The sequence below is a fragment of the Rhamphochromis longiceps genome, linkage group LG4 (assembly GCF_057381845.1).
Source record: "Rhamphochromis longiceps isolate RC_006_pf linkage group LG4, R_longiceps_female_GT1.1, whole genome shotgun sequence".
Lineage (NCBI taxonomy): Eukaryota > Metazoa > Chordata > Actinopteri > Cichliformes > Cichlidae > Rhamphochromis > Rhamphochromis longiceps.
Window position 1 is genome coordinate 9,299,492 of NC_140560.1, and position 142,047 is coordinate 9,441,538.

The window sequence follows — 142,047 nt, forward strand, 5'->3', positions numbered from 1 at the left end:
TGCGGATGATGTGTTACTCTTTCTCCAAAATTCACAAACCAATATCTCTGGGGTGATTGAATTGATAAACTCTTTTGCAAGAATATCAGATTACTCAATTAACTGGTCAAAATCTACAGTTCTACCGATTAATTGCTCCCTCCATAATTCCTCTTCTACACCACTGCAATCGGGAAATATAAAATATTTAGGTATTAATGTTTCTCCCAAGCTTGCAGATCTAACTAAATTAAACCATATCCCACTTTTAAAGAAGGTAGAAGATGATCTGGCTAGATGGAAATGTCTACCCATATCACTCATGGGAAGGGTTGCCGCTATAAAAATGATGGTCTTACCAAAAATAAATTATTTATTCTCAATGATCCCAAACCGCCACAAGATTGGTTCAGATCTCTAGATTCATGTATGTCCAAATTCCTTTGGAAAAATAAACCCCACATATAAGCTTAAAAACACTACAAAAGACCAAGGATAAAGGAGGACTAGAACTGCCTAACTTTCAGCACTACTTCTTAGCCAACAGGCTTCAGTTTATCTCAGGATGGCTAAAACATACCCTCTTAGATGAACCTTGGCTAGATGTAGAACAAGCACTTTGCAATAATCTAGAGATCTCAGACCTACCATTTATCAGCTCAAACATCCAACGACATGAATGCTTTAAACATCAGCGCTTCTCTGACAGCATGGTGGGAGTTTCTAAAATTGACAGCGTCTTCATTAATCCCATGCAAACGTACACCTATCTGGAACAACCCTGACATATTACAAAACAATAATATGATAAACTTTTCAGATTGGAGTGGTAAAGGAATCAAATATTTAGAACATATACTAGAAGGAACAGAATTTATTTCATTTGACAGACTAGTTACACAATATGGGATCAACAAGAAAAGATTTTTAGAATATCAACAAATTAAATCCATAGTAAAAAAGAAATTTAAACCGGGTCAAGTTGAACTACAAACACCACCAAGTGTGGTTCAATTTCTTACTCTTAAAACCCCCAAATTACTATCCAAAATATACAGAATGCTTTCTAAAACAGATGAATCAATATCACTTCCTATTGCAAAATGGGAAGCGGATTTATCAGTTAACTTAGACCTAAACTTCTGGTCTCAGATTTGCTTAAAAACCTTTCATCTAATTAGAAATCCCAGTCTTCAATTAATTCAATACAAAATATTACATAGAGTGCACTATACAGGTCATCGGATGTTCAAGATGGGCTTTACGTCTACCAACAACTGCTCACACTGCCAAACCAATTCACCGGACAATTATATCCACGCTCTTTGGTTCTGTCCACCAGTTCAGAAGTTTTGGCGCGAGATATGTGAAGACTTATCGAAGTGTCTGAAATGTAACATTCCAACTTCCCCCTTAGTGTGTTTGTTGGGCAGCTTAGATAATGTCACTTCAGAGAAGAATATCGCCCATATGGTTTTCACTGCCCTATGCATAGCCAAGAAAACAGTCCTCATGAACTGGAAAAATAAAAATAATCTTAATTCTAACCAATATAGAAATTATCTATTAGATTACATTAGTCTTGATACAGCCTCTGCCACCACATCAGATCAATTGCTCTGGGCTCCTTTGATCAGCTCCATCACCTGGTGGGGGGTCATAGTTTGGTCCCGCCTTCACTGTTGTGATTGGTGTGGGGGTAGGGACAGGCTTAGGGCGTCGGGGGGTTCCCCGGAGGCATTTTCCTGGGGGGGCTCAACCCGGGGTAGCGGTCATGTCCGGTTAGGGGCTCTGTTGGCTCTCAGGTGACTGTTTCCTCGCGGCTGCGTGCAGCGGGACTAGGGGAGGGTCTGTGCTGACGGACGTGGGTTACTGACCTGGTAGCCTGGCTGCCCCTGGGTGGGTCTGGGATGGGCGTGAGGTTCTGGGGGCGCTCCGTCTCTGGGCTGGGGCCAGGGCTGGGCCTCGGGGCTTGGGTCCTGGTTGGTGTGTTGCCGGGGTTGTGGGCGGGTGGGTGCATGGGGGCCCAGCCCTGGAGCAGGGTGCCGCCGGTGCATCGAGCCACCTGGGGGGCTCTTCAACTGGTGGGGAAGATTGTCACATCTTGCAGGAGCTTTCCTCTCCTCAGGGGCTCTCTCTACAGGAGGGGGAGATACAGGAGAGGTGGAGGTAGATCTCAGCCTGGGTGTTTATTGTCTTATGTAGTCTGGAAGAAGAGTGGATGGTGGGGTGGGTGCAGTTTTCTCTGTGGTGGGGTTGGGTGGACTGTCCTGGGCTCTGTGGGGCCGGGAGGCGCTGCTGCGCTGGGCCCCGGTCTGGATGGGCCTGGGCCCCCTTTCCCTGGTGGGTCGCGGAGTATGGGGTGCCTACTGGGGTCAGCGGGGGAGCTGGCCCCAGGGAGGGGTCACTTGCCCCTCCCTTCCTTCCCTCCCCATCTCCAGCTGCCTCCCTCTTCCCGCTCCACCACAACCACCCACACATACAGGACCTTGGAGTAGGGGTATGTCACCAGGGTGCAGAGGAGGCCACCCCCCCCCCCCCCCCCCTTCTGGCTGCCTCTGCCTCAATTTTATCCCACAACTTAGACATTCACATTACTCACATTCTCATTACACATACATATAGGATCTTGGGGGTGGGCACGATACACGGAATCCAAATTACCATCAAGGTGTACACCCCACCCCTGGCGTCGTTGCCCACCTCTCAATGTTAAATACACGTAGACATTGAGGGCCAGCAGGAGGGACCATGCGCTTACCTGCTGCTCTCTGGCAGGTAGCTCCATGCCCTCCTGGGTTTTAAATGCACCTTAGAACACACATGCATCAACACTACAATGAGCGGGTGGAGGGAGGTTTGGAGTCTTCTCCCACCCCCATTCTCTGCGACCTGCTGGAGCGGGGGGGCTAGGAGGAGGAGTTGGCCGTCCGACTGCGGTCTGGAGTGTGGGGCCTCCCTGCTGCTGCGGAGTCGGGGCGGTCTGCCTCCCCCCACCGCAGGGAAAAGGGTAACACCACCTGGGTCTGGGTGCAGTTCCCCCCCTCCAGGGGCAAGGGTACCTAGACCCGGGGCTTAGAGTACGCTTGGGGAGTGTGATCGTGTGTACAGCGTCTCTTTATGTCTGTCTCCACGTTGGTTGAGTGTGGAGTAAGTGTATATGAGAGCATGAGGGTGGGAATGGATGTTTGTATATGTGTGTGCCTGTATTTCTGTGTCTATATGTCAGGTTGGGTGTCAGGCGCCACCTCTCTGGGGACATCTTAGGCCCTCCAAGGTATGGAGGCCTATCTCCCCCTACCACCACTTCCCCTGCCAGTGGCGGACTCCCTCAGACATCGGTGCGTTGGTGGTTCTTTGTGTCCAGGGGATGGTATTTACTGTCATATTCCCATATATCATTGTGATGTTGTTTATTCTATTACTCTTGTTCTCTTCTGCTTGTTTTCTTTTTTCTTTCTCAGCAGGTGACCCAGGTGATTGATATATGCATTTTTTTTCTTTTTTTCTTTTTTTTTTCTTTTTCTGCTCATTCTGTTGGTTTTTGGTTTTTGCCCTTCTCCCCCGTCCCTCTTCTCAGTTGTTTCTCTTTCTCCCTTTCTTTCCCCCAGTCAAGTCTGTCCCATATTCAGTAAGTGTATAAAAGGCCCCAAAGTTCATATAATAGTTTTACTGGTGTTTATAAGTTTATATAAGTTCATGTAATGTTCCATCTTCTGTCAGTTTGGGCCAGCCCACCTTCTAGTGACATCATCCGGTTAGTAAGGTGGGCAGTTTAATGGCGGCTGAGCAGTGTTGGTCCGGAGGGGGTGCACTGATTCCTGGGGCATGTTAGGTGTGCGTAAATGACAAGTAAGTAGTGACCTGTGTCGTATTTTGCCTTTGTTGTGTCAGTACTGTAGTATGTTACCATTTAGGAGCTAATGTAGTCCATAGTTGGAGCGGTAGGCCACGCATGCAACGCGTGAGTTCACCCTCATTTCATATGCTAACTTATGTTGTTAGCTTGGCCCCGGTTTAGCTTGTTGACGCATGTACGGTCGCTCGTATGTCCATAATGTCATTCCTGTGTTATCAGACCTTCTCTATATGTTGTATGTGATGCTTGTGATTGTTTACTTTGAAGTAGCGGAGTTTGTAGCGAACAATTAGGTACGTGGATTAATAAAATAGCAAACGTAGTATAACCGGAAGTATGGCGTCCCGCTTGCCCTTCGCAATAAGAGCATTATAGCGGAATATAATGGGGGACGCTTTTATTTTGTATAACTACCGGAAGTAGTTCACGTGTACTGACGGTTGCTTAACCTCGCACTAATGCTATTTAGTTGCATAGTGTGAGCAGTTTGAAGTGTATTATATTTTTCTGATCTTTATATTTGATTATGTTAACTATGTTGTATTATGTTTATATTTGAGTATTTGACTTTTCCATTCTCTTTATTTATTGTTATTTCCCTTGTTTATTTCCTTTGTAGGAAACCACACACACACACACCCAGACACACACTTATGTACACCCGCTGTGTTACAGCCCCAGAAATTAAGCGGTGACAATAAAGTGCCTCAAACGGAACCTCAAGCTCTCTCCTTCTTTAAGTGGTGTTCTGGCCGACACACCGGGGTGACCGTAGTGCTCAAAGACTGAATCAGTGCCACAGCCGTGCCTATCTTTGATATCTCCACTACATTAATTGGTCCTTCGAGCCGGATGCACTAGGTTCGCCTCAGAGATGGAACCAGGCCCAGAGTACAAGGCTCGTGGCGCACGCCCCAAACGACATGCTCGCCCACCTGTGCACTACGCAGATTATGAGGTGGAGTACCCAGGCTACATTAGCCATGCATATAGAGAGGATGTAGAGCTCAGACACCAAGAGGACAAGGCCAGGATGACCTCCCTCGCTTCCCCCTTTAGCTGCAACCTAGCCAGCCCTCAGTGGAGGCGGGATGCTATTCTCCATGAGACGGCCTCGCGCTATGGAGCTCAGAGCCAACAGCACATTCAGGAGAATCAGCTAGCCCCCCAGCTGTATCCGGAGAGATGGCATGGGGAACAAGCCTATGATCACTCTACTCCTCTACCCTTCGTGCTCCCCTATACACATCCAAATAAGGAAGTAAGTGCAGAGTTAGAGGATATCCGGCAGGAGCGCCACCTCATCCAGCAGAGCCAGCAACGTATGTCATCAGATCTGGTCGAACTCAAGGCACTGCGGGCAGAAATGAGACAGTTAGTGGAAGCTGTCCAGAGCATGCAGGGCCCATCTTCTCTCCAAACCAGTAAGTCAATGCAGTCACCGCTACCGGGTGATGCACCAGAGATTGAGGAGGATGATGACTGGCCTGCCCCACCACCGTGGCCAGATCCAATTGAGGAAGCGCCACTGCCTAGTGACCCACCAGTGTTGAACCCCCATCGCCAAGATGCATGTATGTTTCCAGCCATTAAGACAGAGGCAATGGCAATCCCACCTGCTAATATGGTCGTGGACCACCCAGGACAGAGTCTGTCATCAGATCCTCCACCAGCTCTCAGGTTTCCAGATAAAGCCTCCCATAATCCACCTCCCTGGTTCAAGCCGGTTCATCTCCCACCTCGCCCAGGCAGTTTCCCACTGGGTGGGTCCAAGCATCCGCGCGCCGCCTATGGGGACAGTAAGACTGAGCATGGCTGTAATCCAGCATCCCCTGAGCAGCAGTTCAATCTGTCCTCTCCACAGCCACTGCCGGACAGACCGAATCCGGGCAGGACTCCTATCACCTCAGAGACAGTTTACCGTGGTCCCCGCCCAACAATCCCCAACTTCTCCAGTCGAGACCCTAGTGAGTTTGCTAGGCTTAAGATGGCATTGGGGAATCTTCTACCTGAGGACACGACTGAGCTGTTCAAGTATCAAGTGTTGGTTGATCACCTGCACTTAGAGGAGGCCAGATTAATAGCCGATGCTTACCTCAACTCTGCCACACCCTTCACTGATACGATGGAGGCCCTCAATGACAAATTCGGCCAACCACATCAGATAGTGCTGAGGCGTATTGCTGCGATGATGGACTCACCTGACATCAGACGTGGAGACGTCTCGGCATTTGAGAGATTTGCCCTCCAGATACAGTCACTGGTGGGGATGTTAAGGACACTAGGCCCAGAAGGAGAAGTGGAACTACACTGTGGTTCACATGTTTCTCGTCTGCTTAGTAAACTACCCCCCGAGCAGAGAGCGGAGTTCCGCCGCTGCATGTTCCAACAAGGTGTGAGGATGCATACCTTGGCAGATCTCGCAGGGTGGCTTAAGTATGAGTCCTGGTGCCAAGACTCTGAAGGGCAGCTAGCAGTGAAAGGGACAAAGGAGAAACAGTGGCCCAGGCCTGAGGTGCGCCAGGGTAAGAGATCCATCACAGTCCTTCATGGTGCAAAGGAGGTAATGACGAACCCACAGGCTTTGAGGCCAGGTGGTGTGGCCAGCAAGAACAAGCCATACTGTCCATTCTGTAACACGGAAGAGCACTATCTCAGTCAGTGCACAATGGTATCCAAGTTGACAAAGGACCAGCTAACAGAGTGGATAAAGAGTAACAAGAGGTGCTGGCGCTGCGCACGGTCACACCAGGCAGCCCAGTGCAATCTGAGGAAGACTTGCAGCCTCTGCCAAGGGAAGCACCTGCAGGTACTGCATGATGTCAATGTTAGAACACCTAAAGGGTCGCTAACAACAGCGGTGGTGAGCGGTGACTCGAAGGCAGCAACCGACGTCCTGTATCTAGACAGACCCACTGAAGGCTGCAAAGTCCTTCTAAAGATTGTCAAAGTCTGCATTCATTATGGCAAGCGAACAATCAGCACTTGTGCTGTACTGGATGACGGGTCAGAGAGGACAATGCTTCTGCCGGAGGCTGCCGAGAAGTTAGGCATGCAAGGGATCGCAGAGGACGTCCCACTGCGCACGATTAGGCAGGACGTGCAGACTCTCAGAGGTGAGTCAGTGTCGTTCTCTGTTTCTTCTCCATCAAGGCCCAGGACCAGGTTCAAGATTGCTGGGGCCTTCACTGCTGCACGCATCGGACTTGCAGGCCACACTTATCCCATGGAGCAACTCAGGGAAAGGTACAAGCACCTGATTGGTCTTCCGATCCACACCTTGTTAAATGTGAAACCTTTGCTACTCATTGGCAGTGACCATCCCCATCTGGTTACCCCCGTTGAACCAGTCAGGCTGGGACCTCCAGGAGGGCCTGCTGCTATTCGTACCAGGCTAGGTTGGGCGCTACAAGGGCCAGCAAGTATAGTTGGCCAGCTTACCCAACCGCAGCAGTGCTTACTGACTTCTGTTGCACCTCAGGTCAGTGAGTTAATGAAACATGTGGAGAAACTGTGGCAGGTCGACATCGTTCCATTCCGAAACGAGAAGCTTGTTACTCGTTCAAGGCAAGACCAAGAGGCCATATGCATTCTGGAGACCAGAACTGTCCGAATAGAGGTTGAAGGCATACGTCGCTATGCCACCCCACTGCTTCGCCGGAAGGGGATGCCTCTACTGCAGGCAACTAAAGACGCCGTCATGCCAAGTCTACGGGGTGTAGAGAGAAGGCTGGCCAAAGACCCAGAACGAGCTGAGGCCTACAAAGTGGAGATGGAGAAGCTTATCAAGGCTGGCTCCATCATTAAGTGTGGCTCTGGGACACCTGTGACAGAAGGTCAGGAGGCGTGGTACATCCCTCATCACATGGTGAGCCATAATGGCAAGAACCGATTGGTTTTCAACTGCTCATTTCAGTACAGAGGACAGAACTTGAACGACTACCTGCTGCCTGGGCCCACCTTAGGTGCGTCGCTTCTGGGAGTCCTATTGCGCTTCAGAGAGCATGCAGTTGCAGTGAGTGGGGACATTAAAGGCATGTTCCACCAGGTTCATCTCTTACCAGAAGATCGTGCCCTGCTCAGATTCGTCTGGCGAGACATCAGCGACGAGAGCCCTCCAGCAGTCTACGAGTGGCGGGTGCTCCCGTTCGGAACCACGTGTAGCCCCTGCTGTGCCACATTTGCCCTGCAGCGTCATGTCATGGATAACAGCCAGCCAGATGATGACGTGAGACTCTCGGTCGAAAGGTGTTTTTATGTGGACAACTGCCTACAGAGTTTCCCCACCGTGGAAGAGGCAAGGAAACTTGTCGACAGGTTACGGGCCATCCTAGCCTCAGCAGGTTTTGACCTACGTCAGTGGGCCAGCAATGAACGTGACGTCATCAGTCACTTACCACAAGAGAGCTGCTCCGCTAGTGTGGAACTATGGCTGGCCCAGAACAAGGTAGATACCCCAGAATCTACCCTGGGATTGAGCTGGCTATTCCACACAGATGTCCTAGGCTACAAGCATCGTCAAGTTCCATATGCAGTCCCCACGATGCGCAATATCTACAAGGTCTTGGCCAGCCAGTACGACCCCCTAGGGTTCATCTTACCCTACACAACCAGAGCGAAGGTAATCATCCGCCATCTTTGGGACAAGCAAAGGGGTTGGGATGACCCACACCTACCTCAGGAGCTTATGCAGCAGTGGACAGCCTGGGAGGAAGAGCTGCAATTTCTACCTGAAATTACTCTTCCCCGACCATATGTGCCTAAGGAAGTGGACCCCTTCAGCTGTCAGAGAGAGGTGCACATATTTTGTGATGCCTCTGAAGAAGCTTATGGCTCAGTAGCTTACCTCCGGACCACTGGCAGAAATGGTGAAGTGCATCTGTCATTCTTGGTGGCCCGTTCCAGGGTTGCCCCTAAGCGGTTCCACTCCATGCCCCGATTGGAGCTCTGTGCTGCACTCACTGGGGCACAGCTCTCACAAGTGCTGGAAAGGGAGCTCACCCTTAGAATCGACCAGACGGTCCTATGGTCCGATTCTACAACAGTGCTGACCTGGCTGAGGTCTGAATCCTGCCGATTTAAGGTCTTCGTGGGCACTCGTGTAGCCGAGATACAAGAGCTGACAGACAGGCACTCCTGGAGATACGTCGACTCTGGAAGGAATCCAGCCGACGATGTGACACGTGGGAAGAAGTTGAAGGAGCTCACTGTACCAAATAGATGGAGCCAAGGACCATCCTTTCTCCTGCGCAGTCCAGACTCCTGGCCAGAGGATCTCACGGTTGACCAAGCAGGAGATGCCTCGGAGCTGCGCAAAGCTGTGTTCTGTGGGACCACAGCAACTACTCCGTCAGGTCAGCCAACTTCAGATTTGAGCCGCTACAAAACCTGGAGTGAGATGTTAGAGGTTACAGCACGGGAGCTACATGGGGCGGCCCAACCAGATGGTCATCCCACTGTTGAGGACTATCGCAAGGCGGAGAGGCTGATCCTACAGAGGGCCCAGATGGATAGTTTCCTGGAGGAGTACAACCTGTTGAAAGTCGGTAAGCCAGTTCCCAGGAGCAGTCGTCTTCTCTCTCTGTCACCCGAAGTGGATGAGACCAGACAGCTCATTTGTGTTGGAGGACGACTTCGTCGATCTGAAGATTTGGCTCTGGAGACACTCCATCCGATTATCTTAGACCCAAGCCACCCAGTGACCAAACTCCTGATCCAAGACTTTGATCGCCGCCTCCATCATCCTGGCCTGGAGCGGGTGTTCGCAGAACTTCGGCGCTCCTACTGGATTCTGCGAGGGCGTGAAGCTGTCCGGCGCTACCAACACCTCTGTGCTGATTGTCAAAGGTGGAGAGCTAGACCTACAGTGCCAAGGATGGCAGACCTGCCAGCAGCCCGGCTACGTCTATATAAACCGGCTTTCTACTCTACGGGAATGGACTGCTTCGGGCCGTTTGAGGTCAAGGTTGGTCGGCGTATTGAGAAGAGATGGGGAATTATATTCAAGTGCCTCACCACCAGGGCAGTCCACTTGGATGTTCTTAACACCATTGATGCAGATGCATTCCTGATGGCTCTTCGGCGATTTGTCGCCCGTAGAGGAACACCTGCCGAGTTGTTTTCAGACCAGGGGACCAACTTCAGGGGAGGTGAGAGGGAGCTGCGTGAGACCTTTCTGAAGATGGCCCCGGAACTACAACAGCTTCTAGCACCCCAGAGGATCAGCTTCCGCTTTAATCCTCCAGGTGCCCCACACTTTGGGGGAGCATGGGAAAGGGAGATCCGGTCGGTTAAGTATGCCCTCTATGCCACCGTTGGTGCTCAGTCAGTTCCAGAAGAAGTGCTTCGCACTGTACTCACCGAAGTGGAAGGGATACTCAATAGTAAGCCCCTGGGGTATGTGTCTTCCGATGCCAGAGATGCAGATCCGGTGACTCCTAATGTTCTTCTGATGGGGCGGCCGGATGGATCGCTACCTCAGGTAGTATACCCAGAGAGTGAGCTCCTCAGTCGCCGTCGCTGGAAGCACTCCCAGGTTTTGGCTGACCATTTCTGGTCACGTTTCATTCGTCAGTACATTCCCAGTCTGCAGACTCGCCAGAAGTGGCAAACAACGGCAGCTGATTTGGCTGAGGACTCTGTGGTGATGATCGCTGATCCACAGCTTCCCAGGGCTCTCTGGCCGGTGGGGAGGGTGATTAAAACTCATCCTAGCCCTGATGGACGCATCAGGTCAGCTGACGTGAAGGTGAAGGAGAGAGTCTACACTCGGCCAGTTGCCAGACTGGTTGTCCTCCCTGCGCTGCCCTCTGGAGAAGATGAGGACAGCTCTGCGTCGAACTCACCACAACCCTAGAACTTTGTTGCCTTATTGATGAGCAAATGTCTTACATACATTTGGGGGCGGCTGTATAAAAGGCCCCAAAGTTCATATAATAGTTTTACTGGTGTTTATAAGTTTATATAAGTTCATGTAATGTTCCATCTTCTGTCAGTTTGGGCCAGCCCACCTTCTAGTGACATCATCCGGTTAGTAAGGTGGGCAGTTTAATGGCGGCTGAGCAGTGTTGGTCCGGAGGGGGTGCACTGATTCCTGGGGCATGTTAGGTGTGCGTAAATGACAAGTAAGTAGTGACCTGTGTCGTATTTTGCCTTTGTTGTGTCAGTACTGTAGTATGTTACCATTTAGGAGCTAATGTAGTCCATAGTTGGAGCGGTAGGCCACGCATGCAACGCGTGAGTTCACCCTCATTTCATATGCTAACTTATGTTGTTAGCTTGGCCCCGGTTTAGCTTGTTGACGCATGTACGGTCGCTCGTATGTCCATAATGTCATTCCTGTGTTATCAGACCTTCTCTATATGTTGTATGTGATGCTTGTGATTGTTTACTTTGAAGTAGCGGAGTTTGTAGCGAACAATTAGGTACGTGGATTAATAAAATAGCAAACGTAGTATAACCGGAAGTATGGCGTCCCGCTTGCCCTTCACAATAAGAGCATTATAGCGGAATATAATGGGGGACGCTTTTATTTTGTATAACTACCGGAAGTAGTTCACGCACTAATGCTATTTAGTTGCATAGTGTGAGCAGTTTGAAGTGTATTATATTTTTCTGATCTTTATATTTGATTATGTTAACTATGTTGTATTATGTTTATATTTGAGTATTTGACTTTTCCATTCTCTTTATTTATTGTTATTTCCCTTGTTTATTTCCTTTGTAGGAAACCACACACACACACACCCAGACACACACTTATGTACACCCGCTGTGTTACAGCCCCAGAAATTAAGCGGTGACAATAAAGTGCCTCAAACGGAACCTCAAGCTCTCTCCTTCTTTCGTGCTCTGGGCAATTTGGCCTTAAGTGGTGTTCTGGCCGACACACCGGGGTGACCGTAGTGCTCAAAGACTGAATCAGTGCCACAGCCGTGCCTATCTTTGATATCTCCACTACAGTAAGTGAAAATAAAATAAACAATAAAAGGTGAATCAAATGGACCATTATGGCAAGGCTGGGATGGTCAATTTGGTAAAGCAAATCCGTTGGGCATCTTTCTTTGCCTTTAGACAACAATTCTGATGGCAAAAGAGCCAAACGGGACAGGCGCAAGGGAAAAAAAAAAGAAAAAAAAAAGAAAAGAAAAAAAGACTGTTGACCCAATCTGTAGGCTCATTGACAGGTGTTATGACATCTCTGTTTTGTAAGTCCTGTAGCGTCTTCTTCAGCGGGTCCATTATGGAGAGAGGCACGTTCCTGCATGCATGAATCACAGGTGTTGCGTTTGGGTCAGTGTGTATGTGGTGAACTCCAGGGAACTCACCTAAGCCTGTGAACACATCAGAATACATCTCCACAAGCTCTTCCTTGGTAGAAGGTGGTTTGGCTAGTTTCGTTTTAGTGGATGTTATGGCAAGGGTCTCAACTCGTTTCACCAGATGCAGCTCTTCACAAGCTTGTCCACCTAGGATCGGTTTATCAGCATGGCCTGATGCAAGAAAGTCAAACACAGCCTTGTGGTTCCGTGCTTCACACTCAAGAGACACCACACCATCTGCACGTATGCAGCTATGAGTACAGTCTTTGTGGGCTGTAACCGAGGCATCCCTGGTAACTTGTTGTAAACTGATCTGGGGAGCACATTTGCGTCCGCACCTGTGTCTAGCTTGAAGGTGACTGATACGTCTCCGATTGTTACACTTTCATGCCAACTTTCAGTTTTGTGCTTGTCACTGCACACCACGCCAATGTACAGTGAATCCCCATCAGTCTCAATGTTATTAATAGTTTTTGTTTTCTTGTAGTTTCTACTTTTCTCTGCGCCTGCTCTGCATACTTTTGAGAAGTGGTTATTTTTCCCACACTTGTGGCATGTTGCCCCATAGGCTGGACACTGTCGGAGCGCGTGTTTGTTGCCGCATTTGTAACAAACCATTTGCTTGTCGTTGCTTGTTTTGTTTTTACTGTGTCCTGATTTAATGTGTCCTGTTATCTTTCTTAATGCGTCCACTGACGTATCTTGGGCTGCAGTTGTTGACTGCATAGCCTGAATCTGTGACTTGGCCACTTCTGCTGATCTGCATATTTCTATCGTTTTGCGCAGTGTGAGGTCGTTGTCACGAAGTAATCTCTCTTTTAGTCTTGTGTCATTTATGCTGAACACCAATTTGTCCCTGATCATGTCGTCCCCATTGACCCCAAACTCACAACTTTTACTTTTCTGACGGAGTTCTGTGATATATCTGTCCACTGTTACACCTGTTGACATTGGGTATGACCAGAACTTATGGCGCTCAAAAACAACGTTCTTTTGTGGACTACAGTAGTCCTTAAACGCTTTCAGAATGTCCTCCATTGCTAGCGCGTCTCCAGCCGGGGTTACAGTGAGTGTGTTGTACACTTCAAGCGCCTCCTCGCCGATAGCGTGGAGAAGAATGGCTGTTTTAACCTTTTCATCTTTCTCCAGCGCACCCGTAGCAGTCATATATAGTCTGAATCTTTGTTCCCACCTGCGCCAGGTCTCAGATAAATTGCCGGTGAGCAGTAGCGGCGATGGTGGCCTGAATTGCTCCATGCCGTTAGCAACGTCTACTGTTAGCTAATCTACGGCTAGCTTACTCACGTCGCGGTCCCCGTTCACACGGTCTCGCCAACTTCTGACACCATGTTGTAACTTTATGCAGCGTTGTACCAACTGCTGGTTTGACGTGGGTTGCGGTCAAAGTCAACTTTAGATCAAGCACAGAGGACTGAGACGAGGCTATGGTGGAGGTCAGGTCTTTTACTCAGCTCCCTTTCAATCACATACAATACCACAGTACCACCTACTGGTGGGAGGTAGTAATAGCTGCTGCTTATTACAATATACCACACAGTCCAGGAAAGGCAAACAGTTATCCTTTGTGTCTTCCCTGGTGAACTTGATGTTTTTATCCACAGCGTTAATGAGCGCAGTGAAGGATTCCACTTCTTGTGTCTTGATTTTGACCCAGGTGTCGTCTACATATCTGTACCAGTGGCTGGGTACTCTTTCACTGTACCAGCCAAACTAATACTAAAGTAATACTTTCCATTTACTTTCCAGTTAATCAAATGGCTGCAGACATACCTACATCAACTATACCCTTTAAAATGGCTAATTTGGGGTTTAAATATCTCAGGATTGCAATTTCACGATCTCTGAGATTAGTGCGGGAACAAAATATTACTTTACTTACAATGAAAGTTAAGTCTGATCTTCAAAGATGGAACTACCTACCGCTGTCTTTAGCTGGTAGGATTCAAGTTATTAAAATGAATGTATTACCTAGATACAGTATCTATATGTATTTCAAAGTTTGCCCATTTATCTGCCTAAACAATTTTTCAGAACTATAAATGACGCTATTTCATCATTTATTTGGGCCGGTAAACGTCCAAGGGCTAGTCGCTCGCTTCTTTATAGGGATAGATCAGCTGGAGGATTAAGACTGCCTAATTTAATTGGGTATTATTGGGCATCTAATATGTATAATATATTATTGTGGTGTACGTCTCCCTATACTAATTGGTGCCAGAGTGAAGCGGCCTCCTGTTCCTCGTCAGTGCTTTAGCATGTGATACCTCACAATCATCCCTATCAATCCAGTTGTCACGGAAACATTAAAAATTTAGTCACAAATAAGACTCCACTTTGGTTGGCTCACCCTCCCTCTTGCAACCCCGATCTGCAACGATCACTTATTTGTTCCAGAAAAGACGGACTTAAGATTCTCTGTTTTAGACGATAAAGGACTTGGTACTCTAGGTGATCTATACATTAATGAGGTTTTTGCAAGTTTTAACAAACTAGTTATTCGCTTTAATTTCAATAAATCCGATTTTTTTTGGTACTTCCAGTTGCAAAGAAATGTTCAACTTTATTCCCACAAATCCCAACTTCCAGAGGAAGTGGCTCAAGAGTTGGGAGTTCGCCTTGTAATCGGAAGGTTGCCGGTTCGAGCCCCGGCTCGGACAGTCTCAGTCGTTGTGTCCTTGGGCAAGACACTTCACCCGTTGCCTACTGTTGGTGGTCAGAGGGCCCGGTGGCGCCAGTGTCCGGCAGCCTCGCCTCTGTCAGTGCGCCCCAGGGTGGCTGTGGCTACAATGTAGCTTGCCATCACCAGTGTGTGAATGTGTGGATGACTGGATATGTAAAGCGCTTTGGGGTCCTTAGAGACTAGTAAAAAGCGCTATATAAATACAGGCCATTTACCATATATTTGGTTCTCAGAGCCAAAACTTTGGTAAAGGGTCATATTTCTTACCTTTATAAACTAGCTTCTCCACCTAGTGAAGCTCTTTCATACAGGACCAAGATGAAATGGGAGTCAGAACTCCATATGAGTTTCTCTGAGTCGTTCTGGGAGGGAGCGGTAAGGGCCATTAATTCCTCTTGTAGTTGTGCCAGACTTTCATTAATACAATTTAAAGTTTTCCACAGATTACACTACAGTAAAGAAAAAATGTCAAAATTATACCCAGATAAATTTGATGATAAATGTAACAGATGCTCACAGATACCTTGCAATCTTACTCATATGTTCTGGGCGTGCCCTAGGTTGTCTGTATTTGGCATCAGTTCTTCAAAATAATTTCGGATATATTGGGTATAAAATTGACTCCGATATCGATATATTTGGCAAACCACCAAATAACCTTCATACTACAGCTATTCAAAATAACCTTATTGCCTTTGCTTCTCTCATTGCTAGAAAAAGAATTTTGTTGTTGTGGAAATCGTCTCAGCCACCATTAATTAAAGTCTGGCTACAGGATATCTTAAGACTCTTAAAGCTGGAGAAGATAAAATTCTCCATCAGAGGCTCATCGGATAGATTTTTTACTCACTGGAAACCATTACCGGTACTTAAATACTTAGAAAAGTTACCAGCACGAGAAATCTCTCTGTAGTCCACCATATGACAGTGTACAATTTTTTCTGCTATTCCTGGCAGTGGCTGTTCTACCTTAGTAGTAATCATTAATATTAATATTAATATTGTTACTATTGTTAATATTGGTTAAGATTTATATCAATACTGATTAATGTTAAGACCTTGTTTTTTGAGGCTAGCAGATGTTAATGTTAATATTAAATTATAAGGATACGTACTACTAACTTATTGTTGGATTTTTTTTTTTTTTTTGGTTTGTTTTGTCTTTTTCTTTTTTTGTTGTATGGGTTTTGTATTTTTTGTATGGCTCTATTCATTTTCTCTGTAACATATTCATTTTTACATTATTGGGAGGGAGTGGGGGGTATTCAGGTACACAGCAAATCCAGCATGTCCAAATTAACACTGTCAGATTTGATTTCAACACTATTTCACAAATATTTGTCTGTTATTTGAAAGATTGAACTGTTAAATTCAAATGTAATACTATGGAAAAATATATAATATATATTTCATATATCTGGAGAACTGGTGCCAGAGGAACAACCTAAACGTCAGTAAGACAAAGGAGCTGATAGTGGACTTCAGCACTAAGCAGGAGAGGAACTACCAGACCCCCGTCATCAACGAGTGCCCAGTGGAGAGAGTGGACAGCTTCAAATACCTCGGAGTTCACATCACGCAGGACCTGTCATGGTCCTGTCACATCAACACCGTGGTGAAAAAGGCCCGTCAGCGTCTCTACCACCTCAGACGCTTGAGAGACTTCCAACTGCCCTGCAAGGTGCTCAGGAACGTTCACTCGTGCACCATAGAGAGCATCCTGACGGGAAACATCTTAACCTGGTTCGGGAACAGCACCATGCAGGACAGACGAGCTCTACAGAGGGTTGTGCGGTCAGCTGAGCGCACCATCCGCTCCGAGCTCCCTGACCTGCACTCAATCTACAGCAGGCGGTGCTGGACCAAGGCCAGGAAGATCATGAAGGACCTCAGCCATCCCAACAACAGACTGTTCTCTCTGTTGAGGTCAGGAAAGCGATTCCGCTCCCTGAAGACCAACACAGAGAGACTGAGGAGGAGCTTCTTCCCGCAGGCGATACGGTCTCTCAATCACACCACCACACAGTACTGACCCACACATATAGTTCTTACACACACACTGGACTTTCTGGACATTGTTTTCACTTCATCACTTGTACAACTGCTGTTATTGTGTATATATATATTTATATTTCTTCATACATTCTTATATATTTCTATACTGTGTATTGTGTATTTTGTTGTACAGTTATTTTATTTTCAACTTTAATTTATATATTTTATCTTATTTTTTCCCAGTTATAATTACCCTTCATTTTAATTTGTGTTGTACAGTTATTTCATTTTTAACTTTAATTTTTATATTTTATTTTATTCCTTCCTAGTTAAATTTACCCTTTTTAATTTTCATATTTATTTCATATCTTATTCATAGCCCTTTCTTTTTTTCTTTAGGTCACGAGCAGTTGTCTAAGCGTTTCACTGCATATCGTACTGTGTATGACTGTGTATGTGACAAATAAAATTTGAATTTGAAATAAAATGATTCTTATAAACTTTTTTTTTTTACATCAAATAATGTTATTTAGGGAGATCGTGGCTCAAGAAATGGCAGTTTGTCTTGTAATCAGAAGGTTGCCGGTTCCAGCCCCAGCTCGGACAGTCTTGGTCGTTGTGTTCTTGGGCTAGACACGTCACCTATCACCTACTGGTGTTGGCCAGAGGGGCCGATGGCGCGATATGCAGCCTCGCTTCTGTCAGTCTGCCCCAGCTGTGGCTGCCTCCACCAGTGTGTGAATGTGAGAGTGAATGAATAGAGGAATTGTAAAGTGCTTTGAGTGGCTAGAAAAGCGCTATATAAATGCAATCCATTATTATTATTATTTAAACCAACTGTTAACTGCATATTTCTGTACATTTAAGCATTATTATTCATATTGCCGCATTCATTGACCTTGTTTATAGGTAATTTCATTGTTTATTCACATTAAAATGTTCCTAATGTTTATACTTGAAAAAGGCAAAATCCCATGTAAAATTAGGGCAACAAACTGTATTGTCATTACTGAAAATAACCGTATTTTTATGAGAAAGTTATTTTCCTGTTATTTTCTGCTATTATTTTGGCGCTCCAGCTGCCGGAATATTACTGTTTTTTTAGGATTCTTTTTTTTTTTTTTACAGTGTAGTGTACCGTGAGAATACCCTTAACAAGAGTACATGAGACTTTTCATGGACTGCGAGGGAGCAGATGTCTCTCATGAAGTGTGTTAAGCTAAAAGTTTACTAAAAGAAAAGGCAACACAAGGACTAAGGACTTCTTTTCAGGACAAGCAGTCAATGATGTATTTGTCGTTTGAGAAATGTTTTTATTTGTGTTTGGACTTAACATGCGTACTGTAAAGTTATTAATTGGTTTGTAAGTTCACTCGTGACCAGTTCTAACGGCGTCTTGGCGTACTGGCGATGGTGAAGCTAAGGAGGAGAGAAAGCCCAAATAATAAACGCCCATTTCAAAGAACCGACCTGTGTCTGTGTTGTCGTGAAGAGAGCTACACTTAACAAAGTAATTAAAAAAGAAACAATTATAAATAAACAGTTTCTGTTTCTCGCTTTCTACTTCCGAAAATTCTGTTTTTAGCTTTGTTTGTTTTTATGAGTAGAGTTTAAAACAACAACAACAACAACAAACAAACAAAACAAAAACTGGACAGTCTGAGCTACCAGAACTTTTACTGTAATTTTACATGTTTATTTCTTACAGTTTAAGCCCAAAGAGTTGTGCTGACAGATGTCTTTCTTTGTCACAGCAGCTTTTTCTTCGTCCTGTGGAAAAACAGTTAAACGTGTAACTTCTTTATACTGACTGACTGGTGCGGCCCACTTAAAGTCAATGTAAAAGTTTGACAAACCGCAGCTAAACTGTAGCTTTTAATTTATTGTCACATGCTACGGTGTACCTAGGAAATAACCCAACAACGGAAACTAACGGGTGTCATCTTTTTCTTTTCAATCCATTAACTTACACATTTTGTAGACTGAGCAAGAAAGAAAGTAAGCGCTTCATGGTGACCCCAGAAAATTTCTTGTATGACTTTCTAGCATACAGCTGACACTGTTGGACGTCTTACACTGCAGTATAAGAGTCCCGCCACTAAGAGGCACTACAGGCTTTCAAACCAACTGTTTGCATCACATTACAGGGGTTGAAAAAAAAACCCTTTGCACTGACTATAGAAGTACTACAACCCGGCCTTTAAAAAAAATAAAATAAATTGCAGTCCTCTATTTTACAAATGTTGGTCGTTATCTGCTAGAATAAGGGTTCGGGTAAACACTTGTGATTGTGTGTTTTTAATCAAATATGTTTTATTATTGATATTGAAATGGGTGTTAATCAGGTTGGTACAGTTCTTGTTGTTGGATTTTCCCACACATATATCTCTGGGATTTACAGAGAATGGTCAAGATGAGGGGCCCCATTTTGTGGCCAGTCCCCTTAATATCAAAGGACAGTCTTATATCCTTTATATTGGAAGCCCTTGTTAATGTTTTGTGTGTTCGCTGTTCAGCGAGTTCTGGTTGCAATGTTTTGAGGTCTGGGTTGATTATGTTGTATTCCACATGTCCAATTGATGGTTTATAATTTCTATAAAATGCTGTCACTAAATGTAAATGGCCTGAATAGTCCCATTAAAAGAAGCAAACTAATTGCCAAATTGAAAAAGGAGACAGTAGATAAAGCATATTGGCAAGAAACCCATCTAGGCAATGCAGAACATGAGAAATTTTAAAAAATGGGTTTCAGACACACATTTTATTCATCGTATAGGGCGAGGAAAAAACGAGGAGTGGCTATCCTTATCTCAAACAAAATAAAATTTGAACATATATCTAACATAAGCGATAAGGAAGGTAGGTTTGTCTTAGTAAAAGGCAAGATAGATCACAAGGCTGTCACACTATTAAATGTCTACGCACCCCCAGGAAGCAACACAAGTTTCTTCAAAAAGATATTTGATTTGATCTCTAAGGAAACTCTGAGAACTCTCATTCGTGCAGGAGATTTTAATTTACTGTTAAACCCCCAATTAGACTCAAATAATAGTGGCAGGAAAAGCACGTCTGGAGAGAAACAAGTTAAAGGAATGTTAACGGAATTAGGGTTTATTGATGTGTCTATTCATGGGTCAGCATCAGGGTTTACCTTTTACTCTGCTCGACACCAAGTGTACTCAAGGATAGATTACTGTTTTATGTTTAATAGGGATTAAATAGATGTTTACATCAATGCTGTAACTGCAATAAGTTAATTAACCGATTCGCACTACAACCTGCTTTGCCTCTTATCTGTAGTTATTTTTATTGAATTGAATAACTGTACAGTACTCTCTGTATATAGTAACCACTGTGCTTGATGTAAATATGTAAAAATTGTGTAAGTTCCTGTTCTGTGTCCTGTGTACTGTTTGTTTGTATATGTGTCTCTTTGGCTGCTGTTACAACCAAATTTCCCCTTGTGGGACAATTACAGGATTATTCTATTCTATTCTATTCTATTCTATTCTATTCTATTCTATTAAACAGGATAAAAGACTACAGAATAGGTCCAAGAGATTTCTCTGACCACAGTGGAATTTATATAACATTACATTTGGATGGGAAACGGAGGACAACCTTGTGGAGACTAAATACTGGTATGTTAAATGATCCCGCTTTTGTGAAACAAATGATAGCTGATCTTAACTTGTACCTGCAGGACAACGATAATGGAGAGACAAACCCCAGTATCGTGTGGGATGCAGCTAAAGCTGTCCTCAGAGGAAAAATAATTGCATGGTCAACCATGCTTAAAAAGAAAAAGTCACAAGAACTGTTACAACTGCAGGATAGATTAAAGGTCTTGGAACAGTCAGGTCTGAAGGATAAAAATACAAGAGTAACCCACCAGATCAGACAGATCAAGCAGGAAATAGATAAGATATTAGGTGAAGAAGTAGAGGAAAACACAAGATTTATGAAACAGAGATATTATGAGGCGGGACCTAAAGCTGCGAAGCGGCTAGCATGGCGGATTAGAAAACAGCAAGCTGAAAATACTATTTATAAGATTAGAGACCCAGTTGGTAATAAAGTTGTAACTGACTTGGACAAAATTCAAAGAGCATTTGAAACGTATTACAAATCGTTATATAGCCAGTCTATCCAGGGTGACGTAAATAAGATAACTGACTTTTTGAACTCTTTAGACCTGCCTACAATTGGTCGGGAAGCAAATAATAGGTTAACGTCTTTAATATCTCAGGAGGAAATAATTAAAGCTATTTCTAGCCTTAATTCCAATTAGTCACCAGGTACCGACGGGTTCCCTGCCGAATGGTACAAAACCATGAGTTCCTTCTACCCTTGTTGGAAACCAGTTTTAATTATATCTTGAAAGGAAGACTGGTACCTCCCTCCTGGAAGGAGGCCTTCATATCTGTTTTGTGAAAGGGGGGACAGGATAGAATAAATTCCAAATCTCATAGGCCAATAAGTGTTCTGAACTCAGATTACAAACTATACACAACTATTCTGGTAAAAAGAATGGATGCTGTAATGCCTTCATTAATTGATGAAGACCAAACGGGTTTCTTGAAAAATAGACAAACCCATGATAATATTAGGAGAGCTTTACATATCATCGAACACATTAATAATAGGAAAAATAGCTCAATTATTCTTAGCTTAGATGCTGAAAAAGCTTATGATTCAGTGAATTGGGACTTTCTCTTTCTAGTGATGAAAAGATTTGGTTTCTGTAGTGAAATTATAAAATGTTTCCAAGCTCTTTATTCTCTCCCTACTGCCAGAATAAAAATTAACGGTAGTCTCTCCAATACCATATTTTTAGAACGCGGATGCAGGCAGGGGTGCCCAGCAAGTCCCTATCTCTTCAATTTGTTTATCGAACCCCTAGCCCAGGCTATACGTCAGGAAACATCGTTGAAAGGGATTGTAATAGGAGGGGACAAGTACAAGGTATGTCTATACGCAGACGACGTCTTGGTAACAATCACAGACCCCAGCTCAGGTGTACCAGTATTAATGAAGATGTTAGAAACATATGGCTTATATTCAGGGTATGTTCTTAATGTCAAAAAAACACAAGTTCTGACATTTAATTTCTCTCCAGATCAGACACTATTGTCAGAATTCAAGTTTAAATGGAAGGCAACCACTATCAAATATTTAGGAGTGTTCCTGCCTAAAGACCTAACACAACTGTATGATATTAATTACAGTCGTCCTAATAGAGAAATATACAGTGACCTCAACATTTGGAGCCTGCTCCCTCTCGACTTTGGCAACAGGATACAGATAATTAAAATGAGCATTCTTCCTAAATTACTCTATCTCTTCCTTGCTTTACCTATTCCAATTCCAGAGAAGCAGTTCAGGGAATGGAATAAACAGATTTCGAGATTCATTTGGCTTAACAAAAGACTAAGGGTAAAGTTTTCTACTTTGCAGTTGCCGAAGGAGAAAGGGGGCTTGGCTCTACCTTCATTAAGGGATTGCTACTTGTCTGCTCAGCTGAGGTCTTTGGTGTGTTGGTGTAACCCATCCTTTTGTGCAAGGTGGAAGGCGATTGAGATGTCTCTCTCGGACACACCGATCCAGTCTAGACTTGGTCACGCAGCTTCTGAGTTGGACAATATCTTGACAACCAGCCAATGGGTCAATTTTACATTAAAGATATGGAGGGGAGTGGTCAAGCAGGCACAACTTCAGGAAGAGATAAAACTTCTGAGGTGGCCAGTGTACGACCCTGATTTTTTACCTGCCTCCCACGACAGTAGATTTAGACAATGGGTATGGCATTGAATTACTGCTGTGTGTTCAGTTATCATAAAATCTAAAATTATGGCCTTTGATACCTATGCAAGACTTACGACCTCGAGAAACAAGACTTTTTCCGATACTTGCAATTCCGTGACTATATTGGCAAAAGAATAAACAGCTGTGTCCCTGGAGACTTCTCGATTGTTAACATCTTCATTGACGCTTATGACTCTGGGAGTAACAAAGCCCTGATAAGTAAACTGTACAAATGTATGACTAAGCTCAAAAGGGACTCAACAATTTACATAAAACAGAAATGGGAAAAAGAAATGGACATCGAGATTACAGAAGATGGGTGAACACGGATTTTGGAAACACAGTTTACCACAACTAACTCCAACATGTGGCGGGACTTTTGTTGGAAGAACATTATACGCTTTTTCATAACACCTAAACAAAAGTCTAAATTCAGTGCTACACCTGCGCTTTGTTGGAGAAACTGTGGGGAAGTCATGGCAGACCACAGACACATATTCTGGTCCTGCCCATCCATACGACCCTTCTGGATGGAAGTTGTAAAAATAATCACAAAGGTACTTGGATTCAATGTGACTTGTACATTCGCATCATTGTATCTGGGATATTTTGCAGAAGATTTAGTTACAGATGATGTTTATCTCCTGAGAATTCTCTTGGCATCTGCAAAAAGGCTATAACAAAACACCGGCTTTGTAAAGACCCTCCCACTATAATACTTTTTAGCTCTACAGTGGAAGACATCAAATTGATGGAATGTATGACTTTCACCCTGCGACTTCAGGGAGACTTGGGAAGGAGACGTTGGAGAAAATGGCTGGGCTTTACAAATTGTGGCAGCGCTCTTTAATGCATAGAACTTGCAATACCAAAGTATTGATATGTATGTGTGGATGTGCAGCTGTATACACGGGCATATATTGTCTTCCCATGATCTCATAATATTTTGTTTTTTTGGGGGGGTTTTCTGCATAAAAATGTTCCTAAATAAATAAATAAAAAGTATCAAAAAAAAGAGAGAATGGTCAGAAAGGCAACAGCAACTCAAATAACTGCTTGTTACAACCAAAGTATGCAGAAGAGCACCTCTGAACACACAACAAAGCAAACCTTGAAGCAGTAGAGCTCGCTAGGTGCCCCTCATGTCAGCTAAGAACAGGAACCTGAGGCTATCATTTGTGCAGGCTCACCAAAATTGGACAATACGGGACTGGAAAAATATCGCCTGATCTGATGAGTCTCCATTTGTGGTATTGGGTCAGATTTTGGGGAAAACAACATAAAAGCATGGACCCCTCCTGATCAGCTCAGGCTGATGGGTGATATTTTCTTGGCACACTTTAGGATCATTAATACCAGCTGAGCATTGTTTAAACATCACAGCCTTCCCAACTATTATTGCTGACCATGTCCATCTCTTTATGATTACAGTGTATTCATCTTCTGCTGCTTCCAGCAGGATAATGCAACACATCACAAAGCTCAAATCATTTCAAACTGCTTTCTTGAACATAAATGGCTTCCACGGTCACCAGATTTCAATCTATTTTGGGATGTGATTTAACAGGAGATTCACATCATGGATTCATATCAAATCTGCAGCAACTGTGTGATGCCTCCATATCAATATGGAGCAAATGATCTGAGGAATGTTTCCAGCAGCTTGTTGAATCTGTGCTACAAAGGCAGTTCTGAAAGGGAAAGGAGGGCCACGGGTGTAACTAATGTAATGGCTGTTAAGTGTATTTACTACATGGTGGAAATCTTTGCAGGCAAATTGTCTTAGACAAGTCATTTAACCCTTGTCCTGTACTTTTATTAACCAGCAAATTCCAAAGATCAACTGTTCACTCAGCACCAGGAAGTTTCTATCCAGACTCTAAGTGTCCAATGAAGCCAGAGTCCAAATTTATACACGACTAAACTAGGATGAGAAACTTCAGCTCTGCTAACAGTTTCTATGTAGGTAATTCATGCTGCCTGAGTCAAACATAGAAGCCTTCTTATTTTAAATTAAAGCTGCCATTTGCTCCAAGTTATACAAAAACATGTAGAATTTCACATTTAGGCTCATGTTTCCTGTCTTAATGGTTTCAGATAAGTTAAACTCTCTAGTTAAAAGTAAAAGGTAACCTCTATATGTCCAATGTGTTTTCTTGTGTAATAAAGTGTAATAAATAATAAATTAGTCCCTTCTTACCTCATAGCTTCTGTAAAATGGCACAAATGCTTGCAGCCAGTTCAAAAACTCCCAGAAATGTGGACTTTATTTAAGAATCAGTCACTTTTAGACCATATAAACATATCATGTATCAACTTTGGTGCTAATTTACAAGCTGAATTGTGCAAAACGAACACAAGCAAACAAAGAAAAAAATCCCCCTTTCAGTGCCCAACATTGACAACAGGTTTTGTTTCATTATCACAATGAATACATTTATCACTGAATTCCTCATTAACGGACTACATTAAATAATCATTGGTCAAATACACAGTGTGTGTGTGTGTGTGTGTGTGTGTGTGTGTGTGTGTGTGTGTGTGTGTGTGTGTGTGTGTGTGTGTGTGTGTACAGTGTGCTTAGCTGATTAAGTAGATAGCATACATACATAGATGTTTACATGGATAAAATACATTTGTTAATCGCATCTATTAGCTAGATTTAAATGTAGCAAAAATAGATTTGTTACATTAAATTATTAAATCTGATTGCACAAGACTTTCATTACAGGAAGTGATAAAAAAAATAGAAAGATTCCAGTGATTTAAAGGATTTCTCTCAGGCCTTTGTCCTTTGTAGTTATACACTTTCAGATTTTATCCTGCAGTAAAGGATCATTGAGACAGCCATGGCACATAACTGAAGGGAATAAAATTTCAAAAATAAGGTAAGAAAAGGTGCCAAAAGGAGAAAAATGAAACATCCATTTACCATATAGTTCAACCTAATGTAACAGTGGTGTCATACCTCCAGAGCTGCAATCCCGAGCGCCACTCCCACTATAGCAGCGGTGTTATCGTCAATCAGCTTCCGGATCTTTGGGAAGCAACCAGTGATTGTCTAAAGAAAATATGTAGTAGGTTTAGATTAAAGATATCGTAATTATAAAGACATTTTGAATTATTTTTTTTCTACTACTTTGAATTGTCCTTACCCCATCAGTACATGTGCTTCCAGGGTTAAAACAGCACTGTGGTGGAAATGTATTGTTGTGGTTTTTATAGTAAGGAGACTCCTTGAATTCTGATGAGTTGTAGAATCCACAACATTTAAACTAGTGTAGACAGAAAAAGTGGGCACGTTACCAAAAGTGTTGCTGAAAACAGAAGCCACTGACTTTATTGTTTAGCAGATTTTTGTACCGTGCTCATTGTCGAATTCCACAGTCCTGTGATGTCAGTATTGTTCCCATAGCCCTGCTTGATGCTCTTCACTGCTTCCTGACCAATCTTGTTAAACAGCTCCTCAGCCTAACATACACACATGAAGCAAATTTTGCATTCAAATAGTCATGATAATGCAGCTACTAAGATTATCTCTGTAAGTTCTTTGGAGACTTACCAGCGGTCTGAATACCAAAATAACCACTGCTCCTGCCACCTCTGCTATGAAGATCAACAAGACTATGATAAAAAACTGTTGAGGAGATAAGAATATCCATTACTGGAATGGGTTTGTTTAAAGTGTAGCTTAAATAAAAAAGAATAGAAAAAAACTTGTTTGAGAGAGCATTTTAAAAGAAATTTTTTGACCTTTTATTTTCACAAAGTATCCATAAATTAATTTTCTTGCGTAAAGAATTACAAACAAACATGGAGATATAGCCAGCAACTGGCTATACCAAAAGTGTTGGTGGGGAGCTTAGTAGCCCTCTTCTAACCAAGCAGCAATCTCAGAAGGTGGAACACGAAGCCAAAGCTGAAGTGCGAAAACTAATTACGTTCCTAATAATTTTGCGTGCTTCCTGTAACAGACTTCCAAAAACGTTTGTTCTTCATTTTGGTGATTAAACAATACAGCTATTCATCTTGTTACTTATGCTTTGATCCATTTGAGGTGGAAAGTCAGGAATCATGAGTTTTCTTTTGAAATGATCAGGAAGTCAGACTTCCCACTCTGATGGTCAGAGCAGCCACACCAACACCAACTTCACAGTTCAAGATAGCAGAAGTGGGCGTAAGCAGACAAACCAGTAATCTGTCCTGCCACTGTTGTGTAATTTTCTTGGTAAATTATCCATACAGAGATCACGGATCAAGCTGTATTCGTTAACCTGCTGCAGCAGTGTTTTCAGTACAAAGATTAAAGGCAATGGATTGTACTCCAGGTCAAGCTGGTGTCGGATAGATGGCTCCACATATTCTACCTTAAAGAAAAAGAAACTCCACTATTACTGCAGTGATTGCACTTATTACTTGCTATAGCTGGGGGTAACATGTGGTCTAAGTAGCAGGTAGCACACATCTGTGTTTGTCTGTTTCTCTTTTTCAGGGTAAACTATTGCTCTGTAGTGCCTCTGTGCACAGACTAGAATAAAGTTTTGCAAACTGTTGTTTACATGTTGTAGTTGTTTACTGTCTCTAGAGAACAGTGTCACAACCATCCAGCCTGTGGGCAACCCTAGCTTGAGTTGTTGGTCCTTGGAGAAGCGTGGAGAAAAGCTGATCTCAGTTTGTGTACGAGAGGAAGAAAATGATGGTCTGCATTGTTGATATAGACATTACTTTTATTCCTATTGCACAAAAGGACAAGGATGCAATGGTAAAGTGCAAACTGCATCTAGGACAGAAACAACCACATTACGCTTCAGGTCTTTGCAAGCATCTGCATGGACAACACATTAATGCAAAGCTAGCCAAGAACCCTGAGTGATGTTAAAGTGTAGCATTTGCTGACCCTAGCCCAGCAGCCATACCGTGAACTTCAGCAGGTAATAAACAGATGAGCAGTGAGGCTCCAGCCTGTTTCTACCTGTTTATGTTTCTAAAGTAGGATCACTGTGGTGTTCGCTTTGAAGTCTCTTTGGGCTGGTCTTCATCTTTGTGTTGTCGGCTTTGTGTTTATAATACTAAAAGAAAGATCCTACATGTGTCTTCATAAGGATAGGGATTTGAACTGAAGCCCAAGGCTTATATTGTTAACTGGTAATTATGTACAATTCAGGTAATTTTATAGACCATACATTTGCTAAAGGTCACAACTGCTGTACCAAAAATTCTCAGTTAGAGTTTATAGATATGTCTTGCTAATTAAGCTTGTTAGCAATAACTGACAACATAGTTCCTTAACCTTTATATCGTAACCTCTGTATTGTCACTCAAACTCAAACTCAAAACTGAAACCAGGCTGGTGAGTCCTCTCCCTTATTTGTTGGCTGTATGCATTTTACACAATGAATTATTATGTTTGTACTAGATGAATGGACTTGTGTACTGAGGGTGACTTGTTCCCATAAAATAAAAATTACTGCCCTATTGACCTTCAAGGGCTCTACAATCAAGAAAGTGTGCCAAAATGTCAAAGTATTTCTTTAAGCCTCTATAAAATAGCAGGCAACAACCTACCAGCAGTAGCATACACTTGCTCTCCCTCATGGCTCCACAGCAGCCTAGAAAGCCGATGACGACTAGCAAGATCCCAATTGCAATCAACAGGTAGCCCACATTGAGCACCTGGCTTAGCTCTGCTGGCATGTTGTCAATTTTCCCAAGAAAGGTAAGGACGGAACCGCTATCCACCTTCACCCAGATCCCAACACCCAGGATGGCAGCACCTGCCAGCTGAAGAAGAAACATGTGGAGGGTGGAGAAGTTAAAAGAGCACTTCACAGATTTTATGCATAAGAGACAGTCTTTTTTGTCACGGTGACTGCTACCATGCTTTTGTCTGTTAAGACTTAGGCAGGGAGGGTTTTGCCTTGAGACTGTCTTGTAGAAAATGCATTTTTACTCTAATAACTTTAAAATAGATAAGTCCAATACTCAATGTTCTGAAAATATTTGTAATGTGCAATTTACAGTTTACAACTCTTGTTGGTGGTGTAAAAATAACCAGTGATTTGTATTTGTATGCTTTTGTACAACATTCAGACTACACAGTACTGCTGAGTCACACTTAAAGAAAATTGTAAGTAACTGTCAGCATCCTTCAAACTTAAATAAAATTATAAAACAATGAGAGTCTTTACTTACAAAGATGATGCCGTTGAACGCAAACATCATGAATTTGAGGAATTGAAAGCATCCCATTTTTGCTGCTGATATTTCTACCTACAGTCAGAGGAAGAATGATAGAGACACATTTTTAAACTTTAGTCTGGTTTTATCTCACTAAGAGCACTTATTTAGCAACACTTTGCTTTTACCTGCATGAATGTGTTTTTCTATAAAGAGCATTAATCATCCTGCTCACCTGTTGTCTCAGGTTTCACTTCTTCCTTGAAGAAGCAAATTAGCCAATGAATTAGTAGAGCTGCTCTGTGAGCAGGGAGGCCACAGGGTGGGGTAGCTTCAAACTCTTGTCACCTTTTAGTCTTTGTGAGCTTAATAACTTATCTTAAACTCTTGAGCCTGTCATTTATACTATAAGGTCACTCACGGTGCACATGTAACTGTGAGCGCTTTTGGTTTAGCAGTAATCGGAGAAGAGAGGTGACGATAGAGGAAGTAAATCTCACTCTATACTGGAAAGTTTGTCACCGCACAAAACAAAACAAAAAAGCCCAGCGGCATGCAAAGGAGGGGAGGAACCAAATTCGGAAGATGAATACTATTGATAAGCAAATATTCCTTATTTGTGGACTTTTTTTTTTTTTCATCTCACCAGTGCACTTGCTATGTCCTTTCATAATATTTTTAAATGTTAAGAATAAAGAGGGTATAGATCCTAGTAAAGACACCAGTGTATGTATTTGCATAGGGAGCGAACTCTGTGGCCAGCCAGCGCACCATTCCCTGAACATGCTGTGGGGGTGAGTTGATGTTTGAGTTTAGGCTAAACTGAGGTGTAGTGTGACAACCCTTTCGCTAACTCTGTACAAGGCTCTTTACTCCAATGCATCATCCATCAAACTCAGGCACACAGATGACAGCATGCTGTCACTAAGTCTTCTCCTACCACCCTCTGTTTTGAGTCACTTAAAGATTGTCACTTACAAATGTGTGTGTGTGTGTGTGTGTGTGTGTGTGTGTGTGTGTGTGTGTGTGTGTGTGTGTGTGTGTGTGTGTGTGTGTGTGTGTGTGTGTGTGTGTGTGTAGATCTCCCAGAATGGGAACAGCACTCTTTGTGTGGTGGGAGGAAACAAGACAAGTTGTTAACAGCTATGACTGAGCAGAATCCGCCTGTGTACAGCAGCAGGCTGTCTTCTGCATTACCTTTCTCGGAAAATTTAAACCACAGCAGCCTTTATAGTTCTTCCCTATCAGCTTACACCAAACATCCATTCATCCAAACATATCACATTAACCAAAATCAGGAAGTAGTTTCTCTAATAATTTAGCTCTGCTGCTCTGTTTGAGTAAAGCTGGTTGTCATCAAGTTAATCATACATTCAGATGCCAGGATACTGCTCCAAGCATAATGACTTGTTGCCTTGACTCCCCCAAACTTTAGCTTGTTCACTCCTTCAAGCTCTTCCTGCTTCCTTAAGGTCACTGATTCACTCTGACACTGAGGAGTGGGCCTGGTGATGTATTAATGAGCCCAAGTCACAGAATAATCTCAAAATGCCTCCGTGATTACTGTAAAAGGACCCAACGGCGTACTGACTGGAAGAAGCAGTCTTGTCTGGAGGTGAGATATTTTACACTTTATGCGTTAAACATGACGTGTTGTGTTTGTGTTTTTAAATGGAACCTCTAAACTGTCTCCAATTCGACAACCACCATCAAAGAAAACACAGATGGAGAAATCTCAAAGGATCCCATTGAACAGAATAATTGCAGGCAGGTCTCAGGAGACAAAGGATCATTGTTGGGTGGATCTCTCCCTGTGCGGGTACAGCTCTCATACAAAATAGCCAGACTTGCACGCTCACAAGAAGCAGCCTCATAGAACAGTTAAACAGCAACGAATCCAAGTGAAGCGGCCTACCTTTTCTCAAGTGTTATCCAAGGACGTTCTCCGGCTCCTGCCTTCACTGCTGTGATTCAGGCAGCTGCTGTGGGAGCGCACCGTGAGGTAACAGGAGCACAGGGGTTTGTTGTTTTGCTGTCCTCACAAAAATGACCCACACTGTGAAACGTACGTCTCGCTTCTGTGGCTGTGGCACTGTGTTATGTGTAAACAACTTGCAAGAGACTTTTTCAGGATTCTGCTCTTATTTTTGGGCTGTTGGCTGATTATAAGCAGAGTGAAGGGAGGGGAGGGCACAAGGTGGGTGTGACCGAAGCAGCTGAGTAATAGCACATCACCATGGATCTAGCTTTGTAGCTCCCAAGGGAGGGAGGGAGGGAGGAGGGAAATGAGGGAGGGATAAAGATCACCTGTGCATGGTCAAAGCACCATTCAACATTTGCTCTGTTTCAAGGTGTTAATTTGAGCACAGCATGTAAATATGGCCTAATTATGTGACCAGTTGTAATAATTTGCAATAACCACAGGCTGATCTTAAAGTTACTGAAAACTGTAAATGTTTTTTTTTTCTCTACACAAAAGAAAATGTCTAATATGGTTTCAGATGTATCTATATACATAGGTCTGAGAGTTTAACTTCAACATGATGTAAGTAATACATTACAAACAAAAAAAACACACAAGCAAATAAGCTCACCCCTGAAAAGGTCATGGACCAAAGGAAGCAAGGCCCCATGGTACACTTTACACGCATGTGCTTTAAAGAAAATATGAAATCAAATGGAAAGATGCAAATCTAAAATCATCCTTTCCAAAGGTTTCTCTGGCTCATTTCCAATCACTGAACTCAGCTTATCAAATAGGGTGTCATATGTGTATTCTCGATCCAGCAATTTTACTCAACGATACGTCATCGATCCAACGATCCAGCCTAACCCTGAAATCCTTGAAAAAGCTTTTGCAAATTACCTGTACCTCCTTGCAGTCGGGGCATACAGCACATCATATCACAGAATCAGAACTGGTGAAAGTTGCTATTGATCTTCAGACAATAATATTTTTTATTTTCCTGTCAGATCTCAATGTAGGTTGGAAGACCACTGATGAAGTTTTATTCCACACAGGAATGTGTCATTGGGATTAAGGGATATGCACTACTCTGGTTTAAGTCATATTTCTCTGAAAGATCATAATTTAGTTGTGTAAAGAATATCTTTAGCTTTAAAGTTTCACACAGTTCTCTGCAAGTACCGGCGCTCATCCATTACTTAGATGGCTATGATAATGTTCTAATTTGGAATAAAGAGGCAGGTGGGATATATCACATGCTGTGAACCCAGAGACCGTGGTCTGTGTCTGAATTCACTTGCTGTTTATTACCTCCGCAGAGGAGGTCATGTAGCGTGTGTGTGTGTGTCATTCTGCCAGCTGCAAAATTTGCTTTACATTCACCAAAGTCTTTAAGGTTAACTTAATGATTCATGAGTAAAAAAAAGGCCTTATCATTTAGAAAATATTATTCTGAAAAGTGTTGTGTGTACTGTCAACATATAGAAAGACTTTAGATGAGGGTCACGTGGTACGCCGGCCCAGGATGGCAGCTTAAGTCGGAGCAAAGCTCGTATTCCTCCCAAACTCTCGGAAAAAAACAAGTTAAAGTCCATTGATTTTTTTTTTTGGTCTAGGTCCTGCAATTGCAGTGGAATGAGTTAGAAAAGTCATTATTTCACACATACCCGGCCGAGTACCTCGCAAAGGGAAAGCCAACAATTCTCAGGCTACTTCGTTATCCAGAATAGCTGAGTCACTAGATGGAGCTGACGTTAGGAGTTCATCCAAAGATAATGTGGCTGCTGAGTTGACTTGCATAAGATCTATTCTGGAACTGACAGCTCATGACATGAACGCAGTGAAAGGTGGAATTGAGTCTCTTAATGAAACTGAACAGAATCTCCCGCTTGGAGGAAAAGATGGAGTAAAGATGATTGTTTCCCCAAAGCTCCAGTATAATCTGTTTAAGTTACCTATAATGTTTCCACACAACCTCTTCAAGCTTTATAATACAGTTGTGGGGGGGTATGTGTGCGCAGGCAAAAACACAGTCTTTCTTTGGTCCAAAGTACATGCTGTCAAAGATAGTGGTGGATTAGCACTATCCAAGATGGACTGGTTATGCGTTTTCTCTCTCCCAATTAGCTAAGATAAATAACTCATGCTGGGTAGTGACTGAGGAAAGCCTAGTGACTCAAACATCTTTAGAGGCCTTTTTCTCTCACAGGGGAAGACCAGTACTGGCTTTTAAACAAGAGACTTGGTTTAGAGCTCACCAGTTCATTAATACCAATCCTTATCTTACCTCTAGAGCCTCTATTTGGTATAATAAGAAATTATTAATTGGTAAGAAACCGTTCACGTAGTCTAGTGCAGGAATTAAGTTGGGGGATTTATTTGGTAACCAAACCGTCTAAATTCTGTGGGATCTTCAGAGAGGCACAATCGCCTGTCTAGAGGGGCTGAAGCTGGGCTGGGAGAGAGATTTGGGAATCCAGATTTCAGAGGACAGTTGGAAGAAGCTGGTTATATGTTGGTATGGTTGCTCATGCCACACGCAATCACAGCGTATCCAGTACAAATTACTCCACAGAAGCTATTGGACCCCTAGCAAACTATTCAGACTGAATTTAGTTGACAAAGACACCTGCTGGAAGTGTCAGAAAGAAGCTGGGACTTTAGTTCATATGCTGTATGCATGTGAAAAAAATGTCCACATGTGCGATGGGATCATTAACCTTTTGAAAGGTCCTTTTCAATTTGATCTCTCGAAGTCTCCCGCTTTGTGTGTCCTGAGTCTGTTACCAGATAGCATGAATCTATCTGGAAGACAGAAGCTGTGGGTGCGTCTGGCCGCCATAACAAGGTGCAGGATAATAATGGGACACTGGACGTCATCTAACTCTTGCTGCTTTAAGGAATGGACTGAAAAAAATGGCTATATATGAACAGGTAACTTAGAGGAGAGAAGATATCTTTGATCAGGTCTGGGGTCCCTTCTTGCACTACATAGAGGATAGGTCTGTTTAGACAGATATTGTGATATGTATTTTGTATTGGATGTAAACGTTTAGTATACCCAGAGGTCAAGCTCAAGCTAAGTTTATAAACACTCTGTTTTTACTTTTTTAAATGTTTGTTTGTTTGTGATTTTGTTTTCACTTTTGTGCGTTATGGTTTTTTAAGTACTATTCAACAAACAGGACAGAGACGTGACTGTATGGGGATAACTATTCCTGTAGTCAATGTTTTTATGTTCTGCTGTCAGACAAAAACATGAACAAAAAAAAAGAAAAATAATTTATTTAGAATTTAGATTGAAAAAAAATCATGTCACATCTGGCCTTTGACCTTTTCTCAAAGGCCGGTAGATTAATCTGACGGTTAGTGACAACAATACTACATAAAGCTTTCTAAAACTATGTTTAGCACTGCCATTGCTTGTATTGACAATATATAGACAAATAGAGAGTGATATATAGGGATTATAAATATAATATTCCTTTGACCTTTGACCTCTTCTACAAGGTCAAATAAGGTCAAATGTTGAGAGAATGTCTTTTTTATATTTAAAACTTTGCTTTGAATTCTGCTGCTGTTGTTTGTATTGGCAAGACTTTGGAAATGATACTACTAAATGACATGTCTAAATATCCCACTATGTAGTTGGCATCCAAAGATCATGCCACACACTTGACCTCTAATTTCAAGTCTTCCTTTCTTTCAGGTTGTCATTAGAAAAAATGTGTTAAAGAAGAGAAATAAGAGAAACAGAATGAACTGCCTAGTTAGTTAGAAATATACTGCAGTATAATATTATATAGTAAACTCAAGTTATTCATACCCGATTATTTATAAATTAGAACCTAGTATCATCCATTACCTACTCCTTTATAAACTGAACATTTGTCATGTTACCCGTATCTGATATTTACTGCATCACAAACTTCTTAAAGTACACTTAAAAAGAACAAAGAAAACAACATGAATATGTACAAAATACAAAATGATTCGCATAAAAGTAAATACAGCAACACATTACAGTGCTGTGTCGTTAGTTATTTAACAAAAGTGAGCTAAAATGCGGTAGCAGTGTGTGGAAAAACAAAGCACACCCTTACAGCTTCCATAGGAATTAAAAGGTAAGTACCGACCAGGTGCTGATAATCAAATGCAGTTGCTTAACTGATCATCAGCGAGTGTGAGCACCTCTATAAAAGCAGGAGTTCTGGCAGTTGTTTGCACAGTATCGTATCAATATCTTCCAAACATCAGACTGTGCAATGCTCAGAAAAACTGTCAAAAAAAGACACCCCCCCCCCCCCCCCCCAAAAAAAAGACCCCCAAAACAAAACAAAACAAAACAAAAAAACAAAAAACAAAAACAAAGGTTATCTCTCAGACTCTACAGGCCTTAGTTAGCATGTTAAATGTTAAAGCTGATGACAGTATAATTAGGAACAGAGTGAAAAGGTGTGACTTGTTTATAAAACGAACAAACACCGTTTAGGTTTGCAAAGCTGCATCTGAACAAATCCTTTGGACTGACGAGACCAAAGTGGGGATGACTGGCTATAATGCACAGCGCCATATTTGGAGAAAACCAAACACAGCATATCAGCTCAAACACCTCATTACAAACTGCTCAGTTATTGCTGCTGAAGGTTATTCTACAAGCTATTGAATCATGAAGTATACGTTCCCCACTCTGCCGCTGGATTAGGTTTTGTTAAATAGAATAACACACATGCTGTTGTTCATCTGACGTTGTATTTACCTAATTTTAAGACCTGGTAAGGTCAAGATAATTTATTATGTCTTGAATCATATACAAACTTTAGAATCAACAAAGAGTTTAACTTGCTTTAACCTCCTAAGACCCAAACTTGTTTGTTAAAACTGAAATGACCATTTGCAGAAATTCAATTAACTGTCAGCTCACTAATAATTAACAGTGATTTTTATACCAAAGTGATATGAGCTTTTTCCCAATTGGACCAACAAACAAAAGAAAAACAAAACGATCTGTGTCTCGTGCTCAATTGGGGCACCCGATTATTCCATCCGAGCAGGGCAGGCCACCTATGAAAGAGGCAGGGAAAATATGGGACAGTGCTTTTCTATTATAATGTGAAAGAAGTTGTTTACCATGATGACGTACTGAGGGAGTGCCAGTTTGCACAAGCATCAGCAGAGCGGCTATTCTCTGTGATATTTCTCAGAACAATAGGACTGCTTCTTGACATTTAAATAGAGCTTTGTTTGTACGCATACACACATCAAATATATTCCGTCCTTCATTACAAAATCTTCATCACTACATTTGGTAGTCCTACTAAGGTGTCTGTTTATGATGTGTTTGTGCTTATAGAGTGGATGGAAACTGTTCATCTGTGAGTGGGGGGTATTTTTATTTCCCTTTCCAGTTGTTGCTGTTTGCCATGTCCTGTACTTCCTTTCCAAAGGTTTTGGTCTCATGAGTTTTGATTTCTGCTGCATCAGCAGTTCACGCTGGTGATGCCATAAGGATAGCTTCTTGGCAAATTAACACTAATTGAGAACTGTTTAAACTTCACAGCCTAACCTGAGTATTGTTGCTGACCGTGTCCACCCATTTATGGCCACAGCGCACCCAAACTTCTGATGGCTGCTAACACACAACGTAACAAAGTTTAAATCACCTCAAACTGGTTTCTGTATATGAAAGCATAATAGGTTTACTTTAAATAAATGGAAAGTTAGTACTCAGCAAGGTGACTGCTCCTGAGACTTTGGCCTCATGTTGCTTACACTGTGACTTTTGTTTTACTTGAAAATCACACAAGCTAATAAAAAAAAGATCAAAGAGGGTCAAAAACCACTCACTCAAAATTGTTAAAGAAAGAAGAACAGATCAAAAACACTAGAAAAATGTTGAGTTAAGGCGCAGCAGATGTGAAGACTAAATAAATCTTGGTAGCCTATTGGATGACCTCATATTTCACTTGGAAAACCTGTAATTTCTTTCCTAAGCATCTCATCTCAATATTTTAATGTGACCAGGAGGATTCTAATGTGCCCCAAGCTAAACGTTTTACTGAAACCATTTTCTAATGTTCAATATTCTTCTGACTCACAGGGTCCAGATCCTGTGAAAAGATTTCATAACTAGGTGTCATCTGCATGGTTTTCATGATGTTGCTTATTCCTTATGCACACCCACTCAAAAACACACACATACACACACCCTGGGTTGCATTATGTAACAGGCACAAACAGCCTGCATATTAATCATGTGTCAAATAGGTGTCATTAAGAAAAAAGAAAGAAATGGCACAAACATGAGTCATGGTGACATATTTTTTACTGATTCACCAGTTAGCCAAAGTGACAGAAGAGAAGAAAAAGTGCATTTTCTTAAAAAAATAAAATAAAAATACAAAAAAAATATCACAGGACAAGAAGACAAAGGTGAATTTTCCTGAGAAACTGTCACATCAATCTCACAAGCTTTCCCATTGGACTCTGTCAAATAAATACTGCTCTCCCGAGCAACGCAGCTAACAGTCGCCTTGAGTGACTAAAACAGAAAAGCCTACATTTGAATTTGTACATGCAGTGTAGACAGACACAACCTACAGACCAGGTATGTTACCTGGATCGATCAGTTCTGTGATTCTGCCCATAAAAAGCAAATCGCTCCTCTCTGCAAACGTGCCAAAACCACTCTCTTCCAATTTGAATTTAGTTTTGGCGCATAAGCAGGAAGCCAAATGAAGCAAGTAGAAGGGTTGTGAATTAACTTTGTCAGGATGGATAAAAATTTGAATTTTACTGCACTGACAGAGAGCAAACAATAGTTGCTGTGTTTGAGGAGGCCATTTCCAACTAATCAGATGGCTCAGGACTTTAAACTCTAACTTGTAAATGACAAAGAAAACTGAAAATGGTCGTTTGTTTTCCAGGTCACAGACAGAGATACAGGTCTCCTTAACAGTTATGACTCATAGGTCAGTCTAGTGAGTCCATGGTGTTGTGGCTAGCACATTCATCTTATGTGCAAAAGATCACTAAATCAACTCCAGGAGGAGACACAAACCCAGCCTCAGGTGGTCCAAAGCTACTGTAGTCCTGGTACTGCTCCCAAGGCAAGATATATGCTAGAGTTGCACCAAGCTCACATAATATCTGTGCTACATTAAAACCTGCAGATTCATCAACTTGGAAAATACCAAAGGAACTGAAAGTACTTTCTTAGTCATTTTGACACGAAAGTCGATTTTACCAGGAGCACAGATGTAAGTGGTCAGAATGAGACTTCCAGGGATCGATTCAAACGTAGCAATAGTGCTTCGGAAAAGGACTGCAAATTTGAGTTTAGCTATATTAAAATCAGCTGAGGATCTTGCTTTTTAACGAGCAAAGCCGAGAAACCAATGAAGTATTTTTGTCCAGAGCAACCCAAATTTTCCTTTTTCATAAAGCTTATAAACTAGGGCTCGTCACAATGAACCATCCCTTAGTTAAGCTGTGATAAACCTAAGCTCCAGGAGGCTTCCCGTGATGCACTACTTTGACCTTTTAGCTCTATGCCATTAGTGTCTTTTGTCCTGTTTCCCACTCACCCACAACCAGTTAAAGCTGGCTGCCCCTCCCTGAGCCTGGTTCTGCTGGAGGTTTCGTCCTGTTAAAACAGAGTTTTTCCTTCCCACTTTTGCAAAGTGCTTGCTTATATGGGGTCGTCGGATTGCTGGACTTTATATTGACTTTACTATTTAAAGCACCTTAAGGTGACAGCTTTTGGGATTTAGCATTGTATAAATGAAACTGAACTGAATTGTTTAAGGAAACAGAGATCTTCATGGTTACACATGAAAAAATACATTTTTTTTGTATGTTTTCAATATGCCCTTTATGTAACTGCAGGACACTTTCCAGAGCCTACAAAAACATTTACTATTACACGACTGTCTGCTCACGCCAGAGGGAACAAATATGGTTGCTGAAAATAATTAGCCAAATCTCAGATCTACAAGCATTCTGAATTGGTTCCCACAGAGTGGGGAAATACTACACGGTGTGTGGGCTGGTCATGAATGTGACCGGTTCTTTTACTTAATCTGTAACCCCAAATAAAAATGAACATGTAACAAAGCACAACCAGCTCAGAAAGCAACAGTTACTAGCAAGCTAGTTAACGAGCCTTGCTAATGTTTACAGCTATGTTTAATCACTTCTTCTTTTTTAATATCGGAAATTGTCCTGAAAAACAAAACAAAAACAGAAAACATATCAAATTAATTCTGACTGATTTTGCCAAGTCTGGTATGTGAACAGTTGCTTGAAATATTTAGGAATCACTCTTTACCAAATGAGGAAATTAGCCTCTGACACAGCATGCGTCCTGCACAGCTGTTAGTCCAAATCACTCCTGCCTTCATCCTCAGCCTGTAAGAACACTGCTGATGTTCATCGCCCTGGACGTGCAAGGCAATACAGACGCGGCAAAGTCTCTCTCTTCACTGGAAGACTTCCTTTGGTCTCGGAGGTGTCCAGCCAGTAATGCTTATGCACCTCAGGTTGCCTGCTTGTCTGGGTGACTCTTTAACTTGTGGAATTTGACACTGTCCAGCTTCTCGAACCTCTTGTCACAGAACTCACAGGTGAAGTTGTAGTGGGCCTCTGGAGTGTGTTTCTTCATGTGCCAGTTCAGGGATGCGCGCTGGCGACACTGGTAGCCACAGATTTCACATCTGACAGATGATGACGATGACGTGGGTGACAAGATGTATGTGAGAATGTTAATATTTGGGGCCATGTAATAAATTTAGCTCCCAGAGAGACTAGTGACTCAACAATTGCTCCACATTTTAATTCCAATATAAAGCAACAGTGATCTGAACTTCTCAGTGTTTAATTACTAAAAAGAGTAACAATAGGATCTGTTTGAAGCATTAGTAACTTACTGGAGTGGTGTTTCTCCTGTGTGCGTCCGCCTGTGAACCTCCAGGTGATTTTTGCGTTTAAATGACTTTCCACAAGTCTCACAGATAAAATCTCTAACGCCTGTAGGAAGATTCATGTTTACATTTGGAAGTATATGCGGATAACACGCAGGCAATACACAGGGGTGTCTTTTGCGAACTCACCAGAATGGATGATCATGTGGCGATGCAGATGGTTCGACAGGTAGAATTTCTTTCCACAGCCAGGGTGGGGGCAAACCTTTGTCCTTCCTTTCCTGTGAACTAGGTTCACGTGATTCTACAGAGAGCAGACATTTAGAGCTCGCGTGTAGAAACAGAAAAAGCTCAAATGCAGAGCACGACTAATTAACTTTACCTGAAAGCTGCTAATTGCTACATAGACTTGACTGCAACCCTCGTACGGACAGTGGAACATCTTGAGCATCCCATCAGCCTCGATCACCGGGCCTCGTCTGCTTCTCTTTGACCTGACATTGCAAAAAGGGGCACAGTGGACTGAGCGGCACACTAAGGAGACCAACTTAAAACAGTGACCTGATGACAATGGCATTCTCTATTTGCTTTTAAGATGATGTTGAGTACGTGAGTCTCAAACCTGCTCAGACTCCTCTGCAGCTGTCTGTCACTGCCCAGCTCCAAAGTGTCAACACTGGGCTGCAGCAGTTGTTTGTCAGTCATACCTGCAGGGAAACGACAAGTAAATTCTTTTAGAGAAAACATAAAGACTCCCATTAGTCAAATCTGAGTGCTGGGAAGAAAATTCAAATCATTTAAGTCAATATCCAAAGTGTAAAGAAAACAAAATGCAAATCAGTGCACATTACACTCAGCTACTCTTTCTTGGTATTAGGTGTTGGCTGGATTTAGTCAGAAACTATCAGACTGGTGCTGCATGTTGCAGGAGAGCAAAAGGGATTCACACAGGTAATCTAGAACTTCCTGTTTTACAAAGTTCATGCCCACTGCGAGCAGTGGCGCTAAAATGCATGTGATTTAGACATATATACACTGGCATGAATTTATATAAATTTATATAAACATAATCAAATATATGCTTATATAACTTGAATTGACACATCTCAGTAGCACGAACATATCATAACATTCAAGTTCTGTGTTTTATTCACATGGAAATCAATGGACGGGATGTTTACATGAAACAGGTATGATTCAAATCTATATAAATATACTTCTCTGGAGTTTGCTGACACTAAATAAACCCAAAACAAAAAGAGGCACTTTATTGCATGTCCAGTGATGTCAGTTATGGACATGTGACAGTCTCTCACAGAGTCAGCCAGCAGACTTAGTGAAGCCGATTACTGTAAGCATCTTTTAAAAGTGGAAATCATTCCCAGAATGGATGTGATTCCTAATAGAACCTAAACTTTCACAAAATGCTTACAGTTTTCAAGATGCGCACAGTTGAATATTTTAATATTTAATTGCTGTGTTTTTATTAGGAACTTACAACAACTTACAACTTCAAAACTTCTTCAGAGCTTTTATGCTCATTTTTTAGCAACAAATGTTACATTTCAAACATAAAACATCAGATAATTTTAATTATGCTTTATTTATTACAATAAGACTGAACACTTTGAGTATCAAATGATCATCAAAAGACTGACAGATATAGGAACATTTCATCTCAAAGTCCAGAAATTTCGAGTTCCAAAGTAGCGCACCTGTCATGGAGTCCTCATCCTCTGCTGTTCTGATTTTCGAGTCAGCCGTGCACACCTGGTTGTAGGTGACGCCCCCAATGACGGTGCAGGTGACTTCCTCCACATTTCCGCCTCCCATGTTGAGTTGGATTCCCTCGGATGCCAGGGCTTCGTAGCTGGGGCCAGTGATGATAATTAACTAGGAACGATGGGAAATGTAGTTTATGAAAAAGAGTAACACACTCCTCCTGCAGTCTTATTTCTGTGAGATACTCGTTTACCTACCTGTGAGCCCTCCAAAGCCGTCCTCTGGTCAGGAATCTCACAGCCGGTCACCACCGTTTGCAGAGTCTGAGGCTCAAACAGTTCGCTCTGCTCTTGGACCTGCATGGTCGGTGGGACTGACAGTTCTGTCTGAGCACTCAGGCGCACTGAGCCACTCAGGCTCTGCGACAGCACCAAGTCCTCATCAGACTTGTCAAGTTCATCAGCTAAGGATGCCGTCATAACGCACTCGTAATCGTGCCTAACAGTCCTGACTTCCTCTTCTGTGAGGCGTTCTTCTTCCCCTCCATCCTTACCTTGCCTCAGATCTTCAGTCTCCTCCTCTTCCTCTGTGGGGACGGAGTGAAAAGCCGCTGTGAGGGAGCCTTGCTGTCGCACCATCTCCACTTCCCAGATAGGCTGCCCTGTCAGCGGAGCATCCTTGGAAGAGGCCAGTACGCTGGCTTCAGGGGTTGGAACTACAACCTCTTCTACCTGGCTTACAGCTTCCTGATGTTCCTCAGAAACATCCACATTTTCTCCCACGTCTACAAAAAGAAAATGATTAATAAAAGGGCAAGTTGGTCATTAAGAAATGTAGGATTTACTGAAGTCTACACAACAAAACAAACACTTACAGTACGATTCTACACACCTTTCAACTGTCTGTGAGCCTCCTTCCTTCTCTTCCGGCTTACTATGTTTTTTGCTACAGACACGTCTGTTTTGACTGCACACTCTCCATCGCTGTCCCTGTTCACTCCCTCCTCATGCTCAGAGTCACTTGCCTCCCCCAGAGGTGAGAAAAGGTATTGCACAAACGAGTGGTTGCCTTCACATTGCCAGACTGCAGTGGTGGAGAAGTTGGACTGGGTCTCTAGAGCTCTAAGCTGGGGCTCGTGTGGGCAAGAGTGCGAGTGCTGCTGGTACCAACACACCAGGCTCTGGAGGCTGGACACACATTGCTTCCTGCCTGAGCGTATATGCCAGGGTGCGGGGTGGGGGGCATATGAGATGGATGATGAATGGCAGATTAATTTTTGTTGGATAAACAGTTTATAGAATGAGATTAACCACATATCAACTAAGACTCAACACGTGCAGTAATAGCGTACATGAAAGTTGATTCCTTAGCAAAGAAGAATAAATGTTGAGTCAGTGTAAACATCCATAAAGCAAAAAGATTTAAATTTGGTCACAGTTGGCTTCAAGGTGACCTTTCTTTTTGCAGAAATGCTGCCTATTTTAGATCACTCCATGGAAGTCCTGGTCTAACATAACTCTTGCACTAGATCTCCTCCACTGAAGCAATGCTTCAAGTACAAGTTCACTTTGGTGAAGCAGGGATGCAAATGAGGCAAGTACTGCAGGTAGTGAAGAACAATATTGCCCTAAGCAGCATGATGGCACAACAAGTGCCAAAGTGCCACAGATCAGGAAATATCCTGATTTCTGATTATTGAAGGATTTCTCCATGCAGCACCACAGAAATGAGCATGCTTCTCAGGCTTTGACATGGAAGACATCTTCCAATGTTTGAAAGTGTCTTCTGAGTTGCAGACTTGGCTCTAATGACTGGTGAACGTCTGATCAGTCTGACACAGATATGACTGTTTGCTCTATGCCACAGGTTTGAAGTAGATGGATAATTTGAAGATGGAGGGTGCAAGCGTGCAGAACAAGACACCTACGGTGTGATCTAAGAATAGTAGCAGCACTAAAAGAGGTGCACAAAGAGATCAATCCCCTTGAAAAGGAGACCAGCCGAAATTTAAAGAAGTTCTAGTTGTTTGACTGCTTTGATTACATTTCACATACAATTATGTAATTAATACTATTTTTATTTTTTCATTTTTCATAACATGTTGATAATGTTGAAAACTTGATTTTTAGTTATAAAACATTAGAAAATGCAGTAACATTTGCATTCACACTTAAACAATATGAGAAACATTTCATGCATATCCGCTTTAGGATAGGGATTTGTGTTGGGATGTGGCACTGTACTCAAGTTTTATGTTGAATAAGTAAATAAATACTCACACACTGCTTAAAAAATAATGACAAATGTGTAATACAATACTCATTTTAAGTTATAACCTCAAAACTGTTCTTCTGGATCTTTGTGAAATTTTGGATCTTTATTGTCTGTGTATTTAACTTGATGCAAGCACTTTTGTCTAGAAAACATTTAGGCAAGCTCCAGTTTGATACACCAAATAACTGAGCCGCTTTAAACAGACTTCATTCCCAACCTCAAACCCTACGTGCTTAATTTGGAAATATTTCCATGTAATAATGGCTCCACACACCTCTTTTCTGTTTTGCCGAGACTTCTGGGGCAATCTTCTTCCTGCAACACAGAAACACATCATTTGGAAAAAACAGATTAGTCACAACAAACAAACAGTACTTATCTAAAGTTGAACTATTGTGCTTTTGCTTGCTTTTTATCATACTGTTACAATGGTGGGTACTCGTATTAAATATGATGTTACAAATTGCAACATTTATTTCAAACCTTCCGTTTGCTATATGCAGCAAATCAGGAAAGAGTTGGCTTAAGGGGAGGGGGAGTGAGAATGAACAGTGAACTAGGACATAAACAAAGATTATTTTTGAACAGTGAATTATGAAAATATACCCTCGTGGAGTCCAGTTATAACAGTAAGTGCCCTTTAAGATTAAAACTAGCACAAATGTGAAGAGCAATGTCTGACAGAAGAAAACAGCTAGTCAATATACCACTCTGATTAGATAACGTGTCTGCAGCACATTCCTACCCGCAGTATTTCTGCTGGTATTTTTCTCCATAGGTGGAGTTGAGTAGGATGAGATATTCTGCCAGCCCGGCGTCGCTCAGACCGGTCCGCCTGCGGAGATCACTCCACAGCTTGTGCGACTCTCCGAGGTACACCCTCCTGACATCGTACTTCTTTCTGGATTCCAGCCGCCTCTGCGCTCGGTCGGAGTCTGTGAGCCTGGGTCGCCCCCTACAGCGCCTCAAAACACCCTTTCCTTGCTCCCCGGCTTGGTTTGTGTCCAGGGGAGCCTCCACTTCTGCCAGCTGATGCGCCATCTTGGCCATAACAGCTGATGCTTTGATTATCCGACATGCCGGAAGTTGTGTAAGGACTCGCAGGAAACACTGATATCAATGCATTTTGAGCTCGTCTTCCTCGCGCTATAGATTCATAAACTTTGCGTTGGCAATATCTAGTTTTTCCTTTTAAGCTAGGCGAAGACATCGGTGAAATGCTAATAGAAATATGAACCGTGTGGACCGAGCGGAACGTTACAATGGACACAATGCGTTGCATCCGGACTACAGTAGCACGAACACCATCGTGCACCATGTAAACAAACGCGGGAAGCTTGAGCCAGAGCATCATTTTTGGTTAGTAAAGCGTTGATTGTGGGATTGTGACACATGGCTGATATTTTGTCGCTCGTTTTTCGGACGTTTATGTCACAATCCGATTTAAAGAAGGACGTCAAAGTTATTACTCCGTCACCAACGACCTGCAGCACCCTGGTGGTCGGAGACCACAGCCTCAGCCGCTCCGTGCTGCTTTTGGCTTCCGTCACAGCTGCCGCGGAGATGGGCATAAAAGTGATGTTCTTTACCCAGACTCAGATCCAGAGCCTTCCACCGTCTCTGCAGAGATGTGTTCCCAACCTGAGCCCAGAAAGTCTAAAGGTAGGGGTCGTTTTATGTTTAAACTGTGCCCAAATTCGCAAAAGCTTGTTTTTTTCACTACTCGTGATAAACAACATTTTAGTAGCCCAGGTGCCTTGTGTGTTAGTGTTTTGAGGGTTGTTGTCATGGAAGTTTTTTCATCTTCCAACATAGGTGCTTGCATTTTATTTAATTATTTAGTCATTTAGTTGCAGATCATCCAATCCGTGAATGCTATTTACGTTTTATGATATGAATATATAAACGTTACAGACATTTGTAAGTGTTTAAAATGACATTTGAGCAGACGTGATACCCCTCTTTTTTTAACTCCCGTTTTATTGTTATCTGTTAACCTTTTTTGGGTCAGGGAAACAAATAAATATTATAAGAAATAACTGAGGTCTAGTTTAGGTTGAAAGTGGTTTAGGGTTGCAACACAGCAGAAAGACACCAGCCACTGCCATGGTTACAATTACTGTACGGCTCAATCAAAGCACATAATAATTTAATACACTTTTACAACCATGGATATGGTGCATAATTTTAACTGGTCACTGACTTGTTAATATCTGTTATATCAATATCTTTGATTGCAGTTAGAAAATTAGAAACTCACATGTAATCACAAGTAATTGAACAATTGAGCATTTATTACCACGTGTCACGTGGAGCTGGATAAAGCAAAAAACACTAGTATTATAATTGTGTTTTAAGCCTTTGTAGATGAAATGGAGCAGGTTATGATTATAATACAAAACAGGCAACAATGCCATAATAATTTGCTGATCAATTATTAAAATGTCAAAACAATTATTGCCTGAAAAGTTACCCAGCAATTAAAACAAAAATGTAATTGTAGCCCCAGATTTAAAAAGTATTTTAGGTGTGATAAAATTAGGTGGTTAAATCAATAATCTACCATGATTTATTTAGCTTTTCATTTTTTGTGTGTTTATGTATTTATCATTATTATTATTGTTGTTGTTATTAATAATCTATTTATTTATATATTTTTTGTCAAAGAAAATCAAGTTTTCCTATCCCAGGACAGTGGAGGAACTCCTCCAGCAGGTGGCTAGCCTTCATGAGCCTACCAACACGTCCCCTACACCTCCTTCACTCATCATAGTCGACAGACTCGAGAGCTTCCTGTCTGGTCCTGGGGGCAGCAGCCAAAGTGGATTTCACCCTGGGGAGAGGTCTTGCGCTGCGCACATTGCTGCGCTGCTGTGTGACACTGCTGCCTTTCTCACGCAAGTCCTGGAACAGCGGGGTTCAAGTTCAGCCCCCTGCCGCATTATTGCCTCTTTCTTGTCGGAGGTGAACGCTGGTGGGGATCCATCTGGAACAGATCCTATCCTTGATGTACTTGACCGCTATTTCCAGGTACGCTGTACTCTGGACCAGGACAGCGGCTATGAAGCTACAGCAGCTGCTGTACAGGAAGTGTGGCACATTTACCTTTCTGGGAGAGGAATCACAGACCCTTCTTTTACTGAAGACTATAACGACAGGCCAGGTGTAGCCCAAGAGTGGAAGCTCTTCATTTTTCCTGATGGTTTAATGGAGTTTAAGTTGGTCTGAGAGAAATTTTGTGTAGAGACGGTAGTCACAGCTACATTACAGTGTCACAGGATTATCAAAAAATGGGGGGAAAAAGCTCTTCCTTTCAGATATCAGGTAAAAGGACCATAACAGCTGTAACAGTACAATATTTAATGAGTTTGAATTTTAAATGACATGAAGGTTAATCAAAAACATTAACAGTCTTTACAAAGACGTTTAAGGAATGTGAATGTCTTAAACTAAACAGTGGTTTTCCAACATTTTTGGCTGAGAGTGCCTTAATAACAAGACAAAATGACACAGAGCAAAAAGTCTCTAAAACACATTGTAAATTCCAATAAACACACAGTGTAATGCTTTTCTGTTTGTCTTTCTTTTATCATAATTTGTGAAACTCGAGACTTCAGTAGCTGATATCACATTCAAATAAATTACAAAATGAAAAAGTTTCTCTTATTATGTATATTTAAGCATAAAGAAATACACATTGGGGAGTTCCCCCTAGTAAAGAGCTAGATCCTGTTTGTAGGGGAAAAGACAACTTTATTATAGAAAAGCTTTCGCAAACTAACTGAAAGCTAGCGAGTTGTCAGTTTTTGCGCTATAAAATTTGTTTTCCTGCCATTTCACATTTTGCTGGACTAAAATAACTCAACAGTGTTGAGAATCGTGCTTTTAGAGTAACTACAATTTCAGTTGCTAGATGTTATTGAGCAACAAAATCAAACAAGGATGTGCAAAAGTATGGAAATCAATTTTTTGGAGTGATTGATGAAAATGGATATTGGCTTAAAATGTCCCCACGCCCTGCATTAGTAGTGGTTACTAGATTTCTTTTACTTCAAGATCCAAGGTTTTCTTGGAAATGGCAGCAATTTACAGATTTGATCATCCTCTCAAACAATTGTGATAAAAACAGAAAACAAAAACTGTATTATTATGTACAAGTACAGTGAGTTTCACACTTGGATATGATCCAAAATATCCAAAAGTTCTTAAAATTTAAAAAACCTCAAATGAACACCTACAAATAACATATTAAAAATATATATTACTTATCAAAAGCAAAGCCAAAATGCAGGAGCAGTATAGAAAGACTGAGTACACCTGTCACTTAAAGCTCGAGAACTCAGATCAATTCAATTATATTTTTATAGCGTCAAATCACAGCAAGATTGCCTCATGGCCCTTTATATTGTGGGGTAAAGACCCTACAATAATACAATGGAGGTTCCATTAACTGAAAGAGGGCATGCTTTTTCGTAACTGCAGATGGCTGCCAGATTTGCCATAATTATTTTTAAAAAGACAGAGAGCGTTATAGATTTTAGCAAATGTTAGCCAAGCTAAGTTTATTTGTCGTTTTGGAATAATATACACTTGATGCTGAGTAATCTGAGTTTGAAAAAAAACAACACAACTTTCTTTTTCACAGCAGTGATGATGAAAAATTAAGTAGCAACAGCTGTGATGACGAGCTTGTTCTTGCACAATGATGATGTTTGTACAAAGTTTCTTCTGGTAATTGGATGATTGAGTACGTAGGTGCTATTTCACAGTTTAATGTCGGTAATGATACAATTTATCAAAGATTGCCGAAACTTGAAGTTTGACTTTATAACAATGTAAAAAATGTGAAAGTCGCATTACTTCTAACAAGAAGACATAACTCCTACTGCTTTGTTCACCTAAAATTCTGTTATGCTGCACGGAAAGCATTATATAGAGAATGCTGCTCTAACCAAGCAGCATGAACTGCTTTAAGCAAGTTCATTTTTGTCTGTGTAGCTTTTGTGATGTGTGAATTAGGGTGCTAAACGGTGCCACATGCTGAGAAATATAAAAGCTCTATCAGCTGAAAATTATAAAATTTAGTTAAAGCAGTACATTTATTCTATACCTTAAACATGATATGAAAACAAAAGTATGCTATCAATTAATAAGGAGAATGGTGTTAGCTGTGCCAAGTTTGTACTTCTTGCTCCTTTGCACCTCTGTGAACCTACAGGTTTTTTAACACTATTAACACTTACTTTTGTGCAGTCTTTCACAAGAATACCCCGTATTCATTAAATGCTATAAAAGGAAAACTGCTATTATATTGGCAATAGGTTATGAATAACTACTTCCTTATTTACCATCAATGAACAGTAATTAGATAGCAAATTAATTATATTTGTAGAATATGGTGCAGACTGCAGCATCAGAAAGTGCTTTATAGTGACTAATAAAGAACCAGTCTGCTACCAGTATGCATGCTAATAAGAAACCTGTTAATGGTCAATATGTATGCCTTAACATGAAGCTTTACAAAATTCTTCATGGTGGAGAAACTCAAGAAGTTCAATCCCTCAGTGTCCTGTACAGAGTTCTTTAGCTTACACTGTGGTGTCAGTCACCTCCCCAGTTACTTTTGTAACAGTTGATGGGAAGCCATGTTGCCTTGGGTGAATATCCAAATTCCCTTACAGAGTCTGTTTTAAAACAGTTTAGCTTCCTCTCAGCCATCACCATGGACAGGGTACTGCCTCACCAAGAAGGGTTTCCTGTGAGCAGGGATCATGTTCTTGTACTCGTTAGTGTAGACGGGCACTTTTCCATTTTCATCAACTCTGCTCATGGGGCTATAGTCCATTGAGACCCCAGAGTCTGCCACTGCCATGTAGGTGTACCCGGGGCCCTTGGCCATCCAGGCATGGTTTGGGTACTCAAAACTGGACTGGGAAGAAATGCAACCTGATCCAGAGCTTTGAGGCGCTGATCCCAGGTCAGAGTGAGATTCACACAATGCTGTATTTCCAGAGGGAAAAAGAGCCTCAAGGGGCAAGGCTTCCTCAAGGTTGCTATACACGCGCTCATCGTTACTGTTGTTGTTGGCACTGAGGGTGACGTAGGTGTCTTGAGACTCCAGCAGAGAAGACTGCGAGCAGGGAACCTGGTGCTGGTGGAGTGCCCGCAAGCGGTCCAGTAACCAGTGGTGGTGCGGTGCGGCTCTTTCCCCATCTGTCTCGCCATCTAAATTGTCTTTTACCAACAGTGCTCTCTCTTCAACCCCATTCCTCAATTCCCTGCCCTCATTCCTGACTGCACTCAAAGCTCTAGAGGCCTTGGGTGGCAGAGGTGGAGAGGGCAGTGAGGGGCATAGGCTCAGTTCTGAGAGTACTTCCAGAGGAGAGGGGCATTCTTCTGAGTAGATGAAAGCTGGCGTCAACCACAAACCTCCATTGGTTTGCCCTAACCACTCCTATAGAAAAACAAAAAGAATATGATGGTGTTGATGTGAGCATGTTACATTAAGCTCAAAGTGTCATTGTGCCAGGCTAAGGCTCAGTCTGCATGGCTGTAGACTCTTAATATTTTTCTTACCTGAAAGTTCCCACCATAAATGGTAAAAAGACCCTGAAATTTGCTGTCAGGAGTTGGAATAGCTGGCCAAATCTTCTTTATAAGGAACCTAGAAAAGGAACAGACTCTTAAGATATATTTCACAACTTGTGTTTTCTGTTATTGCCACTTAAAATTCTTGAAGGACATTTTTTGAGACCAGACAGTAAGCAATCTGTTTGTGTGGGCCAGGCTGACTGACCTATGATGGGACAGGAGCATAGCAAGACACAGGACAATGAAGATGAAAGAGATGATGAGCGTCAGGGAGATGATGAGTGGATCAAATTCTAGGGGAGGAACAGAATGATCAATGTGTGTTAGATCACTGAATACGGTAAAAAAAAAACCCCATGGCATCATTTAGTCCCTTTCATGAGTTGCCAGTGCTTTTGGGGTACATAATACATTTTTGTTATGCATTTTGATGTGAATAACCACCTGTAGGAAGAGTTTCCATGAACACTGGGTCACTCCAAGCACTCCAGTAGCCATTGTAGCTAACTCCATCCAGTTTTACACGGACTTGAACCTTGTACTTTCTACTGAACTGCAGGCCTCTCAAGATATATTCTGAGCATGCCCGGGCCACTTCAACCTGCAAAAAAGCCCCAAAAAGTCCATGTGCGGCCATCATTAAACCTGCTGCTCAGAGTTTAATGTTCAAATGGGTGAGGCTGCTTTACCTGCCCAATGTGGCTGTCAGCCAGAGAATAGAAGACCTCATACATCATGCTGTCATCCATGTACTTCAGAGGAGGTGGCACCCAGCTGACATTCAGCTGGCCTTGCTGACCTGTGCTGCTCACTGTTACATTAGCAGGAGGATCCAGAAGAACTGCACACAGACATAGAGTTGCATAGCAGTTAAGGGAAGACTGTTCCCTGCAAAGTCTCACTTTGAAACACTTCCCCTCAATCTATAGGTACCTTGATGCAATGCTGCATGCATACTTAGTAGAAATGGGCAGATGATGGCAGTTATTTCAACCTACAGTACACAATTTTGTTTTTAGGCACTCAGCAGGTGCATAGCCCCTTTAACCATCACTTTGAACCATGTTAGTGCAGAATGTAAGGCACAAATACTTAAAAACGTATTTAAAAAGCATTAATCTAGTGCTAAGCTTTGCAGAAGTTGTTGGCAGGAGCACCGTTTGCAGAAAAAAAACATCACTTACAGACGAGTTCGATGAGGAGGCTGCGATTGTGTATCAGTATTCCCTCCCGATGAACTTGGATGTCCATTTGGACAAACATCTGAATTCGGTTCAGATGGCATACAATCAGCATTTTCCCACCTGCTGCAGGGACGGCACTGAGGGGGCACCTGCTGCTGTTTTCATTTCTGCTCAGGATAGAGGAAAATGGGAACATTGTGATAATAATATTGTATTTTAGTTTTTGTTTTGTAAACAAATCAAGCATTTGGATTATTTTTTAATAATAGGCTCTGGAACTGAAGCGGTAAAAAAAAACCCTAAAAAAGTATAAGGGGTATCTCCTGAAACCACCCTGAAATACTTTCATTGTAGGTTGTGTAATATGAAAAGAGATAAAAGGAAAAATCACCACATAGACTCATTTTATCTAATAATAAGTGTGACTTACTGGTAGGTGTATGTAAAGGAGTACTGATGCACAGAGCCAGCTCTCTCCTCATCTTCCTCCCAGAAGCACGTGAAGTCCTTCCTCCCTTCAGCAAAGCATTTGGGGGTTTCTGGTTCTTCTTTCAGGAGAATGGACACTGAGGGTGGCAAATTGGAAATGTGAGAGCACTATGTGAAATGGCATGATAGGAGCACACTAACGCCTTCCTGAAAAGTTCCAGAAAAAAACCAAAACCAAAAGATGCCTTACCTTTCTCCTCGAAATCTCGAGCGTCTTGGAGGGTGGAACCCGCTCGCGCGATGCAGGCTATCGCGCAAAGTGCCAACAGTCTACTCAGAATCTCACATGTCATCATGTCTTCTCGGGGAACAGAACGACCTCGGCCCTCTATTGTCCACCTGCATCACCGGAAAACAACCTGCCACAAACACATCTGCCGCAGCTCTCTCCTCGCTTGTTTTGTGTTTCGATACCATGCATAGCGCTGCGCGGTTATTACGCGCCTGCTCGTGAGCGATAAGGTGCTTATACGCCGAGCTGTTTACTTTCTCCTTGAGTGAGAACAGAAGAGGTGGGGCAAATAAAGTCTTTCAGAACTTTTTGGCATGGTGGGCGGGAATCACGCGCTCATTGATGTTTACAACATGTTTGCGACGTCTGAGATCTGTATTGCGTAAAGGCGCGCAGATAGAGAGTTCGATAAGATAAGATAAGATAACCTTTATTAGTCCCACACGTGGGAAATTTGTTTTGTCACAGCAGGAAGTGGACAGTGCAAAAGTTATGACGCAAAAATTAGAATACAATAAGAATAAATACAGTACACAGCTGTACAGAATAGAATAAAATAATATACTATATACAGTAGAATAAAATAGAATAAAAATATACAATAAGATAAAAATAGAATACGAATGCTATATACAACTGAGTAAAAATATCGATCGATAGATAGATGGTTATTTAGATGGATAGATAGATAACAGCCCTTTTTGAGGAAATGGTGCGCAAACACTGACTGGCCCGAGGAGGTGGTCTGTAGTCCCCTGCTGTCTCCTGGGACAGTTTCATTCCTGCATGTGCTCATGTAACAGAAACCGCTGAGTACCCACTCACACTCTGTACGAAGCAGGCCTAAACGGTTCCTTATCTACTCACTGCACCCCCGTGTTTTCTTGGTTTGGCTAGTATTATCAGAGGTGCAGACAGCCCTGTTTCTTCACCCAAGATAAGTAGTCTCAGCCCATCCCCGTCAGTTTAAATGCAATTCAGCACGTGTTTACATCACTTACAAAGGGCAGTATGATGACTGTGAGATGGGCACCGACGTAAAGAGCTACGTTTTGTTTAAATAATGACACATTTGCATACATTTGCTCACTTCAGTTTCACATCCCTTCCAGTCAGCTAAGTGAGAATTCTATTTAGAAGCAGAGGCCTCCCTTGCATAGGGAAGGGAAGTTGTGTCTTATGGCAGGAAGAAGACATCTGTATTGTTGCGGAGGACAAGGACAGAATGTGGTTTCTCTGTTTCTTCAGATAAAACAGATGTTTGGGGTTAGGATGTGTGATTCCTGGTCATAAATTAAACCTTAGATGTAGCCATGACCGCAAAGACACGTGTGCAGGTTTCAGAACTCATTTATGAGCTGAAGAGACTATTGTGCTCCCCCCCGTCTTTTTTGTAGTGAATATATTCTTTATTTTCATAAACAGATTTCTACATTTGTCCTTGTTTACAAGATGCACTTTTTTCTTTCCAAACAATGGGTTCACCCTGCACATTCAGAATATATAGTAAACAGCACAAAGGGTCTAATCTCCCATCTTTTAGAAAGCTATCAATCAGGAATGTAAGACACTAAAATATATATGCCATAAGCATAAGAAAGAAAGAACATCTCTAGGACTAAAAGCTGAGGTTCAAACCTGTTTGCACAAGAGCGTCTGAGCACAATGGCAGATACCTGCTGAACTAAAATGTGATATCAGTGGACAGAGCAGAACAGCATGTTTCAAGCAGCAGTCCCCATCAGAAGCTCAGTAAGAGAAACATGGTTTTTGCATGCCATTTTAATACACTGCAAAACTGCATGATATAATACAAATAGTGTTATGAATTACTGATCTTGCACACAACTTCCCTATTTTAGACCCCTGCATCAAAGCGCAGCATGCCACAGACACGTGATATGATAACATCTAATACCTGTCAAACTATATCACTATTCAGCAGCACATGCTGACACGAGCGATAAGTGGCCGCAGGCTCGTACAGTAGCAGGGAGTGGGCTGACCAGCAGTTAGCAGTGTGAGGCTGCTATCGCTGTACAGAGGCTATGGTTAATACTAACTGACAGTCAACAGTCTGCAAAACAACAACACACAATTCTTGTATTCCCATCCCTGATTTGTGGTGAAATCCAAAAGACGCTCCAAATTTCAATCTTTCCCATCAGGATGACGTTTTCAGGAGGGTCAAACTGACCTTTCAACACTGAAATCTTGTCCAAACAGCAGGAACAAAACAAGATGTATAAAATACAATTATGTGGAGTCATTCTAAAACTGCATTTTATTCACATTGATTTATAACAGTAATGGGGAATAAAGTGATGCTCTGCACCAGCTCACTGTTCCTCCTGATAGTTGCAACAGCACGGTTGGTGTCCGGACTTATCGTCCTCACAGATCAGTGGTTGTCCCCCTTTCTGGGCACAAACACACATAATGTGCTGCACTTCTTGAAAACAGTCGTGTCAGTAACAAACAAAGGGAAAAAAAGATAATTCACCACATTGTAACTGCTCACCTACTAAACACAGTACCATGCTACAGTTAAGGGAGCAGTATGTGTGTGTTTGTGTGTGTGAGACAGAAGGCGGACAGAGGACATGTCACATGAGGGGCTTGCTGACACTAGTACATCACACTGTGTGGCAGACCTGACATTTAGTAAACAGCAAGAAGAAGAGGTGAAGGGAAGCTCTAGACTGGAGTAGACTGGTCACACGTGTTTGTACAGTAGTTATTACGCTTCTACTGACTTACTATATTCTAAGTGAGTCTAAGTATGTTTTGAATATGAAGTTTAGTATATCGATGTCTTTATGCTTGGCTAAGTTAACCAGCTCTAGGCAGTAGTTTTACTTACCATATGCAGCAGTGGTACTTTTTTTTTTTTTTTTTACTCCTGACAAGAAAGCAAAGTTCTTGTCAAACTTGCCCTTGAGGGTTGGCAATGCTGAAAACTTTCAGCACGCTGTGCAAGACTCCTTCATGTTTCCTTCCTTTAATCAGTCCCTAGAGGGGAGCATCCTGGACAAGACTCATTAAGCACAAAACGTCTCGGAGCTGCTAAAATCCATCAGAAATCAATACCTTAATAAATATTAGACCGAAGACAAGTCCTATTGGAACTTGACATTACTGGTTTCTACAGTATAACACATTTAAACAGTTCATCGATCAAATCAAAAATTTCAAGATAAACTGATAGCTAGCTTGTTGCTGTCTATAAAAATATTTGTCTAAGAAAACTGAATGCACTGAATAAATGTTTCACTAGATTTCACGTGGTAGTTAATGGGGCTACAGCAGTCAAAGAGGTGTATGTGGCGGCTTAAAGTCTGCAGGCTTAAAGTCTCCCTTAAGAGAAAGAAAGTGACAGAGTGGGTCTCTTCGAAGGAAAGACAGGTCTGAGGAGGAGGAGGATGTGCTGAAGATTATCTGTGCTGTGTGGATGGGGCAGAGCTCGGTATGGCTCAAGTGAAAGGGGAGGTGCGGCACTTTTCATGGTTGAGGCACAGACAAGTTATTCTTCAGTGTGTGTGTGTGTGTGTGTGTGTGTGTGTGTGTGTGTGTGTGTTGGGAGACTAAGAAGGCAGATGGTTTAGCAAGCACAGCCCCCGTGGCTCTCTGAAGGTGAGTCTTTAAGGCCCTGGTTGCTGTGGTTGGCTATGAGGTTGGCGTCTCCTTCCATGCTCTCGTTCATCTTCTCACAGATAACATCCACTAGACGTTCAAACACCTGCTTGACGTTGATGTTGTCCTTGGCACTGGCCTCAAAGAACTGAAAACCTGACATGAAGCAAAGTCAAAAAGCTAAATGGTATTTCAATTCATCTGCTATGAAAAATAGATGTACTAATGTCAGAATCTACAAAAAAGACAAGTCAAACGTGTCTGCAGACTCTAAGCTAAAAAGAAATAACACTGTGACACTAACGGCTTTTACCTAGCTCCTCAGCCAGTCGCTGGCCATCCTCTGTGGGTATAAGCCTGTCATCCTCCAGGTCACACTTGTTACCAACCAGGATCACCTGAGCATTGTCCCACGAGTATGTCTTGATTTGTGTTGCCCTGAAAGACAAAACCAGAGTTGCAAAGTCTACATGATTAACAGCAGAAAAAAAATGCATATATATAGGACACTCTGATTAAACTATTCTTACTATAATGATCAAAGCATATGTATATACATATGTGTGCATGAACTGTATCTCTTAACGGGTAAGCCAATCAGAATAACATACAGTGGTCCCTCGTTTATCGCGGGAGTTACGTTCTAAAAATAACCCGTGATAGGTGAAATCCACGAAGTAGCCAACTTTATTTTTTACAATTATTATGGTAAATGGCCTGTATTATAGATGTTTTAAGGCTGTAAAACCCCTCACTACACACTTTAGACAGTTTTCTCAGACAGGCATGAACATTTTCACTTTTCTTTCTTGTTTAAACACTCGAAGTTCAAACCTTGCAGACAAATAAGTCCAGTATTATAGAATGAAACCAAAGGCACCCGCAGGTGATGACGTCTCGTCGACATTGTTGTGTTTGTTGGGGAGAAAACTTACAAACACACAGTACAGCACTTCAGAGTCATGTTGCTAGCGATCGAAGATTTATGTAAATTTGACAAGCTGAACGCATTCTGTACTGTGCAGGAGACACGGCACGAGATCAACTGAAAATAGTCAACAGCCAATCAGGATGCAGAACACAATGCGCTGTAAAAAGGTATGCAAAATTGCACACACACACAAAAATAAAATCTGCGAAACAGCGAGGTGAACCGCGTTTTACCGAGGGACCATTGTATATGCAAAACATTGTTACATATACAACAACTATTAATATCTATATGTTAAAAAAAACGATTTATTATAAACCCCACTGTTTTACATCTTCATATACATCCTTTTCATTCTGTTATCTCTTTGCCAATGCAGTGTTGGGTCGCCAGCGCCCAAAGCCAAAGACATTTTAGCAACCATCACGACTGAATGAACCCTTCAGCAAGTAATACTACATTTTATCTAAAATTTTTCATTTTAAATATTTTGTGCTTTTTGCTAATCATTCTTGTTTTGAATAAAGAAGAAAAAAGATATATAGGGCGAGTTTTTCCTAGTGTCAATAAAACTGTTGTTTTGAAAGCTAAATGTTTTCTCTTCTTTCTTGGTAAAGGATTCCAACTGCACAAAAGTTTTCATTTTATAATGCACCAAATGTATTGATTATGTGACATGTCCCTGATACCAACCCACACAGTCCCAACCCTCTTTAGTCTGAGGACGTGGCATCCATGATTCCCACATTTTGAATCATCAGTCACAGAACAGTTTTCCACTTGACCTCAGACTGCCCTGAAGAGGTTTAGGCCAATCACGTGCCAGCCGCATGACAGAGATTAAACTGCATATAAGGACGCAGTGAAGAATTGTGTTCACAGAGAATAGTATTCAGAATTGTTCCTGAGATCATAGAGTTAAACTCCTAGTTATGCCTGTTGTTAATGACGTTTTTTAAAATGCATTTGAAATGTATTTGAAATGCATTTCAAATACATTACTGGTCTCTCATCTCATCTCATCTCCAATGAGCATTTTTTTTCTAAAAGCTATATGATTTCTCAGTTTCAACAGTTTATATGTTGTCTTTGTACTTTTTGTATTGTCTACTGTACTTTGTACTACTTTCAGTTAAATATAGACTTTATTGTACATTATTTACAAATTCTTGCATTAATATAGCACGGCAATGCATTTCTCATCTAATTTGGGCTGCAACTCCAAACCACAAGAATCTAAACCCCCTGCAGGGGGTTCACCCCTCAGGCTCCTACTAGATACATTTATGGAATCAATTTCTAAATCCTGGGTGACGTCCTTCTCAAATTATCGCATTCACAACATTTTCAGAAAACTTGTCCTCTGCCCACTGATCTTGACGCTGGGATCACTGATTTTGAACTGTTTTGAGATTTTTAGTAGATATACCTACGGTATCAATTTGAAACTCCTACATCCCTTTGTTCTAAAGTTCACAAACTTCAGTGTCTACGTCAGGGTGACGACATTACGGCTGAGGGGTAAAAACCAGCTATCCAGTGCTGTTGAGTGTTTTTAAATAAACATTTTTATTTAGAATCATCCAAATATGATAAGTAGCATATTTGCTGTAGATTCACTAAACTCTTTGGGAAATCTGGCAAAAAAAATACATTGAGGTCCATACCTTGTTAGACAGTGACACAAATTTGAAGTTTGCCCACATACACCATTGCAGTGGGTGTTAAATGATCAAGATATGATTGAACTGCAGACTTCCACCTATAACTCAGCTATTTTTATACACAATACATTGTTTTCAGATGTTCAAAATGAATGGGACAAACTAACATGAATTTAAATATAAAGACTTTTTTAAACTTTGTTGAAAATCCTTTTCAGACAGTGACACCTGAAGTCTAGAACCCATGGATGTCACCAGATGCTGCCTTTACTGCCGCCACCTTCAGCTGCTCTTTGTGGATCATTCTGCATTCAAATTTTAAGTTAATAACTGGGAAGCGCTCTGCTAGGTTGAGATCATGTGACTGACTTGGCATTTGAAGTATCTCCAATTTCTTTGTGGTATGCTTCAGATCATGAGCAGTTTTCTCCTTCTCCACACTTTTCTCTTTCCATTATTCTGGTACGTTCATCTTGGTTTCATCTGTTCAGAGAATTATTTTCAGAACTGCACAGACTTTTTTTAGATTTTTTAGATGTTCTTTTGAACTTCCTCTTCTTGAGACGAACAGGAAGTTCTATATTCACATTCACCCTTCGTGAATGTAAATATAAAAGGACTTGTTAGATACCTTCTATATGTACATTCACAAAGGATTGATTGTAGACCTTGACAATGATACCTTCTCAAGAGTGTTTTTAACTTGGTTAGATGTTGAGAGGCTGTTTTTCTTAATTGTGAAAAGAACTCTCCAATCATGTATTTTGTCTTCTGTTGTCTTTCAGGCTTTTTGGTATTGCTGAGGCGGCCACTGCATTCATTATTTTGAAGAATGGCTCCTCCTAAAATAGTGCTGTCTCAGCGATAGGTTTACTTTTATTTTTCTGCCTTTTGATGGCCTCCCTCACTTGCACTGACATCAATGGCACCATCTTTGGGCCTCATTATAAGTCACGTTACTATTAAACCATTAAAGATTTTGTTTGTTCATTTCTTTCAATTAAAGCTGAAAATCTGCACTTCAGTCATATCTTGATTGTTTCCACTGTGGCTGTGTACAGAGATAAAACTACTTAACTTTGTACAATATATTATTGCTCTAACTGTATATAAAAAGGACAAAGAAGAACAGGGATGTCACGTTTACGTCTCAGTTCACAACTGACCACATGATGGCACTAACATACCAAAAACCCCTTCATGTTCCATCAACTGGCATCAACTTCACACTTTAGATAAAATACTCGAGAATGTATTTTTTTAATTGTTTTTTTTAGATAAAACAAAATTACAAATACATAATCTAATGTAGACAGTATTAATAGTAAAGCTTTTCACTCATTCCACACTTACCAGTCCTGAACTGCGTTGAAGGAGTCCTGGTTAGTGATATCATACATGAGCAGGAAGCCCATGGCTCCTCTGTAATAGGCTGTGGTGATGGTGCGATAGCGTTCTTGCCCTGCCGTGTCCTGCAATTATACAAAAATACACAGTCCATGAAATACTTCATTCTATCTGCTTCATTCACTTTACATTTTTAAGGTTAAAAATCTCCAGTATATGATTTTAAACCACAAGGGGGCAGTATTGCCAACACTAACCCTGGACTCTTTCCAAGTAACAGTTATCTAAGGTGTCAGCTTTGACTTGACACTACACAGTCCAAGTAGAGCAAGTTTGACAGTCATCCATTACAGCATTAATGCCCTATAATTGCATTTACATCCTATAATTTAGAAATATCTTGCAGGGATGGCTATTTTAAGCAGAAGGTGGGGATAGGGTTATTTTTCATGTAATGATGCTACTAGTACTCCTAGTTTCACCAGCTTTGATGATTCTTGTTAGTACTGGTTAGGTAAGTTCTTTTCAATTGTTTTTAAGTTAAATTCAAGTCAGATTTGTATTTGGTTTTATTAGACATGTACTGGTAAATATCAGGGTAGGTCAAGGCTCTGCTGCACTCTGTGAGACCTTCATGTAGTTTTTTTCTTCCAAACCGACTGGCTGCATTGCTTCAAAATGCCATTTCTCTGCACCACACAGTCCAGGGGAAGATGGCATTTAGATACGAGCTCCTGCCACAATCATTTCTCATCACACCGGGACTTGTGGCTTGGATTACTAACCACCTGGAGGCTGTGTAATATCACAGCCAACGGCTCAGTTTATTTATTGGACAATTAAAGCATAAAATATCAAAAAGGTAGAGTGAGTTGGTTGATTATCTCGCCGCCACTCTCGTGGTTACCTGGTAACCTTTCTAAAGTCCTTAATTTGCATCAGGGGCCTGTGTGTGTCTGATGTTTTCCTCATTTTGATGAGGAGGAAGAGTGGGTTGTCCAGGTAACCAGAGGGCATTGAAGGTTATGAATGTTCCATTACAGCTAGGACTGCTCTAGGTGGACAACCAGAGCGATCCTTCTCACTTTACGAAAACAACCAACACAGAGGGCAGTCTGCTGGTAAAATCCCTCGAGCAGAGTGCTCAAGCTTTATTCTTTAATCTTTCCAGAGCCTGCTCTGTCAGAGTTTATTTTTGTTTCAGTAACGTGTGATATATCCCAGGTCCATCTTTATCTCATCCACGAAGGGATGATCAAATATTTGGCAGCATAATAGCATTACTAACCAAACAGTCAGTCTCCAAGGTTGCTACAATAAACCCCAAACAAAAGCTGCTCCCTCGTGTGCATATATGCGATGACAGATAGGGAGGAGTTTAAATTAGGCTTGTGCACAATCAGAAGCTCTGACGTCTCTGGGACCCTGATCTTTAAACATGCGTCACCTGCGTTTATATAAGCGACCGGCATGAAGCAGTGGCACACACAGGACATCATCCCCAGGGATAGCACGCCCGGGCATATGTGCGGCTGTGTAGTGCTAAATGTGCAAAAGGTGTGTGTGTTTGCTTAAAGAAAGGAAATTTATTTCCATGACATGAGAGCAGGGATGTACACAGTGTGTGTGCACAGTGTGTTCATATTGTACATGAGTTCCTGTATGTTCATGCACTGTGCAAGGGCCACGTGGTGCGTTATCAGACTACTTTCCATGATACACACAGTGAGGCTGGCAGCTGGCACAATGGCTTAATCTGCAACTCTCTTTGTCAAAGGCTCTGGTGAATTCTCTTATGTTAGGTAGCCAACTTTAATTTAGCATTCCTGAATTATTACAGAGTTAAATATTAACACGATGTAAGAGAGTGCTTGTTTTAAGACATGCCTGCTGCTCCCACACCCTTTAAATACACTACTGAGTTCGCAGTCGATCTTCGCTATGGCTCAGTGAGACGCTGATAAGGAACTTCCTCTGCTTCCTGAGTTTAGGAAATACCAGGTTTCTTTGTCATCCAACAGCACCATCAGTACTGCTGCTTCTGTAGAACCCCATAACAATGTCCTCTAATTATTGAATACAAAGTGCACAGTCAAGTTAGTTACTGCTGTTTTTTTTCTCCCTCCTGATCAGCTGTTAGACTAACACCACTAACACTGCATGTAATTTATAAGAGACACAGTTTTAGTAAATGGTAAAAATGGCCTGTATTTGTATAGCGCTTTACTAGTCCCTAAGGACCCCAAAGCGCTTTACACAACCAGTCATCCACCCATTCACACACACACATTCACACACTAGGTGACTGTGTGTTTTGGTGTGGGCTCCTCTCGGCTGCTGATTCATTCGGGTCACTGTTTGTGGATCATACAGTGGCTCACAGATTGCTGGTTTGAATGAATCATCTGTTTGATCAGCCTAAACAATGTATATAGACAGGATTTGTAGCATAGTGTGAGGGAAGGTGAGCTGCCAGGATACACCTTATAGTACAATATGAAAGCCCATTCCAAAGTTAACTTTGTTAGTAAAGCTGTCAGTGGGGCTGATCAATCATAGAAGCTGATTCCTGCTGTTTCTCAACTGCTAACTGTAAAAAGGTGGAAAAGTATCATCTCAAAAACTGGCACAGGCATTTAAAGGTACCCATTATAGTTCTCTGAAGGTGGAAGTTTAAAAGAAGAACAAAAAGAAACTGGGGTGAAACAACAGAGTTTGACTTTTTTTTTTGCCCCAGCCCTGGTCCAACACTGAATCCTAGATTTCCCATAATGCAACTACCCATCGATTTTTTAAAAACTAGTAATCCACCCATGCCATCCTGTCACCATGTTGCAGATAAATTTGAGTGACTTAACCAGATGTTACCATATAGTTTAAAAAGTGGGGTCAGCCACTGAAGTTCCTTTTGAAGCCCCAACTCTATTTTGGCTGTTGTTACAGTGTGGGGTGGATCCTCATATAATAGTGACCTGTCAAAATGCTCTTTCATGTAATTTACTCTAAATAAACTAAAATTTAAAAAACAAGCATAATGTTGTGTTGACGTTAATAACTGAGGCGGAAAACTCATTGGGAAAGTGTTTACTGAGGTCATAAATCAAGCGAGAAGCAGGGTTATTCTTTTAGAGACTTCAACTCAGTTTGACTTCTTTTTGCAACTACGGCAGTAGTTCCTGAAAGCCAGGGTTGTGCAACTACATTTAAATTAAATTACAATTAGAACTAATGATTATGGCCAAGATGACAGAAAGAGAGACTTTAGTTGACAAAAAGTTTTCAAATGTAGAGTTATTGTGTTAAAGATTCGAGACCTTAATGCTGAACAAAATAATTATGATTTTTTTCCCCACAATCGAGCAGCTCTATTCAGAAGACCATCTCACCAACTTCACTTTTCAGACCTTCCCGGAGTTTGCATCCGCTCTACAGTACATCATCTTTTAGTTATAGTCTACAGTGCTGACCCACAGTAGACATTATACAATTAATGTAAGGCTTAACAGTTTTATTCATAATAATCAAACTGTTCACAATCTAATTATGTGTGTTTTGATATTTTTATCTTAACTGTATGACTATTAGGGGAAGTAATGTCTGCTTGCCCGTCAAAGAAATGACAAATTCATGAAAAGCATCGATAGCAAATTCTCCAAAATCATGATCTTGTGTGATAAACATGCATGACAAAATGAGTTAGCAAAGAGGAATAGTGGTGTGAATTACAGCAACAACATCAACTGTCGAACGCAACACGCAACAATACTACAAACTGTAGCTCAGAAAAACAGCTGAATCAACACCTGAAGACTTCAACAACAAGGAAGCATTATGTGCTAATGTGACTGTGGAGCTACTGTACTGTTTCAGATGGTGTTTAACTTACAAACAACACCATCACAACACCTTGCCTGCTATAAATGCTGCACACAACATATTGCATCAGTGTCTACATGAAATGTACAGCAACTAAACAATGAATACATCTTACTTTCTCAACCTTGGAAGCAAAAGAGGAAGGAATTTGTGCCCAATTTGTCAAAACACATTTTATATTTAAATGAAGAGGACATCATAACCCACGATAGAGAACACTTTTCCACCTTGGCATCCAGGTGACACTGTAATCAGCAGATAAAGTTAGTTAAAGCTAGTGAACAGTCATGTGAACAGTAGCTAAGTATCCAGAAATTTATCTTAAGATTTAGTAGAAATTGTATCTGCTTGGACAGTGATGTCAAACATAAGGCCTGGGCCAGAATTGACCCGGGAAAGATAATCCGGCCCACTAAACGGCTTTGGAAAAAATTTTCTATTAATTGACAGAAACCTTCTGTTTTATAAATACAGCACAGTCTGGAGATTGAGCTACCAGAACTTTTTCTGTAATTTTACACATTTACCTCTTACAGCTTAAGTCCAAATCGTATGGACAGATTTCTTTCATTTACCACAGGAGCATTTCTTTAGCATGTAGAAAACTTAAGAAATACTGTTGAAACTGCATGTATGTAAATGTGTAGTTAAACTGACAGAAAAGGCAGATCCACTTGTCCAGCCCACGTAAGATCAAAATATGGCCCACGATGTAAAATGAATCTGATGTAAAATGAGTCCGATGTCCCTGTTCTAGGCTAACACGTTCACCATACCGATACAAAAGGTGGTCAAAAAAGTGTCAAAAAACATTCATACCATAACTTTTCTTAAAGGCACGGTACCACTAGATCTAAGGTAAAACAGGCAAACCCTGGCTTACAACTACAACTAAAACTGTAGTAAGCACCACCATCCATCTCCTTTAAACAAATGTTGACACTTAGCAGATGCGTGATAATGGGTAGGAAGTATAAATGCGTATAAAACATGAGGAAGTCATGCTTTTTACATTTACACAATTCACAGGGTACACTTGCACAACTGCCAAACCACAGTTTGAGAAAAATGTATTTTTAAGACTTTTGTTCAGTAAGAGGTGAAAGACTTAACATGTTCTAAACCAATAACACCTTTAGAAGTATGGAGCATCCACTCTGATTTACAACAGCTTATCACAGAGTACACATGAAGCTCCTCTTCATTCTGGCAAACAAAACGGCAGAATGAACTGATGTTGTAGCTTGGCAGAGAGAACTTCTCATTTATCTCAAATCTACCCACCCAGATCTGCAACTTGATCCTCTTGTCATTGCGGAAGACAGTCTTGACCTTGAAGTCAATGCCCACGGTGCTGACGAAAGCGGAGGTGAAGGAGTCGTCGGCATAGCGGAACAAGAAGGAAGTTTTCCCCACGCTGCTGTTGCCAATGATCAGCAGCTTGAACATGTAGTCAAAGTTCTGGTCGGCTGCATCCTTCTGCGAGGGCTGCTGCTGGAGCCGCGACTCAGTTGATGCCATCTGGAGCATTTACGAGAGGGCAAAGTCTATGTGAAAAATCAGGATAAACTAAAGCACTTGCTTGAAACATCCTACCAAAATCAACTAACGGCATCACAACTGCATTATCACATCCCTCACACTGGTTAGTGGTTACAACTAGCAAAGAAGCAGCTGCATGGACAGACAATCAACGCACAAACATAACACCTCTGTTCACAGCTCTCACACACATAGAAAAATGTTTCGTTTGCAGATTTCTACTGAGGAAAAGCAGAAATCATCATTAATTTAAAGAAGCAGAGAGGAGGAAGTGATTGGCATGTACGCACGCTGAATGACTACTTCAACTAGAAGTTGACTTGATGATGTTGTGACTTAACTAAACAAAATTGCTGATTGTATATATTTTCATTCGATGTGCCATTTATACACACACTAAAAACCTGAAAATTTCCTTTAAATGAAAGTACAGGACGTCCTGCCATCTGTCCAATCGTTTCATTACAGCCATTAATCTCAGTGTAATCTCTTCTGGGGCAAGTGTGAGATTACCTGCCATCAAACCTTTTATTGTCAGTCAACCAAACACAGGGAGGAGGAGGGCAGAGAGCTGGCCATGTGCGTCCATTCAAACAGACACACACACACGCACGCACGCACGCACACACAGCAGATCAATCGTTGCAGCTCAGCTGTGCCTCTCTCTGGTCAGACCCGTCTCCGTGGAGACCAGACTTTGACTCAGCTGCCCGCAAGACCCATTAGCGGTCAAGGCAGTCAGTACGCTCAGCTTTTAACTGGCCAGATGGAGGTCTCCAGAGCTCAACACAGATATCTATCTCACTACCATGAGAGCTAAAGAAAACAAAATAAGGAGGAAAGAGTGTCTTCACTCTGGACTGTCAGAATAATTGCCATACAGGGCATAAGAGGACAAGTCTGTGTGTTTCACTTGTTAAGAACTCTGTCTGTATATAAGTGTAAGACCACCTTTTTAAAAGTAGCTGCAGTTTAGCTGAAGGGTTAATCCAGACTTTAAGCCTCACTTCAGTTGAGCATTTTAAATTGCCTCTGTGGGTTTTGTATTGTAAAACTGTGTGAAAGTAAAACAAGTTTTCTTTCCTGCTGAATGTGAGCCCTAGGCACACCTGCTATACCCTCTCACGATCCTTTTAAATGGAAAAATGTGTTTCTGGGTATTAAAGGTCCTGGGCCCCACACCACGTCTCCCAATTCTTTCTAATCTCTCAGGATACTGGCTCTGAAACCCTGAATCACATGATGCCTGTGCAACTTGAGGTACATTTTTCTGCTCAGAAATCACATAACATTGATTCACTCATTTTAAAGTGATGTTTCTTAACTGTCTTAACTTCCACTCTACTGAGCTCGGCTTAAGGCTGCAGTACACCGTGTCACTTGTCCTTTGTGTTTACTGTGCAGTGTAGAACGCCTGCAGGCAGAAGCAGACTCACATAAGCTTGCTGACGTTTCATAAATTTTTAAGAAACTAAAACTTTAAAACTTGTTCATTACATGTTGTAGAGATTACAAGAATTTAAAGTGCTTTTCCTGTTGTGGTGTTGCTCAGTTCTGCAGAGTCAAGTTACTTCTGGGTATGCAAATGATATTTAAAAAAAAAAAAGACAATTGCAAAGCAGGACAGTTATAAAGATTTCTTTCTATGGTCAAAGTACCCAATGGTGTCTCTGAAATAAGTAGAACAATATGAGGAAATAAAAGCAGCTTATTCAAACATCACCACAGGACCAGGTCTCAGTGAGCAGCTGGGAAGACTAAGACAAGCACCTGCTCTCATACCACAGACCAGCCATCCTCCATGAAGTGAAACTGGCCATTCAGGGAGCTGCTGAGTGGATGAGAATGGGAGCTCCTTTATTGCACAAAGGAGCGTCATTATCCCCAGTAAAACAAATAGAGGCCATTATGGTATATAGAGCCTGATGGCAGTGCGGCCAGATCCCTCAGCTGGCATTGTTTGCTGAGCCAGAGGCAGCAGTCTGCCTGAACCAACAGGAAATGACCATTATCGATTAGTTGGCAGCAGCACATCTGTTCTCTCATTAGGAGCAGGACCGAGACACAAACACAGATGGAAAATTCAGGCTTAGGCTTCAGTACTATCTCGATACTGGGTGAAAACAAAACAAAACAAATAACAGCTTAGTTTATGTCAACATATTTCCTGCAAAACGAGAGTGTGTATTATTACTCTGTAGGGATAAGCCTACACAGATAAAGGATAAAGCCTAGGGATAAAGCAGGAAACATTGAAGTTTTAGTAAAGGTTCCCAGTTAGTAGTCGGACATGAAGGAAGCACTGTGCAGGAAAACAGCTGGGAAAGGGAGAAACGTACCTCTTTTTTTGCGGAAGAAAGGAAACGTCCAACTCGTTTTCCTTTCTACTTCTGGTATCTCCCGTCCGGTAATACGCGGAGCAAACGACCTATCAAAGTCTGCTAATAAAGTGCACCTGAAATATCCCTCCGACCTGTTTCCCTTCCTCAACAACTACTTTTCTTTTCCTTCGCTTCGCTGTTCGCGTACTACAACCTGCTCTCGGTTTGTGGACAGCTGGGGCTGAAGCCGCGGCTCTCGCTGTGACAGAGTTGGTGCGGACACTCAAGCACCCTAAACGCCACGACACTGTGTAGGTCTGCCACCAGCGCGAGGAGGAGAGGGCTGTCCAGCGTGCGTGCGCAAGTGCACGCGCGAGAGCCACACACCCTGAATAAACAACACAAGCAATTCCTAATATCCTTACGCAGACGTGAACGACTCAGTAGTTAGTTCAGAATATTATATTATATTATATTATATTTACTCCTATGTTTTCACTATGTTTTTCACTATGCAGTGAAAACTCCTATGTTTTCACTATGCTAATGCAGCCCTGCATTAGCATGGCGACACCCCCCAGTTCGCTGTGTAACCCTGTGATATTTACATTAATTGTTTCCTTTTTTGTGAAAGATGTGATACTTAGGTTATTTTTCTTTCCCCCAGAGAGTTTGATGATAATATCACTCTGCCCCAGCAGCTGTTGCACGTATGGAGATTAGAACTGGGGGTGGAAACAGCTAACTCCTCTTTGTTTAATGAATAATAAATCCCTGTACAAGCACCTTTAAAGGAGTACAGCAAGAGCCTACTATGAATGGATAACAAGCAAATCTTTATTTGCTTTATTTGTGGTCAGGCTTAAAGCTTACTGTTGTATTTTGTTCAATTGGTGCCAGTAAAATGATACTTTGTGGTTCTATGCTGAGTGCCAGACTGACTTGTCAAGGTATAGTGGGGGTGGGGGAACCAAAGGTTCACCATGTAGTATTCACTGTAACCAAGATTCATCCTTCCAAACAATCACAGCCTTTCTGTGTCATTTTAAAATAAACTACCAGTAATGGGCTCCACAGCTAAGTGCATTTGGATTGCAAGCTCGGTGGTGTGAAGTACAGCTGAGTGTAAGAGAAGTGACCAGCTCTCTGCTTTCAGAAGGAACTACATCTGGGGGGGGGGGGGAAGACAGACAGATATACACATTAAATATACAGGGATCTAACCTGTGCTTGCAGATTTTTGTAACCCCCCGCTCCCCCATCCCCTTTTTTGTCCTGTGATTGACCCTTTAAGCTTATATACAAGATAAGATAAGATAAGATAAGCGATAACATGAGAGATACAAATGAACCTGTTAAGTATAAGGATAGATAAGAATAGATACTCAACATTAGAAGAGAGCCTAAATGGTGCAAACACTGGCATCAGGAAAAATGTCCAGCAGCTATTATCACAAAATCTCAGTTAAGACGTGGAGCTTTGCTCATTTTTTTTCTCTGGTGCACACTGCAGAAAACTTGATCATGTCTAAGGTGAAGCTGTGTGAGACCTGGCCCTTAATGCTTGTATCAAAGTGAGCAGCAGAATCCTTTGACAGATGGTTCTATTAGGAGCTCGGTGTTTTATGATGCATAGGTGCATTATCCATCACTGAAATCAGACAATTGCAAATTGGACCAATTTCTCCACAAGACATGATGGAATAAAGCAGCTTGAGACTTCTAGACTCATAATTAATTTAACACACTATATTACTGCAGGGCTGCACTGCAATACCATCACGACTCCACAAACTAGCAGGCGTTTTCAGAATACCGACTGCAGTAGTATTACGTTCTCGGAAACAAATACAGACTCATTTCCTTGTGTGACTCAGGAATGAGGGAGGAATGGTTGGACCTGTCTGCGAGGAGGCCCCAACAATTCCTTTTGTTCTTAGCTTTCTTTTGTTTTATTTTGCACACCCAGAGTTGAGGAATTTTAGCTGTTTTTAACATCGTGTGTTCATCCATATTCTCTGTGTCCAGCTTTTTTCCTCATACAAAGAATTCTTGTACCATTATTCACTTTTTGAGATAATCACTAACAGCTCTGTAAATGCATGAGAAATATTGAAGAGATCAGTGAATAAACCTCTTCCCTGGTTGAAAAAGGTTTATTTCCTGATTCCACTGCAGCAGATAACCTGATAGGCAGGTAAAGCTCTTACACTCCTCAAAAGGTTGGCATGTGTAGCTGTGCTGTTTCCTCAAGACTCTTTGACTAACTTCCTTGTTTATTTTGTGACATGACTGCATGGCACATCAGTGTTTTAGTAAGATAAAACTGTATGCTCAACAGCAATTCTGCCAGTTTATACAATGCTGTTTTCATTGGGTTGGAAGAAAACATTAAAAACCTGATCACAGCCTTTAAAGGACCAACATTAATTGCATTGGGGACAAGGTAATTCATTTACTTTCAGCCTCTAGCCTATGCTTTTTATATTGAAATGATTTCACTACAGTCCATTAGTGCTCATATTCTAATAGCAATGGTGCCTCGCTTATCCTGTAGTTGGCCGGCAAAGCTCTGTTCCCCGCATCCAAGGCTGCTCTCCTCACAACCTGACGTGCATCACCGAGAATTTAATTAAAACCTGCTTATTCTGAAAGCAGGCACTGTCTGTTTGGCCTGGCTTTATTCATCCACAAGAATCACAGGACCACTTCTTCCTAAACCAATTCTTTGAAATAAGTGTTTGCTTTTAAAGCTCGTGTCACTAGGCCAAACACCAGAAAGACTTTGACATCACTCGGTTGATCCAAATGGAAGAATCAAAACAACACTTTAATCATCCAGTCATAGTTTTCATTAAACAGTGGTGACAAGTTTAAAATGCACTACAAAATCAAGAAAGTCATGGTGCACATGAAATAGCATTATGTTGTGTGCTACGATGGATCTGAAAGCTTTGTCCAAATATCGCCCCCTACTGGGGAGGGACGTGCATTGCTTCCATGTCGCTTGGTACTTTTCTTTGCTTTCTGAGAAATAAAACCAACTACATTAAAAAAAAAAATACAAAAAATAAAATAAAATTATACAAGATAAAAAAACCCATTTTGTAATCAAAAAGGTTAAGAGTGCTTAACTGACAGCAGTGAACAGCACATGATGAGTTCTGCATGCTCACTGGAGATAGTTCTTGCACATAAGGACACTTGGGGCAGATAAAGTGATGCAGAATTCTCTGTAATTACATTTGCAAAATGTCACATATACTGCTATTTATGATTCACACTTCATATTCAACACTGATATGATAGAGAAAGAGTTGGCGAAATGATTTTTGTAAACTAAAGTACTTCCAATCCAAGTCGTATGAGTGTGTGTCCTAATCCTACTGTATCATAAAGTGATAAAAGAACCAACAAATCCTGCACATTTATCAGTGTTCTGAACCAGAAACACTGTTAGATAACAAAGTACAAAAGTGTGCACGGCATTTTGGTTCTTTAATAACTAAAACATTGTCTTTAAATGGTGGCTAAATTCAAAGCTGTGTAGACCAAATTAGTTGTGGTGCAGAGGAATCCTATCAGGTTGCAGAGGCTGGACAACCCATGGTAACTGCCAAACTTGCTCCTGTAGGCTTTGTACTTGGGATCCTGTTCTTTGAGCTTGGTGTAAGCCTCTTTCTGGCTGCCCAGGCCGATCTCTTCCCCGAGGTTGTGCTCCTTCTCTACCTCCCTCATCAAGAACATCAACTCAGTGGTCTCTGGGCCAAACCACTGGGCGTTCAGACCTGCAGTGATCAGCGCCACGAAGAACAGAAGCATCTGGAAGATGAAAAGGGAAAGCTTGCAACTCGATGACGATTCACTCACAAAATGTTTAATTTTTTCTTTTTTCCCCAATCAAAAGTGCTCAGTTTTTTCATTCCTAGCAGCGTGTGATATTTCACCTGTACACTTTCATGCCAGTCCAGCAACTCTCTGGGATGGTACACAGCATACACAGCCAGGCTGACAAAGTTACTTCCAAGCACGCAGTAGAAGTACACTGGGAAAAGCTTACTCTGCACCAGGCCGAAGGTGTGCCGAGTTACCTGCCGAATCAACACAAAGCCTGCAGGCACAGACGTTTAACACGGTGTCAAAACAGGAACGCATGCATTTTGTTGAAGCCATGCCTTGTTGCTCTGTGGCCCACTTACCTGCAATGAAGGAAACCCAAAGCTGCATGCCCCAGGTGAAAGAGAGAACCATGAGGTGCAACACTTTAACAAAATCTGTTGGCTCCCCCTCTGTCACCATGGTGTCACCTTTCAAAAGAGACAAGACATGCTGTGTGGGACAGTCCAGCCAAGGTGTTTGTTTTTCAGGTTTTATGAGTGAAATTCTAGTATTTTAACCATCTGCTACTCCATGCTAAAGATAACATAACACTCCACCCTTGTTCAAATGAGGTCCTGGCTACAAAAAAACTAATAGAGAGTTGGGCAAATTGCAAAGGCTTAATTTTTTTCCCCCTTCTGATTTTGTTAAAATTTATATTTAAAAAATGTATTCGAGCCCATGACAGCTGGGATAGGCTCCAGCGCCCCCCGCGACCCTGAAAAGGATAAGCGGAAGTGGATGGATGGATGGATGGTATTCGAGCCCTTCGCTGTGCTACAAACCAAGTTTGCATTTGACTGAGATAATAAAACAGAAAAGACAACAATTCCAATAACAAAAATCTAAACAGTCTTATTTAGGATTTCTGCTGTATAAAAGCAGTCACAGACGCATGCTCATATGATCATACATGTCCCATATATGATCACAAATGTAGATGCAGCTTCTGGAAATCAATATACAGTGTTCTACAGTCAGAGTGTTTTACAGGCAAACCTCTTGCAGTACTGTGCAAAAATGTTGCATCACCCCTCCTTTCTTTACAGTGTTGCTTGGAAAATGGGAAATGTGTTTAAAGGTTACCTTCTAGGTTGTTTTGGGGAAATTATAGAAATAACGCAAAAACAGATCTGTACAACTCTAACAAGCTTGAAAGTCAATATTTTATTCTTCAAAACAGTCTGAATTCTCTTGTCATTTCTTTAAGTAGTCTTCCAAAATAGTTCTCCAGACTTCTCCAAGGACATTCACAGCTCCTCTGTGGATATTGGCTGTCTTTTGTACTGTTATTTGTCAAGATGATCCCTTACTGCTTTAATAATGCTGAGCAACAGTTTCTGGAGAACTATCCGGTTGTTCAGTCAGACGTCACGGATGACGTTGCAGGTATTTCCGGGTCTAAGTGCTCCTCAAGAAACAACGATGGCGGAGCCAGTGACTTTGTTCACGATTACCTCCTTCTTTAGCGAAGTACCAATTAGGGTTAAAAAGGGTCTTAATTCCTTCAACTCTAGTAAAGTGGTCAGTGTAACCGTTCTCCCAGGCGGAATTATAAAGGGAAGTGTCCAGGCATCCATGAAAAAGAAGATTTACAATGTTGAGGTGAGCTAGGAGTAAGCTAGCTAGCCGACGATTAAACATGAGATATTCTGTATTCTGATGTATTTCATAAAGCACACACACGTACAGCAATGCTATAACAGTGGAAGTAAACGAAGATGAAAATCTACATAACATGGAGGTTTTGGAGAGTTAGTAATGTTAGCCTAGTACCAGTTATATTAGCCTAGTTAACCTGGTACCAGTACACAGAGCAGCGCTGCAAGTGTTTGTTAGAATGTTTAGAATCAGAATCAGAAAGGGTTTTATTGCCAAATGTTGAGCAGGTTTACAACATCAGGAAGGAAGGAACATCATTAGGGTAAGCATTAACTTTCTTTCAATGTAGGTGCATGTTGAGGGTCAGTCAGTCAGGTTCAGCTCCTGTGAGTGCCCGATTGGCAATGATAAGTGCCATCATATGGCGGCATTGTTGATTTGGGTGGAGAAGAATGTGTCTCGCACTGACGTGGAATGTGTGTGGAAGAGGGTAAAATCATGCAAAGCAGAAGAAATTACTGCCAAGAGAGTGTCTGTGATGACACCCTCAACAACACAAGGTCAGTTATTTATTTAAAATTTGCCCTTTGAATTAATTATAATAATTATTTTCTTAACTTTTTAAAAAGCATTGTGTTTTATATGCTAAAATTATTATTTATTCAGATTACTAAAAGCTTTTTTTTTTCAGCTGGAATCGAAAGACCTGTCTCCCAGGAGGACAAGGAATGGGCAGTGGCATCCCTATCGAAATTGCAACGTTTTACTGGGATGGGTTGGATTTTGAGTCCTGAATGCTCTCAGGTACTTTGATATTTACTTTAACATGTGGTATAAATTGTACATGTATGTAAACTCTTGTAAACTACATACAGCAGACTGTTTGCTTCCACTGTCCCCACTTTATTTTTTACATGTATTTTATATACTCTGTACCTGACTTTGTCTATTCTGTGGTCAAAATTTCTTGGTTCCATTAAAACCTTTAAAATCCTTTTGCTTTAAATCTAGGCTAAACCAGCCAAGACATTTGATGAAGTGCTGAGGAACCTGGGATTTCCCCAAGCAGAAGACAAGGCTCGTTATCTCTTGGCATCACTGGCTGTGTCTGACGAAGAGAAGAAACAGATTGAGGAAGCAACAGTTGGGCAAACGAAGAATGCATTGTGGTAAGAAAGTGCTTTGAAATTAATTCTGTTAAGTGTTAAGTAGGAAATTTTAGTTAACTGTGTCTCTTAATTTGTGTTTCTTTATAAAAGGTCAGCATATCGCAAGAAGAGAATCACAGCCAGCAACTTCGGTTTGGTCCTGAGTGCAGTCCAGCGGCGCTCATACCCCCCTTCCTTATTTAAGACTCTGCTTGGACAGTACAACCTGACAGAAGGATCTAAAGTAAGTTGTTAGTAAAAATGGTCTGTGCATCTAAGAATTCCTTTATGACTAAGTTGTATTTTCATCCCCAAAGGCATGTGATTGGGGGATCCTTCATGAGCCAAAGGCCAAGCAGTTGTACACTGACTGTACTGGTGCAGCTATCAAGGAGAGGGGACTGTTTTTATCTAACAGTGGCCTGCTTGGTGGTTCTCCAGATGGGACTGTCTCTAATGAGTGCATCATTGAGGTGAAATGCCCATGGTCAGCCAGAGCCAAAACTGTATTGGAGGCTGCAGAAAGTAAGGACTTTTTCCTACAGCTGGATGAGGCAAGTGGTTCCCTGGTATTAAAAAAGAATCACAACTACTGGCATCAGATCCAGGGCAACCTCTATCTCACAGGGGCGAAAAGCTGTCACTTTATTGTTTGGACTCCATGTGACTTTTTCATCTTGCATGTGGATAGAGAACAAACTTGGGCTGTTAACATTGCAGCGTTGGAAACGTTCTACCGGGAAGTTTTTTTACCCCACATTTTATCGCAGCTTTGAATTCATATCAGCATGAGTAATTTATCAGTCCAAATGTTTATAGTTAATTTTAAAACTATTTGGAAATTGTACATTTTTTGTCATTGTAACTTTGTAAATATATTCAGATAAATTCTTAAATTATATTAATTTTTGATTTGAAAAAATAAAATGTTTTGGACAAACTGTTCCTGAAAATAAAGAGTAACACATGTATCTGGTATTCTTCATTTTAATTGAAAATGCATAGCAAGAAAACTAGGCAGTAATCAGGAAGCTGGAATGGAATGAAAAATGTAACAAGCCATTGATAAAAACAGAGTAAAACATTATACGAATCACAAATGAGACCATTCTCAATTTGAAACTATGCAACTAAGTTGTTTTTATGTTGTAACATCCTGAGTATACACACAAAACAATCCACTTAGGAGTTATAAATAATAAAAGTAAACTTATTCAACAGTTGTGTTTTCTGGTCCACAAGTAGTTAGAAAATGACACAATGTACTTTTACCTCTGAACTCTCACAGGTATAATTTATTCAATTTCACGGAGAATAGGTGTTTGTAAATTTGTAAGACACACACATGCTTTCAAGATCTTATTAATATTTTTTTTTAACTGATATGGGATGTGATGCAAAATTGAGAAAACTTTCAGTCTTTGAATGGAACGCTCTACATGTATTCTTGCACAGGAAATCTTCCTGTTGTTGTTCACTTCCTCTTGTGTGAATTGTCCGTTGGTGAGGAAGGACGGAATGTTCAGTGAGACCCCTTCTGGTAGGATGTCCCGAATTGTGAAGCCCTTATCTGCAATGACCATGTCACCTGGTTGTAGATGTTGCAGTACTCCACAGTCAGCTGTTATGGCCTTATCTGAGGCACTTCCACCGTACAAGTTGCTTACAAAGGTTATTACACCATTAGGAGCCACACCAATTAGAGCCTTTAGTGTGGTCCGTCCTTTGTACTGGCTGTACAAATGACTTTGTGTGTCAAGTCTCTCTGTGTTACAAACAGAAACTTCCGTGCAGTCAAGCACAATCCTGCAGTTAGGAAATGGTTGGAAGCAATCTGGCAGCGATGTTTGATTCTTGGCTCTCGAGGGAATGTTGTTTTCCAGCATGCCAACATACAAAATGTCATACAGTGCACTAACAATTGTTGTAAAAACATTAGTTACTGTGCCTCTGCTGCAGTTAAACCTTATTGAAAGGTCTTCATGACCAAAATTAAGTTTAAGCTTGATCAGGGTTAGAAATAACTGGTCAATTAGGGGCATCATTTGGACAGTCCAATCAGAATGATATTTAAGATCAAATCTGGAAAGAAGCGCTTCTAAAAACAGGACAGAAGCAGCATCGGGCAATCCAGTATAGTACTGGACCCTTTCAGGATTGTCAGATATTTGACTGAATGAGAAAGTCTGCTTCTGCTTCTCTACTTGTTTTTTAAGTTTTTCATTCTCTATTCTTAGCATGTCATTCTGAATCTCTAGCACCAGAAGACTTTGGGAAGAACTTGTGGAACTTGCAGTATCTGTCTGTGTAGCTGCATTGTTGGAATGATGTGGCTCATCTGATATTTCACTCTGATTTTCACCAATAGCTGGGACCTGCTCTTTTTTCTTCTTTTTTCTAACAGGGTTGTGGTCATCTGGGAACTGAAAAGACTTCCTGTCGTTCCATGCAAATCTTGTTGGCCCCGCAGCTTTTCCTTGAGGGAAGTGCCAACTGCAGACTCTTGAGTTGCAGTTTGGGGTGAAGTTTTCACGTCTGTGGAAGTGTTTAAAAAGACAGAGAGAAATTTCAGATCATACGCTAGCCCTCCATTAGTTATGATTAATACAAAAAAAAAAAATAGAGATAAATAATAGAGAGAAGCTTCTTTCATCCAGATGAGAGAAGCTTCAAGAAACTTAAAACTTAAAGAAGTCCAGATGCTTTTCTTACACATCGTTGTACTAATTTGCTTTTAAGCTTACCAGAAAGATAAGTACTGGCAACCTTTGCTAGCTATTTGTTGGTTAGGTCTTTATTTTGGTAATTAACTGGCACATAGGCTGGGGATTGTAATGTATTTTCTTACATAGACATCGCTTTTTGGACGTAATTTTTATTCCTCTGAGCGTCGAAAGCTAACTAAGGTTCATATATATAGCGAAGTGACCCTTAGCTCTCAATCTTTGCTTGGAGAAATAAAAATGACTTCAAAAATGCAACAACGTCTTTGTATTAAAAAAAACACAATAAAATCCATTGTCTATATAAGTACAATTACTCGTAAAAGCCAGTTTGTCTTTTAGTAGCGGGTTTTAATTGTTCATCACTAGCTATATTAGCTAGCCCACTAGCTCTTATCTTACAAATTTATTCATTCACTTACGAGTTGTAACATACCTTATCAACTTCAGCCACTTCCTCTTCTCTCTCTTTTCACAAGGAAACCGGTAAAATGACAGATTAGACTGTTGTTTTGAGCCAGATTGGTTAAAACAACCAGGAACACAGCATTGTGTCATATTGAACACAGGAGCGTTTAGACCCGGAAGTAGGATTCGTCGGATTCGTCGCGTCATCACTGAACAACCGGATTGCTCAAGACCACTTAAAATAAATAAATAAATATTCTAAGAAAGTATGACTCATTGAAAGCAAATGTATAAACATACAACTGGGCATCGCATTCATTTTATAATATATTGTTAGGTTTTCTTTTTTTGAGCTATAAAGTCCAAGGCTCTGGAGGAGTCCAAACATTCATCCGTGATAATGAAATTGCGCCAGAGAGATAAACGTGTCATTTGAGGGTGGTTCTCCACATACGCAGCAGACCTGATAAAGTCCACAGATTACGATATGGCAGGAGAGGCAGAGCAGGAACAATACATATCAGAGTATACTGACAAACGAGCAGCCCGAATGCAAAAGTTCCTTAAAAGACATCGATAAAGAACACAACACGGCAGAGAAGCACGCAGCATGTCCTCTGATAACAGCAGGCAAAAGTCTAACGTTATGTCAAGCTAGCCAGGTTTAGCCTCAGAGCTGACAAACAGTTGCTTAAGTTTTATATTAGCGGCGGTGCTGGCTTTGTTTTGGACCTCATTGTGACAGGTACAAGCGCTTACTACTTGTTACACAAACCTGCACTTAGCTGTTTTCCTTTCCTCTGCGTTATTCCGAATGAAAAGGACCAACTAATAATGTCAATGGACTCCAAGTTTCAGCGGGTCATCAGGCGCTTCCTCTGTCTACTTATCTTGCCTGCAGGTCCCGCCCCTCCACCGAAGACGAGCCAATGGTAGTCTATGAAAATGAACATTTTATGATATGCGTGTTAATCATTGGTTCCCCTGTGATGTTTACATTCAGGGCCCCTCCCCTGTACTTACCCGCTACACAAGTGTGCCCTGCAGATGTTGGGAGGATGATTAGACCAGCGTAATCTGCAGGTTTTTGGTTAGCTCAAAAAACGTCAGTTTAAAAATAAATTTAGCAGTTACTGAACTTGCACTACAATATAGATGTATCAGTTGTTTTTTTTTATATATTTTTAATCAACTGATTTATTTATTTATTCATAGAATAATTATTAAAGGCCACAGTGGATTGAAGATTTACTATCTAATCTGTGCACAGTGCGTGTATAATCATTCTTTTGCAACTTTGGAAGCAAGAAATAACAGAATCTTCCTTTTACAGTTCACATATTAAAATTATAGTGGACGTAATATACTTTAGCCACTGGTGTATGGATCAGTATGATACGTAGCTTATGATAACAGAGAAGATGTTGACTTTCTGTTTTGTTTTTTCTGTAAAATTGAATAGCAATTTATGCAGCTTGATTGAGTGGGTGTTCCCCAGTTTTCTGTGTAACACTATTAGGGATATTATGTTGGACAATTTGTGAAGCAGTTTGATCTGAGAGTTTGTCCTTGCAACCCAATGCAGGTGCAACATTTTTGAAAATGTTGCACCTTAAATAATTTTTAAACGAATTTGAGACAGGAAGTCAAATATTTAATAATCATAATCAGTTATTTCCACAGAAGAAAAGTGATTTCATACAGGGAAATTATTTACTGTCAGTTTAGACACAAGCCTTGCTGTGGCTCATACAGAATTTGACGATTATGCACTCTTTAGTAACCACTTACCTCTAATTTATTAGTCATATGGTCAGGCATTATTAAACCTTCTTACATACTTTCACATTTTCTTTGCAGTAGTGTTCAACACCCTTTGGAGGATGTAATGTGTAATGTTTTCTCAGAGTACATTTTGATTGGAGTGCTTTCATGAGTACTGGAGTGCTTTTTAAATAAAAAAAAAAAAACCCCTACTTTTATTTAAGGACACTTTTCAGCACCAGGAGAGCACTGCAAAGTAATCTGTAGAAGGTGCTGTGTCATAGGGGGTTAAAATGCAAAGAGGAGATGCTGGGTGCAAATCCCAGCAGCGCCACAGTTAATATCATGTTCTACGTAAGTGAAAAGTTACTTTACTGATTCATATACAGAACTATATGATCTACAGTAGTCTACATATGTGATGTCAAAGTCATTTTACCACATGATTTTACCATCATCTCGACCAATGAAACACCTCTTTCTATTACAAAAGCTTTAATCACGGGGATATCCTAATATCAGAAAAAGAAGTGCAATTTAGACATTTTTCTACATGACGGAGAAATTGCTGTGGTTGATTCTGCTCATCTGTACGTAGCGCTTTAAGTGGGAAAAACGTTTCGTAACTCATCCAAGTGACTTCTTCAGCCTCAGCTGACTGAAGGTTTCCCTCAACCCTATAAACAGCAGTGATTGAAAGTGATTGAAAGAAATCTGCGAGCATGATTGCAGTTGGGATTAAACTGCAACAAATAAATATGTAAAACTACAGAAAATCTGCTGATTTCTTATAACCTAGGTGGTCCTTTGTAAAACTGAAAGTAGTTCTAATTCATGTAAAATGTCGTTTTTATACTGTGGACCCCACATTTCTAGAGTAGATTAAAAAAACCCAAAAAAAAACTTTTCTGCCATTTAAGTATTTATCTATTATTTAATTACGGTGGTGTGGTTTTAATGGTCACGGTGGGGTGTGTTTATCAGGAGGGAAAGCTGTAAAATTTACGAAAATACAGGTACAAGTCCAAAATTTCAGCCCTCCTTCACATTTTACAAAGCAGTCCAGTCCTTTGTTGGCCCGGTTGTTGAGTCCGGGGCGGTTTGATGTCCCTAATCTACAGTATCAGCTTGTTTATCAATCTGGAGGCAGATCCACTATTGGACCCCCAGAAGACAGCCAATCAAAAGCCTGACCAAACTCCCACCTAACCAATCAGAAGCGTCCTCAGTGAGACGCTGCATCTGTACCAAGTTGAAGAGCGGAGCATCCTCTGCCGAAAGACATCTCGTTGGTAAGACAACCGTCTCGTCGTCGCTCAAATGTCAAAAGCTGTAGTGCAGAGAAGCGCACTTTGTGTTTACCGGTTACCTTCTAGGTTGTTTCGGAAAGCAACTTTTTGCGTCAGTCAGAATCCTCCTACATGACAGCAGCATGTTAGCTGCTAACATATAGCCCTAGCTTTTTGGCGTTTATAGAGCGAGCATCTCCGCATCCCCTCTGTTATTATTTTAGCTCTTTGGAGGAGTGTCCACACCTCGAAGCTATGACTATAATAAAACACATTTCAGGTTTTGTTTACACATTGGCAACAGCGTTGGTTATCGTTTCTAAGATATTTTAAGTAACCCACATCTCGCGGCAGTCATTGTTTTGGAAAATAAACCTTTACTGATAAGCAGCTGCGTGCTGGGATTGCACTGTCTGCTGTGTTAACAGTAAGCTATGTAAGTGATGGGTTAGAGCCGTCTCTGTTTAGTACAATATGTGAAAGATTCATGTGGTGTTGAAATAATCGGAAAAACGAGTTTCCTGTGGGGACATTTTAAACGAATGTACACTCAGGCTTAACTTGGAAATTCGGAGAAATTTTAGTCCAAGACTTTCTCTAAAAAAAATAATCTATAGCAGATGAAAGTAAATAATTGATTGCAATTTTAATCAACATTTCAAGTTCGTGTTTTGTATTATGGTTTTTGCTAATCTTAGCTGCTCATATAGGATAGTAACTAATAGTTGCTGTCTACTTATACTAGTCAGAAAAGTTGTTTTATAACAGCCATACTTGCAACAATGCAGATAAAGTGTTTATATACTGTGTGACTATGTTGAATATAAAAACACACCAAGCAATAAAATCGTATGAGATCAATGTAAAGGCGCATAAACACAACTTCAAAGTCCATGTGAGTGCAAGACACCACTGCAGTGACTAGTCAGATAACATGGATCACATAAGTTAGGCAGGACACACAGATACATGTCTAAGAAAATCTTCTAAACGAAATGGAATGTGAAAGCGTAATGGAAACACCTGTGTTTTTTTTTTTGTTTTTTTTGTCTACAGAGATATAATGGGCCGCAGAAAGTCAAAAAGAAAGCCACCTCCCAAGAAGAAAATGACAGGTAACCTGGACACCCAGTTCACTTGCCCTTTTTGCAATCACGAGAAATCCTGCGATGTCAAAATGTAAGTATCGCTCCAAATTCTTGAAACATTCATGCATCGGGGACATCCTGCCTAAAGTAACTGTCTCCTAGGGAACGAACCCGCAACACTGGAATTATATCCTGCAGCGTTTGCTTGGAGGAGTTTCAGACTCCCATAACATGTATCCTTTTAATCAACAAAAGATGCTGCTTGCTGCCAGGGATGTTTGATTTTGCTTTTTATTTAGAAGTATATTTCAAAAAGTATTAACTCTCCGAGGTCTAAGTTATCAGAGGTGGTTACTCGACCCCAACTTTATATTTTGGGAAAAGGGAAAACATACTTTTTTTTTTTTTTAAACTAATCACTTGAACGATTACTTTCCTTGTTCTCTGGCTGCCATGACTTGTGACACAGACATGTGATTGCATAGAGTTAGGGTTGGGTTTGTCTGTGATGATGACTTAGACCTTGGAAGGTTAAATACACTCTGCACTTGAATACAGTTCTGGATGCACATGCACATAAAGTACTTTCATTTAAAGTAATACATTTAAGTTGATCTTTGATGCAGCATGTGTATGTTGAATTTTTGAGCACTTGGTTTGGTCCTTAACCTTTTCTCAATAGATCTGTCCGAGCCGGTGGACGTCTACAGTGACTGGATCGATGCCTGTGAAGCAGCCAACCAGTAGCATTCCTAACTGACCTTCTAACCTCAATTTCTGCTTCTTGAAGTAATTTCTGTTGAGCTAGCACAATGTAGCAAACATTTTGTTTTTCTCTTGAGTCACCTGGTGTTCTTAGTTCCTTTTAGGTTTGTTTTTTTTCTTGCTGATTATGACACATTACTCTGGCTGGGCCAGAGTGTGGCCATGTTCTTCTGACAGTAACATGTAGCTATAAAAAGATCAATGTAAATGTTTTCATATCTTATGTTAGTGAACTATTGTAGGACTTAACCTTCCCTTCTTTCGGACCAAATTGTTATATAATAGTTTAAAATATAACCTATGAAATATTTCTTTATATCTTCTCTTAGATCGTTTCAAAGATTTATTTAGCATCTAGATGTTGACATATTTAGATTCTGGTGACACAATCAGAATAACTTGTCACATGTAGATTTTCTTTATTTTCCCCCAACTGTGTCACTATTGCACTGAAAACATTTTTTTCCTTTTGGACCAATTTATATTTTTACTGCTAGATTTTCCTTAAAAAAAACAAACAAACAAACAGACAAAAACAAAATCACTTTATGTATCTCTCGTACACTACTTTGATGTATTTGTGTACTTCAAGTTGCTGACAGTAGTAAGAAAATAAAGTCACGAAAATGCTTTGTGTGTTTTTATTGCACAAATGTTTATGAATGTTTCATGTTTAGTGAAAAGCATATTGATAAAGAAACCAGGAGCCAGCATGTCAGGGTGAAATGTTAATGAATCTGTACTTGTCAGTGCCAGTATCAGCGCGTTAGTGATGATGAAAAATTTATATGCCATTTAAAAAAATAAAACAAAAAACACTACATTCTTAGCTAGATTGTAAAGCTTGTACAACACTAGATGGCACACCTCTACCACTTATAAATCATGGAAGCTTTTGAATGATGGGGAGCTGAGAGGAGAAAAAGCATGCACCACTTTCTGTAATCCAAAGCCAGTCTGAAAGCCAGACAGCTGAAAGTAGCGAACAGTTTGAAATTGAGCTCAAACGGGATTTAAATGTTCTCGGGTTATTCCGCCCCAACAATCTCCAGCACGTAATGCTGCCAGATTTGCCCCCTCAGATCGAACAATTCGACTGAACCTGAAGGTCACTTCCTCTTTCATGCTGTTTTTGAGTGCATTAATGGTTAATGGGAAGAGTACATACAATAGCTAACTTAACTTATTAAAGGCACGGCCATCTTTGATGGGTAGGTTCTTCGTGTGATGAAGAGGTGATAGCTGTGTTATCCACCTGCTAAACTATTTATTTAAAATAACAGTCTTGGTGCTTATACAAACTGTGCTGTGCGCGCGCGCGTGTGTGTGTGTGTGTGTGTGTGTGTGTGTGTGTGTGTGTGTATATAGACTGTTTCGTTTTGGACAGCAGTCCTAGTTTGCAGCAGTCGTTTTGACATAAAAATAGTAGGGTAGCAGGCCTGGCCAACAGTTCTGTCCAAACTGACGTCAGTGAGGTTATCTAGAGAGCATATTCTCACTTTTCCATCACATGTATGATTTTATTTAAACTGGGATTTAAAAAAAAAAAAAATCTTTAAGTTTAAAATGTAAGCAAGAAATTTAACTTGCTTATACAAGCAGACACCCTGTGCACATATCATGAACCCTGTGATAGGCAGTGGGACCTCTAGCTTTACAAATAACGTTACATTCAAGACATTCGGTGGGTTAGACAGTATGTTGCAGAAGCTTTAAAAATTCTGCATATTTGTCATGACTCACATAAGGATATATCTGCAAGCGCATGGGTCTGCTTTGCTGTTGCTTTTCACAGCCAGTGGTGGACAAAAAATAAATAATACTTCATTATAGGTCCTGCTTATGAAAAATATCCCCCTGTGTGTGGTAAACTGTATCTGTGTTTTATTCTTTAAGTATAGCTAATAAATATATGAAGTAAAAAGGAAAACACTATCTGGACTGTACAGCAGGAGTGTCATCAAATGGAAAATATTTAAGTTTAGGTGCTCGAATGTGTAACTAATTGTTCGGGCATCATTCCAACACTGGTGGCGTGTGGCCAGGTAGAAGTGCAACAGTAAAGCTAAAGTTCCCAAAAGTCGAAATATTACAGGACTATTTTTTGCAGTGCAAAAACAACTGGTGACCACGTACCAAACTTCAATCTGGATACCACCACACCTGCACGTACTCCTTTATAAAAACCAGTGCACCGTGTCTCTCAGAACCTTTTTAAAAAAAAGACTTTCTCAGTAAACAAACTCTGAAATGCTCCACAACAAGCCATGTAAATGAGCCCTGCAAAAATGGCACAATGGGTAATTTAGCAAACTTAACATGACTATTGGTTAGCGCAGGTGCTCGCGGTGAAAAAAAAAGAAAAAAAAGAAAAGCAATGTCCGCACAAAAGCTGCGCATCGCGATCAGTCTGTGGACCCAGAGCTTGTGTGTCATCCAAAGGAGTGGTATCCTGGAGCCTGCAGAGCTCTTAATGTGGACGTGTTCCAACTGGGTCGAAGTTCAATAGCACCAACTTGTTTGCCCTCCAGGAACTTTGCATATTTTGCTTCATTATGTTCAAACTGGACTGGTTACACGGGGGTAAAAAAAAATTTTTTTTTCTAAATTACGATGCAAGTATAAAAAGCTTTAGGGAAAAAAAACAAAAAAAAAACAAAAAACTATAAATTGCAAAAGATCAAAGATCAAAAAGTCTCCACTTCAGAGCGTGGTTATTTTTAGCTGTAACAATAACATCATTAACTAGAGTGACTGAACTTGGCCACCACATTTTTTTTGTGACGGAAGGTCAGTGTAAACACATTTCTTCTCTTTTACTCACGGAAAGCCAAACAATAAGCTGAAGAGTCAAAAACTTGTTTATAAAAGACGGGAAATGAAGCAGACAATGACGTCAATCGATCTGAAAGGTCTGATCGTCGCAAGGACAGTCGCGGCTGGCTGTCTAAAGTAAAAGCGAAAAAAAAAAAAAAAAGGTGGGGGGGTGGGGGCTGGGGTTGGGGTGAGGGAGAGGGAGGTGGGATGGAGGATGCTGCTGTCCATGGTTTTTCCCCTTAGTCAGAGTACTGGTTGTAGCCATCAAACTCCACCTCGCTCCCGTTGTTGCAGTTGGCCTCAGTGGGGTTGATGCAGTACTTGTTGTCGTAGACTTGGCGGGGCAGGCCATAAGTGGTCATGCCCTGTTGAGAGGCCCCTTTGTTGGTGCCCATCTGCAGAGAGATTGTGGTGGTGTCACAGTCCTCCAGCTTCAGGTTCTTGTCAAAAATATGCCTCCTGGTTCCTGGAGCCGTCATGCCGGACTGTAGCAGAGAAAAGCAAGATGGAGGGCGCAGCGGTGTAAATACACTATACCGTTGCATTCATGACAGATGTGTTAACAAATCCAAAGAATCCACCAAAACTAATGAAGTGATCTGAGCAATCAATTTCTCTATATCTCAGCCTGACGTGTCTTAGTCCTCCAAATGCTATTAAAAAACAGTCAACAAGCACGAGGATGTGATTCACTAAGTGTCCTTATAATAAGATAGTCCAGTCAGAACCACATTAGTCAAAGAAAGAACAGTCATCAAATCTGTGATATGACTGTTTGGAGTTCCATGTATATGCACAAAAAGGCAAATGAGGGAGGGCAGTACTGGCAACAGATGTGCAATCACTTAGATCGGACACAGTATGAAATGTAGGAACTGAGGATGGAGGTGGGTTGCAAAGTGGCTTGCAGGAGTGCAGCAACTATTGGTTAGACTAAACCCTGTCAGATCAACTCAAGTTGCAGTTTCACCTAACATGTTTCTAATGTGTCTTTTTAATAAGTGTATATATTTTGTGTAATAACATTTTATCTCTTTGATGCAACAATAAAAGGGATTTTGTTCATTTCAAGATACATTTTAAAAACGATAATACATACTAACCATGCTAGAGCTATATCGCCAAGAAACTGTGTAGTGAACAAGTGTTACTTTAGTCTAAAATTATACATCTCTTCCCACCTGGCTGGCTCCCTTGTTGGTACCCATCTGTAGGCTGATAGTAGATTGGTCAGGGGTGTCCATGCCTATTTTGGCATCATACAAATGGCGTCGTGTCCCGTAAGAGGTCATGCCCTTTTGACTGGCAAACTGGTTAGTGCCCATCTAAATACAGAGGAAAAAGACAGGATTTACATGACATGCAATGTAGTTGCCACAGTTATTCTTTGGAGTGTCTCCAAAAACATCACACTTTAGGATCACGTATGAGGTGTGGTTATTGACCGGTCCATTCCGGTTCCTTGTTTGTTGTTAAAAAGTTGAGAAGACTGTTTGGGGAATATTCATTCAGCAAGAATCCAGCAGGGGGCACAATAACAACACACTGAGAACAGGCTTGGCCAGCAGAACAACACTGCACCATGACAGCTTGGCCATAACACAGTACATTACACGTTTAGCCTTTTTGCCACTCTGACCTGCAGGCCTATGATGTTACGTCCCTCCCTGAGCTTCTCGGGAGCGAAGCGCCGCTGCTGTTTCTCTGCGTACTTCACGCCTATATCGTACTTCGAGTGGAAACCTTTGGACTTGGCCTGAGAGACAGAAGTGGTGGTGACAGAAAGGAAAAATGGTGGTAATAAGAATGCACTTTTCATACCCACATTGCTTTTATTAGATCCATGCTGTTGCCATGGAAATCTAAGCAAAAAAAAAAAAAGTATCAAGATCAAATAATAATGTGCAGCCAGTGGTGATTTCAGCGAGATGCCGACGTATGTGAATGTGTGTGCACCGCCGCCCTCACCATTCCAGCCAGAGCGATGAGTGTGCACTGGACCTGAGTGTGGTTGACATTCTCAAACAGATCGTTGGCCTCAAAGATGTCGTGTGGCTTCAGGCCGTACTCCGTGATGGCACGGACGAAATTCCCTATGTTTTCCAGCTGAGAGAAAGAGCAAGAATACAGGCTGGAATAAGATCTTTTGGGCATTTATACATGCCTGGATATATTGGCAGAACAATGGTACTGGCCAGTCTGGCCCTGCTGACAGCTGTCAGCCCATTTGCTATCGGCAAATAGTGACATTCAGCAAAATTCAGAATGTCCAAAAATAATGTAATAAAAGATCTGAAAGGTCCTTGAATTTTTTTTAAAACTAGATTTCTTTGTTTCCCCTGGTACAAATGATGGGATGCAAACAATACAAACAAAATCAACAATGAAAATATCTATCAGCATATCAACCAAATTATTATTATTTTAAACTCTTATGTTACCGGCCCAGAATTTCATAAGCAATGCATGCCTTTTACAAATGTCTGAGTAGATCCTGTGTTTTTTTTCCTAGAATAAAACCTTGCATAACAACAGAAAAAATCTGTGACGGTTGCCATCTTGTAACACAAGAAGCTCTGCAATTTCAGAAATGATCTTATTCGCCTTTTTTTGTGATCTCATGTCGGAACTGAGGCTACAGCTCGTGGGCAGTCAGCTTACCTTGGCACCAGGGCCAAGTATTAAGATTCAAGCTCAATACCTTTTGCTAAATATTGACTCTCGATTTGCGCCCATGCCCTTGGAGAGTGCGACTGTGTGACGGTCTGTGTGCATGTGCGGCAGTGTCAATATCACAGCGAGAACTTTCTGAAAGGCGTTTTAATCAACGCTTAAGAGCTCTGTTTGCTTTTTCCTGGTCCAATACTAGGCTAATAAAAGCTGTGCTAAGATGAGCCTCATTTGATATGGAAGCTACTTTATGGAAGGTAAATAAAAGTCTTTGTTGTCAGTGCCAGTGCGGGAGACGAGTTCCACTCGGTGTGGAAAACAGGCCTGAGTTTTGAGAGCTGGAGCATTACCTGGTGCCAGTTTTGACTGGAGTGGTTGATCTTTTTCACAGAGCCCGGCTGGAGAGCATTTATGAGCCTACAAAAAGACAGAGCGAGAGAGAGATTTGAAGAAAGTTCCTGCTTTAAAAAAACAAAAACAAGGTGGCGTCCATCCACTCACTCGCACAATAGTACTCCATCTTTCAGGCTATCCATGAAGCTGTCCCCAGTCCTTTTGCCAGTCACATCTTCAATCCACAGTCTCAGCTCCTCTTCCTTATGTGGGTCATATTTTCCTGCAAGCTGAGAAGCAGAACAGAGCAGAGATGATCGCTCAAACATGATATGAATTTAGATTTTTTCTGGTTTTATTGATTCAAAACAGTAAGACATTAAATAATTAAATAAATAAAAATAAGACAGCTTGCCCTTTTATGGGCCCTGTAGAAGAACAAAGAGGCATTAATGTGTGTCTACAGTGAAATAATATCCAGTGGATCATATATACATTAAACATTTATATTGTATTTAGTGCGTATTAGACTGTGCCTGCTCTGACCAGAACAATGTAACTGTGTACAAGCTGTAAATATTCATCTAAGACAATGTTCTCCAGGCACGCTGAGAAAGTGCAAGGACATGGGTATTAGAAGCCTCCGTTTAGTCTTGGGACCTAGTTAAAACAAGGTCCAGTTTCAATCTCACCCAGGAGCAAAACTGTAAAACATCCAAACAAAATACACAAAAAAAGCAGAGCAAAATAAAGAAAGGCCACTTTGCAAGTGATACCATTTCAAATTATGCAGTGCTAGAAGGGCTTAATTATATTTCCTCATTCAGGGGGTCACGTTGGGGTTACTGCATAGGGTCATAGTTTTATCCCCCCCCCATCAGGTTTCTACTTCATCTGCTGGGAAACTTCTCTCCTCAAGAGACTGCCAACTGTTGCATAGTGTTCAGAAAAATGTTATACAATTCACAACAAACTTTTACGTTTTGTAAACTGATTCAACTTAAGATTATTGTAGACTACATCTAATGATATTTAGTCAACCAAAACTAAAAGAATTTAAAAGCCTAAATTATGACTCAAAGAATTTAACAGTTCAGTCAAAAGACTAAAACTAAATCAAAACGGACACTGGTCGAGTCCTCCATTAACACAAAGAAGCCTTGATGTCTACAAATCTATGGGAAAACGGTGGCTGGGTTTCCTTGACTTATGACCTCCATAAACACTTTTTCAATGAGAATATGGTTCCAATTGCTTGTTTCCAAGTCTTATGGAACATATAGTGAAGTCCAAATATTGTCAGAAAGAGTGATAAAACAGGCCACACTTAAAGGCAGACCTGCTTTGTGACTGACAAGTTGCTGTGATGTGTGTTTGAGAAGCTAAAAGTTACTGCACAATCAGAACCAAAATACTCAGACTTTAAGATGAGACTTCAACCAGTGCTGACGTCACAGCGGCACAAGTTTGTCTTTTATGTACACTCAACTCTAGATGTTCTTCTAATACATTTTATTTGATATTTTCTAGTCTTTAAATTTGAGAAATCTTCAGCAGACTGCATGTGCCACTCAACTATTCATATATTTGTGTCTCCATGTAGACGTGTGGAGAGACAGAAATATGTGTAAAAATCTCAAGTCACCTCTCATGTCTTTATATTTTTCTGGGAAAATGGCTGCTGCAATTTATTGAAGCATGCAAACATAAAGAAAAATGTTTGCATGTTAGAATTGTATGGTAACGTTTGTACAATTCTAACAAGCTTGAAAGTCAACTTTTGGTATGACCACCATTCTTCAATATAGCCTGATCTCTCTTAGGCAGCTTTCTATAATTTCTTTAAGTAGGCTTCAGGAATAGTTCTCTAGGCTTCTTGAAGGACATTTAAAGCTCTTTTTTGATGTTAGCTGCCTTTTGTTCCATTCTCTGTCAAATTGATCCCACATTGCTTCAATAATGTTGACATCCCGGCTCTTGGTAGGCGAGTGCATAAGTGATAAAGTTCTCTAGTGTGTGTGTGTGTGTGTGTGTATGCTTTTACTGCATTCACAGTGTCTTTGGGAGCATTGTCATGCTGAAAAATGAAGCTGTTGCCAATCAGATACTTGCCCTATGGTACTAAAAGGATCAAACTTGACAGTATTTTTTCAGTATTCATAATTCCATCATTTTTGACAAGATCACACCACTAGCTGAAATGTAGCCCTAACCTCCACCATGTTTTGCAGATGGCTTACCCCGCCCACTGTTATACCCCTCTCCTGACCTTCTCCATACATATTGAGATGATCTGAACCAAAAGTTTCAAATGCAGATTTATCGCTTCATCAGACCCCATATGGAAAAGAAATAGTAAAAACTTATGTGATTACTCATGAAAGTGGCCACTTTCTCATTACTTTCATACATTGTTTTAGTAAGTATCCAAAACATACAAGTTTCATTATATAATTTTTTGATAGATAGCTATCTATCTATCTCTCTTTTCCATATGGGACTGGCTTCCACTGATTTTCATGTATAATGTGACATAGCCCAGCCTTTTCTTCCCGTTTTGGTTCTTTAAGAATGGCTACTTCCTTCCTTCATCCTTCCACTGACACCTTTTCTGATGAGATGGAGCAAAAGGACCAGATACATCTCTCAGGTTCTGAGTTAGATCTTTGCTGGATTTCTTCCCCAGTTTCTTGATGTTCCTAATGACTTTTAGATAATAATATCTTCAGCAGATAAACTTTTTTTTTTTTCTTTTTAAGACCCAGCACTTTCTTTTGTTTACTTGTCCCTCCTTTTAAGGACACACAGGCTGAGCTTGCTACATTTTCAGCTAATAGCTTTTTGTGAATCACCTTGTTAGTGCAAAAATACAATTTTATTCCCCTCAAACTCTTATATTTGGCAAATTTTATTTTATTATTTATCAAAAGAAACATGAACAAATTATATGTTTCTTTGACAGGCTGCTAGTAACAAAACGCCAAAAGATACAATTTAAAATTGGTTCTTTTGGAAGTTGTCTGTTATGTGTCGACACAAGACTTTTTAATGCTTGATGATTCAGAGGTCAGCGTTAAGTGACTTAAACAAAAACATTCCTCTGAAAATAGTCAGGTACAAGAATGGGACTGAAAATAAGTATAAAAAACAAAAAGAAAAACTCTGAAGAACTTAAAAATTATTCCTCAGGACCTCTTTTTTTAAAATAAAAATAAATAAATAAATAAATAAATAAATAAATAAATAAATAAATGGCAACAAAGTCAGCCTCCTGGGAGGTAAAATATAAAGAAATGATGAGTGGCTAAAGAGTTTTGCACATTACTGTATGAGATGGATTATTTAAGTGCACTAATTGAAAACTGGCCTCTCCGTTTTATTTCAAGGTGGAGTGCCTTCCTAAAGATTTATCAGGAAACTATGTATAATTTACACATATGTATAATAAAGTGTTATCATTCTTACTGATAGTTGAAAGTATAAGGATACTGTATGTGAGAAATTGGTATGAGAATAGTAGACTCTGTAATCTAAAATACAACATTCAAATCCTTAAATACATGAATAGCAGCTTCTTTCATGCCTCAGAGTCTCACAGAGGATGACGCTCCATATCTGAAAGTCTTACTATATACTGAAAAATACTCTAAGCTGAGGTGTAAAGAGAACAGGAAGGAAAATGAAATGTGGACATTTCTGCATGCAGAAACACACAGGCCTCTCCCTCTCTCTCCATGCATTTCCTTATTGGCATAAACACACTGCCCTAATACTTTGAATTCTGGCATGGGGGTTTAAGGCTGCCCCCCCCCACCTCACCCCTTCACCACACACACACACACACACACACACACACACACACACACACACACACACACACACACACACACACACACACACACACACACACACACACACCCTGAATGTTCTGCAGATAAGTCTTCACAGTCTGGGATCAGCAGCCAACACAAACAAGTATTTCAAAGCAGCAGGGGATAGCGTGGACTCCAGTCCATCACACCAAACTTGGGAGAAACAGCTTTTCCTAAACACTCCTCCCTCTCCCTCTGCCTGTCTCGCTCTGTGTATTCGATTGGCTGCGCTCATATTTCTCCCTCACAATCTCTCTCCTTCTTCTCTCCCTTTGGGTTTTCCAGAATCTGCCCTTTTACAGCGAGTTGACTATTCAGGCACCCAATGTCCGATAAAGGCACACCAAGTCAACAGGTCCCCCTGCCAGTCGGGGGGGGGGGGGGGGGGGGGGTGTTTGATTTAATTGTGCTTTGTCTTTTGATTGCCGAACTCCACTGCCACAATAAAAACTATTTTAGGCATGAAACACACAGAGAGAAAAGGCAAACAGAACAAAAAATGATCTGACTGTATACTGACGGATGTTATCGAGAGCATGTAACACTTGTAATTCCACCATGAGTGGTAATTACAATAAATAAATAAATAAATAAAAAGAATCAGTAACTGTAAGATCATAGCAAAAGCTATCAGAACATTATGCTAGCTGTCTTAGCTTAGCCAGCATTAGCTAAAAGTAGCTCCACGTGTGGCTGATCATACCAGACCAAGTAAGGCTGTGGCAGTAAATCTTCTGACTGCACTGAACTCCAGTTTGGTGCATTTCATTTCTTATGAATAGAACTTTTTATTTGATTAATGGTGGTCGGCTCTTTTTAAAGGGTTAAATAGTGGCATGTGAAGCTAAAAAAACCAGTACAAGATTGTCAGCAAAGTGTGTCAGGATGTCACGTGAAAAGTCAAATGAATTACTCTGAAAAAAAACTCTTAATAATAAATCATCATCCCTGAGGGGACACCCAGAATCAATATATAAAGTCAGTTTTGCAGATAACTGAGGTGGAGCCCATGTTTGTCTGCTTTATATACAGTTAGGCAAATACTACAGTATATTGATTCTAAAACCATGGGTTGGCCCTTTCCTGAAAATCGAAATAAAGGATTAACAAGACATTGTAGGATGATTAATAAATGAGAAGAAATAAAGCAATAGCTCTAATTCTTTTATAGTTATAATAATTTAGATTTTTGAACAATAAACTTAAAAGGGAAAATAAGAAAAAGCCCCCAGTAACCCCAACATTTTCACAGGGATCAATAAGACCAAGAGGTTTAGCAATTGCTGGCTTCATCTCCATTGATGTATTGCATGTTTGAGATTTATCACTTCGTTTTATGAGTGAATTTTCTGCTAATTTGGTGTTTTCTTCAGATGTTTTGTACTTCAAATAAATATATATTCAATAATCTTAGAGCTTATAGCCAATTTTATTTAAGGAGTCATACTGTGCGGCTACAGCATGGATTTATTAAGAAAACGCATATAAAAAAAAAAAGAAAATAAGAAAAATGTGGACTGCCCTGCACTGTATAGTGGTGAGTTCAAAAACCAGTGTAACAATAGGAAAGAGCTACAAAGTGCCAGTAAGCTGAAGCAGCCATGCCACACACGTCACCTACACAGCAGTTTGCAGGAGGAAAAACTGCCAGCATTTGTCACCATAAGCTAACGGTCAGTTCGAACCAAGTAGGGCTGCTGCAGCTAAACTCTGGGTGTACTGACCCGAGCAGTGGACTGTGACAGAGAAAATTAAACAGGCTCACAAGAATGGCTCCAGAGCTTTGCTACACTATCACAGACTATTTGCTGTAACCGCTGGTGTAAATACGCGAGTTGAGCTGTTAGTGCCTGATATGTGGATTTCCGCCCCTCCCTCATTTATTTGTTTGCATCGAGTCTCCTTGGATTCACTGTGTGAACTACTGGCATGGCCTTGTCTTTGCTATCTATCGCCTATCTGTCTCCTGTCCACCTGTGTTCTATCAGGACAGTGTTTTGTCATTCTTGACTTGGATGTAAACTGTTTAGAGTGAGCACACTTTCTCACGTTCCAAGTCAGAGCCCAGTCACTCCATAAAAGGCCATTAGATGATGATCATGTACCTGTCAGTCTTTCTGCTGCATCTCTGCCCCTCTCTGATGTCACGCTGCTGGAACGCAGCATCCCGCCATTACTCTCATTTAAGCCCTTAGGCTTAAATAAAAATTTTATATCTCCCCCAACACACACACACACACACACACACACACACACGACCCTACTTCTCAATTTCCACTCACTGCGTGTACGTGATCGGCTTGGAAATTGCACTGTGGTGTCGGTAAAATAGCAGCCTGACTGCTGAAAGGAATGCGGGCTTCATAGAGTGTGCTGCACCTCTGCATGAGACTAAAGCACAGCTGAGAGATGGCACCATTCAGGGAAGAGGCCAGGGCAATGATGATTATAATGATGATGATCTGGGTATTGGAACAGTCACAGGCTGACCTTTGTCATTCTGGCTGTTAGCAGCTGTGACTCATCCAAACATACAGAGTCACTGCTGTCACCGCACAGGCAGAAAATCCCAGTAATTTTATTCACACTCACAAAGTGAACACGGCCTAGCTTCCCCACAACGGTGACAACACAAAAAAAAAAAAAAAAGCTTGAAAATCAGGATTGTGCATGTTTATCCTTACCCAGGTACAAACTGATTTAAAGGTGGAATGTGAGTAAACACTTGTCAGGTGATCCGGCCAGTTTAAAAAAAAAAAAAAAAAAAAAAAAAAAAAATCAGTAATATAATGTGCAATGGCACAACACAGATACGTTCCACCCTGCCAAAATAGTGAGAAATTAATTTTTCAAAGTGATATATATATTATATTGTATTTGGTATATTAGCAACAATATTCCACATCCCAAAATAAATACTCTCACTGACCTAATCATTACAATCTTTCAAAGCTTACTGAATGTAATACTTCCTGTTAAACTTGTGTCATATGTAATTATATGGAACTGCTTTCCAGTTTGCTCTCTCACATGCACATCCATTTACGTCTAGGAAAAGGTTCATAAAAGGTGGAGGATGTGAATTTTAATGTAGTATAATTAGTGAGGGGTGCACACTCACTAATGATACACTAAGTTTTTAATGTTGGCGTGTGTGTAGTTTTCATTCAGTCTCGGTCGTTGTGTCCTTGGGCAAGACACTTCACCCGTTGCCTACTGGTGGTGGTCAGAGGGCCCGGTGGCGCCAGTGTCCGGCAGCCTCGCCTCTGTCAGTGCGCCCCAGGGTGGCTGTGGCTACAATGTAGCTTGCCATCACCAGTGTGTGAATGGGTGTATGAATGGGTGGATGACTGGATATGTAAAGCGCTTTGGGGTCCTTAGGGACTAGTAAAGCGCTATATAAATACAGGCCATTTACCATTCATCTAATTTCTCTGTTCAATCCCCTTTCTCACTGCACAGTGCAGCTTCAAGCTCAGCCTTTGTAAGATCACCTTCTTCCATGTTTCAGTCACTTTTTGATTTCTCTGAGGGGAGATCAGCCAAACAACAATAACAGAGCACTCCCTCCACCACGTGCTTCACTCCAGCACACTATAAAGCCCTGACCCTGCATAATCGCACGAATCATTTGGCCACTAAAGCCTGTTTTCTGCTCGAAAAACAATCACCTCCTTCACGGTGTGATCTCTTACCAAAAGACAGAAGTGTGTCACCGCAGCGGTTTTCCCAAGCACACAACCTGAAATTAAACTGGAATGAGATCACATCACCGATGATATCTCCCCCCCCCCACCCTCTCGGTGTAACGTTAAGATACATGTAGGAGTTCCTTTCCAACTGTTTGATGCAGAGCCACAGGCCAACAGCAGGTGTATTTATCTCTATGTCTTTTGCTGCGAGTTGTTTCAACATGCTTAACTATAAAAGCAGCCACCACAAACCCTCTCTTCTGTTTCTTTGTATCACAGTTTCGTTGGAAAAACTGCGTATTTACAGCAATCACAGAGAGCTTGTTGTTTACTTTGCTATTATACTGGGTAGATCAACCTGTTATTGACCCTTTGTGGACCTCTGACCCCCACCAGAGGAGCCCATGCTTCACCTACAGCATCCAAACACACTCTGGATAACTAATATTAAAAAAAAGAAAGAAAACATACCTTACTCTTGACCTCGGCGGAGAGTCCGAAGGCTGGGCCGCTCCTGAAATGTGTTGTCATTCTGTCGGGTTTTCTTTTCTTTTCTTTTCTTTTTTGGCTATTTACAGTGGAGCTAGGGGGGAGCTTTAAAAATGGAGAAGCAGGTTAGAGCTCTCTGTCCAAACAAGGCAGGGAAAGCACGCAGAGAAAGTCCCCAACAAATCCGCGGGTATCTTTTACCCCCCTTTTCTTTTCTTTTTATTAATAATATTATTATTCGCCCCAGTCGTGCTCGGACCTGCTGGCGGAGGTTTTTGGACAACTTTCCAACACTTTTCCGAATCTTTTTAAAACTCTTCCCATGTGTGTGCTCTCTGATTGGCCGCGAACTCCGTCCAATCCGGACGCAGCCCCATCACGGAGGGGAGTGATGTCACCGCTCGGGTATTGGATTTAATCAGTGTCACTTTTTCCACCTTCATACCGGTCCGGGATAATTCACACGTGTGTTAATATGCAGTTTGAAGGAGTTATGTCATTGCCATGTTCAGATCAATTTCTGTTTTTACTCAAGGTCTTAAAAGGAAATTCACGTAGCAGTAACATTTAATTCAGTAATATGAATAATTAAATATTAAGGAGATCTATAGCCTAGATAACTGCAATAAAGTCATACAGTAACATATTAGAAAAGGAAGTCTTAAAACATCTTAAAAATACACGCTTAGATATATAAAAATACTAATATGTGTCTAAAACTGGTCTACTATGTTAATAGAACTACTAAAACACATTATTACCAAAATTGAGTAATCACCCATCATTGAATTCAGGTGTTCCAATCACTTTCATGGCCACAAATGTATTAAATCAAGCACCTAGGCAAGCAGAGTGCTTTTTCAAACATGGGTCGCTCTCAGGAGCTAACTAAATTCCAGTGTGGAACTGTGATAGGATACCACCCGTGTTATATATCCAGTTGTGAAATTTCTTCTGTATTAAATATTCCATGGACCTCCAAATTTCATCAGAAAATCAGATTGGCCATCAGATTAACTCAAGAACAGTGCATACAGAGCTTCATGGAATTGGTTTCCATGGCCGAGCAGCTGCATCCAAGCCGCATATTGCAAAGCACAACATTAAGTGTTGTTTGCAGTGGTGTAAAGCATGAGTGCGTGTGCTTCTCAGTCTGGTATTCCGATAGATGAGTTTGGGTTTGGCAGTTGTCAGGAGAACAGCACTTGTCTAACATTGTCATTGTACCAAGTGTAAAGTTTGGTGGAGGGGGATTGTGGTGTGAGGCTGTTTTTCAGGATTCCGGCTTGGCCCCTTTGTTCCAACGAAAGGAACTCTTAATGCGTCAGCATACCAAAACATTTTGGACAATTTCATACCCCCAACTTAGTAGGAACAGTTTGGGGATGGGCCCTAATATAAGTGTGCACATTCTAATATAAGTGTGCACTAGTGCACAAAGCAAGACCCATAAAGACATGGATGAGTGAGTTTGGTGTAGAAGAACTTATTTGGCCTGCAAAGAGTCCTGACCCCAACCTGACAGAACACCTTTGGGATGAATTAGAGTGGAGGCGGTGAGCCAGGCCTTCTTATCAGTTAGTGTCTGACTTCACAAAAGTGGTTCTTGAAGAAACTACGACTACGACTACTTTTGGCCATATTGTGTATGTAATATACCAAGCAATGATAAGCGACAATGCTAGTAGCGGTTTTCTACTGAAAAGGATCAGGTCCCTAATCATTTCTTTACTGCATCTCAGTCATGAAATGACCGGTGCTAGTGTCAAAAAGTAGTCACAGCTGCCATAGTTGGTGATAAAGAGCTGTACGAGCCTACAGCTAAGCAAACCTTTGAGATTAATGCTAACAATCGGCACACTAACATACTCACAATGAAAATACTAACATGTTTTGCAGGCACTGTTTGCTCTGTACTGTATCTTAAATTAGCATGTTAGCATTTGCTAATTAGTACCCAACACAATGCAAAATGGAGGTTGGTGAGTGTGGGAGGGAAGGGATTTTACCACTACCCTCCAGTGACCCCATCAGATCCTCAGATGAACAGTAAAACATTATATATTACACTGATTTTTTTATTCAACAAATGCTAAGCTAAAATGCAGACACAGTATGTGAAAAAGTGCTCCCAAGTAGCTTCCCCTACAGCAGTCAGGCACTGATCAAGCACTTAATAAATTTATCATGTGTGTGTCAGTTTGCTTACTGGTCTGGAGTGTTCAGGTGTGTGTTTACACGATGTCTAGGAGGAAAGACATCGACAATTATCTTAGAAAAGCAACTGCTGATGTCTGTCAGTCTAGGAAGGGTTTTAAGACCAAATCCAAACAATTTGAAGTCCATCTACTCTGAAGAAGATTATTCAAAACATGCAACACCATTGCCAATCTTTCTAGGAGTGGAAATCCCAGCAAATTCAGCCCGAAGTCAGATTGTGCAATACAGAAAATAAACGAGCTACGTCTCAGACTCTACTGGCTTCTGTTAGCATGTTAAATGTGAAAGTTCAGTTAGAAAAAGACTGAACAAAAACGGCTTGTTTCGAAGAGTTGGCAAGAGAAAGCCTATTCAGTCTAAAAAGAAAATGGCAGCACGTTTTTGGTTTGCAAAGTTTCATCTGAACAAATCTTGTGGAACAACGTCCTTTGGACAAAAACACCTAAGTGGAGATATTTGGCCAAAATGTGGAGCTCTATGTTTGAAGAAAACTAAACATAGCATATTAATACAAACCCCTCATACCAACTGTTTGTTGTTGAGTTGGCCATCAGCTCCTCTGTATACCGAAGTATTTCACAGTAAAATGTAAGGCCATTTGTCTGACAGCTAAAGCTTGAATGAAATTAGGTCATGCAACAGGACAATGATCCCAAGCACAAGAGCAAATGTACAACAGAATAACTGAAAAAAAGAAAAGAATCAGGTGTCTCTACAAGGTGATGAATCGTGGGTTGTGTGTAGTTTTCACACATGGCTTATGCATTTTGTCTCAGTTTTTGTAACCGTGTGTAATGCATGGTGATGTTGTTCGTGTCAGGTTGTTTTTAAATCACTTTAGAACCTGTTAAAGATCAGATAATGTTTATTATATTTATTACAGTTAAAAAGGTGTATTTTCTCTTTCACATGGCGATACATAATAATAATAATGGATTGGATTTATATAGCACTTTTCAAGGCCCCCAAAGCGCTTTACAATACCACTATTCATTCACTCTCACATTCATACACTGGTGGAGGCAAGCTACAGTTGTAGCCACAGCTGCCCTGGGGCAGACTGACAGAAGCGAGGCTGCCATATCGCGCCATCGGCCCCTCTGGCCATCACCAGTAGGCAAGTAGGGTAAAGTGCCTTGCCCAAGGACACAACGACCAGGACAGAGAGCCCAGGGACCGAACCGGCAACTTTCCGGTTACAGATGCGATTCCCAACCCCCTGAGCCATGGTCGCCCCCCATAGACCAAAATCAGTATGAACCTAGTGCTATCATAGGTTTGATTGAATTAGCTCCATTAACGTAAAGAGTATATAGAAGTCCTTGATGCGTGTCTTACCCTCTCTCTCTCTCAGCTTTCCTGTCTATCATCACTGTTGCTATCCAAGAAATGCCAAGAAAATAATATATTTTTTAAAAAGCCAGTAACTTATTAGGCTGTAGATGACATTGGCCTTGGCTCAGGCGATAGAGCGGGATATCTACCAATCTGATGGCTGGTGGTTTGATTCCTGACTCCTCCAGTCTGCATGTTTAAGTGTCCTTAACCCTGGAGAACCCATGGGGTCAAATTTGACCCCATGGTTTCCCTAGAAAACCAATGGGGTCGACTCTGACCCCATGGGTTCTCCAGGGTTGAAGAGTGTGGATGTTAAACAAGTCACAGAACCGGTGAATGAGTCTTATGGCAGAAAGTACTAATGAGTGTTCAGGTAGAGTAGAACAGCACCAGTCAATCTACCATCTGTAGAATTTTTGTTCAATGTAGTTTACAATCCCGCCAAGTTGTGTGAATTTAAATGTGGCAAAGTGACCTAACCATGAGGTTTGTAGTTTCTTAATCGACTCAATCGTCCTCAGCTGACTGAAGTAATCAGAACACTTAAAGGACTGGTTCTGGCTGAAATTTAAAGTTTTGCTATTGATTTTGAAGACAACATTCCAGAACAGATCTGGAATATTTGACAGGATCCAATGAGTGTTTCCATGTTAGTTTTCAAGCCAACATAATAATAATGGATTGCATTTATATAGCGCTTTCTAGACACTCAAAGCGCTTTACAATTCCTCTATTCATTCACTCTCACATTCACACACTGGTGGAGGCAGCTACAGTTGTAGCCACAGCTGCCCTGGGGCAGACTGACAGAAGCGAGGCTGCCATATCGGGCCATCGGCCCCTCTGGCCAACACCAGTAGGCGGTAGGGTGAAGTGTCTTGCCCAAGGATCCAATGACCAGGACAGACAGAGCTGGGGATTGAACCGGCAACCTTCGGGTTACAAGATGAGCTTCCCAACCCCCTGAATCACGGTCGCCCCAAACCCCAAACATGGATGAGAAGTTATCAAAATACTTTGTTATGTCAAAGAATAGAGTGCTCATCCCTGTACACTGCTGTGGGACTTTTTTTTTCCGTGTGTTTGACGTGTGTTTGACTGTGCGTAAAAGCTACTGTAGTGTGCCTGACGTCACCCTGGGAACAATGAGGTGGTTTTCCTGTTTTACTCCAGAGCGTTAACTCTTCTTTCCCCCATAGGCGGGCAGACGACAAGGAAAGGAATGCAGCAGATTCAGGGGGGTCCGTGTAACAGGGAGCTAGGGAGGACAGGGAAAGCGACTCCCAAGTAGCATGATTCATTCCCTCTTCTCTCTTTTGAGTGCATTTGAACGTTAAGATTATTGCTGGCATGCCAGACTCAGAGAGGAACATTCTGGAAAAGCCAGAGATGGATGAAAAAGAGAGGAACAGAGAGCAGGATGTGTGGCTGTGGTGGTTGGGATACCCAATGAAAGAGTGCAAATAACTATTGGATATACACTGTTACACCGTAGCAATGCAAGGGCTTCAAGTCAGACAGTGGCAGATTTATACAGACCCAGCTGAAATTAATTAGTGCAGAGCACTGGTCTGCATGAGAGACTTTTGGAGACCACAATGGGATTGGCATGTTCACAGTCTAGCATGCCATAGCTACAATCTGTCATGGTAATCCAAAGACAGAAAGCAAACATTGCAGGACCTAAAAGTTCCTTCTCAGTTTCAGGAGTTTAGAACCCAATTGATATCCACCCAGATGGTCCAGTGTTGATCAAGGGAAAATAGTGGGTCTAATGGCAAAATTTTCCCTCCATATAATGATGATTATATACAGGAAGGCATAACTGTTTCTGTTATTCTTGGACAAGGTTTGAATTCCATTAGCTTAAAGGAATCATTAAGAATGTGGTAAAGGAGCCATGTGGTTGTTTTTCATAATTCAGCTGATGGAGGAGTCCAAACAGTCGGTGCTCAGTGGAGCCTGATTGGCTTGCTGTAGAATACCAGAATTGGCAGGTCAACCTCTGACGCCCTTTGGTTTTCACAGATGTGAGCAGGTTCACCCTGAGCACATGTGACAGATGTGAAAAGGTCTCGAGAAGTTGAGGAGAACCTTGTACTACCTTTAAAATCGGTTCGTGTGACCAGTTTGGTGATGGGTCAGCGATGGTCTAGGCAGGCATATCCATGGAGGGACACACATAGGGTGCCGTAGCCTGACCTCTACAGGTTAGGCTACTGCACCCTAACTGTGTCAAGATGAAATTCTTTGGATCCAGTGTCAAACACTACACAGGTACAGTGGTTCCTGGGTTCCTACTAGTGCATGACAATCCTCAGCTTCCTGTGGGAAGAGCATAGAGGCAGTTGCTGTAAGATGAAGGAATTGATACCATGGACTAGTCCCCACACCTGCCTGACTTAAATCCAACAGAAAACCTCTGGGACATTATGTTTTGAGTTCCATGAACTCAAAGTTGCTCCAATGACATCTCAGTAGCTTGAAAGCATTTAGCTTCATGTGCAGAAGGTGGTCATTGTCCATAGCATTAACCATGGACAATGACCATGGTTAGCCATGCTCATTTGGATGACCTCTGGGTCAGCTGATGGAGGAATCTTAACGGTATGTTGACTGAAATTGAATTCAAATAGCACTTGTTTTATACACTATAAGGACGGAAGGAGAACCTACACAGTACACCTACAGGAACTTTTATGACATTCATTGTGAATTGGTTCCTCTTTGTGGCTATAACAGCTTCCACTCTTTTGGGAAGTTTTCCTACTGGATTTTGGAGTGTTCCTGTGGGAATCTTCTGCATATTCATCCTGAAGAGCATTTGTAAGGTCAGACTTTGATGTTAGACGAGAGAGCCTGACTCACAGTCTTCATTCTAGTTTGTCCCAAAGGTACTTTATAAGGTTGATGTCAGAGATCAGTGTAGTCCTATAAAGTTCTTACAAATAAAACTTATCCAACAATACATTGCCATTAACAGAAAAGTGCCTTCCTTAAAAACTCACACAATATCTAAAGCATTAAGATTTCCCTTCGCTGGAACTAGGGGCTCAAACCAACTCTGGAAAAACAACCAAATACCATTAATGAATTCAGCGATAGAGGTGTGTCACCCAGTACTGCTGCTGCCCATACTTACCATATAAAGCATATTCTGTAATGAATTGTGTAACAGTTGCATTTTGGCCATGTTCTATTGAAAAAGAAAGTTTGGAATTTTGTGGCAAAATCAATGCAAACTGAGAGATTAAAGGGAAATTTAATAAGGATGTAGCTCGCAGTGAGGCTGCAAACATTTCAGTACCTGTAGGTGAGTTAAAGACTCAATTTCCACGTTGTAAGTTAAGACAGACTTTTGTTTGTTTGTTTGTTTCTTAGAATGCATGTCTTTTTGGAGCAGACTTATTTGTGGAAGAAATACAAACTTGGAGAAGGCTTTAAATTATTTGTTAAAAGTTTGTTAAGGTGTCAGCTAATTTGCTAAAATGCCAGCTAAAGCAATTAGATACTGCCAAAAGGCAAAATATAGCATCCAGTTGCAAGGATGGCTATTCAGCCTCCTCTGGAAGAATTCCTCTGCAAAGCACTAAACCCCCAATTTTGTCCCAGAGGTCACAAGTAGCACTCAGTGTTGTAGCTCACTGCCATCTGTTTTAAGCGTATGTGTGTGTGTGAGAGATGGAGAGAACAGGTGAAAAAGAGGCAAATTGTAAAGCACTTTGGGTAAAAGCACTACATAAATGCAGCCATGGGGCACTGCGGATGCTGCTTGCTCTCTCAGAGTGTCCTAACCTGACAGTTTGGTTGCTTACAGCACTTATGAGTAAGAGATAAAAGCACTTGAATTATAAGATGAATCGAGGTGAAACCTTGAATGAATGTGTGAATTGCAATCAGCTGATGTAGTTGGTAGGGTAACAGTGACGGGAAGTGAAGCATCAGCTCCAAAGCTGTGATTAAAGAAACACTTTAGATTAAATATTAGATTAATGTCTTTAGCTCTACACTTTTAATGCAAGTTGTTATCCACCAGAATTATGCTGTAGAAGTGTAAAAATGTAAAATGCTAAATGTAATAAAGTACAGGGACAATGAGAAGAACATATAACAATAATATTGTAGTTTATGAAAATGCTACCTGTTGAGTTCAGCGCATCAGTAACAGGCTTAATGCTGAGATTACTGAAAGTCCAATAAAAAGAGTAGAGAAACATCATAATGGACCTCATGAACTGGTTAAAGCACAACCTTAAACTCTCACAACATAGTAAAAGCTGACACTCCTAACCTGAAAGCAAATCAAACATTATCAAAGCACAGTAGATTACCATAAACAGCCTGTTAGAATATAGAAATCTGGATTAATTCTGCGTGCCAGGAGATGTGCTCATTTATGCACAATCGCATTCCCTCATGTGCACACGCACACACAAACTAAGCAAGGGTCTTATAAACATTTCACAGGGAGAAGAAGAAGCACACACATGGAATTTGGACGCTTTATTTGGGCATGATGGGAGAAGGGAAGGGCCTGAGCTGACTGGGAGAGGGATAGAAATGTAATGTCTCGTGAAAGAGGAATCCCTCACACTAAAAATAACAGAATACAGTCAGATATTTACTGTACGGTGGGCTTTACTGTTTATACTGGCTCCAGTTCATCTGACACCTAGGCTAATAGGCTACTTCTGGGCACATTTATTGTGTGTCATGTGGATGGATGACTAAAGAGTCTTGGTTTAGGGATAATGGTATCACAATTTCATAAACTCAGCGGAGAAGTATTGCAGTAATGTGCTTTTGTATTTACAGTATTTTAGTCAGTCATATTTTGTGACTGGACATTTTTTCACTTTAAGCAATCAGTCCTCTTGACAAAGGAGCAATTTTAAGTGACCGGTGAGTTAGTTTACAATTTCCAAGGTGACTGAAACATACTGTACATGCATGGCCCAGTTCAGAGAAACTATTTCAAAGTCAGTGGATACATCATCGGACAAACTTCTTTGGGGTGGGGGTGGGGTGTCTTGGATGGTTGAAGAGATCTGGGTGGATTATAGAGATATGCTCTGAAGGCGCGAGGTTGAGAAAAAGTCCCGAGTCACAAAACTTGACGAGGTGCAGACAGAGAGTTTAAAGGGGCTTAAAACTATTAAGGAAGAAAGATGCAAAAATACAGAATGGGAGGGAAAGAGGAGATTAGTGCAGTTTCTGAAACTCAGAAGGGCATTTCTGCTGGAAGCTGTTTGTTCCTCCACCCACCGACCCCTCTCCCAACTCCTCTTGGGTCTGGCTATTTATGGTAGAAGCCTGTCTGAGGACTTCTGAAGGCTGAGTTCATGGCATCATAATTCCAACCTGTTGCTAGAGTAGGAGAGGAAGCTCTAAACATACCTGGATTTGGTCAACAAGCCCTCAGGCGTCAGCTCAGACCTATTCAATCAGTCCGGTCATATTCTTGCATATGTGTCTCTGGTACTTTTAAAAATAAAATGTTGAACAAAATGTTTTACCTGACTCAGGGACTTTCAGCACTCTATTTATGTTTGCACTAGACAGTGAAAGTTGTTGCCACTTCAACAGCGAGCCAGTATAGCAGTGATCATCACAGTACTTGATTCTTTTGCTCCTTTCATTACTTAGGCTCTGACTGACACCTAAAAAGATGAACAGTTTTTCAATGGAACTGTCTTCAATCTCCATATTTCATACACAATTCACCTCCACTGGTTTTACTTTTTCCATGCTGGTGTACCTGACACTTACAGTGCAGAACCTGGACTGTGCTCAGTTCTACTGCTGCTGATTTTAGTGGTTACACCTTAAGAGAGCTGTGCATTAACAAATGCCCATAGACTTCAATGAACTGAAGCAATGTTGTAAAGAAGAGCGAGCGAAGATTCCTCTTATAAAGTCATCTAGAAATCCAACACTTTCAGTTTTTGCTGCTAAAACTGGTTCTACAATCTATTGACTTATAAGGTGTACTTTGGATTTTGTTAAATAAATAATGAGTCAGCCTAATATTTGTTCATCTGAAGTTGTATATAAATACTTAATAAATACTTTAAGACTTGGTATGGACTACATTAATATTGTGTGTGTGTGTGTGTGTGTGTGTGTGTGTATATATAAATATATATAGAACCTCGAAAGAGGATGTAACTTATTCTTACAATGACTGTAAGAATACCTTTCAATGTTGCCTCAAACTTTTTCAGCCTTTAGGACTTCACATTTCAACAAAAGATTAAAAAAACTCCTTCAACTCTTCCAAGGCCTTTAAAGATGCAGAGTATAAAATCTCACCCCTAGGCACTAGATGTCAGTAGATTGCAGATTGCAGTCAAGTGAACTTGACATCTTCCACAAACCAGCGCCCACTCCTATCAATATTTAATGGATTATTTCTAATTTTATGAGAATGCTTAATTCTTTGGAACATGTAATTTTACACACTAATCAATGTATGTTTTGTGAGCACATTTAACTGACTGTATGTTTAACTTTCCCTCTTCATAGAGATTTAACGCTGACATTATTGACTTTTTACATCAGCTGGCCTTTAATTTCCTTTACTTCTTAACAGCTTTCAGTTATAACTCTCACCTTTATTCAGCTTTTACTCTTACACTTACATGTGCACTGCTTTCATCTCTCTTTTCAGCTAACATGTCAACTCTTTTCAGTGTTTACACTCTGAATGGCACATTCAGATCTCCAAGCATCACCTGCACCAGATCACCTGCTGTCAGTACTTATTCTTTTCACATCAGCTGACACCTTTCCATCTATACACTTGCACTAGCACTCTAATATCTGGGTTTCTCCTTAGTTCCAGTTGTGAACATTTGCAGCCTGTCTTTATTTTCGCTTGTTTTCCTCTATGTCCAGATCTTGGCTCTCACTCACATGCTGGAACAGGCCAGTGACACCTTTGGCTAAAATTGCTGGTGTCAGTGAGGTGCTGCTTGTTAGCGTGTTTGTTATAAAACGATGCCCAGGCCAGGGGTTTTTAAGCACCTTGTAAAAGTGGACTCCGTTTATAGCTCCTCCAAAGTCTGGAATGTTTATTTGAGTTTTTCTTTTTTCTTTTTAAATGTCTGTTTTTGTTTCTCCGTGTCTGGGAAAGGTCTTCAGAATAAATTCCTCTTGAAATAGACATATCCCTATAATCTATTTATTTTTACATAACTATTACTTGCTCAATGTTGTGTCTGGCTTGTGCTGCATACTAGGAGCAAGCTCAGATATTGGACCTTGTAAAGACAGGGAGAGAGGAGACTTGGCATTTACAGACATGAATTCATTAAGTTAAAATGTCTTACAAACACACAGTCGACGTAAGGAGACGGTGATTTTCTCGGGGAAATCGGCTGTGCTGTGAAAACCAGAGAGCCCGTACAAAATGTATGCTACGTTAAAAAAAAAAAGAAAAGCGCTGACGGATAACGTGTTTTTGTAACAGGCAGGTGTGTTTCTCTGTGTACAAAACACACAGGTGATGAGATTCAGCCCATACATGACTGAAGTTAAACAGTGAATGTGCATTGTAGTAGCAAGAGGAAATGTTCATTGAGTCTGTTATGTGACCTTTTTTGGTAAAGCTTCTCAAGCACGGACTCTGACCAAACCCCTTGACCGATTGGTACACACACACACAGGAGATGGTTTCAATCACAGACCTCTACAGTGGCTCAGACCCCTCCTCCAAATTTTTCACTTTCCGTGCTCCTTCACGGGTCTCTTTCATCCCCATTTCGAACAATGCTCTCCTCCCTTTTATCTCATAGCGAACGTCTCAGTCCGTGCTTCACCTTTCCTTTTTTGTTGAATATCTCCATCACTTTCCTCACAAACACTTTTTAAAAGAAAACACAGAGCAGTGGTGCCAGCTACCAGTAGTTAGTTTTGGCTTGCCTAAGTAGAACTGTCATACTACTGACTGCTGACAAATGACTGGACAGGTTACACCACAAACAACAGGTCATGCTGACGTCAGTGTTTTTGATAACACTTTATAATACAACCTGTCACTAAAAGTGTAACTAAATGGAATTTCAGTGTGTTGTATTTGAAATTACAATCTAATTATATTTACCTATAAATACTGAAAAGTCGGTGGACTAGAATAATGGGGTAACAAATGTATAAGTATGTTTTACTGTGCAATTTCATGGTAATTTTGCAGAAAAACAAACCGTATTTCTCCATCTTACATGTTAAATGCACCGTATTTGTTGGGTGCGGGTCCTATTATGGAGTGGAATAATCTTCATTATACTGATGTGCATGATGGGTGTTCTATTATTCAATTGTCCTTTTATTTTACTAATATATATGTAAGTCCAACTTACTTTTGTTTCCTGTTCAAACACAAACTAAAGTAAATTTAAGTAAAGTATAATTAAAAAAACTGATTGTTACTACTTTATTCTAGTGTACACAGGTTTAAGTATATACAGTATAATTACATTGTAATTAAATTATACTGAAGCGCCATTGAATTAGAGGGGAGTTGCACCTGTAGCCGCCCGCCATATTATAAAAGTTTGCATAATGAAAATAGAAATTTAGAGTCAAAATAAAACTCCAACATACTGGTTTTCTATGTTTTCAACTTTATTGAAGAAAAAAAACACTTCAAGTAAGTCTCAGCTTTCAGCACTACAATTATGTGATGATTAGTAGTGGTCACTGTAGACAACAACAGCCTGAGTCACAAGGTAATGCTCGGACGAGGACCCCGAAGGCTGCGTGCGTCTCCGTGTGTGTGTAGTGTAGGCTGTTTCACATTAAAATCTCCAGAAAACATAACAAGATCATTGCATTAAAACACAAAAACAGACAGAGGATGTAAAAGGAGAAGCCACACTGGCAAATCATTCACAGGAGAAAAAGGGGGAAAAAAAAAAAAAAGAAAAGACGTGATCATCACTGAACTTTATCATTATAGAAATCTTCCAGATTCAGCCGATTACATTTCATTGCACAACCAGAAAACAAAGAACGACAAAACTAAAGGAAAGAATGTTTCGTCTTGTACCGTGAATACCCGTGAGAGAAACTGAAGTATAGCATACAACTTCCACCAGCTCAGAAGCAACCCATTTAATATCAGCAGTCTTTTTGTCTAAATGTCTGTCTATTTTGAGACCCCAATAGAAAAGCTCAGCTGTAAGGCCAAAGCGTATTTCATTTCAACATATGCTTGTTGAGCATGTGGAAGAACAACCTAACCGCATTCCAGGCAAACTGGTGGAGGTTCAAATCCAAACTTGCAATTTTGTTCCAAATATATCAGAGTTTGATCACAGGATGATTTTTGCTAACTTTTTGATATATATACACATATAGCTAAGCAATTTCTCTTTATGAAATGCCATAACAAATAGTGGCAATCTGGCTGTTGTAAACAAATAAAAATAATTAGTACAGAATACAGATCACAGCCTTATATCATTCCACTCACTCTCTTTCCAAAAAGCCTCAAAGTGTGCGACAGAGATCTTGAAATATATTCTGTAGAAAAACCCTGACAGGTACAAAAACTCTATTTGTCCAGTTCGCAAAAGAGCTACACAACAAACATCCCAACTGTGTCCTTTTTACATTGTGCATGAGACATGTGCCAGAGAGCAGTCTCAGTCTAAACTCATCCAAAAAGAGCAATACGCTACAACAAGAAGCGTATCAGCATCACTGCTCGGCCGAGTCTCAGTAAAGTCTCCCGTGCTCGGTAGTTCAGACTGAATATTCACAGCTTTGATTTCAGGAGGCTGGAGAAATGAGACACTAGCCTTCCCGTCCACTACGTGTACAGCTTAAAGAACTTGTGTTTAAAAAAAACAAAACACAACAAAAAGAACTTCATTTTCGACATCTGCAGGATCATTTCAATGCCACTAAATAACCTCTCGCAACATTCAGATATATACCCTGCCCAGAAAACGGGCTCCCCTGCTGGGATCAGCTTTGGGATTATAATACTTGGCCGGATTAATCACTGTGCAGGCAGGTTATAAAAATATATATACACAGAGTATACATAAGGAATATAGAGGAAATAATCACTGGATATTACATTAGAAAGTTCATGCTAATTCAAATCTGACTGCATCACATCCACCGTTTGTCTAAAAAGGCACAAGATACTGTAGCCCCTCCTTAGCGGTGACAGACAGAAATACAGGAGAGTCACAGCCCCACGGGGAATGTGCTTTATATTTCCACAGTGAAAACAGCAGCAGAGATTCTCAGACTATTTTAAACATTGATCCAACGAGACAAAGACTCGAAGGAGAAATCCACCAGTTTAACACTTCAAGTGTGTGTGTGTCTGTGCAAGTAACATTTGCTGGGAGGAGGAGGAGGAGGGGGGGGGGGGGGGGGGGGGGGGGGGCTGAGGCTAAAAGAGAAAGGGTTTTATTTAAATGCTATATAATTAATGTTTAGTTTAAGTTGTGCAAGGATGGAAAAATTTATTAAATTAGATTTTCTTGCAGATTTTTAGGGATATGTAGTTACTGTCATTCATTTTTGGATGTGAATGCAGCTCAAGTTTAAATAAAACCCTTTCAAGCGAAGAAAGTACAAACCTGCAACCTGTTATTTCAAGATTTGATAGCAAAAAAAAAAAAAAAATCCCAAACCTGAAACATCTGCTGTGTTTCTGTCTGTCGTGAAATCAGCTGTTAAGAATTTGCTGACAGAAGAACTGATGAATCTGTAAGAACTGAAGTCTGTAAATCTGAGTAATGCCAACTGGCCTATGGAAAGTGTGGTAACATCTTAGCCATACAGTACGCACAACTTACCTACTGTATGCGTATACACTGTACAGACATGCAGGTTGAGGGGAAACAATCAAAAAATACAAGTAGTACATGCTTTGAGTATGCTCTGAGAGGACAACACATTTTGGAAGATACCCAGCCCAGCCCCACCCAACCCCTTTAGCATTAGATTAATGCATTTAATATTTAGATGTTAGTCATCTATTTACCCTATTCACTAAGGCGTCACAGAAATATGTCAATCGTACCATGCTCTATCGTGACGATACATTTTATACAGTAAAGTAAATCATGCAGATTGCCACGGTGCTTTCTGATGTCGCAGACCGGTCCATCGAAATTCATGTTCTTATCTGCCAGACAATTTTTGAAAAAACTAATGTAAATAATAAAATGGCATATTGCTACCATTCCTATTGCTCAGATTCTGCAAAAAGGACAAGCACCACCATGGTGTTTAAAAAAAGGGCACTGAATACAGTGTGTAAGATTGCACGCTATGCAGTGCATGTGCAAACAAGTGGAACAAGTACATGTGGGTGAGTCTGCTTTCCACTATTAGAGTCACTGAAAACAGGGTGGATAAGTGGGGGGGGGGATCTAACTACAAAAACAAACAAACAAACAAACAAACAATAAACAACACAATTAGAAGCAGTTTAGCAAAGCTGCTCTGCTGCACTGCACTGGCTGGGATAAGCTCTGAAGACAGAGGGAGAAGTCGCTCTGAGCCATTAATGTTGACACAGATGAAGTCTTGAAAGATAAAAACAGTTTTTTCCTTTTTTAACAGGGAAAAAAAATAAACAGCTGATTAATTCATGAGGACGGGATCGACAGACTCTTTTGTAAGGCAGGGGGAGAGGTAGAACGAAAATGCTGGAGCTCAATTGTGGAGCCCTACCCAGTGAGGCAGAGGGTTGCAATGAAAATGATATTCCTTTGATTGCTAATGACAAGTGTTAAATTAAAAAAAAAGAGCCATCATGAAGAATACTGAAAAGGCAAAACTGTCCTGTTAGGAGCGAAAGGTGTAAGAGAGTGAGTCTCTGTCTCTCCTGCATGCATATTCTGTGTTTTACATAGAAACTCCAAATGATAACGAGGCTGGAGGGGCATGGCTGGTGATACAGGTAGGTGCCACTTGTTACGAGGAGGCCACAGCAGGTGATACTGTAGAAGAGGCATTCATGGTGTTTTTTTTCCTGTCTCTTTTTTTGTGAGGTTTGATGAGTTTAAGACAAGAGCCCTATAGATTCACAAACACTGTACGGGTCTGACGGATGAATTAGTCACTCTGCAGGCCACGAGTGTGGAATGATGAAGAAGCCTCGAGTTTGTCAGGAGCAAAAGTGAGTGCGATTGTTTTTTTTGTTGTTTTTGAAGGGGGCTAAGCAGTAATGTAATGGGCGATATACTCCTCTACTGTTATTGCTTTCCTGTTTTTTTCCCTTCCCCTCACGCCCCCTCCCACAGGCACTTCAGAGGATTGGGCTTTGGCTGAAGTTGAGTGTGAGAGCAGGCTGTGGGGGAGATGACAGAGGATTGGTGGTAGTGACAGGAGTAACAGACAGAGTTAAAAGTGTTCTTTTGAGCTCTACCTTGTCGTCTGAAAGCTATCACCCAGCAGGATACTAATCTGTCAGTGAAAAAGGTTGCAAACGCTGGTGCTTGTCCTGTGCCAGGGTGAGAACCTGAGGACTCTTAGCCCAGGCCACTAGCTGACTTCAAGAAGATCAGGGGCTGAGATTGAGGGTGAGAGGGAAGCTGAGGCTTTATTAAAAGAGCAAGGTTCCTGGTTGTCCAGCCTCCCTCCATGCTTATTGTCTGTGTCTACAAATGCTGTGCTCTACACCTCCTCAGTCTGTATGGTTGTTTGTGTGCTTCTTATCTAAGGAAGATGACGCCTCTGCTTCTACCTTGACCTTTCGCCCTCCTCTCCCAGTCAGGACCTTGTAGCAGCCCCGAGTGATTTTGTACATCCAAATAATGTTCAAGACATCCAGGGCAATGCAAGAGGTGATCCATGCCACCTGGGCACCCAAGCCCAGCCGCTCAAACTCCGGAGTGCCAAAAGTGGCGAATACACTGGCCCAGTAGGATGGCATGACTGCAATGCGCACCAGGAAGAACACCACAGCCATAGCAACCCCATTTAATACCACCAACCGGTGTGAGCGTGGGTACTTTAATGACTCGAAGAACCACCTGGAGGAGAAAGAGCCATTAGGAAATGTCAGGGAACAAGATATGTCTGCCATATGGTGTGAAGGGGATCCTGACAAGTACATATTCACAAGTGAGGATGACTCACCTTTGGTTCACAAATGGTGTGGATAGCTCAGAAATGAGACGGAAATTGGCAAAGTAGGGAAGGACACCACGGGTCTGCGAAGAGCAAACAACACAGATGATGAGGAATTTAGGAAGCAGAAGGACACAAAAACAACAAGAATCGGGTTTCAGAAAAATGAGCCACTCACCAAAACATATCCGTAAGCATAGAGCGCCGCCAAGTGGTGGCAAACGAAAAAGCTGTCCCCCATAGTGCTCCAATTACATGCTAGCAGCACCAGGTCTGGAGAGCAGGTGGAGACATTGGTCATTAAGCTAGCAAAACATTACACAGCTGACTTTAGAAGAAAAGAACAGAGCCCAGGCTGAACTGAGTCTAACACGAACACAGAATACTCAGGACTTTGACTCTAAAAATGACTTTGACATAATCAATTCATCAACAGATGAATTAAAACTTGTTACAAAACTTGGAGAGCTGACAATACATTCAAAACTAGAATCAAGTCATAAAACAGCAACTGAAGATAAGGAGAGCAAGAACAAAAGAACAAAGAACACAAATTTGCAGAAGAAACTGAAGGAGACATCTATGGTCCTCCATTTTCAACAGCACTCATGCAGCATTTTCATGGACTTAAGCAAAAAGTCCATGAAATATGTTTTTATTTCTCATTCTTTTGAGAGAACAATCAAATTGGTATACTAGTGGACAATTTCCTTTCCTAGTATTTTCAAAAGTTCAGTCGCTGATAATGAGCTTGCTCTGGACATTTCCCTACCATCACGATGACCAACCCACTCATGTGGCCATTATTTGGCTGCAGATTCCACAGATTCCCCTGCTAATTACCCAATCTCATATTCGACTGATGCCACAGTTTTATCAATCCCTGTAATTATAAAGGCGCAGATGGAAACCATTTATTAGTCATCACAAATTTCTGCAACCAGGCCTAACAGTCTAATTACCGTGCCTGACAAAGCCCAGCCTCCCAAGTCAGCAGTTATTGCTCTTTTGAAACGACTGAACTTTTACTAATGAATCATTTATTATTAATGGTTTATTACCATCTTCTGTACCACTGAGACTTGGCTCAAACTAGAGGACTACTGCCCCCTTGTGGAATTTTGCTGACTAAACTACAAATTCTTGAATGCCCTGAGGCGCTCGGGCTGTGGTGGGGTAATCGCTGCGGTTTACAAGGGTAATTTGAATTGTGTTCCATTTCCTCCCACTTCTTTTCATTCATTCAAATTACTATTGTTCAAAATTGACTGTGAAAATCTAGTTTGCTATATTATTATCTACTGACCTCCTAAATCTGCTACCAACTTCCCTAAATGAGTTCCCCAATCGACCTTCATCTATTGTTAAATTTGACAAGCTCATTTTGGTATGCGACTTTAACTTGCGCATTGATTCCTCTAACTGAATTTTACACAAGGCATTTCATTTAGTGTAACATGTTAATGGTCGCACACAATGGTGGGCACATCCTGGTTGGTTGTTTTACTCTTGGCTCATCTTTAGACTCTCTCTGTATGTCATATTTACTGTTTCACCATAAGTGTAATATTTTTGCCACAGTTTTGCAGCCAGTATCGTTTTCAAAGAGGAGAATCATAAAGCCTAGGATCTTTAATGAGAACACAGTGGCTACATTTTTAACTCTCTTACCAAGTGTCAATTATATTTGTAATAAAGCTGAGATAGAAAAATACAAATCACTGCCTTTTCATGACGGAACCAGTTACTAACCAGTCTACTTCTTTGGCTTAATTAGCATGAAAAACAGTCCAAGGTTCTTGTTTAACACCACGAACAGACTCCTTAATCCTGCTCAGTCTGGTTTTCCTGCCCAGCCCTCGGCTGAATGTGAAAAACATTTTTTTTCCTCTTCTGTTGTCTGTTAAGATCAATTATATCAGGTCACAATTAAACCCTAGTTGCTTTCAACCTGCTCAGTTGTGTCATGGAGTTCTGTTATCTAAGTTTTTTCCACGACAGATCTTCGTTATGTTTCCTAAAATGTGGAATTGTATGTAATAGTAGCCTTTGACACCACTGATAATCCCATTCTTATTACAGAACTGGTTTGGTATCTCAGGCCTAGCTCCTAAATGGTCTCATCATACTTATCTGACAGATACTCCAGAATTCATATTAACTGTATGTCCTTATCAGAGCCCCTCATATGAGGGGTTCCACAGAGCTCAATCCTGGGTCCAGTTCTGTTTTCTGTATATATGTTACCCCTGGGTTATCTATTAAATAGCTTCTAACAGGGATTTCCGACCGCTGTTATGCTGATGATACATTTTTCTGTTAAGTCAAACAACCTGAAGAGCCTCTCCTATCTCGGGGAATGCTTCACTGCTGTTATTTGTTGGATGTCTTTAAATTTCTGCCATCTCAATACTGGCAAAACGGAGGTTCTTGTGTTTGGCTCTTACAGCTTCTCTAAGATCAGTCATTACATTGTCCAGCTATCCAGCAATATCAAGTCACCTGTTAAGAACCGTATTTTACCAATATTTGAATTTGTAATCTCATATTCTCAAATTCATTCTTCATTTTTTATTAATGACATATAAAGCCCTACATGGCCGGGTTCTGCCTTTCTAGCAGACCTGCTAAGACCTTAATCGAGCACTCAGCCTGCAATCACTGATCAATGTCTCCTAACTGTTTCACACTTCCACATCTATTTTAAAACCAGAGGCAAAAACTCCTAAACCTTCTTTAGGAAAAGTTTTTCTTCTTCTTCAGCCCATGTTCTTTGTTCTTTGAATGTATGGAAGTATGCGCTTGTATGTTTTAGACATGCGCTTATCTTTTGTGTTATTTTATTTAAACTGAAGCATTTAAAAAAGTGCTATAAAAATAAAGTTACCATTATTATTATTATTAACTTCATAATAGTTTTTGTCCTGTTCTGCAGATTCTATGCAAGTTAGAATTTTTATTTATATAGCGCTAAATCACAACAATCGCCTCGAGGCACTTTATATTGTAAAGTAAAGAACCTACAAAATGTCAATGCTGAGCTCTCCAAGGCTGCAGAGGAGAACAAAAACTAACGTTGCAAGTTCACAAATGACCTGGAGTGCACCAACCAGGGAATGAAGGACTCCTGACTATTCTTTCATTTAATGTACAGGGTTTTTGTTTTTTATTAAAAGAAAGTGTAGGTGTGTCTCCCTTTGGTTTGAATTCTGAAGGAAACATTAGAAGTGTTTTAAATTCCAATTCAAGGACACATGATAAGACAAAATAATGACTTTCTTCCAAGTCGGACATGTCAAATATTTTGTCCTTTTTCGATGCTCCTATGCATTCACGTATCACAGGTATCCTTCATAGCATGTAATATACATTTAATTAAAACTATCCGACTCTACAGTAACTTGATTACAATACAAAGCTCTACTTGCACACACACACGAAGGGTAATGGCAGCCACATATGCAAAAAAACGAAACAAAGACAGAAGAAAAAATTAAACCTCACCATATAGGAGGTAACCACAGGTTATGGCTACATTTAGTTTGACGAGACTGGGGTCACCCCTGTGGAAAAGCAAAGGATACAGTGTAAAGGCACAAAGCCATAATGCTCAATCAGTGAGAGACTGAGATTACTGAGATTACCCAAATGCACCACTGAACAACACACGAAATCATTGCTGGCTGTGGATATCTGCCTGTACAACTCCTCCACCTAATGCACAGCACACAGTGCGATAGTTGCACCGTTTTGCACATCCTGTATAGTCAAAATAACTTATAATTAAACTACTTGTATATTAGAGACATTTTAATATTTTGTAACTTTGTAATATATTGTATTATTAAAATGTAGCTCAGTCTGTTACAGTGTCTTGGAGAAACAGTAACCACATAATTTCCTTAGGGATTAATAAAGTTTCTGATCCTGATTTTAAAAAAAGAAAGTAAGAAAAAAAAAAAAAAAACAGGAAGAAGAAGCTTCAGTTTATGAGTTAAATTTGTTACGTTGTCTTGCTTCCCTGATCGACAGTCTGCAATACTGCACCTCTTGCATTTCTTAGCAGATTAAAACTGAAAGGTCATTTAAGTTCGACTGTCTAACCTTGATGAATTTGCTGTGATACTGTTGTGTGCGGTATAAAGGCGACTGTCTTGACAAGAGCAATGCTTGTGGTGAATCCATAACATGACAGATAGCTCTGCAGAAAAGATATCCACAATGCTGGCACTCCGTGTTCCTCTCCTCCCGTTTGACAGCGTTTCTGTTTAATCAGCAATCAGTAGTTCGGGCCATAAACCTGTGACCTGCTGCTCTTACCATTAAAGTGTCCTTGCAAATAACATCGGTTTAAAATAACAATGGAGGTATGTCTGCTTCAATAGAGATCCGATCCTTGTATCAGCCACAAGTATCGCATAGCAAATGACTGGCTGACTGCTTGTGTAACAGGAGCTCGCAGCACAGCGCACATGCTCTACTATACACTGTACCCACACCAACAACATGACCCTGGGCTCACTGCTTTCAAAATGTATTCTTTATCTCCAAGCTTCGACTGCCTCACTTTAAAATAAGTACTTTAACTAAGTGCATTGAACATCTGGAGATATAACCAAGTTACATGTAAGATTTTCTTTTTACCATACCATTTTAATATCTAATGAAATGTATGTGATAGAAACACACAGACACATTGATGTCAGTCCAAAATGAACAGTCAGGTCAAAGAAGAGTATTTGTTTGAGTTTAAGACTTAACTGCTCAAACATCCATCCATCCATCCATCCATCCATTCGCTTCCGCTTATCCTTTTCAGGGTCGCGGGGGGCGCTGGAGCCTATCCCAGCTGTCATAGGGCGAGAGGCGGGGTACACCCTGGACAGGTCGCCAGTCTGTCACAGGGCTAACACATAGGGACAGACAACCATTCACACTCACATTCACTCGCACATTCACACCTAGTGACAATTTAGATTAATCAATTAACCTATCCCCACAAGCTGCATGTCTTTGGACGGTGGGAGGAAGCCGGAGTACCCGGAGAGAACCCACGCAAACACGGGGAGAACATGCAAACTCCACACAGAAAGACTACGGCCTGATGGAGGAATTGAACTCAGGACCTTCTTGCTGTGCGGCAACAGTGCTAACCACCGTGCCACCGTGCTGCCTACTGCTCAAACATTTGTATTTATTTGAAAAGACAAAAAAAAAAAAAAAAACATTGTCGTTTTACTAATCTAACATTTCCCCAACATTATTGTTTCCATGAGTATACGTGTATGAATGTAACAAACATGGCCTCGGCCTGTTTTGTTGGAAAGTGTTCATCACACTCTGACAGAAATGCAACGTGCAAACATCAGGTTGGCTAATGCCCATCATGCCTGATAATGTGATTGTCAGGGAGCCTGAAAATCCACATACTTCTTGGTAATCTCATCCGTGTGACTCAACTTTGATTAATCAGATCTACAGTATATTCACGTTGTCTCTTCATGAATGGTTGACTGACTGGAATTTGGCCCAGAAAGATACGTAGAATGTTAAACAGGAAGTACTACAATAGCGCCAACTCAACAGGCATTATACAAAAGACACTCAAAGCCAAATGATATGCTGTTAAGTGGCAAGTAGAAGTCATTTAAGAGCACCAGATGCACTTAGCAGTTTGCTAGGCTTTTTCCATGGGGCTACAGATACGTAGTAATCAGAATGAACCTTGAGCTTATATGTGGTTCAAAGAAAAGCGCAAAGGAAACTTAAATAAACTCTCTATATTCTTACTGAACGCAACTTCGAGAAAAAACCTAACTCTCTCAGAGTTTGTCTTTGCTCAGCAGAACATCCTCACTGGCACATCAAAGTATAGAATTACCTGTAGCGTCTGTACTGTACTCTGTATCATTTATCTCTGTGACAGCTGCATACCCTTGACTGCCGCTCTTCTAAATCATTGACTGTTCCGCTTTTTAACTCTGACAACTTTCGTCTCAGATGGCCAAAAATCACACAGACTTAAGTGGGGGAAGTGTGGTGGTGCTTGGGCTATGAGTTATGTTCACCAGCAGCTGATCTGGAGCTGTGGTGACAAATGACAGCATGGGAATAGAAGGGTCTGACTTTCAGTGGATCTTAGACTTTTTGTTAGTCTTAGTCTGCAACCCTTCATTAAGTCATTCCAGAGTTATCAACAACTTAGATCTACAGATAAATCACGAACTAGCTGGCTGTGTTTCAACAGGTTACGGTTTAGATTCAGGGAAGCAGGTTTTAAAAGTTTTGACGTTCAAGAATGGGGAAACGGATAGCAGCACATTGGTGAAACTATGATGTATGAAAGCGCTTTTCATTTCCACCTGATGAGATGGATACTGGAAGTCCCATTCAATGTCAATTTTTGATTTAAATATTAATTCCAGTAAGATCAAAAGAAAGAAATATAATTCATTGGTTGATGATTCTCAAGGACGTTTATTCAACCTGTGACAACCAGGAGGCAAACAAACTCAACTCCAGGTCTCTTATAATGAATGAATGATAATGTTGGTAACACTGACATCTTATATGAATCTGATTAGCTTTCTACTTGCTTGCTCTATCGATAGTTTGACTCTTCATTCAGATATTTACATTTAGTGTTGTGCATGCAGACCCTTAAGGGAAATCTAAGGAATAAAGCATTTTAACTGCAACAATAAAACACATTTGAATGAAGTTTGGAGAAAGACAAATGCACTAATTTACCAAAACCATAGAAAAGAAAGGAATGCTGGGATACAGGTGGATGACAAAAACAGTTGATGGACTTCTCTTTTCATCACCTCTATTGATTCTTAACAGCAACAGCATCCTTTAGCTGCAGGGTTGCATTTCTTTGAATAAAACTTGCAAACAAATGGGGCCGGATGCTGATGATGACATGCTGACCCTCCTCAGGAAAGACACTGGTGTTATAAATTAGGTTTTGGAGCCTTGCTAGGTAAGGTGAATTGAGGTTTACCTCTGGATTTTCAGTGTTACAAATGCAGTTCTCATCTTATCTGCTTAAATCGCTGTGGTAACTTCTGTGGCAAACCTAACCTGTTTCCAAAAAGGTTGTGCATGAGATAAGACATCAACATGCACATAACAATTACCTACTGACCAATCAGTTCACCGTTAAATGACATAATCATTCCTGCAAGGTCACATGAGGGATTTGAGTTATTAGCCAGCACCTAAACCCTCTGTCTTCTCAATACAGGGACCTTTCTTTGCTGCTTCTAAAATAAGCAAGTCAGCCTGTTTAACAGTCTAAATTCTGTTTGTTTTTTTGTTTTATTTATTTAAGGGTGTTTACTTGTGTAAACAACATTGGGACAGCAGCTGAAAGAAGGCTAAAACCTATTTGAATACCATGAGAATACATTGAAGCAAAACATTAGTTTAATGGAACACCCTTTTCTAATCCTGTATCTTAATAATGGAGCAGTGATACAAATAAGATTGCATTTACAGCCACTAATGCCTTTCCAGACTTCCCGATGGCCTAAAGTGCTTTAAACTGTATGTATGAAAGAATGAATGAATATAGCAGTTTTTTATAGCAGAAGATACACACTCACACTCTGATGCTTTGGCTGCAAAAACTGTGTTGCTGCGGAGCATGTATTATGTGATTAACCTCTTTGCAGTTTTCTAATATTATAGCTTGGTTGTTGTTTGTACAATATGCCAGTCTGCTGCCTGCCAGTAGACCTGCCCATATGCTGCCAACACCACCTCTTTTACAGCGCTGTGAATAAACTGGTTTGATTTATCAAGCCGATAACTATTAGTGCCTGAGTTTTCTAAATCTCACCAGAAAGACTTGCTGAACTAAACATCCTGGAAAAGCAACACGAGAACAAAGAGTCATGGTAAAAAGAAAGCACACCCTTCAACCACAATGTGAGAGACTGATACAATCCTAATGCTTTAAGTTATTGGTGCTAAGGGTGGTTCTACAAGTTGGTGACTCATAGGGAGTACTTATTTTCTTACACACTGCATCTGCATTTTAGCTTAGTTTTGTTAAACAAACAATGAGACAATCTGTCTGTCTGACTTTATACTCTCCTAATCTGAAGACTTATAGGACTAGATATCATTTTTTATTTATTAAATGAGATTTGACAAAATGCACTTTCACCTTATCTTGTTTTTTTTGTTGCTTATTTTCCTTTAGTGTCAAAAATATATCTCAGGTTGTCCTAAATTTTAAACAAACTGAAATGCGGTCCTCCATTCTCCTCAGACTGTCATGCACATGTTAAGTTCAAGTCCAGATAAGCCAATCAAGAAATGCAGCAGGGGCGAGGCCGGCAGACACGGCGCTTGTTAACCGAAAGGATTATGATAACAGCCGAAGCTGTGCTGACAGTCGGAGTGACAACCTGAAAGAGCCTGAGCAGCAGCTGCAAACAAAGCAGGCTTCTAACAGTTTGGCTCTGACCGCTGCGCCACCATTTAGCACAGCGCCGAGAGAACAATGCTGCTGTGTGACAGGCCTTAATGATGCTGTAGCGCAATCAGATTGACTGGAGAATTAAGGCTTGCTCCACTCCGGTGTTGAAATGAGATGAGCTTTAAAAAGGCATTAGGATACTTCTGGGAATTGGCTAGGTGCCGGTGGGTGACGGGAATAAGCTTAAGAAATTCAACAATAGCAGTGAAGAAATAAAGTTGGAACAAAGAAACCATTTCAGCAGAGAAATGACTGTCACCTTTTGCTCAAGGGGGGTGTCTCAGAGAAGTGATAGAAGAAAAATCCTGCCTGCAACCCCCCAAAAATGCTGGTAAGGTATTAAGCACTTGAACACTGAGCAGATGAAGACTAGCAGCAGGAGGAGGGAGGGAGAGCTCCATCAGCGATGCTAGCCAGAGAAACAGAATAAAAGAGCATTGCATTGATATGGCAGCTAGACATGTGTAATCGGCAACCCAAGGCAGGGGGAGGATCGTGAGGGCTGGTGGTGCGAGGGAAAGGGAGAGTGGGTTTTGTTTTGTTGTTTTTTTTGTTTTTTCTTTGGGGGGGGGGGGGGGTTAGCTGCTGCTGTTTGCTATAAAAAGGCATCTTGTTGGTGGGATTTCTAGTCTGCTGGACAGACAGAGAGGAAGTGAAACAGAAGGTAAGGAAAAAGAGGAGAGAGGGGAAGGAAGTGGTGTTGTAAGTGAGAGAAATGAGAGCGCAAAAGCTGAGGAGAGATGTGTTCAAAAGACTGATTGAGATATTAGAAAGGAGAAAGAAATGGGGGGAGAGAGAGCGGGAGAGTGAGCGAGAGATTGCCATTTCTCTTTTTCAGGACTCACTGATCCAAATAACAGAGTCAGCACTGGTGGGGAGAGTGAAGGCAGAGAAGACAGCGAAGACAAAAATCAAAGTCTAAATCCTCCAAATCAACAACTCTCTGGAGACTCCACTGACACGTTAGATCCATCCTCTCGCCTTCCCTCTTTCGTTCTCATGAAGGCAATGCCATCTCTGTCGCGCCAAAAGGTGTTAACTACCAATCCCGACGATTTTTCACCACCCCCCCACCTCCCTCTTCATCCCTTCATCAGTTTCCACCCTTCCCTGTGTGAGAAAGTTCCGGCTGCCAGTCTGAAAAGGCAGATGTGGGAACACAGGTTTCTCCCAAAAGCACCCACGGCTTTAACAGTACTTCAGTATTTTTTGTTTATATGGTTGCACAGTATGTGGACAGCATATGGCTGCATGCTGCAAATCTTGTCTTACTTCGTGCACGTGACATGATATTCATGGATGCTTTTGGTTTTTTTTTTTTTTTTTTAATGCATGAGTGTCTCCTTTCTGTTCCTCTTACCAGACAGGGTTGGCGTTGACTGCGTCATCGTACCACAGGATGTACAAACAGAACAAGCCCACAATCAACGCGTGCACTGTGGACACTAACCTGGGAGACACACACACGCACACATATTACAAGAGCAAATTAGTGAACATGACAACAGATTAATAGGTTTACAGTCAGGAACAATCATCAGTCTTTTTTACACATCTGTTCATACATGCATAGTGTACAGGTTTACCAAGCTATGGGCTGAAAGAGCTAAAAAAGTGGAGCTAGCTCCAAAAGTGAGTCAATCCCGATTACAGGTGGCAATCACCAGACACTCCATGATATGGTATAAACACATGACATTTTGAACTCCGTTGAGAATTACAATAACTTACATTGTGATTTATCCCCTTTTTTTAAACTGCAAATTATGTTCTCAAAGTTTAACTTTGTCAGTATCTGTTACATTAATAAGATAAAGTTCTCTCACTTCAGTTATTTTTTGCTGAAAGATGAGATTATCAAACATATCAACACTATCACTAAAATCAGCCATCAGTCTGATAGTGAATGGGGTCAAGTTGGCAATTACATGCAATCTGTTTCTGATAATACAGCTAATCATCAAATTCACGTATCTGTTTCTGTCTACATAGGCAGAAATTCATATTTCACCATTACATTTGCACTCGGCAACCTTCCTGTTTTATAGGAATACAACCAGCTGGCAGCCAGTTGAGCAGAGTCACCTAATTCAATTCAGTTTTATTACATTACACAACAACAGTCGCTGTTGTTGTGTAACAGTTATATTATATATAACACGTTTATATATATATATATATATATATATATATATATTTAACACTGACATTGTTGGATTATCGTCTGCTGTGCATACAGCTCAAAAAAACAAATAAAAGTAAAATCTGCTTTTTCATTGGTCTGTTACTTAGGACCAATCAGGAGATATCTGTGGGTAGCATTGCATATAGTTTACGGACTCTTGGATTTCCAATATCTGGTCCCAATATGATCATTTTTGAAAAACAAAACAAAAAACAAAACAGCATTTTAGTTTCCCAAATTTAACACTTGGCTTCAAAATGCAGAGACTAGAACCTACTGGGTGAGTTCATGATGACTAAGCCCAAGTTTTATGTTTAGTCTATGATAGCTGCATTTATTTTATGCACTGTGTTCAAGTAAGTTACTTTCTTTGACCTTTGGAGTAGTTATGTGGGCCACTGAAGAGATACTCCAGAGGTCCAGTGGGTCTTATCTCTTCTCTACCACAATCACAATTCCTCCAGTGTCACCATGCAGCCTCTATCCACAGACTGCAGCTGCCAGCCTGAGCCTTGGCCAAAACTGGCTCGATGGCAGGCTGCTGTACAAGCCCAGTCTTAAAAGTATGACTAGCCACTGAGTTATTTTCTGTTACAGAAAGTTCTGGATGCAGTTACTCTATTTGAGGACGTGCAATAATAAATAAGAGGATGAGGAAAAACAGAAAAGACATGAAATAAAAGTACAGGACACACTTTTTTGCTCACAACCATACTGCTTTTCCTTAGAAGTGCTTCCTCCCTTCTCTCCCTGCACTTAAGTTGTGGTTACATAAACAGCACACTGACACACTGAGAGCTGGCTGTTACACAACAGCAGACCACTCTAGAGTGGGCCATCAGCGCTTTGCCTTTGACTTGTCTTGGATTCCTTGGTCAGTGCACTCCATTCTTTCAATTAGGTAGAAGCAGGCTAATGTAAACCACAGCTGCATGAAGAAAGTGTAATCTCTGAGCAGTACATTACAGAAAACAGATGGAGGAAGAAAATAAAAACAGTGAAAGATGTTACACAACTACAAAACATTGCCCCCTGAACCTCACCCCTGAGGTTTAAGTTTGAAACTTTAAACCACTCTGTGCTCCACCAGCCGTTCACATCACAGCTGTAGTTGTGCAGAACAATGAGCTGGCCTGAGGCACATCGAGGTTCATCTCAACAGAACCGCACAGAGGTTAGCTCGGTCAAGGCTTTATAACATTTTGCAGCTACAGATTTTTATTTTTTTTTTGAGGAAGTGCATCTCACTTGTACAATTTTATGACAAAAAAATAAAAATAATATCATTACTTTATATTTTGCTATGAATAAGGGGAGTGTGTGTTACAATTTATTGAAATATGCACAAACATGCATGGAAATACAATATACAAGCTAAAAAAATGGTAGAAAAAGACTAACAAGCTTAAAAGTCAATATTTGGTTTGACCACCTTTATTTTTCAGCACAGCCTGAAGTCCTTGGAAAGCAGTCATGTAATTTCTTTAAATAGTCTTCAGGAATGGTTCTCCAGGCTTCTTAAAAGACATTCAAAGCTCTTCTTTGGATGTTGGCTGCCTTTTCTTCAGTTTTCTTTCAAGATGATCCCACCATGCTTCAATAATGTTAAAAACCGGGTTCTGGGGGGCCAATCCATGCCTGACTGATGTGTGTTTTTTCGGGCCCGATATGCATTTTCTGTATTGGCACTGTGTTTGGGATCATTTTCATGTTGAAAAATGAAGCTGTTCCCAATCAGAAGCTTTTCAGATGATACTGCATGGTGGATCAAAATCTGATACTGTGTTTCTTCAGTTATAAATCAGTTTTCACTGGCTGATTGCAGCCACAACCATGACAGCGCCTCCACCGTGTTTTACAGATAGCTGTGGACTCTTAAGCCCCTTTTCCATTAGTACCTACTCGGGTCGATTCGCCATGGAACAACATGACCTTTTTTGATGCTTGAATGATTCACAGGTCAGTGTTAAGCAGCTCAAAAAACCCCCAAAAACCATTCCTCTGAAAATGGTGAAAAAGCAACAAATGTCCTAAAAAACATTTGTGAGACCTTCAGAAAGCCTGGAGAGGTATTTCTCAAGACTACTTTTAAAAATTAGGAGATCTGGCTTCTTCAAAATATTAAGAAATGGGAGAGGAGGGACTGTTGTACAGTATATTTCAACATTTATTATCCTAATCGATCATTCTTAATGTTTTATCACCTCCTAAAAGGGGGGAAAAAAATGAAAGAAATCCCCGGCTATACCCCATTTTCCACCAACCAAGTACTGATGCTCAGTCCAGAATCAATTCCATGCTTTTCTACCAAAAAAAATAAATAAATAATTAACTCACATTCACTGAAAATTACAGTCCCAAATGATGAAATTACTGTCTTCACTGCAAAAAATTCACCAATGATCGTCCACCATAATTTTCTTCCCACAGGCATTACATCCAATTCTGCTGGTAATGCAACATAATCGGTTCCCTTTCCTCTTAAAATGTGCCGGCATTACTACCAGCAATGGCACTATAGCACAGCGCTGCTGTAAAAAAACAAGGTAGCTCAGGTGGAAAGAAAAGGCCTGTTGACGAGCAGCGTTTTCCTGTGACGTACCTGGAGTTCCATTCAGTGAGCTTGGTGGGAGGCAGCCGTCCATAACCTGGGGTAATGGCGGAGGAGAGCGGCGGGCTGGCCACTGAGAAGAGAAGCTGGAAACCCACAAAGCTACCAGCTACCACGGTCAACTCTCTCGTCTCCATCACTCACCTAAACACAATGGGGAGCAGAGGAGGGGGGGGGGGGGGGGGGGGGGGGATGCACAGAGAGTGATACACATGGACAGGTTCAATCGATGTCTGTCAGTCATTCTGGGCAGTGCCAGAAGAGAAACTGAGGTGGCATTGAGAGCGGAGGGAAACTGTGGTTCAGCCGGCGCACAAAGAAGAGGAGGAAAGGGAAAGAGACAGAGGGAAGAAATATAAGCTGAAGACATGAGCCGTCTAATGCAAGTGACATGAGCGCTTTAGCCAAGAAGGGCACGGTGGGAAAAGGTGGGGTAAAAAGCTTTTATAGATAACAGAGTGGCAGAAACAGAAAAGAAGTTACTGGGTGTGAATACGTGATGCTAAGCATTTAGAACTGAAAAAAGGCTCTGTGTTATTATGCACATTTTGCAAGGGGATTACAGAGAGTTGTTTAGGACACACCAAAAAAAATCCCTGAGAAGAAAACAAAGCCTGAGCGAAAGAGGATTTTCAAGATGAAGCAACAAGTTCAGCTCATGGGATTGCATAAAGAATTTCAGGCGGTATTTTACTTAAAACAATGCTTGTTGTTACAGCTTTGTTTAGGCTTAAACCCCTTTTTTTTTTAACTCAATCTTTGCCATTCTGCCTCGCTTCCATGTTGCTGACACTTTATCTTAAAATGATAAGGCAAATTTGAACTAAAAGGAAACCGTTCCAGGGAATGCTAAGCAAACTACCGATTGTAAACATACACTGTGAACAGTCTATATTTGAGTAGCTTATGAGATTTATTTACTTTGACTCACGTCATCGCACCAGAAACCAGTCTTTTCAAACCGCAGGTAATCAGCGAGGGAACGGTGCCACGCTCACTAAAACCACTGAATCAGAGACTTTTTTTTAATGAGTCCTTGAGTAGTTATAGATTTTCATCAGTTCATACAAGCTCAGACAGTAGTCCTATTGGTTGTTACGTTAAACAAGAACAAGAAGTTCAGACATTTTTCTGAGAACTTCCCTAAGTTGAAAAAACAGATAGCATTTAAAGAAGTTCCACTTCTCTAAGAGGACTTCGCACTACAAGTCTCGACACTTATCAGCTTGTGAGTGTTGCCGTTCCTGTTATTTGTTTCCTGCAAGCAAAAATTACTTGCATTTCTCAGCTTCCCCCCTTCAACAGATCACAACCACAATTACAGCCAAATTGTCCATGTTTAAAACAAACAATTTTAAAAAAGGAGGTCAAAAAAGACCCAAAGTTCACAGGGAACAGAGGGTACTGAAGTGCATTCACATAATGACCTGTTATCAGTTATCACCACATCCTGTGTCAGCACTGATCTGGACTCTGTCCTGATAAAACCCCGTTTCCCAAAAAACTGTGACGCTGAGTAAAAAGTAGAGAAGTTTAAATTCTTAGAGTTAACACTGTTTATATTTGGAATTATTTAATGTTATATTTGACTTTAAAATTGCAACAAACACGTAATATCTAATGTTAAAACTGATCAAATGTACTTAAAAAAATAAAAATATGAGATAGCGGTTCTTTCATGAACATTGGGATATTTGCCAGCAAAAAAAATGTAAAGAAGACTTGGTGAAAAATCTCACTGCTAATTAGTCTAACTAGTAAGATAGCTGAGCTTAAAAAGAGCATCCCAAATGGACTGAGTTTTTCAGAAGACCGGAAAAGCGTCACTACTCTGGGAAGGCCTTTGCGGTTAATCAGTTCAAGGATTTAAGGCCCTGCCCACATGTACACAAGTAAGTCTTTTGGTAAACATAGCCCTTTCTATGTATTTTTGCCATTTCTTTACACATAAACAGTGTTTTATGTGACTGATCTTTAAAACAAAAATCCTTCCAATGTAAGGATTTTAAGAAACTCGGTTTCTCCATATACACCTGGACAAGGCAAACAGATTTGGTCTTGTAAATCCAAAGGTGTATATCATGTGCATGTGGACACAGCCCAACCCCAACTGGAGGATTTGATCATTTACTGCGCAATATTACTAAAAGATTAACATAAGCCTGTGAAGTCAAGGGACAAGCCTGAAAAGCAGCACTAAATGGCTGTAATGCAGGACTGAATGGCTCACTATGTGGGCTCAGAAACAGTCTGAAAACCTGTGTCAGTGGACACAGCTCAGCACCACATCCACACACGTAAGTTAAAACTCGAACGAGATCCAGAAGCGTTGCTGCCTCCTCTGGGCCAAGCCTCATTGAGGATCGAGTGAAGCAAAGTGGAAACTCTTGAATTCATTAGGAAATTCTGGACACAGAATCCTCATGGCTACAGAGGAGAGGAACTGTGCAGCTTGTTATTAGCACAAAGTTTAAAACCCACTAAGTGTGGATTAGTGGAAATACTTATTTATTTGTAGCATCATACACTGCTATTAAGTCTCTGTCAGGGAAAGCCTTGCTTGTTTCAGCAAGGATACGCACACACTCCTACAGGTGCTTAACTGCCTGCAGTCAATTCATTCAGATTATTCTGCAACAATAAAATAAAAATAAGGAAGCCCATAGAGTGGCTAAAATCCTATATCAAACTACGAAGCGGAAACCTTTCACTTTTCAAACTACAGCAACTGGCCTCCTCAACAAGAGAAGCGGGGCTGCAACACAGTGGGAAACATGGCATGCATTTACTGTCTTTTTTACCATTCTCAATTAGAAATATATAAATGGATGAACGAATGTTATGCAAGCCACGTGATTCCACTTTTGACTGGCAGACACAGCAGTTGCTGTACAGTTTGTGAAATCATGCTGTTTACAAAGCAACCTAAGCAGTTTGACCCATATTACTAAGTGTGTATCCAACATTTTTCATCTACATTAAAATGTCCAGTGCTGTGCATATACACCGCTGTGTGAAAGCCAAGGAAGAACAACCTGCTGAAAAAACCCAAAGCACCTCAAGCCAAAGTGCCACGAGCAACACTGCATCAATTCAGTGTCGACCATGATTACAGCGCTGGAGTAATCTTCTGCACAAACTCCCATCGGTAGGACAAACTTCACTCTGCAGTAAATAAACACATTTACCAAGAATCAAAGCCGCTGCAAGAAGTGCAACTCCACTCCAGCTTTCCAAAGCCCCATTCTCTCAAATCTGGCATGTTCAGCAGGGAAGCTGAGGCAGGCCATTCTTCTTTCTTTTTTTGGGGGGTGGGCTCTTATTGTCCCCAGAAGCAGCTACGCACATTCCCGGGCAACCCTGATCATATGCAGCATGTGCCTGAATAATTCATTGGCATTCTTCACCTGGCAGGCTGGTTCATAGCGCCCCATGGGAAGGAGCAGCTCACGGAGCCTCCTCACTGCGGCTGACAGGTCGGACGGGAGAAGTGCTCTGCCATCCTCGTCCGACCTTGGTCCGCTGGACTATCCTGCTGCTGTCAGCAAACCGTGACCCTGTGACATATCGACCAAATATAAATAATAGGGCTTCAACTCTTCCCCCACCCCCTTCCTTTTTGATTTGGAAATCTAAACCGGCCCCCCCAGTCTACCGCATTGCTACAGCAGAGGGATGGGTCTGGCTCGCTCCGAGTTGGAGGATCAGTCTTCGGCCAACCTTCATCACACCAAACCCCGCAAGCAAGCAAGCATGCAGGATCATGACACGAATACTGATACATGACTGGTGGCTACTGCCGTTTGAAGCTGGAAGAAATGCCCAGATTTAGCAAACCCTCTCTTCTTTGATTTGGACTATTGTGCAGCCCGCACCACCTCATCGGCGACTGGCGGGTTCGGCTTACAGTAAAAATGGATCTATGTAACAGCAATAACCCCCATAAATAAATCCACTATGTTTGGCGGGGGTTGTAGTTGCAAATGCATCGTAAAAGCACTGCAGACGGCTGAAGAGAATGGCAAAAAAAATGTGTCGAAAAATAGGAATCTCATTGACAATGGGGGAGAGAAACACAGCTTATTAAACAACACAAAGACAGGAGGTTTTGAGCGGATTGTAACAAGCCGCCAAAGCGCAGCGGACTGATTTCAGGAGAGCAAAGTTGCTCCAGAAGAAAGCTCAAACTGTGTGGACTGCTACGTGTCCTGTTGTTTCTGCCGCCACGGCAGGAGGAGAGAGGGACACGGGAGCTGTTGCAGTCCTAAGGTATGTGCGGGGGAGAACTGCCTAAACTGAGTAAAATAAAGACGGCAAGGCTTTTAGTCTGCGCTGTGTCTGATGTGGTGGAAGGAGATGGGTGAGCTCTCGTACCTGCTATCCGTCGCATGCGTCTGTGTAGGCGGATGAGCTCCCGGTTCGCCCCGTGTCTTCTCCACTTTCTTCCAACTTGACGTTAGCTAGCAAGTCTGCTAATCGGAGGCAGCCCGCAGGCTTTCCCCGTGCGAGCTCAGGGAAGAAGAAAAACAACCTCCGCTGCTACAGCACAACGTGGCAGAACAACCATTACAGCCCGGAGAAGAGAGGCTTTCCCCGATTCCCCGCTGTCATGAGTCTACTTGAAAAGTTTTTTGTTTTTTTTACTCGTTTTTATTTTGGCGTTGACAGCAAGGACTCAGTGGTGACGTCGGTACGTACCCGCCCACGCGTGCACACGCCCCCCACCGCCGCACACCCCTTCACCAGACAAGAGTCTACGCTACAGTCTGTGGGTTACACCCACCAGGAACAAAAGCCACTGTATATTATGATTGATGATGATCCGCTGCAGCACAGGTAGTGGAGACGTACAGTCTGAAAGTCATGCTGCTCTGCTGGCCGATGGACTAACGACTTGCAAGAAGATATCTCACACGCACAGAGTGGACTGAGATATGCTCAAGGGGCTCAACTGTTGAGCACCAAACCTATCCATCATAAGTGGATCATGAGGATTTAAGTTACCCCAGGTGTATTAAATAATATGAGCTCAAACACTCCTTATGTATGTGTCAAATGTAATGTTGAAAAAGCCCCCTTACTTTAAAGCCTATGGAAGGAAAACTATGTAAACGTGACTCGTAGTGCACTGAAATAAAAATGAAAACTACACTTTAGCTAAAAATTAAATGAACCTTTGTCAGATCTAACAATACAATAAATGTAATATTTAAAAAATATATACAGGACATCTCTCCTTTTTTCAACAATTTAGTCTGGTGCATGTGTTTACTGAGATAGGAACGTCAACATGACTGTAGGAAGTGTGTCACAGTGTTTGTGTTGTCATACATAATTAGAAGTTCTTAAACTTTGCATTTGACAAGTACCATTCAAGACACTGAGGCAAAAATAAAATTCAAATATTGAAATTAAGCATTAAAGAATAAAATAAAAACATAATATAATATAATATAAAATATAATATTAACTATAAGAGCTACTTTTAGCTCCTCCCATATTCACAAGGAGTCAAATAGCTCAGTATGTTTGCTTTGGCAGATTTTTAAGCTTTTTATGCAGATTGCTGACCCTCACTGAACCTGGTTCTGTTGGAGGTTTCTTCCTGTTAAAAGGGAGTTTTTCATTCCCGCTGTCACCAAGTGCTTGTATAAAGGGGTTGTCTGATTGCTGGGGTTTTCTCTGTAACAAAAAACACCTTGAGGTGACTGTTGTTATGATTTCAATTTTCCTGTAGACTCCTGGTGGAGCATAGGTCCGCAACAACACCAGGCCAACGGACTCTGTTCTGGGCCGTTCTCTTCATCTGGGTCCATGTCATTCCGGCGGCCTTCACTTTGCTCTCGACAGATCTTCTCCACGTCTGTTTGGGTCTCCCCACTTTCCTTTTCCCTTGTGGGTTCCAGTCCAGTGCTTGCATTGTGATGTTGTCGAGTGGTTTTCGAAGTGTGTGGCCTATCCAGCCCCATTTTCTCTTCTTGATGTCTTGACCGACCGGGTTCTGGCTGGTTCTCTTCCACAGGTCTGTGTTTGAGATCTTCTCAGGCCATCTGATGTTGAGGATGTGTCGCAAGCACTTGTTGATGAAAATCTGTATCTTGCTGGTAGTGATGTTGGTCACCCGCCACATCTCGGACCCATACAGGAGGACTGCTTTCACGTTGCTGTTGAAGATGCAGATCTTGCTGCGCTGAGATAAGGCTTTGGAGTTCCAGATGGGTCGCAGGGTGTTGAATGCAGCCTTGCTTTGTTGATCCCGCTTCATCTGTGCCTCCATTGCTGTTGACTATGGTTGTTATGATTTAGCACTATGTTATTTAAAAGTTTTACATATTTGATATAAATCATTTAGCATTGTGTAAATAAAATTTAATTGTCATTTGTAAACCAAAACACTATAAGGTCACTAATTATATTTAAACTGAAAAATAAAGAAATGCAAATAAAATCTAGGAAGAAAAATAAACCCTTCTTTCTGTAAAAAAAAGATTCAAAATGTACCTGTCAAATGATCTTAAACACAGTTACTCATTGTGTATTTTATTTGTACCCAAAGGGCAGTGTGTGCTGAGAAACAAAGAAAAGAAAATGATCGACTTGTGCATATTACACGTGCAAGATGCGTGATTTCTCTCTGTTGGCAAGGCATAAAAAAGCCCTAGCAGCTATCAGCACGTCTCATCCTTTACAAATGAAACAAACAGGCAAAAGGTTTGAAATGCACGATTGATTTGCTTTGGAAATTTAATGGTGAGACACACCTAGGGATTGCAGTAAACTCCTTTGTCTGCTATACAGTGCTCTGTTGCTCAATATATTTTTTTATGTAATGTAATAACTGCTTTCTCTTAGCGGTGGAGGGATTTTTTTTATATTAATGTGTCCGTTTTTATATATATATATATATATATAAGTGTGTGTGTGTGTGTGTGTGTGTGTGCATTTCTATATGAAAAAAATACATGTATGCTGTGAGTATAATTCATAAAAAGTCTCTTTTGAGATGTCAGTAAACCCATGGTCTGAATTCAAGGACATCACTCAGTTACATAGCTGGAAAAAAACGATGCAGACTACTGTTGAAGCAGGTTTCCAGGCAGAGTGAAATACCAGCAAGCAGGCTACAAGCATACGCTTATGTTCCTTTCATATAGCAGTTTGACAATCCAGACAATCCAGTTGTTTTGTTTTCGTTTTCTTTTGTTTTTTGTTTTTTTGGTTGGTTGTTTTTTGTTTTTTTTAATCTGAAAAGATACAGAGGAGTAGTTACAACTGTATCCAGCCTATACCAGCATACTGCACAGACAATAGGAAAACAGCTTGAGTCACAATTAGGTTTAGGAAAAAATGTAAATTCATGAGTAATGACACCATGCATAAAGTAACCCTTTGAATTTTCTTTTCCTTTTTTTCTCCTCCATCAGGCGACTTTTGGCATGGTGACTGTTTGACCTCTTTGTTGCTTCAGCTTCTGAGTCATTTTGCAGAGATAACACTGAGTCAAGGTTGTCTGTCCTGTTCTTCCAGGACACAAACGATCACAGTCTACTCTAACCTTAAGCATAAGTGCCACCCATTTAACCCCGTCGCCTCCAGAACTTTGAAAAAAATGTTACCCCAAGAATTAATGACTTATATAATTGTCCTCATAAGGAAGACGTGTCCTCGTAATGAAAGTGAGTAAATGGATGTAGGTCCCCACAACATCTTTAATACCTGCACCACGGGAATCTTTTCTTCTCACACTCGTGCACCAGCATGTTCAGTGTGTGTAGTCAGTAGCCGTGGGGTTATATTGTGTGATGCATTATTCATAAGAAATTTATGAAGGTACAGTTTTTATTGAATTTATGCTAAGAAAAAAGCAGAAGGAGTGCAAAGAGTTAAAAATGTATCAGACGAGAACAGATGCAGGGATAGAGATTGCCTGAGACAATGCAAGAGGAAATTTATGTGCAGGTTTATAGACTGCATACGAAGGTGAAATCTCACACGTACAAGAAATTACAGGTTGGTTACAAGCAGAAAGCACAAAATCACTTTGTGACATGGCAGAATCTAAATTTATAGAGAATTAGATTTTAATTTTCAGATGTGCAGAGTGGAAACAAAGGACACTGTGACTGAATGCTTTGGCAAGAAGGTATGTGAGAAAGCATACAGAGATGGAGAAATGATATTTGTGTTCACTGAAAGAGTGTGTCGAGACAGGATGAATCTAATCCCTACACTAACAATGAAGAGCCTCACAGATTTACTAAACATCAGCTGGTAATTAGAGCAGATCAGATGCCAATCAAGGGAGTAGCACAGGGAAATAAAGAGGCGTGGGGAATGTACTGCCTTTAAATTATGTCAGACAATATGACAGAGGCAAGCATGCAAGCAGTGGTTGATGTGCCATCACTTGGTTTCCCAGTGGCATTGGGTTACAATGTGTCAGTGTCATTACCAGAAATTGTGTGCCTCCATACCATTACAATTGAATTTAGCTTCCATAGTGGCCTACTCTAAGTGAAACATGTACAGTATAATGTTTACTATGGTTGTCAACACAAAAAGCACATTATGTGCATTAAGTACATTCATTTGGGTCCATAAGTATTTAGACAGTGATATTAAAGCCCTTTAATTAGAGCTGAAAGTCTGCACTTCAGTCACACATTGATTGATTGGTTTAAAATCCACTGTGATGGTCTACAGAGCCAAAGTTTTAAAAAATGATGCATAAAAAGAGTAGGTACGCCATATTTATCTAGCTTTTCAATACAATTTTATTATAGCAAATAACAGAGGTGAATGCATATGAGTCTGACATCCCATAGATTTCTTTGTTCAGGACTGGTAGTCTGATCAGTTTCAACACAGTAAAAGATGATATAATTATTATTATTATTATAAATTATTATAAAACGAGACCTGAAAACGCATCGCAGAAACTGAAGGAAGCTGTTGCAAAGTCCTGAATTATAGTGGAAGGAAAATCTCTGCTTTCTGTAAAGAACATTAAAGTTCATCACAGTTTGGAGGTGAACAGAAACGTAGTAAATATTTATGCTTTATATGCATTCTCCTTTTCATTACACGAGTGTCATGCTATGAGACTACAACCTTTCCAATGCAATGTCCATCCATCTATCTCTTCATCTATATCTATGGAAGAGATAGATGGATGGATATTGCTATCCCAGCTATAATAGGGCGAGAGGGCACGGTACATCCTGGAAAGGTTGCCAATCTGACAAAGGACTAACACAGACAACCATTTAGACTCACATTCATACTTATGGGCAATTTAGAACCACCGATTAACCTAACGCCATTACTTACATGTCTTTGGACTGTGGGAGAAGCCAGGGTACCTAGAAAGAACCCATGCAGACACGGGAGAACATGTAAATTCCACGCAGAAAGGTCTCGGCCAGATCGGGGACTTTTTTTAAAAAATTATTATTATTTTGGGGGGAAGACACACAGCTAAGGGATTCACACTGGACTCAAACCCAGGCCATGGGGCATGTGGCTGTGGTTCATTTTTTAGGCAAATGTATAACCACACTATGGAGCCACACATATAAGACTTATGTGTAAAAAAGAAACTGTACCATTGTCTTTGCCACTTGGTTAAAGGCAGATCCTTTGAGAAAACTGTTTTCTGGTCAGATGAATCAAAGATAGAGCTGTTTGGCCGCAGTAACAGACATGTTTAGTGTAGATCAAAGACAGATCCTTGGGAGAAGAACCTGCTGTGAAGCATGGACCTGGAAATGTAATGGTTTAGGGTTGCTTTGCTGCCTCAGGGATTTCAGCTTGCTGTCATCGCCAAGCTACAAATTCCACATCGTATCAATAAATGCTTGAACATAATGTGAGGCCACCTTTCTAAAAGCTAAGCAGAACCAGAAATAGTGTAGACGTTTTACAAGGATCATGATCCTAATCACACATCAAATCCACCAAGGAATGGTTTAAAAAGAAGACATGGTTATGAAATAACCTGGTAAAAGCTCAGATTTAAATTCTACAGAGGGGATTTGAAACACGCAGCACACACTGCAAATCCCCCAGACCTCTCCACTGGGAGGAATTTTGCAAGAAGTGAATACAAAATTTAAGTAAGCCAACATCAGAGACTGGTAGGCAATTACACAAAAAACAAGAAGAAAAAGAATTATTTTCTGCTAAAGGTAGTATGTGCCTCTGATGCACAGGGATTCTTAGTTTTTCTACATTTTTCTTTTGGTTTGTTGTTGTTTGTCATGCTTCCCATGATGCACTGCCCTCTCTATGGCTTTATAAACAACTCTGCATTTATTCGTCTCTGGTTCTCTCCCATAGTGTGACTTCTGTCCTGTCTATCTCTGTTATTTTCTCTTTCCCCTTGCACCTAACTGGCCACCACAGATGGTTGCCCCTCCCTGAGCCTGGTTCTGCCAGAAGTTTCTTCCTGTTAAAATGTTTAAAAGGAGTTTTTCCTTGCCACTGTCAACAAGTGGTTGTTCATATGATGTCTCTGTATAATTGTAAAGTCTTTACCTTATAATATAAAGCCTGCTGTTGTGATTTGGCACCATACAAATAAAATTCAGGTTGAAACTACTACAGAAATGACAGTGGTCTTGCAGTGAGAAGGTTTAATCTTTTCTACAAAAAGTCCTGATGGAAACACTTGACTGTATTCTGCACATTTTGTGACCATAACCACATTTTTACTGACTTCATTACATTGGGGTGACAGCAGAGATCTCACATATGTGAAAACCTGCACAAAGAAAACCAAAAGTGCAATCACATTTTTAATTTCGATGCAATTACCCTGTAGAGTATACGTTAAAGAAATAAATCAATATTTTTTATTACGGTAACTCCATGGGTCAGAGGAACCTAAAATATGAGATGGGACAACCCAGTTGAAGTTCAAAATTGTTTTAATCATGCAAAAACAATTACTTACAAAAATCGAACTCAAATAAGAAGATAGAGGCTGTGCAGAAACAAACAAAAGAGAAAGAGGGCCATGAACCAACCACACAATGGGCTAAACTAATATTAGAAAACCAAACCGATAAGACAAATACTGAAAACAGGACTGCTAGCAATCCTCATCTCAACTAATAATTAATAAATAAACTTCAAAAAGGAATAACGGCTAATCAGCACTATCAGAGAGGATGGTAAGAGCCGGTTAATAAGGATGATAAACTTATTCTATTTCTTGCCAAGGATTACATGACAAGATCCTAAATGCGCAGAAAACACAGATTAAACCTGTTATGCTCATTTCCAGCTCCTTAACTTTATTTTTTGGACTTTATTAGCTTTGCAAGATTTGAAATTAATGGAGTTAGATTAATTGGAGATTCTAAATTGCCCATAGGTGTGAAAGTGAGTGCGAATGATTCTCTGTCTCTCTGTGTTAGGCCTGTGACAGACTGGCCATCTGTCTAGGGTGTACCCGGCCTCTCGCTCTATGGTAGCTGGGATAGGCTCCAGCCACTTCGCGAGCCTGATAAGGATAAGTGGAAGAGAATGGATGGATTTGCAGTTCAAAATAATTTATCTCCTGCTGGGTCTCAGTAGCAGCCCTGCATATCACCCACTCTCTGAAACAGGTTTAGCTCCTTTCCCTTTGAGCAAACTGTCTTTTGATTGGTTGCCCCTCACGAAGGCAGATGAGTGGAGCGTCTGTGGTGACAAGCAGAGCTGCCTGAGTTCAGTGGGACTACTTGAAACTTTGGCCTGTCTAATATGAGCATCCATATTTGTAACACTGAATTATGATTAAAAAAGCAACATAAGAGATTCATTTAAAATGTTTATTGTATTGCGTAGCCTACTGTAGATCTCCAACGCTCCTGTTGTGTTGTTGGGTGCGAAAAACTGATTCTCAAGTCATGGTGTGAAATTGGTGAGAGTGACTCATAACTGGGTGCAAAATGATGCAATTTACATTCTTTACTGCACTTTGATGCCAAATTGGTAAACAGGTACAAGATGGTTGGTAATAATCAACAAACAAAACCCGTCAACTCTCCGCTGGATTCCTAAAAACCTCAGAGGGGTTTTAGAAAGCTTTTGTTATCTGATAGATTTAATTAATTTAGTCAGATTCACTAAACAAATCCTTAATTTACATTTTCAAGCATGGAAATTTCACGTCCCTGATGACTGACTGTAATTAACCCGTAATGATGATGATAATGAGTGCAACAGTGACATTGTTTATTATATTACAAGCGCAATTGAATATAGCAGGCTACTTCATCTCACTGCAGGACAGAGGGCTGTTCTCATCAAGGTGTAAGGGCAAGCCACAGCAGGGCAGTGTAGTGATCTGCAGGCCGGCTGAGAGTTTGGGCCGGTGCCATCTCTGTTGGTTCTATTTGGATGAAGCATAAAGTCTGGGTGTAGTGGCCTTTTTTTCAACCTTGAGAGTAATTGCTGGAAGGAGAAAGGTTGTTGGCTTGTAGCCCAGGACAAAGAGGCAGTTGGTTTCCAGTAGCCCTGCAGTGGACATCCATATGCTGAACAGGGCAAGATATATATCATATTAAAATGTCAAGAGTGCAGAGCAGGTCACTTATAGCCTGGACCTTTGCTCATAGTGAGGTGAGATGGTAAAGTGTTTATTTGAGCAGGAGGAGAAGGTGTAGTGATGTGAACAATGTGCCTGCAGAGCTACAGTGGGGCAAAAAAGTATTTAGTCAGCTACCGATTGTGCAAGTTCCCCCACTTAAAATGATGACAGAGGTCAGTAATTTGCACCAGAGGTACACTTCAACTGTGAGAGACAGAATGTGAAAAAAAATATCCTTGAATCCACATGGTAGGATTTATAAAGAATTTATTCGTAAATCAGGGTGGAAAATAAGTATTCGGTCAATAACAAAAATACAACTCAATACTTTGTAACATAACCTTTGTTGGCAATAACAGAGGTCAAACGTTTACTATAGGTCTTTACCAGGTTTGCACACACAGAAGCTGGTATTTTGGCCCATTCCTCCATGCAGATCTTCTCGAGAGCAGTGATGTTTTGGGGCTGTCGCCGAGCAACATGGACTTTCAACTCCCGCCACAGATTTTCTATGGGGTTGAGGTCTGGAGACTGGCTAGGCCACTCCAGGACTTTCAAATGCTTCTTACGGAGCCACTCCTTTGTTGCCCGGGCGGTGTGTTTTGGATCATTGTCATGTTGGAAGACCCAGCCTCGTTTCATCTTCAAAGTTCTCACTGATGGAAGGAGGTTTTGGCTCAAAATCTCACGATACATGGCCCCATTCATTCTGTCCTTAACACGGATCAGTCGTCCTGTCCCCTTGGCAGAAAAACAGCCCCATAGCATGATGTTTCCACCCCCATGCTTCACAGTAGGTATGGTGTTCTTGGGATGCAACTCAGTATTCTTCGTCCTCCAAACACGACGAGTTGAGTTTATACCAAAAAGTTCTACTTTGGTTTCATCTGACCACATGACATTCTCCCAATCCTCTGCTGTATCATCCATGTGCTCTCTGGCAAACTTCAGACGGGCCTGGACATGCACTGGCTTCAGCAGCGGAACACGTCTGGCACTGCGGGATTTGATTCCCTGCCGTTGTAGTGTGTTACTGATGGTGACCTTTGTTACTTTGGTCCCAGCTCTCTGCAGGTCATTCACCAGGTCCCCCCGTGTGGTTCTGGGATCTTTGCTCACCGTTCTCATGATCATTTTGACCCCACGGGATGAGATCTTGCGTGGGGCCCTAGATCGAGGGAGATTATCAGTGGTCTTGTATGTCTTCCATTTTCTGATGATTGCTCCCACAGTTGATTTTTTCACACCATGCTGCTTGCCTATTGTAGATTCACTCTTCCCAGTCTGGTGCAGGTCTACAATACTTTTCCTGGTGTCCTTCGAAAGCTCTTTGGTCTTGGCCATGGCGGAGTTTGGAGTCTGACTGTTTGAGGCTGTGGACAGGTGTCTTTTATACAGATGATGAGTTCAAACAGGTGCCATTCATACAGGTAACGAGTGGGGGACAGAAAAGCTTCTTACAGAAGACGTTACAGGTCTGTGAGAGCCAGAGATTTTCCTTGTTTGAGGTGACCAAATACTTATTTTCCACCCTAATTTACGAATAAATTCTTTACAAATCCTACCATGTGAATTCATGGATTTTTTTTTTTTCACATTCTGTCTCTCACAGTTGAAGTGTACCTCTGGTGCACATTACTGACCTCTGTCATCATTTTAAGTGGGGGAACTTGCACAATCGGTGGCTGACTAAATACTTTTTTGCCCCACTGTATGTGTATCCACATCACTGGAAGAAGCTATGGGAGGTGTATAGTAAGTGTAGGGGTTGTTGTATTTGATAGCTACAGACATCTTAAAAAAAAAGGTTTACCAGGGTTGCAGCCAACTTTGAGGACACTGAGGTCACATTCTCTCTGTTTTCTCTGTAAATGCATAGCTGTAATTCAACCATAATATTAAACCTGTGAGATTTATGAATATGGAAGTTTAAGATATGAGTCCACATTTTTGTTTAGTCACACAGAGTCATCTTTTTCTTAACCTCATTAAAATCAGAAAGTTGCCAATTATTCTATTGAAACTGGTCTGCTGGGTGATAATTTGTGTTATTATATGGACAATTATCACCAGGAATACACTTGAAAGAAATACTGAAGTAGAGTCTAGCCTGATTGTGACACCATGACTTCACTCCAGTGGCAAAGAGGAAATGTGTACACTTTAGCCATTTTCAAACACCCCAGTTCTAAAGATGTGCATGCAGGATGTAAAAGGTCTTTGTCCCAACAGCTTCCCAGTGCATAGAAACCTACCTGGGATTTATGAAGCTTGTGCACTTACTTCCATGCATATGTTAGTAAATCATTTAGAACTAAGATGTTTGTGCAATCTCCATTTTTCTATATAAGGAAACATGTTTTCATCCAGGTGAAGTGGAGAACGTAGTGAAACCTGCATCTCTAAATCAAGAAACCAGGAGAAGGTCTAATTGAAGAAACTTGAAGGATAGCGTGCAAAGAGGAAGCCAGAAAAGGCGCAGCTTTCCAAACTGTTTCAACAGGACTGATTTTTTTTTTAAGCAAAGAAAAAAAAAAGAAATATCGGCCTGAAAGAATGGGATTTCTGGACATCCCCCCGGACACAATGAAACAAAGCTCAAGTACAAAAAAAATAAAGTTTGGACATTAAAGTTGATATGACAACAGATTAACTGACTGAAGAAAACAGGTCGAGGACAACGAGCAACTCACTGTAATGAAAAAAAAAAGATTCTCCAGCATCTGTGCGATAGTGCCAAGAAATATAAGTAAGTGATGACATCCAATGCAATGATAGGAGTCATTTTTAATAAGACAACACAAGATAAGATGAGACACGTGTCTTACAGTCTATCTTTCTATTACATTTTTTTATTTATTTAATTGTAATTCTGAGCATTTTCTGGCTTATGGTGTAAACTATAAATAAACACCAAAATGCAATAATATTAATATTAATTAGTAGTAGCATGCATTATAAGCAAAGGTAAAATACACCTACAGTCATACAGAAAAGGATTACTTCAATTTACTGCAGCCAAATGTTGCTCTACAACCTCCTGAATCATGGGGTGTACTTAGGATTTCACAGGATTGCATAGAGTTCTGTTTCTTTTCCACATAACTGCAGTATCTGTGTAAGAGCTGTTTCTGTCTATGAATCTTTTGTTGCCCTGCACCATGTGGCTCGTGCAGAAAGCTACTTAGGGGTATAATTGTGTCTCAGATACAGCACTGTTAAATAATCAAAGTCTTTGCTCATTTTTCTTCAGCACGAGTGGATAAAAGCTGGGGAAAGCAAAGAAGCTGCCACTGCCCCCCACACCCCCCCAACCCAACTGAAATAGAGACAGTCATGAGATGGGGCCACAGACTCACAGGAAATGTCAACAGCTTTGCCCTCAGGTCAGGGGCATTTGGTGCCTTGATTGGATCTTTTCTCAGATAACCTATAAAACACAATCAGGCGCCAAG

General features: G+C 41.0%; 11 protein-coding genes across 13 annotated transcripts; 3 read left to right on the top strand and 8 right to left on the bottom strand.

Moving 5' to 3' along the window:
* Positions 1-25,154: 25,154 nt before the first annotated feature.
* tspan34b (tetraspanin 34b) lies at positions 25,155-30,988 on the bottom strand. Its single transcript, XM_085405100.1, has 8 exons — positions 30,750-30,988; positions 28,850-28,927; positions 28,223-28,438; positions 26,220-26,294; positions 26,021-26,128; positions 25,813-25,932; positions 25,626-25,718; positions 25,155-25,517 (listed from the first exon to the last, which is right to left on the bottom strand). Exons 2-8 carry the CDS (start codon positions 28,904-28,906, stop codon positions 25,458-25,460), a joined length of 729 nt encoding a protein of 242 aa, XP_085261226.1. The 5' UTR covers positions 28,907-28,927; positions 30,750-30,988; the 3' UTR covers positions 25,155-25,457.
* Positions 30,989-37,116: 6,128 nt separating this feature from the next.
* On the bottom strand, positions 37,117-44,767 carry znf653 (zinc finger protein 653). 2 transcript variants are annotated; one of them, XR_014911394.1, is made up of 11 exons: positions 44,463-44,767; positions 43,992-44,032; positions 42,335-42,652; positions 41,701-42,227; positions 41,437-41,614; positions 40,344-40,428; positions 40,104-40,215; positions 39,911-40,025; positions 39,728-39,827; positions 39,130-39,514; positions 37,117-39,023 (listed from the first exon to the last, which is right to left on the bottom strand). XR_014911394.1 is itself a non-coding variant. In XM_085403128.1 (10 exons), exons 1-10 carry the CDS (start codon positions 44,765-44,767, stop codon positions 39,337-39,339), a joined length of 1,959 nt encoding a protein of 652 aa, XP_085259254.1. In that variant the 3' UTR covers positions 37,117-39,336. The 2 variants fall into 2 exon arrangements, 1 of the variants encoding a protein (XP_085259254.1); XM_085403128.1 differs by having other exon boundaries at positions 37,117-39,514.
* A 342-nt stretch (positions 44,768-45,109) lies between these two features.
* Positions 45,110-47,243, top strand: swsap1 (SWIM-type zinc finger 7 associated protein 1). Its single transcript, XM_085403131.1, has 2 exons — positions 45,110-45,379; positions 46,385-47,243. The coding sequence occupies exons 1-2, from the start codon at positions 45,110-45,112 to the stop codon at positions 46,943-46,945; spliced, it is 831 nt and encodes a 276-aa protein (XP_085259257.1). The 3' UTR covers positions 46,946-47,243.
* A 1,059-nt stretch (positions 47,244-48,302) lies between these two features.
* On the bottom strand, positions 48,303-52,505 carry epor (erythropoietin receptor). The gene is made up of 8 exons (XM_085403129.1): positions 52,172-52,505; positions 51,923-52,058; positions 51,493-51,659; positions 50,998-51,149; positions 50,753-50,909; positions 50,514-50,601; positions 50,294-50,381; positions 48,303-50,171 (listed from the first exon to the last, which is right to left on the bottom strand). Exons 1-8 carry the CDS (start codon positions 52,275-52,277, stop codon positions 49,428-49,430), a joined length of 1,638 nt encoding a protein of 545 aa, XP_085259255.1. The 5' UTR covers positions 52,278-52,505; the 3' UTR covers positions 48,303-49,427.
* Positions 52,506-53,753: 1,248 nt separating this feature from the next.
* rab3db (RAB3D, member RAS oncogene family, b) lies at positions 53,754-67,858 on the bottom strand. The gene is made up of 5 exons (XM_085403132.1): positions 67,546-67,858; positions 64,949-65,185; positions 59,795-59,913; positions 56,160-56,284; positions 53,754-56,002 (listed from the first exon to the last, which is right to left on the bottom strand). The coding sequence occupies exons 2-5, from the start codon at positions 65,183-65,185 to the stop codon at positions 55,815-55,817; spliced, it is 669 nt and encodes a 222-aa protein (XP_085259258.1). The 5' UTR covers positions 67,546-67,858; the 3' UTR covers positions 53,754-55,814.
* A 2,474-nt stretch (positions 67,859-70,332) lies between these two features.
* tmem205 (transmembrane protein 205) lies at positions 70,333-78,201 on the bottom strand. Its single transcript, XM_085403133.1, has 4 exons — positions 78,063-78,201; positions 71,727-71,834; positions 71,475-71,638; positions 70,333-71,349 (listed from the first exon to the last, which is right to left on the bottom strand). The coding sequence occupies exons 2-4, from the start codon at positions 71,824-71,826 to the stop codon at positions 71,047-71,049; spliced, it is 567 nt and encodes a 188-aa protein (XP_085259259.1). The 5' UTR covers positions 71,827-71,834; positions 78,063-78,201; the 3' UTR covers positions 70,333-71,046.
* On the top strand, positions 73,430-74,932 carry LOC146670993 (uncharacterized). Its single transcript, XM_085403134.1, has 5 exons — positions 73,430-73,568; positions 73,700-73,812; positions 74,020-74,177; positions 74,268-74,400; positions 74,474-74,932. Exons 1-5 carry the CDS (start codon positions 73,430-73,432, stop codon positions 74,930-74,932), a joined length of 1,002 nt encoding a protein of 333 aa, XP_085259260.1.
* Positions 74,930-77,493, bottom strand: LOC146670994 (uncharacterized). Its single transcript, XM_085403130.1, has 2 exons — positions 77,316-77,493; positions 74,930-76,691 (listed from the first exon to the last, which is right to left on the bottom strand). The coding sequence occupies exons 1-2, from the start codon at positions 77,435-77,437 to the stop codon at positions 75,452-75,454; spliced, it is 1,362 nt and encodes a 453-aa protein (XP_085259256.1). The 5' UTR covers positions 77,438-77,493; the 3' UTR covers positions 74,930-75,451.
* Positions 78,202-80,272: 2,071 nt separating the features above from the next.
* Positions 80,273-82,823, top strand: elof1 (elongation factor 1). Its single transcript, XM_085403137.1, has 4 exons — positions 80,273-80,343; positions 81,397-81,519; positions 81,591-81,661; positions 82,111-82,823. Exons 2-4 carry the CDS (start codon positions 81,404-81,406, stop codon positions 82,173-82,175), a joined length of 252 nt encoding a protein of 83 aa, XP_085259263.1. The 5' UTR covers positions 80,273-80,343; positions 81,397-81,403; the 3' UTR covers positions 82,176-82,823.
* cnn1b (calponin 1, basic, smooth muscle, b) lies at positions 82,805-96,391 on the bottom strand. The gene is made up of 7 exons (XM_085403136.1): positions 96,049-96,391; positions 88,182-88,303; positions 88,031-88,097; positions 86,979-87,116; positions 86,650-86,766; positions 86,192-86,335; positions 82,805-85,495 (listed from the first exon to the last, which is right to left on the bottom strand). The coding sequence occupies exons 1-7, from the start codon at positions 96,106-96,108 to the stop codon at positions 85,250-85,252; spliced, it is 894 nt and encodes a 297-aa protein (XP_085259262.1). The 5' UTR covers positions 96,109-96,391; the 3' UTR covers positions 82,805-85,249.
* Positions 96,392-108,168: 11,777 nt separating this feature from the next.
* On the bottom strand, positions 108,169-130,702 carry tlcd4b (TLC domain containing 4b). Of its 2 annotated transcripts, XM_085403139.1 has the most exons (8): positions 130,390-130,702; positions 129,423-129,572; positions 126,007-126,159; positions 122,580-122,669; positions 116,233-116,291; positions 112,907-113,001; positions 112,738-112,811; positions 108,169-112,631 (listed from the first exon to the last, which is right to left on the bottom strand). In XM_085403139.1, the coding sequence occupies exons 3-8, from the start codon at positions 126,150-126,152 to the stop codon at positions 112,283-112,285; spliced, it is 813 nt and encodes a 270-aa protein (XP_085259265.1). In that variant the 5' UTR covers positions 126,153-126,159; positions 129,423-129,572; positions 130,390-130,702; the 3' UTR covers positions 108,169-112,282. The 2 variants fall into 2 exon arrangements, with proteins under 2 accessions (XP_085259265.1, XP_085259264.1); XM_085403138.1 differs by lacking the exon at positions 129,423-129,572 and having other exon boundaries at positions 108,170-112,631.
* Positions 130,703-142,047: the final 11,345 nt, after the last annotated feature.

Bases quoted from the DNA above. Each gene is read 5' to 3' on its own strand.
- tspan34b (XM_085405100.1), bottom strand. From the start codon at position 28,906: ATGGGATGCTTTCAATTCCTCAAATTCATGATGTTTGCGTTCAACGGC. The intron at 28,439-28,849 runs GTAAGTAAAGAC...TTTCTTCTTCAG, and splicing joins CGTTCAACGGCATCATCTTT to CTGGCAGGTGCTGCCATCCT. The intron at 25,719-25,812 runs GTAAGGACAATT...TATTTTCTTTAG, and splicing joins GAAGCACATGTACTGATGGG to ACAATCACTGGTTGCTTCCC.
- znf653 (XM_085403128.1), bottom strand. From the start codon at position 44,767: ATGGCCAAGATGGCGCATCAGCTGGCAGAAGTGGAGGCTCCCCTGGAC. The intron at 40,429-41,436 runs GTGCGCTACTTT...GTTTCCCTGCAG, and splicing joins GGATGAGGACTCCATGACAG to GTATGACTGACAAACAACTG. The intron at 39,515-39,727 runs GTAAGTTACTAA...ATCATCTGTCAG, and splicing joins ACAGGAGAAACACCACTCCA to ATGTGAAATCTGTGGCTACC.
- swsap1 (XM_085403131.1), top strand. From the start codon at position 45,110: ATGGCTGATATTTTGTCGCTCGTTTTTCGGACGTTTATGTCACAATCC. The intron at 45,380-46,384 runs GTAGGGGTCGTT...TTTTTGTCAAAG, and splicing joins TGAGCCCAGAAAGTCTAAAG to AAAATCAAGTTTTCCTATCC.
- epor (XM_085403129.1), bottom strand. From the start codon at position 52,277: ATGATGACATGTGAGATTCTGAGTAGACTGTTGGCACTTTGCGCGATA. The intron at 52,059-52,171 runs GTAAGGCATCTT...TGCCACCCTCAG, and splicing joins TCGAGATTTCGAGGAGAAAG to TGTCCATTCTCCTGAAAGAA. The intron at 51,660-51,922 runs GTAAGTCACACT...TATCCTGAGCAG, and splicing joins TCCTTTACATACACCTACCA to AAATGAAAACAGCAGCAGGT.
- rab3db (XM_085403132.1), bottom strand. From the start codon at position 65,185: ATGGCATCAACTGAGTCGCGGCTCCAGCAGCAGCCCTCGCAGAAGGAT. The intron at 56,285-59,794 runs GTAAGTGTGGAA...TTTGTCTTTCAG, and splicing joins TTCAACGCAGTTCAGGACTG to GGCAACACAAATCAAGACAT. The intron at 56,003-56,159 runs GTAAAAGCCGTT...GCTTCATGTCAG, and splicing joins GCGACTGGCTGAGGAGCTAG to GTTTTCAGTTCTTTGAGGCC.
- tmem205 (XM_085403133.1), bottom strand. From the start codon at position 71,826: ATGGTGACAGAGGGGGAGCCAACAGATTTTGTTAAAGTGTTGCACCTC. The intron at 71,639-71,726 runs GTAAGTGGGCCA...CTGTGCCTGCAG, and splicing joins TTGGGTTTCCTTCATTGCAG to GCTTTGTGTTGATTCGGCAG. The intron at 71,350-71,474 runs GTGAAATATCAC...TTCATCTTCCAG, and splicing joins ACTGGCATGAAAGTGTACAG to ATGCTTCTGTTCTTCGTGGC.
- LOC146670993 (XM_085403134.1), top strand. From the start codon at position 73,430: ATGGCGGCATTGTTGATTTGGGTGGAGAAGAATGTGTCTCGCACTGAC. The intron at 73,813-74,019 runs GTACTTTGATAT...CTTTAAATCTAG, and splicing joins TGAGTCCTGAATGCTCTCAG to GCTAAACCAGCCAAGACATT. The intron at 74,178-74,267 runs GTAAGAAAGTGC...TCTTTATAAAAG, and splicing joins CAAACGAAGAATGCATTGTG to GTCAGCATATCGCAAGAAGA.
- LOC146670994 (XM_085403130.1), bottom strand. From the start codon at position 77,437: ATGACACAATGCTGTGTTCCTGGTTGTTTTAACCAATCTGGCTCAAAA. The intron at 76,692-77,315 runs GTATGTTACAAC...ACACTTCCACAG, and splicing joins AAGTGGCTGAAGTTGATAAG to ACGTGAAAACTTCACCCCAA.
- elof1 (XM_085403137.1), top strand. From the start codon at position 81,404: ATGGGCCGCAGAAAGTCAAAAAGAAAGCCACCTCCCAAGAAGAAAATG. The intron at 81,520-81,590 runs GTAAGTATCGCT...ACTGTCTCCTAG, and splicing joins AAATCCTGCGATGTCAAAAT to GGAACGAACCCGCAACACTG. The intron at 81,662-82,110 runs GTATCCTTTTAA...TTTTCTCAATAG, and splicing joins GTTTCAGACTCCCATAACAT to ATCTGTCCGAGCCGGTGGAC.
- cnn1b (XM_085403136.1), bottom strand. From the start codon at position 96,108: ATGACAACACATTTCAGGAGCGGCCCAGCCTTCGGACTCTCCGCCGAG. The intron at 88,304-96,048 runs GTATGTTTTCTT...TCTGCTTCTCAG, and splicing joins CCGCCGAGGTCAAGAGTAAG to CTTGCAGGAAAATATGACCC. The intron at 88,098-88,181 runs GTGAGTGGATGG...GTCTTTTTGTAG, and splicing joins GATGGAGTACTATTGTGCGA to GCTCATAAATGCTCTCCAGC.
- tlcd4b (XM_085403139.1), bottom strand. From the start codon at position 126,152: ATGGAGACGAGAGAGTTGACCGTGGTAGCTGGTAGCTTTGTGGGTTTC. The intron at 116,292-122,579 runs GTAAGAGGAACA...GCTTTTCCACAG, and splicing joins GTCAACGCCAACCCTGTCTG to GGGTGACCCCAGTCTCGTCA. The intron at 112,812-112,906 runs GTGAGTGGCTCA...TGCTCTTCGCAG, and splicing joins ATGCTTACGGATATGTTTTG to ACCCGTGGTGTCCTTCCCTA.